Consider the following 144,179-nt stretch of genomic DNA (forward strand, 5'->3'; position numbering starts at 1 on the left):
TAATGGTTGACATTAGAAAGAGTCATGGGGAGTGGGGATCCCTATGGAGACGGGGATGGGGATAGCTTTATCCTCGTTAGTAGGGATGGGGACAGGGAACGTGGATGGGGATTTTCATGGGGACGAGGATGGGGAGAGGCTCATCGTCTCTACCTCGCCCGGTTGCCATTCCGAATGAAACTAATGAACCTAACCAACCCAATTTCTAGTATTTCCAGTTGGCTTTGGTTCCACAATTTCCCAACTCAGGGTTAGATTTGTTTCACTTTGGTCATTTATTAACTGACTAAAATTGAACTAACTAACCATAGCTATATATTAATATTTTTATATTTTAAATCTAATATGTAAAATATTTAATGTTTTTATGTTATTTAAATTTTATTTCTTTAAAGTTATTATGTAATCTTATATATTTTGTTACATAATTATTTAGCTACTTTTAATATTTTTATTTAAATAATTTTTATTTATGTTTTTAACATATTATTTAGTTATTAAATTCATTATATAATCTACATAATTAGAATTTATATTGTCATTACATAATTTCATTATGAATTTTATAAAAATATAAAATTATTAATAAAATGAATATTATTAAACCTAATATAATTTTTTTTGTGTTTTTTATAAATACTTTAAAGTTATTAACATAATTTCATTATAATATTTAAATAATTATTAAATATTTTAATTGAAACTTTCTTTAGATAGATATAGATGAAAAGTGGGGGAGAGGACAAATAGGAATTAGAGATAATTTAGGAGATAAAATAGGAATTAGGGAGAGATAGAGATAATGTAGGAGAAAGTGGGGGATAGTTAGTTTCCTAATAAAAAGGAGATAAGCCATGTTAGGTGGCAACTCTTAGGCTATGTTTGGTTTAAAGGAAAAAGTAGGGAAAAAAAAAAGAAAGAGAGGAAACCTTTACAAATCTTGTGTAGATTTTCCTACCTTTCCTTTCATTTCCCTACCTTTTTCCTTCAAACCAAACATGGCCTTAGTGCTTCTAAAGGGAATCTTGTATCCCCTCTAGAATTGCTCGGTTTGGATAACGGAGAAAAGAGAGGACTGCTAACATAGCAAGCTCTACTTTAGTATGTGTGTGTATATATATATATATATATATATATATATATATATTATATATTATTAAGGATATTTATTAATAATAATTATTAACAAAATCCTCTCTTGACATTTGGTGTAAAATTATTATAATGCCAGTATTAGTTATTAAATCAATTTAATTACCTTATCACCATATTGCCCTTACTAAGGCTTCAATTGGATTAAGAATTGCTCCACCCAGTCTAAATGTCCAATAACTCCTTTTGCTTTAAAATTGTAACAAAAAACCTCTTCAAATTTACATCACAAGGGTCACAGGTTGGGTTCAAGAATCGTATATTTTTAAGCTGGGTCAGATCGAATTCAGGTTGGAGTGTTGGAGGGTCGGGTTAGGGTTGAGGTAAACCTCTACCGAACCCGATCCATTGATATCCCTACCTGAATGGCGAATCAGCCTTATCAAATATATTTTTATGACTAAAATGCTCTTAAACACCCAACTACCTTATCTAATTGTTGATTGTGCTATTTGAAAGTACTCGAAGTAAGCTGCAAAATGGTTTTGGGGTTGAATAATAATAAGGATATTTCTGAAATATTGAAAGATAGATTAAATATATCAAAGGGTAATTGGCAATCTACTAACACTCGTTAGTCGTTTCGTTTAACGTCAAATTATTGGGGTTCGTTGGAAGTTTTGAAAAGTTACGAAAATTTTAAGAGAAATGACTAATTTTAAACAATTTCCCATAAAAAAAGGCTATTTCTAGTTATCTTTGAAAAACATGAAAGATCTTTTGAAAAGATTTGCCAAACAGGCCCTTTAAATTCTATTCAGGCCCATCCCTTGCTATTTTAGCCCTTTAGGGCCAGTTTGGGTTGGGCTTCCGAAACCCAAATGGCTTTTGTAGCAAAGGACAGCTACGGTGGCCCTATTTGAGACAACAGGTGGAAACTTTCTTTCTTCCATCACTCAACCGTACGTTTTCATTATAAAGATTGAATCACTGTCCATACCATCTATAGTTTGGTAGTACGGTAAGCACAAGATAGATTCCCTTAAATTTCAGTATAATTTGGTAATTAAATAATATAATTAATTGAAATATAAAGACAATATCAAAATGGAATATTTAACAAAAATGGCATTTCCGTAAAAACCCCGCAAAGTAACGGCCTTTATGCTGACGTAAGCTTTGATTTCTTCTTCGAGAGTTGCTTGAAATAATAACTGTTCACTCCCGGGTAAAATCTCTCCCTCTCTCCGAAATTACTGGAAAAATGGAAAAGTGGAGACCAGTTTGTAACCTCAGATGCCGTATTTGGATTTAAAGGACAAAAATTTCCTCCTTTAATGTTCAAATTCCCAATCTACCCAGACTCTCCCTGTTGTTGCTGTGGTCATACATGGTGCTATTTTCGTCTTTTCAAAAACTTGCGACTCTAAAATATCCGCTCTCATTTAAAATCTTCCTCTCGAGCGGAAAACCACCGGTCTTGAAGGCATCGACCATCATCATCAGCCCTCGAATTTTCATCCGATGGTCGTGGTAAGTCGGTGTTTGGGTACAAGCGTTTTATTTTTCCTTAAAACCCTAGATAGTTCGTACGTGCAGCCCAGCACAGCAGCCTCTGTGAGTCCTCCTCTGTCTCACTCCCTGCAGCAAGAAATACGTGAATCGTCTTTTAACTGTTCGTTTTCGATAGATTTGTTGAGGAGGAAACCGGAGATTGAAGAGGATGATCGAAATTGATAGGTTTTGATGTTTTGGTCTGCCATGAGAGGGGAAGAAGAGGTCTCAGGGTCAGGGGTGGATGTTTGAGTTTTTTTAGATGCTTTAATGGCGGAAATTTCAGGTAATCTTCTTGGGTATTGTTGATTTTTGGTTCTTTTCTGTTTTGTGTGGTGGGTCTTGGGAGAAGAGTGCCGGAGTGTTGAAAAAGTTGAATCTTGGGTTGATGGTTTGGTGTTGCTGGGATCAGGGGAATCAGGGGAGTATGTTTAGAAGTATCTGAATCTGTGTTCCATAGAGTTGATTTGGGGGTTCGCTTTATCAGGAGCCTTCCGCCCATGCCTTCCGTCGGTATGAGGAGGTCCACCAGGGTTTTTGTGCCGAAATCGATTGTGAAGGATGATGGGGCCAGGGTCCTACGGTCGGGGAAGCGGTTGTGGTCGGAATCCGAGAAGCCGAAGCTGGGCAGGGGCTCGGAAGGGGACGAGTGGTTCCGGCTACTGGATAATTCCGGCGATGCGGACGCCGTTGCATGCTGCAAGGACAATGGCTGGCGCGAGGTTGTTCAAAACAGTGGGGCGACTGCAATGGCTTTGTCCGGCGATATGGGGCCGGTGGAGTCTGTTGGTGCAGTCTCTGCAGTTTCGATTGTTGACAAGAGTGTAGATAGGATGTACGGGGTTGTTTACTATCGAAAGCGCCGGAGATTGGACATGGGCAGAGCAGAGAAGCTCTCCGGCGACCGAATGTACGGGATTTCCTTCGTCCGGAAGCAACGAAGAAAGAGGTCGAAGGTGTCCTTAACTGATTCATCGAGATTATCACATAATTCTACGAAGTACGTTCTGGCGGGAAATCTTGCTCCACATGTACATTCGCGGCAAGTGTCGTCACTAGATGGGTTTCTCCGTCAGGGATTGCTTTTGGTGGTTGTTGATTCCTCTTGCAGCAATTCTCGACAGTTTGCATGTTTTCTTTACTCGCTTCTGAGCTACATGATGCGGGCCAGGCTAGGACTGTCGAGGGTTGCTGCATTTATGTGCTTGAAGCCAATTGCCACAGTATTTTCTCGTCGAGGCATCCATTTCTTGCATGTAAGCAGGCTTCATGGTTGCCGGAATAAATGCATTTCTGCTTTCTGTTTTTGTAATTATTGTTTATGTTTAGATTTCATTCATCTCGTTGTCTCACTGTAGTTTCTATCTTTTTCTGTTTTCAGGCTCTTTATGGCAGAAATGGATGGAATAATGGTCTGTCTTCGTTTGGGTTATGCAAAATTTTTGGGGCTCAACAGTTTATACCTCTGTTCTCTGTTGATTTTTCTGCAATTTCATTCCCCTTTATGTCTTTGCATTCCAAAATGTTTCTTAGATCTGCTTATCTTCCCGATGTTCTTCTTCAATATGTGATGCATTTCTGCACAAACCCACGAAGGTTTATTGAAGAAAAGAAGTCTCATTCGTTCAATCGTGCCGAGATAGATCTTGATACCAGCAAAATTGTGGACCCAAAAAATACTTCTACACAGAGAAGTGAGGTGGATCCCATTGTTAGAGCTCCTGTGTCATCTTGCCGTAGTGTATCGAGTAGATACAGGGTGAGTAATCGTGTCGCTCATAAGAGGAGGAGTAGTCTGAGAGCAAGAGCTAAAAATCCGTCACTGGTGGATCTGCACGATTCTTCTAGTGGCGTAGGTGCAGATTTACTTAGCATCAGAGATGGTTACACTTCGTTGTCTTCTCCCATGTACAGTCGCAAACAGAGGAGGCCTCTAGGAGAAAATATCAAGGAATTGAAATCTACCTTGGAAGAAGTTAGGCAGAACATGGATTCCATTGTTTGTAGTGCCAATGTCTTGGTTATTGAATCAGATAAATGCTATAGGCACGAAGGGGCTAAGGTTACATTAGAGTGCTCAACGCCCAACAAATGGTTATTATTTGTTAAGACACAAGGATCATTGAGATATTTCCACAAAGCACAGAAAGTGATGAGACCCAGCACTTCTAATCGTTTCACCCAGGCCATGATTTGGGCAGGAGAAAATGGCTGGAAACTAGAATTTTCTGATAGAAGAGATTGGTTTATATTCAAAGAACTTTACAAGGAATGCTATGATCGGAATGTCCAGGCTGGTTCTGTTAAGACTATCCCTGTGCCTGGGGTACTTGAAGTTGAAGGGTATGAGGACGACAAGTATGTGCCCTTTGTGCGAGGTGATACTTACATCACAACAGATGATCTTGAAGTAACAAGAGCTTTGACAAAGAAGGTTCCAAATTATGACATTGAGTCTGATGATGAGAAGTGGCTAAATGAACTTAACAGAGATTTTTGTGATGGAGAGGATGGTAGTACTGACTGTATCTCGGTAGAGAATTTTGAGAAAATAGTTGATGCATTTGAAAAGGCTGCGTATTGTAGTCCAGATGATATCTCTGATGAGAACAAAAATGTTGACCTCTGTTCATCTTTGGGGAGGAGGGACATGTTGGCAAGAGTTCATGATTACTGGCTCAAAAAGAGGAAGCAGAGACGTTCAGCCTTGCTTAGGGTTTTCCAGGTATAAGTGCCATACTGTTTAACTTTGGTTGCATATGTACAACTTTTTTCCATCTTGTTTTGGTATGTTCACATGATATGGGGGCTTTTGTCATTAAACTGTGGTCAGCAGCTTTCTTTTCCTTTGGTGGTTGAGGCTGTGGAAATCAAGAATTGATAAAAACCATTGTCTCTGTATATTATACTTGTGAATCATGATTGAACTTATATTACTGGTTATATTCAATGTTTTAAAAGGTGTGGGAGGCTTATGCATAGAGGTGCGCCTCTAGGTGAGGTGCCCGCAAAACGCCATGAGGGTATGCCAGAGGTGCTGACACCTCTGAGGCTTACACATCCTTGTGTTCGGGAGGCTTATGCCTCTTATGTTCTGAACTATGCCTCATGCCTCTAGGTAGTGAATGCCTCACGTTGCCTTCACGTTTTAAAACATTGGTTATATCTTTCAGGAAGCCTATTTTCTTGGAATTTTCTTCATTTGAAGTTTTCCCTTCTCTTGTACCTTGTAACTCATACAGAATGTTCCAAGTTGCTGGTGTTTCTTTGTTTTTCTGATCATTTCTTTGTGGCTTGAATCTTCTTTTGGTGTATTGTACATTGAACATATGGATGCATTTTGTTTTTTCATTCTTTCTGGGCAAATAACAAGTATGAGTTACGCAATGTGAATGGAGCTCATGCTTTACAAGTTTCCATCATATTATCAGTTATAGCATGAAGATTGTGTACTGTGAGAAAACAAAAGAAACTGAATGTTCAATGAGAAAATTTGAATTTCATTGGTAAAAAAATGATGTCATCAAAATATCAGGTTTTTAATGAAGTATCATTAAATGACAGAGTGAGTTTTCAAAAGATGAACTTTGAGCTAAATTTGGCATTTTGCTGGCCGCCCAACCTTTTGCGTTCTTAGATATTGTGAATAAGCACAGAAGTTGTTCCTGTGGTGATTGCTCACCTTTTATTTTAAGGAAATTTATGGTTTACTCCCCCTCACATATTTTTATTGGTTTCCTGATGTATTATTCCCAAACCCCCACCTATGCTACAGTACTCCCTTGAATTGTGATAGATTCCCCCACCTGACAGTGACACTGCACCTAGCTGTACAAACCCATAAAAATTTATGAGGTGGAGGAATTTATAAAAACCCCATTTTAATACTAGCCATTATTAATGTTTCTCTGATTTCAAGTCCGCTGGAAATTTCAATTCCATGTGTCTCAGATTGTGGACTGTACACTCATGTGACCCTGCATATTTTTTTCTCTACCCATGTTTCCTCTGGTAAAACATCATAAATCTCGAATCCAAATTAAGGGTCGACTGCTAGTTTGAACTCATTTGGCAGCATAAATATGATTTGAGTGCCAATGTTTTCACAGGAGTGAATGAGAATAGGCTCATAGGATGTATGGAATGCCCTGTTCAGGTTAGAGAGGAAAATAAAATCAGAGAACAAGATCTGGAAAATATCTGGGTGTGTCGATGGCCAAGTGTTAATTTTTTTTTTCTGATTTTAATAACTTGAAACCATATTTTTGATGTGACAGCCCTGTGGTTCATTATTATTACTGTGGCAAGTTTATGTGCTTTCTGGATATGATGGGTGTTAACTTTGGTGTATCATGAATTTGGATATATGGTTGTTAGGCATCTGATTCTTATGCTGAATTATGATCCTTTCTGATACAGTTTCAATCGCCAAGGAGAGCCCAAGTGGTTCCAAAGCCCCTTATCCGTAAGAAAAGATCATTCAAGCGACAGGCTAGTAAACAATTTGGAAGAGGAAAGCAGCCAAGTTATTTACAAGGTAAATTTCTGATGACCAAATTTGTAATTTATTTGCTACTTGACCACAGAAAAAGGGAAGAAATAAAATCTGGAGCTCCATTTGCATAAGATTTTCTATGCAATGTTTGTAAAATACCCACAGATAGTGCTGCTTGGGTTTGGTAAACAATGAAATAATCAAACATATGCAATTTGCCTGATTTGCATATCCAGTGTTTGTGTTTCTGGTCAATAGGTGGTTGAAGAACATGCATTGATACATATTGGTGAACACAAACGAGCATTTATTTGTGTCTGACTCAACTCAATTTATGTTGATCTACAGCCTTAGCTGCAGAACATGATACCATGGCGGCCATTCGCAGAGTCCACGAAGCAGAAGGCTCTGCAAGAAGATCATTGGAGGTTGCAGTAGCGAAGCGCCAAAAAGCGCAGATGCTCATGGATATTGCTGACTTGGCTGTATACAAAGCAACTGTTGCCCTGAAGATAGCTGATACTGCCCGGCTAGCTGAACCCCAGGATGCTGCAGTGTCGTCTTTCCTTGGTTGATCATGGGAAGCATGTTCCTCAGTAGGGTGAAAGAGTGATATGGTGTATTTGATTCAAAAAGAAATCATGTAATTTTGTACATAGGATCTGTAATATTATCACAACACCAAACCTGTAAAACATGAATTTTGTTGTTTGCCAAGGAAAAGAAGAAATACAGCCAGTTGAAGGCCTCTCTGTATAAACAAAGAGCAAAAGCAATCTGGAAATCCTTGCGCATTGGCGTATGCAGCTCGCAGGAGATGAGCATTCCAAGTTTTAACCAGGCTCCGACATGTCGGTGCAATTCTCAACGTGCTTGTCTTGTCATCGAACGCCACGGAACTTGAAATTTTGATTTGAGCCGAGTCATCGACTTGAATGAACTTATCGTTTGCTCGAGTGTGCGGGGATTGCACAAATTCGGACCTTCTGCAGTTGGTGTGCATGCCTGCATGGATGTCGTCGGTTCTAGACTTGGGGCTGTCAACAGATTCTGGAATTCTAATTGACACATCATCATTATTATTTTGGATTTGGATGTTACAACTTACGACTTGCATCTGATGAATAATTGGATTTAAAATCAAATTAAGGTCTCATTTGTGAGGGTTTTTAATATTGAACATCAGTCCCAATCAGGTAGATACTCATAGTGATCATCAAGCCCTATTAAAATTTTTTGACACCTATTCCTTAAAATACCTCTACCTCTAGCCTTGAAAACAATTTTTACTACAATTGACACAACATTTATTAAGTGTTTGTTGAATATACTTACAATGCTTTTCCTATTAGGCTCCACTTTGTGGGAAGTTACTAATATGCACTTATCCAAGTATTTGTTTTTTTGGAAATATTTATCAGACAAATACATTATTTTGATATTCTTTTATTTTTTAGGTAAATAAGATAGTAATCATTTTTAATCATAAAAAAGCCATTATATAAAAGGGAAATTTTGTCCTATCAAAGTATTGTCAACTTTTTCTCACGTTCAAAAATTAATTACCCATTTGGGAGATAGGTAGGTAAAACAATTTTTTTTTTTTTTTTTTTTTTTTTTTATGACCCACATAAATGTGGAAAAAGAATATGGGTAGCTTGATAAATGAGAATTTTTTCCCTCTCAAAATCCAGAAAATCAAAGGGCCCTTAAATCTAAACTCAAATATCCCTGTTCTGTACTGGCATTCCAAATATTGATGTGGGATTTTTGGATTTTCACGGTGAAGTAGCTCATATTTATTATTCTTGTACCAGATAAACTACTCAGAGTATCTTCATGTTGTAGTTACTCAACTGACACTCGGAATGTTGATGTGGGATTTCTGCATTTTCAACGTGCTACTGTTTCGGATAAGCTACTCAGAGTCGGAGTAGTTTCATGTTTTAGCTTTTAGGTACTCAACTGGCATTCTAAATGTTGATGTGGGTTTTCCGAATTTTCATCTGTTTCCACTCTTAATTCACCGTTAATGTTTACCATTTTATACAGAAAAGAGGTCTAAAAAGGGGTAAGATATAAAAACCTACAAAGGTTTCTGACAATCATAAAAACCTCTCCTATATCTTCACTTCAACAAATACCTCCATTGTAATTTAACAATCATGCAGTTACCTCTCTTCTGATGCAGTGCATTTTTTCTTCGAAATGCTATTTTTACCCCTTTACCTATCTCCATCTCCATTGAGGTATGAATATATCACGAGAATACCTTTAACCTGTATGAATTATCTCGATCAGACTTCTCTCCCAGTTCTGTTTAAACTTTAAACTTCTCCACCCCTGAAACATATGGTTTGTATGATAGATGAAGTTCCCACGAAATCTCCGACGAACTATCTACATTCTCTGAACTTTCTGGTGGGTGAACCTTACCTGCTTTCTCCCGTGGACGAACGTTACCCGCATTTGCATTCTCAACCATGAGAACAACACAAAACCTAAGAAATGAATCAAATGATGTAAACTCCAAGCAAGTAGAGGCTGGGCACCATCTTGTTTCACTACCCATACACTTCCCAACCTCATGGAAATTCAAAACACAAGTTAACTTGATCGATCCTCGAGCATTTTACAAACTACTGTAGAGGTTTGCATCTTACAGTAAGATTAGTTCAATGGTTGATCATTAGTCTCTTAGCTTGGTACCCAACTCTGCTACCATAGTGGGTGCATACCTAGGTGAGAGACTACTAAAGATTAACAGATTGCCAACTTGAAACATAGCATCCAACCCAAAAGACTATTCCTATTAACGGTTAGCTCATCAACAGATCATAGATCCACCTCACATCAATCACATGGCTGATTAAGTTAAACAAGATGGAAAAGTGTAAAATTGGTAACTTGGAAAAACAAATGCGTTATATCAGTGAAGGAGTTGCATGATTTTTCAAAACTACAGGGGAGGTGAGGGTTAGAATAAAAATAAAAATACAGGAGATTTATTTATGATTGTCAGAAATCTAGGGGGGGATTTTTATATATTACCCTATAAAATATAAAATGAAAGCCCCTTAGACACATTACAAATTAACAATTCAATGTTGATGTTATAAGACCAATGTCAGCAAAATGAATTATTTATGAGAAGTACGGAAAGCAAAACTTTTGGAGGTCGTTTTGGTTGTTGGCACCGTATTTGACTAAGTAATGTTCTTCAAACCAACTTCAAGTTTGATTATAGTATAATGATTCCATCTTTATTGTTTGTTTTCGTTTTTCTATGTTGCCTAGGCGTTATTACTTTATTCAAATCTAGAAAGATGGTTTGACCCCCCCACCCATGCTACTCTATTTGAAAAATCAGAAAAAAAAAATGCCCTAGCTTAGTCTTATAAAGGGTCTCTTTTAGGTAGGGACCGTAGGGTTAACTACCTTACACCTTCCCTAGGGTTTACGTCAAATACTAAGACCTTTTTTATATGTATAAACAAACCATATCTTTGTTTTTTTCCTTTTTTTTTTTTCTTTTTTGTGATTTTAAGAAGAAAGTACACGTGAGGTCCACTGACCATACTCTTGTGGTGTCAATTGGAGTGGATTTGGTTTAATCCGGTTCTGTCTAATATCAATCCATTACAAATGGACTTTGATCCAATCCAGTCCAATGAATATTTTGGATCATTTTAGACCGGTCTCCAGAGACTGTCTAGTCTATTCAAATTACCATTAATTTAGATTCGTTTCAACTCAAACCTTAATGGACCAGATATTGGCTCAATCTAATATAAATTTATTATGGACAGACCAGGTCCAATCCAATATGTCATATTGGTCCGTCCAGTCCATCCAAATTCAATATGTCTTATTGGTCCATCCAATCCATCCAAATGGATTTTGATTTGGACGGAGTCCAACCCAAAACTGGTCCATTGACAACCTTGCTCCTGGGAGCCTGCAGCTCTATGGATTTGATCCTACGTCTCCTATTTGGAGGGTTGCCTAATGACCATGTGGACAACTTGATCATAGGTGGACTGTCAAGGAACAAAATATTAGGGTTTTGGTCAAATACTAAGGATCCGTTTGGAGCAGCTTAAGTTACGCAACCTCAATTTAATAACTTATTGCTCTATTTTCAGTGGATAAAATAATTAAATGAAATAAAATATTCAAGAATATATTACTCCACCGGTCCACCTAATTTCTGATTCAGCCATTAAGAAGCCCAGAACCTTCTTAAAAATTTATTTACTAAAATTTAAAGCGACAAGTTTTTCAGTTCACTGCTCATTTTAGCTGTAATCAAATGGCCCTATGTCTAAAATTTTTAACGTGTTGGGCGGACCTAGCCCAAGCCCAAAATTTTACATGGGCTGGGCTTGGATTTTCGGTCTTCTGGTTAGATTCGGGCTCAAGTAGTCTTTTTTTTTTTTTTAATTTTTTGGATCGGGCCCAGGCTTTGCACTTAGAACCTAGCCTGATTATACACATTTACACACACACACATATATATATATATATATATATATATATATATATATACACATATTACACATTTGTATATATATTTACATAAATGTATATATAATTTTAGAGCGAATTTAATGACCAACCTGAGCCCAACCCAAGTGTACCCAAATTATAGTGCAGGTTGGGCTTGGGTTGGGAAGATCAGACTTGACCTTGGGTTTGGTCCGGGCTCAGGCCTTAATCCCAAATTCTAAAGTCAGGCCTGAGTTGACCATAACCCCAACCTAACCCGTCTGACTTGCACCCCTACAATTACCTTAACTATTCACACGAGTAACCTAAAGGAAAAATCTTTTAAACTATTCCTAAGTTTAACAAAACAGACTAAATCTACCCTTACTATTTACAAAATCTCTTAAAATACCCTTAAGTTATTTTGGTTTAAAGGAAAAAGTAGTGAAAGAAGGGGAAAGGTAGAGAAACCTTTTACAAACCTTGTATGGGTTTCTTACCTTTCCTTTCCTTTATCTACTTTTTCCTTCAAACCAAATACAGTTGTAAGTTTTTTTTTTGATAATTGACAGGCCAAATATTGACAAAAATATTAAAATATCTATTTTATCCTTTATTATTCCTCAAATTTACAAATACATACCATGACTTTTCTAACGACTCCCCATCCTCATTCTCTCTCTCCCTTTCTTCCTCGCCCCATCTCTCAGCCACTACAAACGACCAACATATTTATAATATTACTTTTTTTAGTTTTCGTTCTATACAAGGTTCTCTGATATCCAACCATATTTCACATTTCAGATTCAAATAGAAAATTGTGTCATCCATCTATCGAAATTCAAAGGCACCGACGTGCTCCCCAAGTCCAAACATGCATTATTTAATATTGACTACGTTATCGTCTTTGGTTGATCTCCAGGACCTCTCCATTTCTACATACTCTAATTGCTCGAAGAAATCCTTTGGACCTGGTAGAGGATTCAGCTATTGAACTCTTTGTCTGCAAGGAGCAAGGCAATCAAGTTTCGTGCATTGTCATCGTCTCCAACATTGTTTTCAAGAGCAGTGTCCCTAAAATATTACCATCCCTCTCTACTTGTTTATGTTTTTCTGGTTTCATGGTCATCATTCATTTCTGCATCACATGTGGTTCATCATTGTCATAGCCCCTGTTTATGGTATTCCATGCACGTTGAATAATAATCTTTCTTGATTCAGTGGTGCAACTTTGTACCCTGACAACTTTTCATGTCGATTTTGCTATGCAAGGTAAGAGTGTTAATTGGACGGAATTTGGTCCAATCTGATCTGGTCCAACATGAGTCTATTACAAATGGATCAGGTCCAATCCAATTTGATAAATACTTTGAACTATTTTGGACGATTTCAAGTTTCAATCCAAACATGGTCCATTGACATCTGTTTTCTTATATTCTATCAATGGACCATATATTGGCTCAATCCAATCCACCCCAATATAAATCCATTACGGATGAACCAGATCCAGTCCAACCCCATTAACACTTTATACCATTAAGTCTAGACTGATCCAATTCAATATTTGTTGGTCCATCCAATCGATCCAAATTGATGTTAATTTGGACAGATTCCAACCCAAAACCTGTCCATTGACAACCCTGAACAAGATGCATTCTCCAATTAACTAATGGGTTTCATTTCTAGGTGTGACAAACCCTTGATGATACCTATTATTCTTCTCCTACCCGATACCTTCTTGGGGGTTTCTCAATATTAGGTGGAGGAAGGATTGGAATTGTAGAGTCTCAGATAAACTTGTTTTGGAGCTCATCTGATCACTTGAAAATCAGAGATGGAGTGTCGTTGGGGGAAAAATTTCCACTTTTTTATCTTCTTTTTGGATTTGAGGGACTGGGTCTATTACAGGAGGTGGTTTCTTGGTTAGTTTTGATGACCGAACAAAGAAAGAATTGAAGAAGTTAAACACCCCACTGAATTAGTTTTGATGATCATTTCCAATCCAAACCATTAACCCACAAGCGATTCTCACCAACCCAAACCATTGAGAAGGTGGAAGGGTTTTGAAAAGGGTGGAAGCAAAACGTTTTTGGGAAAAGATTGGGTGATAGAAAGTTGTGAACTTCAAGTTATGAGATGATTTTTATTTTCTTATGTTTATAAAATAAAACATATACATAATTGGGGAATTCTCAACCACAAAAGCGCAAATTTGGATTTTAAAAAAGTTATAATTGTCATTGCAATCACATGCGGACGGAATGTGATGGCATCTTAACGGTAGGATAGAGTTGGTCAATTGTCAAAAATACTTGGGTATTTTAAGAGGTTTTGCATAATAATAGGGGTAGCTTTAGTCCATTTTCTAAAACTTAAGAGTAGTTTGAGAGATTTCCCCTAAATAAAATATTATTCAACCTTTATATTATCTAGCTTTAGGTGTTTATTTGAAAGTGTATTCACAAGGCGTAGGGGTGTTCAGATTGACACTACATGTGTCCTATGTAATGAGGAGGAATCTCTTCAGCATCTATTCCTTAGATGCCCAATTACTAATAAACCTGTTCATGGGCCAGGTTTTGAGGTCAGGATTTAGCAGGCCCATTCAAGTTTTGGCAATAACTAAGCTCGTGCTCGGTCCATGAACATGTCTAATCACTAAGCTGATTTGGCATGCACTGCTGGTTGGCACTATATGTTGGGATTGTTACTAGTGACTACAATGAAGCCTTCCTATTTGCACATAGACCTGTTAATGAGCTGGGCCGGGCTGGGCTCGGGCCGGGTTTTCACTCTGTATTAACAAATTTTTTTAAGGCCCGAGCCCGAGCCCGGCCCTCATAAAAAACCCGAAGCCCAAAATTTAGCCCATACTGTTACTAATGCTGAAGCAGCTGAATAGAGAGAGAGAGAGAGAGAGAGAGAGAGAGAGAGAGAGAGAGAGAGAGAGAGAGAGAGAGAGATTATAAAGAAAAGAATAAAAAATGTATATATTAAATTATAAATATATATTTCAATAAATATTATATTATTTATAAATTTTATATAATATATAAAATACATATTATATATTTTATAAAATATATAATGTTGAGTCGGGCCGGGCCGGGCTTTTTTGACAAATCCCAAGCCCGGCCCGAAACACAGTCGAGCTTACTATGTTAGGCCCGAGGTCAGGCCCACGGGCCTAATTACATGACCAAGCCCGACCGGGGTGCGGGCCGGGCCATCGGGCTACCCGGCCCATGAACAGGTCTATTTGCACATGTTATCATCTACATTGGACTTTTTTTAATTGGTTTTTTCCGCCAACTTTTCTTGACTGATGTTGGGATTGTTATTAGTGGCCACAATGGAGCCTTCCTATTTGCACATGCTATCAAAGTCCCAATATGTTTGCAAGTGAAAATTGAAGATTTGGCTCCATTTGGAAGGAGTACAGATACAAATATGTAGAGCACAAAACCTTGTATTTTGTATTAGTTTGTATGTATTTGTATTGTACATATTTGTATTTGTACTCCTTCCAAATTGAACCTTTAGCTCATCTTGAATCTCCTAAGTTTGTGAAGATCGTTAGCTACACAATATTTGCATTGGAGGGGGATGCTCTGGAAATTATTAGATCTCCATTGGAGGACTCTACTCGACCTCTTGGCATATATTCACACTCCCATCATGAATAAGGTAGCACACTTAGGCCATGTTTGGTTTGCTGTTGTGACCCTCATTTTTTCAATTCTTATCCATTTTGGGCAAGAATGAATAACATGAGTGTTAGGTTACAAAATTCTTGTCATAGGATTTATTCTTTTTAGAATGAAAAATTAGACCATGGCACAAAAAATTGTAGTAACCTACAACATAAAAGATAGTTGTGCCCGTTCCAAAAAGTTCTGTAAGGTATTTGTTGCTGCCAAATAAGGAGTGTAGGGCAGTTTGATAACTTTCAAGGTCAAGTCGGTATGCCCAATTTGTAAACAGCCGAAAGACCACACAAAAGGACACACCAAACGAACCCTTAATAAATCTCCTGAATTGATAGACATAAGGGTAAATGGGTATTCTCAAGAACTAATACATTAAGCCAATGTTTTTTTACTGGGATAATGATGGATGGGAGCTAATTGTAGAATTTTTCAAAAGTAAAAGAGAGGTTTTTGTTAAAATGAAACTGCAGATGAGATTTTTATAATTGTCAAAAAGCTCAGGGAAGGTTTTTATATTTTACTCTGTACTCCTGTAGTATTTTAGTACACCAAGAGGGAAGTATAAGTTGTAAGCACATGCACTTGGGTCCCATGAGCATTGCGCCGTAAACACATTCAAGTATCCACAACGCATCGCAGCACAAACCTAGCCCCCTCAATACATGAACCTTTTTCTTCTTTTCCCTATCTTTTCCTACCTTTTTCTTCAAACCAAACATAACATTAAAGATGGCTTTCTATTTAGAAGAAAGTATCCTTTCCACCACATAATTTTCTATTTTGTTAAGACTTAGGAGGTCTTCCTCTATAAATAAGGAAGACCCAATACGCCATCTGGAGAGCTTTCATCATTGCCATGAGCTTTGTCCTACTGTGACCTTAACCCTTTCTCAAACCCTCCATTAAAGCTTCCCAACGCCTCCTTAGTAAGTTACCATTAAGAACTGGTTTATTTCCAGAAGTATGGGAATGCAAATTCTGATTTGTTTTTTTTTTTTTTTTTTCAACCTGTGCTTTATTTTATGTGTTCTCATTGAAGATGAAGTAAAATAAAACGTGAAGCAAAGAAAAGTATAAGATGAAGTAAAAGTGAACCAAAATTTGTATTCTTTTCATTTTTATATTGAAGGCTCAGTTTGGAATGAGTACAAATGCATATGTATTTTTATGATGACAAAATTCTTTGTACTTGGCGTAAAAATAAAAGGATAGATGTCCTCCTACCTGAGGTTTCCCAACTCAAACGAAGTCAGCCCCCATTTAGGAGGAGGCCGGATCTCACAACAAAAAACTGTTCCTACGTGATTTGTGTATTGTGTTTGTGTCCACACATCAGACATGGTGAGTCTAAGTATCACGGTGAGATGTGCAAGCACTGAGCATGTTGGAAGTGTGTTGGGACATTTTTTGTTGTGAGCATATCCCAATTTGTTTGACAGTGCTTATTTTTAAGCACTTGTTATAAGAAAAAAAAAACACTTATTTTAGGCCAGGATCACACACCAATAAGAACTTATATGCATTTGAAAAATAAGCATGAATAAGTGCCTTTTTAGGCCATAAACCCGTTTTGAATGAGATCAAAATTTTGGTTTTTTTCAAGAATTTCAAACCCATCTTGGCCTATCACGTAATTTTTAAAATGCCTATACTACCCCGTTTAAAAAGAAAAAAACGCTATTTCACCAATCACTCATAATTGCTTATATCCAATAGGCATTCCCAAACGACCACTTGACAATCTGGTTCATTGAAGCATGGCTTTTAAAAATGAACCGGTGACTAAACCGGTCAGGGTCCAGTTACTGGTTTGAAAGGTCTGATCGTTCAACCCGAACAATCGGCCCATTCTGATAAAAAATTAAAAAAATTAAAATATTGGAAAACGGTCAAAATCGTTCGAACAATTCGAACAATTAACCGACCAATTCAGTGGTTTGTTGACCAAAATCAACGGTTTTGAGGGAAAAGGCGATTTTAGAGGAAAACGGAACTGGTCAAGTGATCGATTTCCAATTTTTCCGATCTAACCATCCGATCCAGTCCGATTTTGAAAACAGTGCATTGAAGTGATACGCTAGATTCCATGTCCGGTTTAAATTAAACAATCTAGTTGATTTAATGTTAGATTGTTTAAACAACCTTTGTATCCTTACCATAGTTCCTTATCAGGGCTGTCCAACCACAAGGGCATATAATGGGTCAATACCCATACTAGATTTTGTGTGAAGACTCAGGCTCAGTTTTGAAGGAGTATAAATATAAATATGTACAATATAAATACATATAAAATAATATAAAATGTAAGGTTTTCTATTCTATAAATTTGTATTACTAGCCTTAGTGTAGATTCACATAAAATTTATGTCGGATATTTTATTTTATTATTTTATATATAAACAGTTGTATATATTAAAATTTTAATTTCTTGTTTATCTTGTTAATTTATTTTAAAATTTTCATCATATTTTTCATTTTTTTTTAAATATGCCTCTCATAGCCCAGCCCACGACTTGACCTGGCCTGGCCTAGGCCCACCTGGGTTCATGCCTTGGGCCTCATCTTTTAAGTGTTCCGGGCCAGACAGGCACAACCCTCTTGGGCCCGTCTACTGGCATGGCCCGACCCACAAAGTTGTGCCATGTTGGCCTGGCATTGCATACTTTACACCTCTTGGATCTGTTGCATAGACATCATCAAATTGACACGTTGACATCCTCATGTTGGTCCAAAACCATGACATGGTTGTATATGTGATTTGGGTCCAACCTATTTTATGCCACATGTTGCCGGACTAGGTTCCAATCGACCCCCTATCTATATGAATGGAAGTGCAGGAGAACCCAAGGGTGAAATTACCTAGCTTACAACAGATAGGAATGGCAACGGGGCAAGTTTAGGGCGGGGATCATATTTTCTGTTCTTGACCCCAATTTTGAAATAAATCCCCATTCCCAACCTTGATCCCAGTCGGTGATAAAAGTTGTCATCCATCCCTGATCCCCAACAGGGATGGGTTCTTTGTGGGGACTCGAATCCCCGAAATTTTTTAGTTAACTATATCTTTTGAAAAATAAATTTTCTTAAAATAAATAAAAATTTTAATATATAAACAATATTTTAAAAATATTTTAATATATATAATATAAATAATATCTTATATATAATAATATATATTTAATATATTTATGATCGGGGTCGGGTGGGGTGGGGACCTCACTCCCCCTCCCCAACCCCGACCCCGATCAGGGATCCCTATTAATCCCATCTTTGTCCTTGCCCCACCAAACAATCCCCACCAGGTCGGGGAAGTCAGATGTTCGTTGGGGATGGAGAAAATTGTCATTCCTAACAAATTAGTTTTAGTGACATTTTTTTTTTTCTTTTCTATCATCTAAGTACACATCTGCGCAATTCACAACATAATGGTCCATATCGGTCGATACGTATTGTACCTTTAAGGGGTTGGCACGGGAAACGCTAGAAAATCATTTGTATCATTTCTTTTCATCGTGCCATCTACGTATCAGGGTTGATCGTGGATATAGTAAGACTTTTCTGTAGCCAAAAAACAAATTAAAAACTTTTAAGAAAAAAAAGGCTTCTAACTCTCTCTATCTTAAAGCTTTATTTCTCTCCCAAGCTCACCAAATCATCCCTACACATTCTTTGGTTGTAAGATCTTTAAAAAATCCAAAAAGAACACTCGAAACTTATGATTTTTTATTTTTTTTCAACTTTTTTCAACTTATTTGATAATATGTTATTATATTTTGTATTTGTTTTTTGTTTTGATGCTTGAAAATGCTTGTACGAAGATTGATATACTCTCCTTGTGTTGATAATCATATATGTTTTTTGTGCTTTAAATAGATCTATGTAATATTTTAAATAAAATCCAAAAATAAAATAAAATAACAAAAAATATTTTCTATTTTTGGTGTAATCTACCCATAAAGACTAATTGTGTCATAGATCTGTGGGTGATCTACCATCTCCATATATCTATTGAAATTTCTATAAAATATTCATTTTTTGTAATTTTTAGAATAAAAAAACATTTATTTTTTTTTATTTTTTGTAAAAAATATATATATTTTTTAAGATTTTTTGTAATTTTAGAATAAAAATATTTATCTTTTCTATTTTTTTAATTCATAGATGCTATATCTATTGAAATTTCTTGTGAAATATTTATTTTTAATTTTTTTAATTATTAGAATACAAAATACTTATTTTTTTATAGTTTTTGGTGTGATCTAACAATAATATTTACCATGTTAATCTATGGATGATTTATCATATCCATAGAGTTATATTTTGTTACATTTTCTAATTTTTGTTATAATTTTTGGAATAAAAAATAAAGTAATTATTTGAATAAGAAATAAATAATTGCTTAAAAAATTACAGAAAATGTTTTCTTAAATAATTATTAGGCTTATATTTTGTAGTTATAACATTATTAGAGAATACCCTTATGTTCCCGTATGTTGTTTATGATATATTTTTTTTCATAAAAATCACTAAAGGATGTGATTTTCATGTATAAATAGCTCATTTAGGCCTTATATTTAATGCTATCGATGTATCTTTATGATTTATTGGAGTATCTATAGTCTTTCCGTGCATTTCCATGCATATTTTAATTTATTGTTTATAACCATACGTATCTAAGGCATATCACAATACATCTCTTAAATTTGTCTTTCCGATACATTTAACGGTTCCAATACTTTAAACCTTGCATTTGCACCTCATAAGTGCCCCACAACACATCCCAAACATGTATTGGAAACATCTCCCATACTAGCCATTGGGAGAAGCTTCCAATACACAGTTGGGATGTGTTGTGGGGCACTTGTGGGGTGCACATGTGATTCACTATCATCTGTCTATTAATTTGTTTTCCTTCTCTTTAAATTCGAAATTTTTTTGCCTATTTTACTCTCAAACAACATAGCCATATCTGAAACATTTCAGCTTAAAAAAGTCCAAAGTGTTATTTTTTGTTAAAATAATAATTCAAATATTTAATAAATATTATTAACAGAATTATTTAATTATATTCTTATTTAAAACTCAAGGATCAAAATTTCACAACCTATCGATCAATACGAAGTATCGGTAGGTGATTGATACATAAAATATTGGTGTTTTAGGGTTTTGACCCATTTCAGGGGTAGACAGCCCTAAGACTGACCCTCTGACTTATTTTTGAAAAAAAAAAAAAAACTAAAGAAAAAGCATAGAAAGGTTCAAAGTACCGGTACACCCCTTCTAACGTATAACATTTTAACTTTTTTTTTTTGTGTATTTTTAATTTTATTTAGTTTATGTTCTTTACTTCTCTCTTGCTGCAAGGCAAAATTCCATACTTTTTTGTACTTACCATTACGAGGTGAGTGTTCAAAATAATTAACTTGTGTTAATAGACCGTAAAAACCCACATATTAGTGAATTGTGAGAGCGTTTGTCCTTTTTTTTTTTCTTTTTTAGTTTTCTTCTAGGGGTAGAAATAGACAACAGAACTCATCTTTTTTTTTTTTTTCTGTGAAATTGATGAAATTGTGAAGTTTGAATTTTTTTTTTTTTGAAGGTTGAAGTTTGAAAGTTCCTCACTGGTGCAAACAGACTGAAGCATTTTGGAATTGCTGAATCCTAGAGTCTGGCTGCCTGCAACAATTAGTTCATCTCCTCTTTATTTACAAACTGCTACTACCTCTACGTTCTGCTAAAAATATGTTATCCACTACAAGATTGTAATTATTTGATAGTTATCTGATTTGTTTTATTTATTGTTTAAACCAAATATTTTATCTGTGACAGAAAGAAATGGAGCATAACCAATCAAATTCTAGTTCATGATAGGTCATAATGCCAAGTTGCCAACTGGCTACATCCTTCATCCTTAAGGCTTAAGGTGACGCATCATCTAGGTCAAGATTCAAGACATGAGCCATTTGTACAACATGCTGCATTTGGTATTCAAAGGGTATCCAGGCATACCAGCAAGAAGATTGTAACAGTGAACCGTGAAAAGAGAGAAGTTACAAGTCCTGAATGCAATGCAAGTAGATCCAGATAAGAGCTTTCCATTTGATTTCTAGACAGAATTGATGTATAACAAAATTGATTTCCATGCCTTTGATTGGGAATTATTGGCTTCATGCCTGTCTGAATGTTTTGGACATCAGTGAAGAGTAACCAAGGAGTAAAATTTTCCTGCTATAAATATAAGTGAAAATTAACAATACAAAATTGAAAAATCTAAGCCGGTAAATATTCCATGTAAATCGGTCTGGCCACTAGAGTAGGGAACTTCAGCTGCACACTGCTTCCACAGCAAGTTTCTTTGTCAAGCTGGAGCACAGATCTTTATTGAAGTTCTCTTCTGATAATGCTACCTCACAACCATTTTTGTTTAGACAGATCTGCAACAGAAATCAAATAAATTTAGCAATTGTAGAGAGACATGCCAAGTCACCAATACCTAAAATCCTGACAAATATTCCAGTTACAGATATGCACAAGGCAGAGTCAAGCTCACAATTCAATTGGATAGCCTATATGATATTTATGTGCTTGGAGATTTGATCCTAGTTTCAAACAAAGAAAAAAGGAAATAAAATATGACAGATAAGAGTTGAATGCTTAGGATTTTGTTTAACCTAACAGTCCTGGTATGCCATTCTATTGGTATCTTGCATGCTCAAACCCAACTGCCAATATTACAAGTATGGGTTGGCCAATCATAAGCATATACTGTAAGAAATTTACTAGTAGAACCACATTATTTATGAACCAATAGATGTTAACATCATAGATTTCGAATCATTGGATTTAGGTATGAATAGTATGACTGTTTCTGACCAAGACGATGAAATGAAAGATGATCAACTTAATGCAATGGCTGTTCCAGTGTGCTATATTCTTTACCTTTTCTATAACAGAAGTGGAATTAGGATCATGACAGTCCCCCTTGCTGTAGGATCCACATTTTCCACTAGGACTTCCAAAGCTTGCAAACTTTACACTGGAAATGACGGTGTTGGAGGGGCATTTCAGATGGACTGTGGGTTTGCCTTTGCTACCATTGGTGCCCTTATGCCAAGATTCAGGATCAACAGTGGGAAAATCTTCTGAAATGACAGCACAGACACCTGTCACTCGTCGTCTTGAGAATTTAATCTCAGTTGGATTTCCACCTTTCTCCTCAAGGATCACCAGAATATTTCCTGATGGCCGAAACCAAGATCGTGGAACATGGTACCTGTTCCAGACAAAGAAATTCCCAGGAATATTCAGTCATAAACACACAACAAACACTCACCATATACTGAGCTTGAAGTGTAAACTTGAATTCAGCTAATTGGTTTACCATCTTTGAGTTGGTTCTCCACAGCCAGTGTCACATTTGTCTGGAAAAAATTTGCCTCTATAATTGCATTCAGATGGACACTCATCATATACTGAACTTGCCCTAGGCCAGTATCTTCCAATTGGTTCTCCATTCAGCCAAGCTTGGCCTTTCCCCATAGATAACATATCCAGCCCAATAGGATCATCTCCAGGTGGAGTATCAACAATTGCCTGCAAAATTTAAACAAATAGTAGTTTTTCAAGGCAATCTGGTAGGATTTTTTTCCCTTCATCAAGAAAGTATTGACCAATCAAAATGTACACATGCAACAGGCAAGCGATCGCCAAATCATGCAGTGCTATATTTGCTTTTGCTACTTGGCAGTTCAAACACAACATTATGAATTAAAGTGCTACAAGAAACAGCTTGGAATATATCTAGCTTGACAGAATGTCACAGTTCTAAAGGATAAACAACCTGATTTGCCACATTTCATCAGTTCTAGGGCTTTATTGCATATTGGTTGGATATGTAAATTTGGCATCAGAGCCTGCCCCTACATATGGGGTTTGAATAATGGAAAAGGGCTATGTGGAAGCAGTGTTTTAAAAAGTTAACAAGGCTTAGGTCTTGAGGTTCATGCTTGGAAGTATAAGGAACATTCGTCACAACTTAAGATGCCTTATGTGTGTTTTTAATATGTATCTATTTCTGGTTTTTTACTAATAATCTTACGGTTCTTTTTTATATGATAGCTATTCATGTATATGTTCCTCCCATATAAAATATGCTCTTATTGTGCATGTTTTTACACTATCTCTTTTTATTTTGATGTTTTTCTTTTAAAAAATAACTCATTAGGCTTGAGCTTTTGCCTCAAGGTTTATAACTGATTCATCTAAAGGTGTTAGTGCCTTACTTCGAATTTGTGTTTATATTGCCTGGGAGAAGGGCTACTTGGAGTAGAGTGAAAGCTGTCATGATAAGGGCTACCTGCTAGATTGAGAGCTGTCCAGAGAGAGACACCAAGATGTCAACTGTGGAGTAAGTGGTGGTATGTACAGCGCTAAAGGTTAAATGGCCTGATTTTCTGTGTTTCATTGGTCCTAAGGATTTTGGCATATTGGTTGGATACGTGACAAAGAAAACAAGAGAGCTTTTGTACTTAAGTCTAACTTCTTGATGAGCATAAAACTCTGTTTTTTTTCCATTCATTTGCTATTTATCTTGAATTTGATATCTTTTACCTACAAACAAAGACATTGACATAGTCAAACACTGAAAGTGTAACTTGGCAACTTCTGGAAACCCAAAAAACAATACAAAACAGAAAGAAATATGTTCTCATGGTACATTCCGTATATTATCTTTTGCCTACAAACAAGGTTGCTAACATAGTTTAGTTCACCTAAGCATGAAAAATTATATGAATGTTAAGAAAATGTTGAAAACAATAACTTGTGTATGCGATGCAGTGACTAACAAGGGCAGATTTCAGATAATGAAGTTTCAAGTTACATCAACTTTAATCCTCTTTGATGAATTGGCATAATTACTTAAGAAGTGTTATAACATACCTTGTACCATGTTAGAGGCTGATTCTTTGGTGGATCTGAAGTTGAAACCCATTTCACATTATTCAAGCCATTAGGATTGTAAATGTTTAAGTGCTCTCCCTCCAGTCCAATCTGGGTAAAGAAAGTAAAGAAAAAAGAAAGACAAAAAGGAAGATACACTTTCAGATCTTTGCCATGATGCTTCACACTAATGAGGTTTTTACATGCAAGAGAAAAGATGAGGGATTTGACAAACTCTGGCACCATCGAGTTACCTACTATGGGGATAATTAGTAATTCAAAGGGGCTTGGTATGCCAAAGAATAAAATGACAATTCAGCATAAAAGTAGAGGGGAAAATAATTTTATAGCATGCCATAAGCCAGACATATACATTACTGATCTTGAAAATAAACCTCTATAAACATTTAGAGAAAACATTTTTCTAAAAACACTTTGTAAATACCAATATCCTTGTTACTCCACAGTACATACAAAGACTGGAGAAATGACAGAGATAAAACTAGGTTTATGAAAAAAATATCATCTTCTACTTATGTAATAGAAATTCAACCCATTATGCCTATAGATGATTAAAATTTCTAAGTATCAGCCAAAAATTCATGACAAAATAAATTCTGTGGGATTGAGTAATAAAATTACCTTATAGATCCAAGAATTTGAAGACAAGTCAATGGTTCCATTGTTGAACCCCTCTATCATGACATTGGTTAGTCCAGCTCCCACCCATTCATAAAATGGTCCTGCATTCTTAAAGAAACAAGAAAAAGATAGGGAAGGGTCAACAAAAGCAACTAAATAGGTGGAGAAAGTTAGGAACTATTATTTGTTGAGAAGTTCATTTCTATATTGAATTCTGACAGTCAAAACTGATTATTTTCCAAACTAAAACATATTGCTTCAATGGGCAGAACTTCAAGAACACTGCCAATCTTAACCTGTTGAACCTAATTTCAGCTGGTATTTCAGATTTCCTAATTTATGCTGTAAGCGCCCATAATTTACAATAGATATGGCACTGAACAGAATGGAATGGTGAAACAGGATTTTCATGTATCCAACCCCATATAGATAGGACAAGGCTTAGATGATGAAAATGATGATTTCATAATTTTTACTAAGGTACTTACAAATTTGTGAAAATCTTTATATGTGGACCAAAAACCATTAGTTTACAGAAGATGTTGCTCTTTTGCTAATTGTTTGAAAACCTCTGATATTTCTTATGGTGTTTAAAGTGCTTCAAGGAACACCCTCGCATTGAAATTATGTTCTGAACAATCATTGGGAACTAACTAAAGACGACTGTTATTCCCTACACCTAAATCCTCAGGCATATTACCAATATGAACCAAGGGATTCCTACTAGGAGCATGAACTAAATGAAGATACCTAAAACCAGTATGATAAGGCCTATTCTTTAGCAAGGCATTGAGACTTAGAAGTCATGTTTATAAACTTGGAAACTCAAAGTACTAAGTAAGCTGCTGAATTGGGTAGATCAGCAGATTGATGATTAACTTGAAACTTATTAGTTATTACAGAAACAATAAAAAATTAAAAAGATAAAGAGTTAATATAGGAAAATACAAGAAAATTCAGAAAATATGGATACATTATTCAGAAAGAAATTATTAAAATATCTGTTATTCTTTTGTAACAAGCAACTAAGTGGAAAAATAAATATCTTGCTCATTAATTATTATGTTTCCTATAAATGTGTCCCCAGACCCCTTTAGGGGAGTTATGAAGCTTGATTTTGATGGATGCTCCTTGAGGAATCAGGCACCTTTGGGAAACAGACCTTTTAGGAATGTGGTTGGTGAGATTCTTTGGGTTTATTCAGGTCCCATTGATCTAAGGATTTGGTCCATGTAGGGCCTTATATTGATGGACTCTATTAATTCAGAACATGTTGAGGTAGAAGGTGACTCTAAGGTGGTCATTTTCTAGTTTATAACAGCAGTTAGGAGAGAGATATGTCTTTAAAGGTAAATATCTTATTCAGATGGATCCAGAAGTTCTTTGCAGCCAACTGTTTGGCTGATAGCTTGGCTAGAGCCTAGAGGTGGTCTGGACCAATCTGAATTCTATTTAGGAGATTCTTTATTAGTCAGATTCCAGTTTGCAAGAATCTACTGCTTAGTGCAAGGGTAAAGTCTCAGGATGACAAGTGTAACAGCTTGGATTCAAGTCTTAGAGCACTCACTTTGTGCAAAAATGCCAAAGGTTAGGTCTGTATCCAGTTCAAGTATTAGAGCAGCCACTTTGGGTAATGGCCCTTTAGTTCTTTTTGGTTTACCTCCTCTTGCATGGGGTTCCTTGGTCTTGGATTGCCTCTATGGTGGGCTAGGAATTGTATTCTACTTCGTATGGTTAATGAAGTTTGCTTATATTCCTAACAAGGTAAATTAACTTTATACTAGGTATGACAATCAGAAAACTACTTGCAGGTATAGTCCATGTGCAGTGAGAAGATACGCAGAAGGACTCTCAGATAAAGATCTCCAAAAGCAAATAAAATAATTATCTTCTCTCACAAAGTGAAAATCAAAATTAGAATAGGAGTGATGCACCTTTGATTGAAAAGGAAACATTAAAAGATAAATAAATAGTTAAATGGATTAATGGAAACATTAAATGGTTCTAGTAACTCTAATTTGATTTTCTCAGCCAATTTTGTACAATCTTATGGATCTAAGATTAATAGTTAATAGAAACAATCTGAAGCACTATTAATTTTCTTTTGAAAAATAAATAAATGGATGGAATTTGATCAATGGGAGTTAAAAGATTTGGATGGCCAAAAAGCATAAAATTTTTCTGTAACAGCATTGCTTTGACAAGCTCCTTGAATTAGAAGTGACAGATCCAAGTTTATATATGTGATATGCCTAAATCCTCTTATTAGTAATGAGAGAATAAAATGAAATACCACCTGAAGGTTACTTGTGGTTGAAAAGTAATTATACATGTTCAGTGTTAGTCTTTTGCATTAACATGAAGTAATGGTTGCAAAATTGCAAGAGACATTTATAAAACATAAAACGACTCTTAAATAGAAAAAAAGTGCAATGGCTTACTTGCAACCCAACAGTCATGCTTAGAAGAGCAATTTCATTATTCCCTGCCTTGAGGGAAACTGGGCTTTCTAATTTGAAAGTTGAATTAGCACCATTTCCAGATGCACTAGCTGTATATATGGATAGACATAAACTTGTAAATTCAACTATAGGAGCTCATTCATACAAATTACATATTTGACAAAAATAACTTATATTTAATGCGTTCACATTTACAAGCAAACATAAACTTTACAAAATATGAACACAAAAGATAAATTGAACAATAATAAAAACATATTCTTTTAGCAAACAAAGCACTAGGTATAAAATAAATGACAAACAAGCAAAACTGCTGATGCTAATATGAAGAACTAGATGACGAAAGTACATGGTTTATTTGTAGTTTATGTATTTGATGTACCATATTACTGTGGACCTGTATCTTTGAGTTGTTTGTATTTCTGCCCAAACATTATGTAATTTTGCATACATTTGATGTTAATACAAAATTGATCCTTGGAGCAGGGATCAATACCTTTGACTGGCTGCTACTTATAACTTTATATGTCAAATATTCAGATATTTGATGTACTCTATCACAAGAGGACAGTAAGCATTAGCATACTTCCATTTAACATATCAGAACAGGATCACATTTAATGCATGATAAATGGAACTGAATTTTACATTTGATGTAATGTTGCTCTAATATTCAGATACTTCAGAGTAATTGTACAAGTACATTAAGTGATCCCATGTTTGACAGCAGGGTAATGGGTTCATTTCATTGAATCAATGTTTGGTTGGTTCTTAGGTTATAGTCCTTTTAGATGTATGTTTATTTCTTTCAGTTTACCTTATACAGTTGTCAGATGTAGTACATTTATATAGCTAGAAGCACTTTTAGGGCTGTCCTTGGACTGCGAGGGTCCAAGACCTGATTTGACTCTGAATCCAATTATCCTGGATTTGGATGTTAGAACTTTCATCCAATTAGTAATTGGATCAGATACGGATTTAATCCCATCTGATCTGATTAAAATTCAAGTCCAATATAAAGTCATTACTTTATGTACATAGTAGAGGTGTAAATCGGGTCGGGCTGGTCTACGGGCTGGGTTGTGGCACGACACAATTATAGGGTTGTGCCGGGCTTCGGGTTTCAGGTTGGCGGGCTGGCACGGCCTGCACTGTCGTGCCGTGCTGCCCGTGGCCCACAGGCCTGCCCGAAAAACTAGCTGTTGGAGACCCCCCAATGGCTAGTTTCAACTTTTTTGGGTTTTTTATAGAAATACCCCCCAACAGCTATAAACACCTATATAGGTGGTATTTATGTATTTTGTCTTTGGGAGGGAGATAAAATGACAATAATGACCCCCAACAACTATATTAACAACTAGTTTAGGAGGGTATTTAGGTAAAGTGATAAATGACTTTATAATAACCAAAATACCCCTCCCAACAACTAAAAAATAGCTAGTTTTTAGGGTATTTTGGAGAATTAATTTATTTTTAATTCCTATAAATAGCCTTATCCTCCACTGTCCTCATCACAGAAATTCTCATACTCTCTTATACTCTCTCAAATCTTAATCTCTTCTCATACATCATACTCTCTCTACTCTTCAATTCTCAACTTGATTCAAGTTTCAACAACAAGGCTTGGTCGGGTATCTCAAGTTAGCAATTTGGGAGACTTAGAGGCTTCAGCCGTTGAAATCAAGTTGAAATTCTGAATCGGCAATTTGGGCAAGTGCAATTAAATTAATTTTTATTTTTTTATAACTAAAAAAAATGGACATCTCCTCCTCACGCTCTCGACACCAATTCCCCAACATGGTCAATGTTGACGATGTCAATATTGAGTTGCAATATGATAGTGTTAGCGTCGATATGGATGCTGCTGATATTGCTAACATTCCCACTCCTAGTACTGCTACTAGAGGTAGGGGAAAGTAAAAGGAGAACACTAGGTTGATCCCGGTTTGGACATTATTTAAAATAGAGGGGGTTGAGGGGAAGGAAAACTGGGAAAGAGAGTCGTTTGTCAAAAATGTAAGAGCGACTTTAGCTACTATAGTAGTGATGGTACTAGCCACTTGGGCAGACACTTGAGATGCCATATGATGAAAGAAAAAGAAGGGAAAGAAAAATCACAAGCACAAATAGGAAGTGAGATTTTTGGTACTTTTAAATATTACCAAGAAAAAATGAGGCAAGAATTAGCAAAATATATTGTGCATGCTGAACATCCATTTTTATTAGCTGAAGATACTAAACTTGAAAATTTTTTACGTAGATCTGTAAATCCACAATTTAAATAAGTTTCTAGAAATACTATTAGAATAAATGCTTTAAAATTTTTTTTATTCATATAAACAAAATTTAATTTCTATGTTATCAAATCTTAATTCTAAAATTGCAATTACCTTTGATATTTGGAAATCTAGATTTAACATAAGTAATATTTGTGTTACCAGTCATTTTATTGATGAAAAATGGCTTTTACATAAAAGAATTTTAAGTTTTACTAGGCTTGAAATACTGGCCCAATTATTGCTACAAGTATTTTAAATACTTTACATATTTATAATTCTAGTAATAATGATTTGGCAATAAATGTTTTAAATCTCAATTAAAACCATGTTTAAATGGTAAGTTATTGCATATTAGATGTGCATGTCACATCCTAAATTTATGTATTCAAGATGCTTTAAATATTACTTTTCATCATATTTCTAAAGTTAGAAATTGTATAATATATATTAAAAGTTCTGGAGCAAGAAAACAAGAATTGAAATATTTATGTCAAATTTGTGGTTTAAAATATGAACATTTTGTATTAGATGTTCAACATAGATGGAATTCTACATATTCTATGTTAGAAATTTGTATTGGTTACAAACAAATTCTTAGTGATTTTTATAATGCAAAAATGCCACATGATCCTATACTTGAGGAAGATTGGGAAATGACAATTTGTATAAAAGATTTTTTACAATTTTTTTATGATGCAACTAATGAATTTTTTGGTGTTTATTATTCAACTAGTTGTCATTTAGTTAATCAATTATTTATAATTAGTGAATGTTTTGCAAAATATAGGAAAAATCAACAATTTAGAAGTATTATTGAAATAATGGAAAATAAATTTAAAAAATATTGGGAGAAAATTTCTCCACTTTATTGCTTAGCTGTAATATTAGACCCTAGGATTAGGAAAGATGGTTTAGAAATTTTACTTGAATCATATTGTGAAAATATGCATATTGAAATTGGAAATAAAATAGAAGAAGTTAATAGTTTATTATTTGAAATGTATAGTTTATATGAATCTCAAGTGGTAGGGCATAGGAAATCTTGTATAGGTGTAAGTTCCACTTCTAGCTAGTTCCAGTAGTGGAATAGACAAAATTCAATCTCTATTACATAAGAGGCAGAAATCTAATACTAGTTCATCAGCAAGTTCATTTACTGAACTTAATTTTTATTTACAAGCAAGTATTTCTACTTTAACTGATTTCCAGAACAAGGGATGGGATAATTTTGATATTTTAGCCTAGTGGAGAGGATATGAAAAAAACTATCCAGTCCTGGCCACCATGGCACATGATCTACTAATCCCTTCGGTGTCTACAGTTCCATCGGAGTCTTGTTTTAGTGCAGGTACTAGTGTGTTGGACAAAAAGAGAAGCTGTATGAATGATGAAAGTTTAGAGATGTGCATCTGCCTTAAAGATTGGTTGGATGTTGAGGATAGATCACAAGACAAAGGAGGGCATGACATTACACCTAATGTTTCACCTGAAGCAAATGATGAAGATGCAGGTGGAGGTGGAACTTGAAGAAAAATAATGAATTCAATATTTTTTTTTTGTATACTCAATATTTCACTATTTCAATTATTGCATTTTTTTTTCAATTTTATTTAAATTAGTTGTTATTTTTCAACAATGTAATTTTTTTCTTTTCAATTTATAATTGTATTATTTTTTATATTCTATTCCATTTTCTATATTTCATTCTTCCATTATCCATTGATTATTGTATTGTTCAAATTCAAGAAATAAAATTCCTATTTTTTCCAATTTGTTGTCCATTTTGTATTTTGTTAAGTATTTAAGTATTTTTTAATTTCTTTGCTAGATTTTTTATTTTTCCAATTTGTTCCCAAAGCTCAAAGGAATTATTGAATTAAGGAAAGTAAAGTATTTTAGAAAAAACAATAAAAAATGTTAAAAAAAAACAGTTTGGCTCGGTTCGGGTCAAGTTTCATAGGCTAGGCCCAAGACACAGCCCGGCATGGGCCCACACAGGCTTGGGCCGACTCCCTGAAGTATCCTAGGGGAGGGAAGCAAGGTCCAGTGCGGCCCACGGGTAGGCACAACCTAGCCCGCACTTTGCACGGGCCGCACGCGAGCCATGCCGTGCCGGCCCAGCATGACCCGTTTGACACCTCTATACATATGGAGTATTTATATATATTTAAGTATTTATATACATTTATTATACATACATAAGTAAAAAATAATTAGTTTTTTTTTTTTAACTTTTTAAACCTTTTGGCCATTTTAAACACAATAAAATGGTTGTAGATTAAATCCGAATCCGATCCAAAATCCGACATGATAATCAGATGCATATGCAGATCTGGAGGTTTCTTAATTGGATGTGGATGTGGATGCAACTGGATCTGACCCGTTTACAGCCCTAAGCACTATTAGCGAAGGAGGTCATTTCTTTAGGGCTGCTTGCCTGAGGTAAGTAGAAATAACTATCTTCTTTGTATGAAATGATACGAGTAAGTTGTATTTGCACTACCAATAAAAAAGTAATTATATTACACTCTAGGTTATTCTAGAATGGAGGCTAGGAAGGAACTCTTAAGTGCTGGTAGGAAGGATGAGAGAGGACTATGTCCTTTGTCTAGAGTCATTGTATTAGAGAGGATGGATCATTGATGGGTGTGGGGGGAACTGGGGAGATTGGACACCACTTCTAGCCAAAAAGCTAAAGCTATTAGCAAGGTTCAAAATTTTGATATAGTGTTGGGCTTATTGTATCGTATTGGGAGCTCTCTCATACCCCAAATAAGGGGTGTTTCAGACTTTAACCACTTTCAGGGGGTAGGCCTGCCTAAAGCCAACCCCCTGAAGCAATTTTGAAAAAAAACTAAGAAATAGTTAAGTATCGAAACACCTAATAATCCTGTTGGTGCGTATCAAGTGTATCAATACTTAAAACCATAGTTATTAGGTTGTAGGCCATCTTGAATATAAGTCCCTTGCCTCTCTTATCCCTTTCAAATGTGGGAGACCATCTGCTCACACGTGAATCCCAACATCTCCCCCAACGTGTGAGGCCCTTGTCGTCCACATCAACCCCACCCCCCACCCCCCAAATGGAAAATGTTAACACAACAAGACAAGAGTGGGGTGTCTCAGGGATCAGACCTCCTAGATTAGAGGTTTTATTTTCTACTAATCCCTCTTCTTTTTCTTTCCTTTTCTTTTTTTTTTTCCTTTAAGTAATGAAACCTATTATCAAGAAAAAAAATTGATGCATGTCTACCATATGCTCTTGTAACAATAACTAGAGAACAAATAGGAGAAGCTTTTGTTATAAAAAATTCTGGTACTCTTCTTCCCTCGTATCACCTACCATGGCTAGAAGAATGATACTCCAAAGAGTACTGAATTTTTTTTAATCTTCTTAAGTTTGATTTTCCGAGAGTTCCATTTCAAGCCTTGGAAAAAATTAGAAATGAACCCCAAATATCTTCAAGAAAGAGCCCATAACTCCATATTGAATTTGCAATGCATGCAAAAACGGCTAGTGTTTTGGGAAGTTCTTTGACATAGGGTGCAATTAAAGTTTTAGTATTGGAGAAAAATAATGGCTAAAAGAGAAAAGGAAACCACAGCTCAGCTAAGGCTTGTTGCTTAATATATTGTCTTTTGCAGGAAATGTTGTCCTGAGGATACAATCTCTTCGCACTGTGTATTGACCAAGGCTACACTGCTTGGGTTTTCATTTGAACAGTGCCAGAGTGCCCACATAGACTGACAGAGTACTTAAATTAATAGAAAACAGATCATAAGGTTTCCAATGCAAAAGACAAAAATAATTCATGGATATGTTGAGATTGAAGGAGGTATGACACTTAAAAGACCACTGAGGAGACCTGCAATTTCCAAGTTTCTTCTTCTGTACGAAGGTGAAGGGAGAGGATAGAAATTAACAGATTATGAACAAACATCATTATATGGTATAAGATAATGTTTATGATGTTTTAACTTGTCAATTGCAAAGCTTAAGGAAAAAAAACAAAAAAAAAAAGACACCTCTTCTTGACTTTGTTTTCATTTTCTACTTGAATTTGAAACTGATAAAGATATCCTTAGATGAATGGTTGGAATTCAACACCACCATCTTCTAGATTCATAGCTGAAACTATAATTACTCTGATACTTATGGCATTCCTAAAACTAGAAGAACCTGATATTGTTGACTTTGTTCTTCTTTGGTACTAATATCATCTGTGTTTCCATTTAAACCATAACAAGAAAGTAGGTCTAGACTGATAAAAAATAAAATATAACAAATAAAAGTAGGTCCAGAGCTAGGAGACGAAATAGATAAGGATTTTAATAATATAAATAAATAAGTGTGTTATACAAGTATGCATTTTATTAAATGAACCAGGAAACAGTCTGAAACCATGTTTTATCATCAAGAATTTGGTTGTTCAACCACATGCCCAAATCAAATAATCAGATTATATACTCATCAACAGAAATTTCATAATGTTTTTGAGTTCTGATTTCACAAATAAACAATAAATTTATCGCATTAGGATAAAGAAACACATTTTCTTGATAATATGGCCTATGTACTTAGTGCAGCTACTGGGAAGATGCCAAAGGTACAAAAGACGTATGCCGTTTACTATGACTGTACACTTCTCAGCAATAACAAGTAACAACTACCAAGTGCAGGAATTTAAATAGGAAAATAATGCACAGAATGAACAAAGAACAAAGTATGCTATAGTTTGGAGAAAGATGATTGAGCAAAACATTTGAATAATCGCACAAGGAGAGGTACAGAAGAAAAAGTACTGGCAAGGAGATTAGAAGAAAAGAGTACAGCATAAATACAAAATTAGAAGTCAAGAATTTGGTTGTTCAACCACATGCCCAAATCAAATAATCAGATTATATACTCATCAACAGAAATTTCATAATGTTTTTGAGTTCTGATTTCACAAATAAACAATAAATTTATCGCATTAGGATAAAGAAACACATTTTCTTGATAATATGGCCTATGTACTTAGTGCAGCTACTGGGAAGATGCCAAAGGTACAAAAGACGTATGCCGTTTACTATGACTGTACACTTCTCAGCAATAACAAGTAACAACTACCAAGTGCAGGAATTTAAATAGGAAAATAATGCACAGAATGAACAAAGAACAAAGTATGCTATAGTTTGGAGAAAGATGATTGAGCAAAACATTTGAATAATCGCACAAGGAGAGATACAGAAGAAAAAGTACTGGCAAGGAGATTAGAAGAAAAGAGTACTGCATAAATACAAAATTAGAAGAAACAGATGATAACCTTGAAGTTCCTGATTCACAAAAGCAAGGAGAGCATGGCCCTTTGATGCAACTAAAAGAATAGGCTGTTTTCCATTTCTCAAGAACTCCTCATTTTCATCAACATGCAAACTGCCATGGCAAATACATATTTTAGAAAGAAACTGCAGCTTTACTTCTATTTAAAACTCATTAGATGTTCATCCAGAAGATGGAATCTAAAAGGGCCATTACACATGCAGATGGAACCTCTGGTTAGATAATTTCCAAATTATAATACCTAAGGTGACAATGAGTAGTTTGAGTTGGTAAATGTGCAACTTGAACTGGCACAAATTAAAAAACAAGTAGATTTAAGCTTCCATGAACCTAAAAGAGAAAAAAGGGTGGGTCTGGAAAGTTGTCAAGGTGAAAACATTTAAGTAATTCACATATGAATCAGAATTAGAAACATTAAAATCGTATGAAATCTAAATACATTCAGGAAAAGCCAACATGATAACTGGAGAAATTACGCAGGTTGGGTTCAAGGTTGGTTTCCATATATTATATTTTATTGTTACATCAGCTTCAACTTCCAGGTTGATTTTGATAACTATTTTACAAAATAATGGAGCAGAGCCTCTGATGTATGCTCTATGTTGGTTCTCAAGAAAATGTTTAGGCAGGTAAAATCCTAGTTTATGATATTAAACAGGTTACTAGCAGTCGAAGAACAAATGGTAGAAATTAATTCTAGGTACAGATGGTGGGCAGTCATACAATTTGTAAAACATCCTAACAATATGATGCACTTTATTTTTCCCTATTAGAGTCATGGTCCTAATTAGTATTACATTCTGTATCATAAAATTCGTGCACACTCCAATTCCAGCATTAATTCAGTGTCTTTTACAGATGAAACATGCTTTAACCAATTTTCCACCGTGACACTAACCTTGTTGTATACCAGAGGTAGTCAGTAGTATCTTTTGTGGTATTTATGTGATCTACAAAGCCATTTTTAACAAAGTCAGCTGCTCCCCATATCCCTGTCTTCTCTACAAATATGTCCCAATGCAAATTGTTTGAGCCTTTATCTGCTGATGTCACCATTGGCTGAAGATCCTCTGGTATCATTTCAACAACAGAAGTTTGGGAACCAACCTGTTGAAACATTTAATTTTAATTTAAAGCAAGATAATATATGTTTTCAGAAATTAAAAGACATGCAGAAAATGTGCATAACACTCTTATTACCACTGCTTCGTGATATATTTTTTCATGATGTAAACAAAAGCACATCATAATCTGTTACTTGATGGAAATTACAAAATACAGAGAATCAAGAAAATAGTTGACTGTCCTGGATGCTTATGATCTATTCAGAAAATGATGTGTAAGAATGAAGGTTAATTTCCAAAGGCTTCTTTTTCTATGAAGTCCTTTGGTTTGTTAGGCCATTTTACTGAACATTCTGCAAATTGATGTTATAGGGAATACAAGATTAGCACATCAAATAGTGTAACCTTCTTTAATAATGTAATGATTATAGCATAATGAAAACCATTTTCAGGAATAACTTATGGAGGCACATCAAGAAATGGAAGCTGAAAAGATACCTTTGCAGTGTTGAACACCTCATTCTTGCAATCTGGCAAGATGCTAACAGACCAAGCAGGCAGGTAATATGATGCATTTCGGAAAACTACTATTTTGTCATGTTCTTCATCCATGTTAGCAAGGAAAGCAGCACATTCTCCTGAAGGGTCAGCATAAACATCGGCCTTCAAAAAATGAAAATTTGGTTAAAATTTTCATTTATAAAGTAGCAAAAATTTAAGGAACAGTTGCACAGATGAAAATATTAAGGCACCTTTAATGCTGGTAAATTTTGAAATTACTACAGAAACCATACTAATACAGCAACCAACAATGCAGAATGAAACCAGTAGGAGATACATGAAACTGAAGATCCAATATATACCTAACATGGAGATATGATGAAGCAAGAATGCAAGACAATAAAGTGATACATGTTCATAATTGATGCAGGGGGATCTCCTACCAAACTCAAGGTCCCATAAGCATCAAGATAAAGATATGAACATACCCTGAGAAGCACAAAGATTGTTTTCACTGTTGTGTTTTGTTTATGTAATTGATTTATTGATATTTTAATAGCCTTCTATGAGATGGCCAGATGGTGGTTATAGAACTCATATAGATTTTTTATTTTTTTTTGATAAATTAGAGCTCATATAGATTTCATATGTTCCTTTTATGGCCAGAAATATTTGTCATTTAGAACTGTTGAATGTTATTTCGTTTAAAAGTCTAGAGTTATTAAATTTAGAAAAGTAACCTAAGGTCACATATATCCAATGCTTGGGAGAGTTAATGAGCAAATTGCTTCAAGAGTATCCAGAAAATTGTAGTACTATATAAAAACTGTACAAGACTAGTAATCTAGGGCCTCTCTTTACAAGAAGCAAAATAAAATAAAGTATACAATCATTAACAGTAATGCTTCCCTCCAAGTGGTTTATAAATAAGCATTCTCAACCAAAATCAGATTCAGTGAAATGAGAAAATATTTTCTTGATAAGATATCAGACCAATGAAAAGACTTCATATCTTATGGGATTGCGTTCTAAACCTTCAAATCTAGATCAAATTTACATAATTTCTTGGATAATTTTATTCAGAAGTGTTGGTTTTCTTTCCTTTCCTTTTTTCCTCTTTTTTGTGTTTTGTTTGGGTGAGAGTTCTCCAAGTGAGCATTCGGATTCTGTTTTCTTTAATATTGTTGCTTTTCATTCTGCATAAAGTCATGGTACCAGATGTATCAAGTTTGACATACATCCTCCTACTTAACATTAATAACATCTTTATTACTTACTTTCTTTGAGAAGAAATTACTTATGCACATACTTCAAATATGTGGAATTCCTAGATTATTCTCTCCTGAGTGTTGAAACAAAAAATTACTAGTCAACTCTCATTTTGTTGAAGCAAAAAAATTATTGCAGTCTCAAACTTCAGGCATTAGAAATTTAGAATATAGAGAAAAGTATCATCTAATGATTCAATAAAAAAAGAAAATATGTTATAACAAGTTAACAACTAAAGACAACAAATGATATTAAAACAATATATACTAATAAAAATTTAAGAAAAATAGATAATGAAATGAAATCATGGGTAACATCCACCCATTGTATAATATTTAGGTTTCAATATGCCAATGCTTGATTGGACATATTGTTTGATATCCTAGCACATACCAAGGTCACGAGTTTGAAAGGAAGGACAGATACCTCTTGTAATGGACCTAGAGGCAAAAGGGTTGGTTCATTATGGAGTAGTGCATGCTCACACAACTTAATCGCTTTATGGAGTTCCTTCAAGTGTCCCCATTTTGGAAGTCTTGCTAAACCTGAAACTCATTCAATATTGCACCTATTAAGATTACACATCATATTACAGATTAAGAACTTAACAACTTATTTGTAGAATGAGAAATGCAGATAACTTACCATATTCATCAATTGGTGCATCATAATCATAGCTTGTGGTAATGAATGGTCCACCTGACGTCCGACCAAAATTTGTTCCACCATGATACTGAGCCACAGGAAGGAGAGATAGGGAAGTTCTTTAATATGTCAGTAACAATGAAACCATTGAATGCAAATAACAAAACTGGTGGTAGAGTTAAAGAATATAAAATTGAATAAAAGGAAACAACACAAAAAAATACCTCCTTTTAGGAATAAATATATGAAAATATAGAGTGATACAAAATATGAAAATATATAAAATACCATGTAATAATTTTGTACACTACCGCCTTTCTGGAAAAAACGAGCAACAGCATAAGCAACATCTTCAGGTGGCCTGTGAGGACTTCTTGCCCCAAATGTTTTAAACCTGAAATACCAAACAATATGATCACTTCATGAGATTCAAGAAACTTCATTGAATGCATTGAAAAGGCCAGTCTTTAATTCTATGGTGTCAAACTACTTTGAGTTTTAAATTGAACTCATTCACCTGGATACTGTCTGAGGAATTCAACAGTTACCCATTCTCCCAATGGCATGTCTATGGATATCTTTTTCTGATAAATAACTTAAATTTTATTAACAAACTTAATGTAACATCTATACAAGCATCCCTTAGAGAGGCACAAGATGCTACCTCTCAAACAATAAGACAAATTACAATTGTGCCCGGAATAAAAAACGATCTATTCACCCCTTGCTTATCCAAAGCATCCGCCATCCCATTTGCTAATCTCCTCACCCATTGTATCCTCAAATGCATATTCCTGGTAAGCCATTTAAATCTTTTCATTTCACTCTTGTAGCACCAAACTATGGATTATGGATTCTTTAACCACTCCACCACCACTTTTGAATCCCCTTCAATCACCACATTTGACAAGTTTATCTCACTATCGATCTGCACCCCTTGTATTGCAGCAAGCAGTTCTGCTTTGAGGGAGTCACCCATACTCGCAGGGACAGAAAAGAGAGCTATAAATTCACCTTCTCCATCTCTCAAGACCCCTTCTATTCCAGAAGGGCCTGGATTACCCTAGTTACACCCACCGCAGTTCAGTTTAATAAAACCTTCAAGTGGTGGTGCCCAAATAACCTCCATTCTGCCTTTCTATTAGAACCTTCAGCAACTACTTTCCAATTCCTCCAAATATCATCAAAAGAAAACTGGGAGAACAACTCCAAGGTCTTGATCCAATAGATCACCCTAAGGATCACACAGTTCCTCATTTCTTCCTTCTCTCCTTCTTTGAGAAAATTCTTGCATTCCTCACTTGACACATCTCCACATTTATATCTTTTCATCACTTTACATTGAAATGTTACAGAAGGAAATCAATAAAAATCAACTTGGTAAAGGGTTTGTCTTATAGACCATAGGTGGAATTAGAATCAGTACAAGGAACAAGAATCTTAGAAAAGTATTGGTTCAAAGTCATTTGGAACATCATAATGAAATAAACTATACCTTTTTACATTAGAAACTAATGTATATGTCCTCACTTTAGAAGAGAAATATAGTCAATGCTTGTACTTATGCTAGCCCACTTGATCCACCTATCATATGTGTGGGAATAGTATGCACTCCCTGTTATATCCACCAGCTTATATCTTGCCAAGAAATTAATCACTTTTCACTGTGACATCTGTTTATTCTAATCCATATTTTCCCCTTTCCTAATTAATTTGAATGTCTACCTACTGTTTTTGTATATTAAAGTCTTCTTGAGGACGTAAAACACCCAAAGCAGAAAAAAAAAATCTGGTCAAAGAAATCTAGGCATTGGAGAAGATAGCATATGATAACTAGTTAATTCAAGATAAAATAAATGGATGGTGGGGTTAGTATATACTATATAGTTATGTATCACATGCAAAACTTACATATGATGGGGTTAGTGTATACTATATAGTTATGTACATTCACATGCAAAACTTACATAAAGAAGTACAAGGCCAGGTTTATTCCAGGGAGTTAACTAAGAAATAATTCTACAAATTGAAAATGAAACATCAACCATCATCCAAGCCTTGTCCGAACTATATGAGGTTGGCAACATGAATCCTGTTTTGCCATTCCAGTCTGTTTGAAGCCATATCCATTGTTAAACTATGAGCACTTAAAACATTTCTTACTAATTCAATCCATGTCCTTGTTGGTCTACCACTAGCCCTTCTATGCATGTGACCAAACCATCGTACTCTACTTTTTCTCATTTTATCACCTATTGGAACTACTCCTAGTCCTAGATTCCTTCAGATGACTTCATTTCTGACTCTGTAACCCTTTGGAAATGAAACCTTTATGACATAAAATGAGGCCAAATACAGAGCAAACATAAGTGACTGCCAATGAGATTGCTTTACAACCTCTACATGTAGCTGTCAACAATACCTGACATTATTAGATTTGGCCTTGAATTTCTGATAGAAGCACAGAAGATGATAGAAGCCATGACTGAGTGTTCAAGAAAGGCTTGAATAGATAAACAGGGACGGTAGATATTAAAAAGACTATCGAAGAATGTATTACTCCTTATAAGGCTTTTCTAGGAAAATCCTGTCAGTGGCAATGGGGAAAAGTAGGATCTAGGATATTAATCTACAGGGATATTATGGTGAAAGAATGGAAATTGCCAGTAGAGGCTTCCTAGAGTTCAACTTTTTATCTTGATCAGGAATTCAGGATAGTTGAGATGACACCAACTGCCAGGGCTATCAAGTGCCAGCTAACATTTCAGTCTTAAACAAGGATGACATCTACATATTTCCAAAACCAGAAAAGGCACAAACCCCACTGAACTCATGTGCATAAATCATTTCTTTGCAATTGTATGAAAATATTATTGACCACAACAAAGAAAGAAATTATAATAAATATTTCTCAAGAAAAATATTTTCATCAATTTCTTCCTATTTTATATGGTGTTTCTTTAACATTTTGACTATTCATCAAGGTGAATAGTATATATAAGCATTTAGTTGGGAAGGAAGAAAACACAAAACTGGAATATTTTAAATAGTATAACAATGAAAAAGGAGAAACTAAAGTCACTTATTTCTTGCCATCCTTTTCCACCCTCATTAATTTATGACTTTGGTTTCCTTTACCCTTATTCACTTTTCTCTTTGAGTTCTTTTGTGCTCAACTTGTCAGGAGTTGAAAACATTTCAAGATCTATTCTTTCCTAATCAAAAGAAATAAAGTGCAATATATCATATACTTCATGTTGAGATAATCACATGAAATTATAAACAAAAGAAGTTTCAATTAAAAACGTGAAAGATAAAATGAACGCTAATATCAAAAAAAAAAAAAGATAAAGCATTACCATCCAGGCCAATTCTCAGTCCACATTTTTGGTTTGTTGACAGAATTAGGTTTAAACTGGTCGCAGTAAAATGAATTACAGGTATTGATCTGCAAAAGTGAAAAAGCAAGAAAGCAAAATTATGCTCCAAGTTGAATGCTGAGTACTTACCCATAAAAGAACTTGATTTAATTTTACAAGGTGAATTTTATCCATTCGTAAACATGACGAAAATCATGCAGCAGAAGCATATAGGGTCCTACACATCAAATGCAGTTGGGAACTCCTTTTACAGTGTAAGAATAATAAAATACTAAAAAATCTTCAACTGCAAAAATGAAGAGGAATTAATATCAGAAACAATGATGCAATGGTAGATATACACCATTGTATCCATAAAATACCTACTGTTATTTATCTTTGAATCAATGATCTTTCCTATTTTTGTATTTAGAAAACTGGTAGTGACATGATTGTATTGTAAAATTCGGTTGATTCGATCATGTCCAGTGAAAGCCATATCGCTGTGTTCATGTTGCTACACTTTTTCCACCTTTCAAAGCATTGAAGTTCATTATTAGTTTCCCATATTAGGCAATCCAAACTCATTTCAGTGCACACTTTCTACATTGACTATTTACTATAGGGAATAAAATAAAAACTAGTAAAATTACCCTTGTAGGCTGTAAGTTGTATTCTCTTTCAATAAAGCTACTTCAAGTCCAGCAGACCCTATTCCCTACCAGGATATTCTCAAAAAGAACATATAAAGGAAAGGCATAATACAGTTTTTAAATGGTTTCTCTAATGTATTCACACCACGTAAGATAAATACTAACAAATGGCTTTTACCGAGAGAGAGAGAGAGAGAGAGAGAGAGAGAGAGATTCTTGAGCATAAAAAACATAAAATAAAAAAGGTGAAAGTGAAAAACCACTCACCACAGGATCAGGAGCATCATATTGTTGGCACATTATCCAAGGTACACCTATATCTTGAGAAAGAGCCATTCTTGCAGCCCACATAGCATATGGCTTTCCCCCATCTCCATATACCCTTTCAATGTCTCCATATTCATTTTCTACCTACAAAAATTAAAAGTATGGCAAATGTAAGTTCAATTCCTCCACAACATAGAAGTATTAATTCTGACATTTAAATTATGGCCATTTTAAAGCTAAAGTATGGTATTAAAATAAAAAATAGTAAATGTGAAAATAAAATCCCAACACAGATATGTAGCACAGAATAGATTTTAGTTTTTGCTTCTATAAATTTTCCGCATTAAAATTATAAGATTGTTAGACCTAGTAAACAATGATAGTTCTCAATGAACTCAATTAAATAAAATGCATCAAGTACCAACAACCAAGCCAGAAGATAATATTTAACAGAAATTAATTGTTAAATTCAAACACTAAATAAGGTTTCAAACACCACAGAAATGGAATTGAGGAACCAGTCATATAAGTTTCAGAGTTCTCTTGTTTGGGATCAGTTCTCTAGTCAAATGGACTTTAAGCCTTCATTGTTTCAACTTTTTGAACTAAGCCCCCTCCTCCCTTTCCGCAGCAAAAAGAAAGGAGCTCCAGTATGGTTCTGATGGAGTTGATATTAGTCCAGATGAGAGAACTGAACTCTTGATGTGTGAGCATGAATTTAAAAAATAAATAAATAAATAAACTAGTTTACTAGTCTTCATATATAAGCTGCCCCTTGCCTTATTGGCTATGGATTGGAACCAATAGTTAAAAGGAACAAATTCCATTACTGAATCCCTTGATGTACAGAACGGTAAAATTGGATCCCCAAAATGAGACAGGAAAAGAACGACACATACAACAAAATTATTTTCCATGAATCAGCCCTAATTTCCTTTGATGATGATGTAGGACAAGAGGTATCTTTAAAATATTGCACTTCAACTAAATAATGTGAATAATAGACAAGAAAACAACCAAAAGGTTAAGGAATTCAATTGGTTAGAGACCAATTAAACAGCCAGAAGAAATGGGTGTAGAGTCACTGAGAAAGAGACAAGTCATAAAGAATAAATTGTGGAAATGCAGCCCAATATGTAGAAATCATTAATCAACCATCCCCTATGAAGTCCAAAAGGTTTTGTTTGACCAACACAGCAGAGCCCAGCACATTTAGAAGAATAACAGAAACCAAGTTCTGCATAGTGTCAGAAATATGCACACCAACTGACGAAAGCAGTCGCACTCAGAATACACAGGACTTTTTGATGTTAGAGAAGGATGTAAAATTGACTAGATTGCAACATTTTTGTCTTTAAGATTCCAAGTATCCATATATAGAATGAAAAATGAAATTGTTAGCTTTTTTTTCTTTTTTTGCTTCCTTGGGGATAAAGATCAATGCACAAATGACAAAATATTCTAACTTAATTCTATGTAGATAAAGAGTTACACTTGCCTGAGCCAAGATGATAGGACCTCCCTGTGATGCGAAAAGCTTCTCCCTCTTCATCATGTTCACTATAAATGTTGTGAAGTTCTGCATGTGATTCTGAACGACAGATGACTCAATTAATAAAAACGATCAAAACCAACATTTATTATAGGAAAAAACACAGATGTTTATACAGCTTCAAAAGTTAAACACAGATGAACCCTTTAGAGTATTATAAAAGCAGACCAATTTCAATACCTTGAAGGGCTCGCTATCAGTTCGGAAGACTGTGCCAGGCACATAATGCAGCCAAACAGGTACACCACTGAAATGCTCCATTAACTCATCGTCAGGATTATGAACTTCTAAACCACAAATAAATTTTAGTTGCTTCCAAAAATGTATAAAATCAATAACACAAATATGTACACAGGACCAGTTATTAATACAATCATACTTTACCTTCTTTCAAAAAAAAAAAAAAAAACACAAGTATAAATTGATAATGCAAAACATCAAATTTGCAGTCTAAATTCTAAAACAGCTGCTGGCATACCCAAAGTTCCACTCTGCTGCAACAAATGGTCCAATCCTCAATATCAAATACATCCCAGCTCGCTGAACAATCTTCACAAACTTGACCAGATTGTAGCGCTTATCAAAATAATACTACAAGGTTCAGAGTAAAGAAATCTAAGTTCCTCTTGAGCAAAACACAACAAAACAACAAAGAATCAGAGCTGATTCCGAAGTTAGTTGCATCCAATAAAACATCCTCTGATTAACTCACATTGCCAGGAGAAAGCTCATGTCCATTCCAGAACACATAAGTCTCTATTGCATCAGCCCCTCCTTCTTTAGCAGTTTTAACGAGCTCAGGCCACATCTACTTCAACCCACATTTACCATTATCAAGATTATGAATAATATCCAGAAAACTAAAGGAAAATAAGCAAAAACCAAACAAGTAAACAAAATTTCTTCAATTCAGGGCCGAAACGGAGCAAGAAAGAACGAAACTCACTCCAGGAACACTGCGAGGGTAATGAATGGAAGAAGAAATGATGAGCTTTCTCTGGCCATCGAAGATAAGAGAACGACTGTCATACGTAATATTAACGGCCAAAGACAATGCAGAGAAGTAAAAGAAGAGCAAGAACAGAGGAGCCATGGAAATGGAGGTAGAAATGTTCTTTTCCGCCATTGTTGAGCTCAGCTAGAAGCTCATCTGAGCTCAACTACCCTTTAGTCCAAAAGGGTCTAAGAAGCAAAGCAGAAATAGTCTGCATTTAATCCAACAAGATCAAATAAACTGGCTTTATAGCAAAAAACAGAGCGCGTTGATGTCAGCAAGACGGCAATGGTCATTACTCTTCAACCAGATTCCTGCTAGAGAGAGAGAGATAGTTTAGCAAAAGAAAACAGCTTTCCAGATTAACAGCTTTCGAGATTCAGAGTCAGAGAAGATTTACTTTTGGCTTAAACGAGTTTATGTGATTTGCGAATAGAAAACGACTAATATTTGATGGCGGTTCTACGAGGAAACATGCGTTTCCCCCCGACATATCCACCGCGCAACCGATGTGATATCTTGTTTGGGTCCCACATTTCATCAAAAGATTGATATCTTTTTCGCGTTGCCACATGATCTGTATTTGTGGTTTGGGTCCCACCTTAAATGGCCTACGTGATGGATGGCAAGAAGATCAGGGCCCACCACTAACTGTATAAAAAAGGACGTTTGCCAAACAAACTCTGCGTGTTAATACTTTGGTTTATTAGTTATTTTGTATATCTTCGAAGTATCGGTACAAAAACACATGCGTTTTATTAGTTTTTTTTTTTGGAAAGTTGGTTTTTAAATAATTTTTTATATACTTTTTTATTAAAATAGCTGTTTATAAATGTTTCGGGATTCAAAAGATACGACACTATATACTGAAACGAACTCTAAATTAAGGCCCGTATGGGAGAGCTGAGATGTTGATTCAACTTAGTAGTTCAGCACTTCAGCTGTTTTCAACTATTTAAATTTTAAAGAGGCTGAACCAGATAGCCTTTCAGAAGACTGATATAGTCTTGAGATTTTTCACCAAACAAATCTTATAGACCATTCATGGGGTCCACATTTGGAAAGCCAGAAACCACTACCTGGAAGCCCTTCCTAAGGCTCCATTTGGAAGGAATACAAATGTAAAATACAAAATCTTATGTTTTGTATTATTTTATATGTATTTATATTTGTATTTGTATTCTTTCTAAACTAAGCCTAATGGACACTTAAAAGTTATACTGATATACTTTCTTTCGGTCATGAAGCAACCTTCGATGGTACTAGTTTTAGTAGTTTCTTCAAAGCAGTTAAGTCAATACAGCTCAGTTAAAACTGAACATTTCCGAACAAGCTCTTACCTCCCCGGTTAAACTCATTAAAAAATTATTGATCATCCCATGTGTGGCACATTAAGCTTGCTAATGTTGCATTTGGCATTTCTTATTTTAAGGATTTATCTCTTTTTTTTTTATAGTTAAATGCATGAATGTTTAACTACAAAAGGAGATAAATCTTTAAAATAAAGAGTACCAAATGCAACATAAACCCATTAAAAATCAAAATGAATTTGTACTCCAACTCAGCTTTTAGGTGTTTAGTGTGAACACCATAAAATTCTCAATGCAAAACTAAACTAGGACAAATTTGTATTCACTTTTTGCACTCTTAAGGGTGTATTTGGTTGTAGTGCAAATTTATTTGCACTAGTATAAATGCATGAGAGTGCAAATGTAAAAAATGCAAATTCTTGTTTAATTTTGTTTTGGATTTCACTTTATTCTGTTTCACATCTTAATTTACTTCATTTGTACTGCAATTAAACAAAATAAGCTGAAATCTGAAACAAAAATAGGTTAAAATATACACTCAAATCATTTGCATTACCATGATTTTGCATCAGTGTAAATTTATTTACATTGCAATCAAACACATCCTAAGGAACTTACATGTCAACTTTAATAAAAATAAACGCAAATTGCAAAAAATTAACAAAAAACTTCAAGAAAATCCAAGCCGACTTAACATTTAGAAAGTTGATCTATAAAACCATCCCTTGTATTCTTTTGTTGGGCGTAGAAATTGATCCATTATAGGTGAGTAAATATGAAGAAATCATTTTATGAATTTGACTTTTGCCCATAGTAATCCATTTATTTTGTTGGAAACTTTTTTGCTTTGGAAATGTTTACTGTTTTTAATTGTTTTTAATTGTTTAGGAAGTGGAAGAACCTTGCAGAAAAATAAAGATTTCATCAATGTAAAACTTTTAAGTGCACCAACAAAGCAAAGGGCCACCCTAACTAAATGGGACCCGTCAAACTAGCTCATTGACATAATGGACAACTTTATACCAGTGTTCAAACAATATGGGACCCTCAATCACCCCCACTTCCATACTTCTTTCTGATGTATATACTCACTTTCATGCAGGATTTTTCTTTAATTATAACTAACAGAAAAATTAAAAATATTTAATATAAAAAGTCCAAAATTTTAGAAAGTATTTTTCTTTCTAATGTTTTCTGTAAAGCATACTCTCAGTTCTGACACAATAATAATAATTTAAAAATTAGGAAAATATACTAGATCTATTTAGAAAAAGGTCGAAACAAGCCATTTGGTATGTCCATAGTTGAACATATCACATGTGTTCTTATCCTCAATTCAGGCCCAGTCTCAACCTGAGAGAAGGTTCCTGGTGATGGTGTTCATTAATGGGCTAATTTGTCTTATTTTCCCACAGGTAACGTGGCACAATTCCTCCCTGTACAAACACTTCTGTGATGGGAAAAAGCTTCTAATACTCTTCAGAGAAGTTAACAATTTTGGCTAGAAAAGCTAAATGCAGAAAATTAGAGAGAAAGGAAAAGTTTGGTTGCATTTGATTCCTTGAATTAGTGAGAAAGGAAAAACTGGGAAAATGGGAAAAAAAATCTGGTTTGACAGAAGTAAGACAAAAACAGAGAAAGTTGAGGACTTGAGGGAAAACTCTTTAAACTTTTAAAGACCCCTTTACATAGTCATTCCACGTAGCAACTTTTAAAGACCCCCTTACGTGAGAAGAAATCCTCTCTTTTTAGAGATCTTCCTTTTTAAAAATGTTGATGGTTAATTAGATCTAGTAGAAAATGGTCCCACTTCCAATTGCGTGGGACCTACCGTTCCATTTGATAGATGTCATGAGTGCCACCGGAACAGCATGCACGACGAGTTCATGCAAATAGATATGGATAAAGGGAGGTATAACATTTTTGCTTTGCCACTTGATACAAGTGCTTTTTTACGTTGCTCCCTCCCTCTTGCAAATTAGGGCAGTCAATGGGTCGGGGCAAACCGGATAAACCCAAATCGAACCAACCCATTTATATTGGGTTTGGGTCCGATCAGTTTTACTTGTTCTGAACTAAAAAGTCTATGACTAAACTGAGATGAATTTGATACATTGCAAAGAAGGGATTTTACTTGGCCAGATGATTATAAATTTTAAACCCTAAACCCTTAACCCCTAACTCTAAATCTTAAATTAATCAATGCTAAAAATACACACAATCAGGTCCATATCCTTGGAAAGTTATTTATTGCAAGTTGAAGGGCATAAAAAAAATTAAAGGATAACATAAAAGAAATTAGATGGAATAGAAAAAATAAGAAATGATTTAAGTATACATATAATGAATATGGCACTAAATAGAAAGAAATGCCAAAATAAAATTAATGTAGCTGATCCCATAAGGCTTAGAGGATGATAATAAATTTTAGTTGCTCTGAGTTGATAAATACCTAAAATGACTATATGATGAATTTAATTATATATAATTAGGTAATTGTATATTAAATATTAATAGCTATTATTATTTTTTTTATAAAAATATAACTACTCATGATTGTGCCTAAATAAGTCAAATTTAAGAAATAAGAAGATTCATTATCAAATTACATGCTAAAAGTGCAACCATGGATTATATAAATATAATCGGTTTTTAACGGATCACGTCCGAATGCAAACCCGGTCCGAAATTGGATCCGGTTTTTAATGGATCATGCTAAAAGTGCAACTATGGATTATATCGTACGTAGACTTGTTTATGGGCCGGCCCGGCCCCTGAATGGGCTTGAACATGTTTATAGGATTACGGGTTTAAACTCGAGTCAAAAAGCCCAGCCCGCAATAAATTCAAATCGGGCTTGGGTTTTGTCAAAATAGCTCAACCCGACCTAAAATTAGACTTAAAATGGGTTATGTGATTAATGTCCATTTGAATAAATTTTTTGATTTAAGAATGTAAAACAGTATTTTAAAACGTAAAAGAAAAGGAAAAAAAACCATCTTATAGGCCTATTGTTCATTTAAATAAGAAAAAAAAAAACATCTGAATTTTTAATTCTAATTTGAATAGGAAAAATCGTAATTTTCTTTATTAGGTCAGGCTTCGAACTGGGGCTTTGGGCTTTTTATCAAGGCCGGGCTCAGGCCTAAGTTATAGGTTAGTTGGTTGGACCGAGCTTGAGCTAGGGTCTAACGTATTTCCATTAGTGATGAATAAAAGCCCGGCCCGGTCTATGAAGAGGTATTATCGTACGGTAATTCGGTATTGCTCATGTCCGTCCAACAGAGCAATGGATCAGGAAAAAGAAATATCTGGTGTAGGGTGGAGGCCCATTATGTTATGAGTGGGACCCGCCCTTGAGTTCCAAGGCAACAGGCGCACATGGGTAGCCGCGTGAACTTCCTTGAAAACAGTTGTCCCCCGGTTGGACGTTGGAGAAAATGTGTCTCCACTCGCCGCTCGTGATCCGAATATATCCCCCCAGTTCTCTGTTGAACCCACCAAATCTCGATCCGATTGGCGTCGTGATGGACAGTCTGAGGCTGTCAGCGTTTGTGTCGGTAGAGAGTACCTTTCGGTCCCGGAGGCTTTAAAACGGATTGGCATCTGCTATTCACACGACGCTCCTCACACTAATCTAACCGTAAACTGAAAAAATCTTTCGTATTTGTATTTATCATTTATTGGGAGATATTCTGAATGTACAGTCACGACATGCTATGCTATGAGGTTGGTGTGACCCTCGAAGTGTTGAAAGGGAGGGACTATCCTCTTTGGTTCACTTGGTTTGGACTTCGGACCAGCCTTCGGAACCACTGTCCATCCAAAGAAGTCCTCAAAGTAGAGCTGTCAATGGGTAAAGTGTATTCTATAGAACTGAATTGACCGATTGAATTAAAATTGGTTTTTAGGGATGTAGATGAATTAGATTGGATTAGAATTAAGATATATCTGAATTCGATATGATAATATAAATTTCTTATTCAATTTGATCGAAAGATTTGATTTCGAATTCAAATATGTTATGTCAAATATCCAAATTTGATCCAATCTGATTTAATTTCTCTAAAATTTAACAAATTTTTAAATAAAAAAAACATATAAAGAAAAACAAAAAATATATAAACATTTTCAACTATTTTTTCATATATATATATATATGTCTTTTTCTAAAAAATAAATAATATAAAAAATTACAAAAAAGCAATATAAACATATTTTTTAATAAATAAATAACTTTTATGTATATGAGGATCAGATCGAATAGAGGTGACCCAAAAGTGATTCGATTTTTAATCAAATCCTATTAATCGATCTGATAAGGGAGATACCAAATTCCAACAAAATAGAACCAATTCGGATAAGATCATGACCCGGTCCATTTTACAATCCTATTGGTTCTTGTTGCTCTTAATTGATTATTATATAGTTAATAAAATATAAAAAGCCTCCTGATTATTTTTTATTACATTTTATGTCCGAAAAGATAAATTTCACAAATAGCATATAAGATAATTTTAGTTAGAAACCACTTGTTTTATCAACATATAACCAATTTACTATTTTATTATAAGGTTATATTATAAAAAATGAAGTTTTAAGTTATCAGGTCTAATCGAGTTAGACCATATTGCCCCGATTAGAAATCGATGGCATGATTTAGGTCTATCATATGGAATCGATTAATTAACAATAACCCAACTCATTGACAGGCCGACAGCTCCAACTTAAAGCCATTTCCTTGGGCTTTTAACTCATGTTACTCAACGCCATGGTTTGAGCTTTGAGAGTTAAGGGGTTTAATTTCCTTCAATTCCTGAGGTTGGCCCTTTGGTTTATATTGATATTTGGAAAACCAGGCCAGAGTAATCAGTTCATCTGGATCAAAACAGAACCAGACCACAACCCAGTTTAATAAACACTAAACACTCCATAACTTGCACAATGAGATTGATAAAACAAGCCAATTGTGGCAATGTAAATGCACACTGGAATAGGCTTTGCTAAGGCTGATGCTTCCTTTCTGCTTTTGCAGAAAGTTAGATGGAAAGGAGGAACTTTTGTAAACCTTTAACCCCACTTTAAGGAAGGCTTCCCAAATTAAGCCCATCAAATGGATCATAGTCTGAGATTCCATAGCCGAGCTTTGATGGAAAGCAGTTCTTTAATTCACAAAAGGAAATAAAAGATTTACAATTTTACATCTTAGCATATCTACAATGAGATCTGCATCTTCCCTTATAATAAAGGAGAGGATCACTAGGGGAATCCAAGGAGGGCAATAACCTCTAATTTACAAAAACAAAACTAATCGAGTCAAAAGGGGTTTGAGGCTCCTGCAAATATAACTTTCAATTTATTTTAATGGCAAATATTTCAATCTTCAATATTTTTGCATTGCCCACAACAGATTATGAATTGCTTCTAAAATTCTTTTAAGCTATGTTTGACTTGAGGGGAAAAATAGGGAAAGGTAAGAAAACCTATTGTAAAGGTTTCCTTACCTTTTTCTTCCTTTCCTTACTTTTTCCTTCAAACCAAACACAGCCTTAGGTGATAGAATAGACATCTAAAATTCGTGGTGCTGTATGCTTAACTTGGGGCAAAACTGAATTGCTCAACCAGACACAACCCTTAGTTGTTTGTTAAGGGGGAACTTTGTACTGAAGGCTTCACTGAAATGAGATAAAACTTTAGCTGGAAGTAATACAACCCAATGTAGTCGTGCTTCATTGTCATGCTTCTTGTCCTTGGTATGCCCAACAGAGGTTTTAGTATGCGCGTGAAATAATGTTCACATGTAGTGTTCTCTCTTGTCATATTGATAATTTTTTTTCAGTCAGCCCATGAATGATGGTTGGGCTTTGGGTCCTCTGGAATGTGGACCTAATGGCCCACCAAGGGCTGTCAATGGACTGGATTTGGATTGGGTCTAATTCATCCATAGGAATATTTGGTACAGTGTGCGTTGCCAACTTGCTGTTGCTTTTGGTTAACCTGTGAAAAATATATATTGTCACATCATACACGTATGCCATTTTAACTAGAAAAATTGTAATATATGAAGGCAAGTACTAGGGGTGTCAATTGGACTGGGTTTGGTCCAATCCGCTCCAGTCCAATGTGAATCCATTATAAATGGATCAGGTCTAATTCAATGAATATTTTGGACTATTTTAGATTAATCCAATTGAATGTTTGGATGTACAATCTGTTCAAATTTGTTTTAATTTAGATTGTTCCAACCTAAATCTAGTCCATTGGCAGTTTGGCACCTATATTCTTATCTTCTATAAATGGACCAGATATTGGTTCAATCCAACCTAATCCAATATAAATTCATTATGAATGAACTAGGTCCAATCCAATCCAATAAATACTTTAGACCATTATGTCTGAACTGGTCCAATTCAATATGCCTTGTTGGTCCATCCAATCCGTCCAAATTAATTTTGGTTTGGACAGGATCCAACCCAAAACTGGTCCATTGACACCCCTAATGGCAACTCAACACTACTGTACCAAACACCCCCCTGCATTTGATGCCCATTAAAAATCCAATCCAGTTGTAACCCAAAATGTTAACTCACATTCTCAATTTCTCACTTAAAACAGATTGTAGATGAGGTTTTGAGTCCAGCTATAGCAATTGGAGCTCTTCAATCCATGCAGGTCCTGATCATTGGATTCCTCCACCATTTCATACTTTTAATATGAACATGGGTGCAGCCACTTTTTCTTCTCATTATGGTACTGGATTGATCTGCTGAGACTCATTTGAGGTAGTTATGTCTCGAGCAAAGCTATCAGAATTACTAGTTGCAAATTTGCAATGCATCCATTACTGATTGGCCTTTGGTTAAGGCTTAAAACTTGCAAGCTCTCTTCATCTTCCAAGTTAGATTCTGAGGGAGATGCACAGGACATAGTCCACCTCCTGTTGGAGTTTTTTATTATTCCTCTGCGCACATGCATCTGTATGTGACAACCAGATAGCTCATCACCTGGCCAAGTTGGTCCTTAGATCCTTTGGGAATTGGCATAGATTTTCACATAAAAGAGTTACCACTTTTAATCTTGTTTGGAAATAAAAAGTGCTATTCCTATAAATACTTCTCAAAACTTTATATTAGTGTTGATTCAAATGGGAAAAACTTCAAACCAACTTGATCAATAACTCTGATCGTTTTCCCAACATTTTTAAAACAAGTCCACAAACCTTTCTTGGAGAACAAAGAACCCCCTAAAAAATCCATTTAAATCCACTCTTAGAAGTATCCTGCCTCCATCAAGATCTTTCCTGCTTATCAATTTCAAACAGAACTTTAGTTAATAATCTAATTACAAACGTACAATGAAATATGAACAAAACACAGTACATATTTAATAAGGACATCCTACCATTGGTCTGAGGCATAAGCCCTCGTCAGAAAGAGGCATAAGCCTCAACCTTCAAGGTGTGAGAAGTAGAAATAAACCTCAAAAACCTATGACAATTGAGTTCTTTAATACCAAAAAAAGGTTTTCTTAGTATTTTCTAATTTTAAATATATGGAAAGGGCCCTTTGGTAACTTCTATATTACAAAAAAAAAAAGATTAAAATGAAAAGTTAATAGAATAAATAGAGTTCCTAGTTTCTTGGGGTTTTAGAGGAGTTCAATGCAACAAGGACCAAAAATAAAACTTTCATCATTCTCTCTTCATTGTTTTGCCAAATCAAGTGGGATTTTTTTCTTATTATTCTACACTTTTGGGTGATTAGAAATCTAGAATCCTACTTCTTAAATTTGTCAGTTTTTCTATTCTCTCCACAAGAAAATATTATTTGCTCATTTTTTGCCTCTCATTTATATTCCTAATAGATTTCTTTTATTTTTATTATTCATTTATTCTTTGCACATATTAAACCAACTAAGTTATTTCCTTTCTTCTAAAATGTTGGGTAACAAAATATGGATGATTTATTAGAAGATCTCAAGGAAAAAAGTGATGATAGAGAATTTTGATAATTTAATACATATGATTGGCTATTTGAACAATTTGAGAAATTTGGATACTCAAATTTGAAATATAAAAAGTTTATGGTCATTAGTTGATTATTTATTATTTTATTGAATGCAAAAAACCTAAACTTTGTCACTTTTAGACTTCTACTAATAAGAGGGTACATGTGTTGCACGGGGGAGGTTGTCATGATAATGATTAAAGTATGAAAAATTAAAAAGAATTTGTAGAAAAAAATTCAATACACATGTAGAAAAAACAATTTTCTATTAATTAGAGTGTTGAGTCCTTTAAGGATGAACTAGTGCATTTTTGGACTGTTACAGAGACGTTGAGATTGGAATAATCAAAGGAAGGGGAAGAAGCCGGCACACTTTCGGACCGATGGGCCCTTGTCAAAGCCCTATACCAGAGCTGGTTCAGAGAAAAAAAGGCAGAAAAAAATCCATGCCAAATTGACCAGTAACTCTGTTCATTTCCCTAAATTTCCTAAACCAAGTCCACAAACATCTTTTAGAGAACAAATTAAAGAAACCCCCAATAAATTCATTTGAATCCACCCTTAGAGATATCATGCTTTCACCAAGATCTCCTCTCATGCTTATCAATTTCAAACAAAGTTTTTTAGACTTTAATAAAACCCAACACATATTTAACAAGAACCATCCTACAAGCCTTAGATAAATGACAAATAAACCTTATTTATTTATTTATTTATCTTGAAAAAAAAAAAGAAAAGCATTCTTCTTTCACTAAAAAGGAGAAATGCCCAAATGTAATCCATTCATTTTCGTTTTCACTTGTTTTAGCAGCATTTTAACTCGTTTTGTAATAAACCCTAAATTCTTTTATAAAACAAAAAAAATCCATTTATGCAAATGCTTCAGCAAAAATCAAAACATCATCAACAAATAATGAAAAGTGAAAACTGGAAAATACTAGGAACCATGGTCCATGAATAAGTACAGGGTGTATCAATCCCAAACAGATTATTAATCGGAACAAAATCATAAACCCAAAATCGTCGTGATTAATAATTGAGTCGGACCTTATAGACCCGATTGTACTGACAGCTACAATTATTTGGATAAATAAAAACTTAAAACTTGATCTTTTAACAGTAAATATTAAATTATTTATATGTTAATAAATCAAGTATTTTTAATCAAAACTATTTTATACATTATTTATTGTCATTTGTAGACAAAATATAAAAAATAAATAAAAAAACTAGGAAACCTTTATATAAACGGTTTGAAACAAACAAGAATCAGAAATTCGAATCGATCCAATTATTAAGCAGGACAAAATCACATACTGATATAATCGGTTTGGTTCGGCCAGTTGGGTTGAATGACAGCCCTGGAGTGTTAGTAAAAAAAAAAAAAAAAAAAAAAAACTTAGGCAGCGGTGAAGCAAGCCATATGCGTACTTTAGCAAATGTGACTTAATGTGGAAGCGGGGAACCGGAACTCGGAAGTTTATCCACTCGAAATTGTTCGTTGGAAATTGGAAGCTTTGCAACAATGGCGCTCAAACACCTCTGCTTGAGTTGCTCTTTCCCTTCCATTTCCTTTGCTTCCACAAGCCCTAACCCTAATTCCAGTGCTGCTGCACCATTTTACTACTGGACACCTCACTTATTTCGCTACTCCAGAACCCTAAGAGTTCACTCTTCCTTTGCAACTCCACAATCCGTTTCTCAATCTCCAGATCCTATTTTTCTCCCTTTTCTCATCGAAGAGGAGGAAAAAGAAGAAACGGCAGAAGAAAAAGAAGAGCAGAAACCAGAACAAGCCCCTGAAGACGCAATTGTCCAATTCTTCAAGTCTCGCTCTGCGACTCAAGACCCCGGAAAGGAAGGCAGAGTCCACCTTCAAAAGAACCGCCGGACTTCGTGGCATCTAGCAGAACTTGATTGCTTAGAAGCCGAATCTGACAAAGAAGGTGAAGAGGAAGAAGGAAATGAAGGGTTTGGTTCTGAGGTTTCGGATTCATGTCCGGCAGAGGGCATTTTAGCAGAAATTTTGCAAATCGCTAGGAATCCTCCGGAAAATTTGACATTAGGTGAGCTTCTGGGTTCCTATGCAGGGAAGATTGGGGAGCGAGATTGCGTGGAGCTGCTGCAATTGATGGGACAAGAGGGTCTTGTTATGGGTTGTCTGTACTTTTTCGAGTGGATGGGTTCGCAGGAGCCATCACTTGTTACACCAAGGGCTTGTTCAGTTCTGTTTCCGATCCTGGGTAGGGCAGGCATGGTGGAGAAGTTGATGATTTTGTTTAGAAATTTACCATCCGGGAAGCAATTCAGAGACGTGCGTGTCTACAATGCTGCAATCTCAGGCTTGTCGGTCTGTGGCAGGTAAGGGATTAGGATTCTTAATATCTTCTCCTGAGCTTACGGTCTTTCCCTTTTAGATTTGTTGAATGATTTATAGACCCAAAAAAATTATTACCTGAAGATGGGATCATAGGATGTCTATTTGCATTCATTATCCATTATGGCACTACCTAGGCTGAAGAATTTGTTTTACCTTTGTGATGTATAGAACCACTGGCTATACTTCCTATCTCAAATACTAAGTGCGTGTCAAGTTCAACTCAACATTCCAGCGTGTCAAGTTCAACTCAACATTCCAGATTATGGATATAATATAAGATTATGTTGAACCTCTATTTTCAGCTTCCCAAATAGTGTGCAATGTTAGACTACATGAAATTAACTAGAGTCTTATTCTTATTGGGTGCTTTCCTTTCAGGTATGATGATGCTTGGCAGTTGTACGAGGTGATGGAAACAAATAATATTCAGCCAGATCATGTAACATGTTCTGTTCTTATTACAGTCATGAGAAAACGGGGTCAGAATGCCAAAGAGGCATGGGAGTTCTTTGAGAAAATGAACAGGAAAGGAGTAAAATGGAATTTGGAAGTTTTGGGTGCTCTTATAAAATCCTTCTGCGATGAGGGGTTGAAAGATGAAGCTCTAATCATCCAAACAGAAATGGAGAAGAAGGGTGTCTCTTCAAATGCCATTATATATAACACCTTGATTGATGCTTACAGTAAAGCCAACAAGGTTGAAGAAGTTGAAGGTCTTTTCGTTGAGATGAAGGAGAAGGGGATTAAGCCAACCTCTGCTACATACAACATTTTAATGGACGCATACAGTAGAAGAATGCAGCCTGAGATTGTTGAAGATCTGCTCCTGGAGATGCAAGATATGGGCTTGGAACCAAATGTGAAATCATATACTTGCCTGATTAGTGCATATGGAAGGCAGAGGAAAATGAGTGACAAGGCTGCAGATGCATTTTTAAGGATGAGGAAGGTTGGTATAAAACCGACTTCACATTCATATACTGCACTTATCCATGCCTATTCAGTGGATAGGTGGCATGAGAAGGCTTATATGGCATTTGAAAACATGAAACAGGAAGGAATTGAACCCTCCATAGAAAATTATACTGCCCTTCTTGATGCATTTAGACGGGCTGGTGACACCCAAAAACTAATGGAAATTTGGAAATCAATGATAAGTAATAAAATTGAAGGGACAAGAGTGACATTTAACATTCTCCTTGATGGGTTTGCTAAACAAGGTCAATACATTGAAGCAAGAGATGTGGTCTCTGAGTTTGTGAGGATTGGCCTGCAGCCAACAGTGATGACATATAATATGCTGATGAATGCATATGCACGAGGAGGGCAACACTCTAAACTGCCACAGCTATTGAAAGAAATGGCTGTTCTCAATCTAAAGCCAGATTCTATTACTTACTCTACCATGATCTATGCCTATGTCCGTGTTCGTGATTTCAGGAGAGCATTTTATTATCACAAGCAGATGGTGAAAAACAAGCAAGTGCCAGATGCAAAATCATATCAGAAGTTAAGGGCAATTTTAGATGTGAAAGCTGCAATAAAGAACAGGAAGGATAAGAGTGCACTATTAGGTATAATTAATAGCAACTTAGGATTATTGAAATCCAAGAGGAAGGGGAAGAAAGATGAGTTGTGGAAGAACAAGAAAAAGCGATCTAGTGCAGTGCGATGATTCCGTTACTCTTTCCAGCAGTTGCGGTTGCAATTTGCAGTGGGGATGTATGATAAATAACAAGGACTTGCCTGCAACAGTTGTGTTGTTTATTGGTTTATTCCTGCTGCAGATAGTCCTTCCTTCTTGTATCTTTGGTGAGGATCAATCTTTTGATTTCAAGAGAACAATCAAAGTTGCTGGAGGAGAAAGGAGAAGCTCTCCTCATGTGCTGTGGGTACAAGTTCTTCCCCAAAGCCTGTACGCTTGCAGAAGGGTGTGCCAAGCTAAGCTACAGCCCGATCTCTTGCTCTACTTGATTATTGATTAAGGGCATGATTTATGTACTTACTGTGCAGTGTTTGATATTGTACTCGAAAATAATCACGAAGATCCATGTCATGTCTGGTCGTTAATTATTCAGGGGACTGATTTGCACACATCCCATTTTTTATTAAAGGCGTGATTTATGTACTTACTGTGCAATGTTTGATATTGTACTCGAAAGTAATCACGAAGATCCATGTCATGTCTGATCGTTAATTATTCAGGGGACTGATTTGCACACATCCCATTTTTGATAAACCAGTCATGTTCCCAGTGAAAAGACAAACAAAATACTTTTCATGATGATAAATTTCAACACATGGGAGTGCTTTATAATTAAATATGTTCAATGCAAATGAAATTTCATTTGTTAGATTCATGAAAATGCAAACATGGTTTGGTTTCGTATTGATAAATTTTGTATTCTTACTAAGCATAATCGATTGTGATGGGTACAAACAGGAATTTCAAGACGGCAGTTTACCTTTTTTTACATTGACCAAATAGAAGCAAAATTTGCTCCCATTTCGAATGCAAAAAAATGTGAGAAAAAACAAATTTCCTTCGATTTTTAGTTTAAATGTATTCTTACCAAACACTCGCAAATCTGAACTGGAGTGCAAATTGCTTTGGTTCAGCATTTACTCTCTTACCAAAAACAACCTTAGATTCAGCAGGTTCAGCAGGGAGTGTTTCATCTATTGTTCCAAATGGTGAAACAGCCCCAACACAGTTAAACATAATAATTGCCTAAGATCTTTGAGAAACTATGCAGCCAACTTTACGTAAGAACTCTGTCAATTTTTTATTTCTCTTATTTTCTACCAAACCAAAGAGTTTACTGATCAACCACGGTCCTATTTGGATGAAAAGTCAGTTTCTTAATTGACACTGGCGTGGGGAAGAGGGAGAGGGGGGGCTACGAGCCCTCTCCCGTTGCTGTTCCCGGACCACCCACCCCTTCCTTCCCCTTCGCCCGGCCCGGTGAGGTCCGAAGAGATCTGAAATCTTTTATACAGTCTTTTAAATGGCAGAGAGAGTTGGTTCATTTCTTGAAAACTCTTAAGCATGCTTACTCTAACTAATTTAAGATTTCCACACTAGAAAGCTATGAGTATCTCTTTATCTTGGTACTGGCATTGCATGCACTTGTTGATGCAGCTCATATGTTCAAAAATGTTTCAGCTAAAATGGAAGATATTTAGCTCTACTTCTGAAAATGGATTTACAGACCCGCAATTTACAGTCTGCAATTTACTTTTACTGTGTGTAATAAATCATGGGCAATTTGGTGGTCAACAACAAACGTACGATACATCTGATACGGGGATGATACTAGATACGCAACGACTGGCATTTGTCGTGCCAGTCATGCGTAATCGACTCTAGGGGTGAACAAAGAAGCTCAAAAAACCGAACCAGAAATCTGGTTAAACAAACTGACTGGTTCTGGTTTGCTATTCTTAAAAAACCATAAGTTTTAGTTCGGTTTCAATTAACCTTTTAAAAAATCTACACCTAACCAAACCAATCGGTATATATATATATATATATATATATATATACATTTTAATATTTTTAATCAAAATAAACCCATCACCATTTGACTTTTTGAGTTTTCCCCCATTCCCCTTCTTCGATACCTAAAGGCTAATACTAAAATTGAAAACCCTTGCTTTCCTCTTGTTCGTCTTCCTCCCCAGTTCTCCTTGCTTTCCTCCGGCATTGGTCATCATCTTCCATCATTTGACAGTCATCCTCCGATGGCCTCCCCCCCTCCCTTCTCTATTCCAGCCATGCTAGAAAGCCCGGAACTAAGATCTCTCTCTCTCTCTCTTGCCAGTCATCTCCCCCACTGCTTTACGCCAACCGCCAAGCGGCAACACCGATCGTCAGCAAGCACCAAGCTATCAAAGCCAAGCACCAGCTACTCCCTCTCTGGCAACACCTATCATCATTGCCACCTCTCACTTCAGGTTCAGGCAATAACAACCAGTTCAGCACCGACAAATCGGCCACCACTTCGGTGTCCATTGTCTGAGTTCAACTTCAGGCCTTTAGCTTGTTTATGTCCATTGTCTAAGTTCAACTTCAGGCCTTTAGTTTGTTTAAGTTTTTATTTATTTATTTTTGCATAAATATTATTTATAGTTTTATTTTTTTTTGCATAAATATACAGGGCTTCATGCTTCAGCTTATATTTTCATTTCATCTTGTTCATTTATAGTTCTTTTCTTCTTCATTTTTTTGGATTGTCACTGAATGAGTGAATGAATGTTGATTAATAGTTAGTTTGTTTTACTGAATGCCTGTGCCTATAGTTGCATTTGAATTGGCTTTTAGCACTGGAGCTCTTGTGGTTGATTCATTTTGCAGTTTTCTAACTCTGAATGGTAGAAGCTATCATTCATGGACAAGATTGGTTGCCAATGTCGCATGGTTATCTTTATATAGAAGAGAGATTAGATGAGCTTGAAATTATGGAATCAGGCATGGTTTTTGAATTACTGTTGAAGCAATCCATTCCATTTTACTCCAAACCAATTCCCTAGCCAAAAATCATTGAATCGGTCAACAACTCATTGAATTGGCTTTTAGCACCGGAGCTCGTGTGATTGACTCATTTCGCAGTTCTCTAACTCTGAATGGTAGAAGCTATCATCAGTGGACAAGATTGGTTGCAAATGTCACATGGTTATCTTTATATAGAAGAGAGATTAGATGAGTTTGAAATTATGGAATCAGGCATGGTTTTCGAATTACTGTTGAGACAATCCATTCCATTTTACTCCAAACCAAGTCCTTGGCCAAAAATCATTGAATCGGTCAACAACTCATTGACTTGGGTAGTCAAACCATCCACCCGTCAACCTGTTCAATGGTTTTTGACTGTTTTTTTATTTTTTAATTTTTGTTATTAGAACGGACTGGGCTGTCCATTCGAATTGGACGATCGAACCATCCGTTCCATGTATCTTCATACCTTTCACTCATATCCATGTGTTTCCAAAACATATCCGTATTCATATTAGTATCCAAATTGTCTTATACAAATCATACAATACCTGTTACGAATACATTAATCTTTGGTCAACAAATCATACAAATCAATAAGGGCCAACAATCCCTTATTGGTTCCTTTTGAATGATGAAAATTCCTTAAATTTCCTCGAACTTTTAATTGCAGAAACCATTTTCCGCCCAAAACAACCATTATGTCTCATTAAAATTTCTTTGGTACTGATGGAACCGGGCGAAAGGACAGAGCACTTCCAATTAAGGTTGCATTAAAATAAGCTTTGAGAACAGAGAAGTGCAATGGTACATGTTTAGTATCTACATATTTTCACCATTATCTAGTATTCATCCTTGTGTTTCTAATCGGGATGGACTGATTGGGTAGCCAAACAAGAGGGGGCATGAAGAAAGTTCCTGTGAAGAGTTCCAAGTGACTCAAGAATTCTGTGCCTCAAATATTCGAGGAAATTGCAGGTGGCACAGATTGGTGAAATCTACATCAAGCATAATACTTACTATGTTGGTTGGTCAAGTGTTTTATATCACTCTATTATGACATGGGAGGTGAAGTTTGACAGTTTGACTAATAGTGCTATCTATTAATAGATTACAGTTTGCAATGGATCGACTGAAATTCTGAATTAAAAAAAAAAAGAAAGCAAAACAAAACAGACTAGAGATAATTTTGTAATTGAGTTAATTACAAAAGAGCAATGCCAGGAGGCTCGACCCTTGAAATCACTTGGGCTGCGTTTCTTTCTCCTTAGAATGAACTTAATCTTTTTTTTTTTTTACTGAAATAGTACATCTCTTTATGCCTCCTGTAGTCCTGTGGGTGTGATCAGTGTTCAATATCAACAAGTTGACTCGTTTTCTAAATAGAAGTTCTAAGCTGATTCAATGTGATTGGAGTGCTCTTAATGGCAATACGGGTTTCTTTGGCTTTTGCATTCTGTCTAATGACAAATACTTCAAGAGGGAGCTCGATAGTATTATTGTGATCCTTTGGAAGTGGAGCCTGTAGGGGTGTCAATTGGACTGGACCAATGTGAGTCCATTATAAATGGACCAGGTCCAATTCAACCTAATGAATGTTTTGGACTAATTTGAACCAATCCAATTTAATGTCTGGACCATTTAATCTGTTTAAATTTATTTTGATTTAAATTGGTTTCAATTCAAACCCAGTCCATTGACACATATTATTATCTTATATCAATGGACCAGATATTGGGTTAATCCAATCAATCTAATATAAATTTGTTACGGATGGATCAGGTCCAATCCAATCTAATAAATATTTTAGATCGAATTTATCCAATCCAATATCTTTTTGATCCATCCAATCTGTCCAAATTGATTTTGGACTGGATGGGTCCAAAACAAAACCAGTCCATTGACAGCCTTAGAGCTGGGGACAATTTAAAATCCTTGCTTTTTGCTGCAGAACAGGGTTGAGAAGATATAATTGTAGTTTTTTATTCAAAAATTGCTATAGATGCCTGCTATGGGATTGATCAATAATATTTTTGGGTTTTTTTAAGGAAAGAGTGGATATTATTTCGAACTTATTATTTGGTTTGTTTATAAAAGCAGAATGGCCACACTCATGGTTTTCAAACTGTTGACCCAGATGGCTGGACCATTTAGCTTAGAAACCATACAGGCAAGTGGCAACTGGTTCCATTTCACCCTTGAACCAAAATTTTGCCAAACATCAGGCTTGGTCAGTGACCCACTGACCTGGGCAGTCAACCCATCAGCCCATGCAACCTGGTAGGGGTGGCAATTTTTCACCCAACCTGCTGAACCCACCCACTATCTAACCCACTCAAACCGCCCATTTACTTGACAGGTTGTGTGATCAACCCGTCACCCAACCCGCTCATTTAAATGGGTTGGGTTGGGTTGGGTTGTGGATAACCATGGGTTAACCATTACAGATATAAGTATTATTTCCTTAGCCTTTTTTTTATTTTCTTTATTTGAATTAAATAATTTATAATTAATGCATTAATTTTCTATTAATTATTTGATTAAATTTAGTTTTGTCTTGAATCAACACACTTCACGAAACATAAATCCAAATCAATTTGACCCGAGTCCGAACCAACTCAATGTGACCTGACTGATCCAACATATATTGATCCGGGTCAACCCAGATTCAAAATAGACCCCGGGTGGGATGATTCGGTACCACTTGCTTTGCCCGGTTCAGGTTGTTTGGTCCAACTAGTTTCCACGCATACTGATCCAACCTGGCTCAAACCGATTCGAGCCGACCCAAATCTGAAATGGTTCCGAGCGGGATGGCTCGGTGTCCGTGTGCTTTACCCGGTTTGGACCGCCTGCTCCTACCAATATCTGCACAACCCGACCCGAATGACTAGCATGGACCCGCTTCGGGTCAATCAGTTTGGTCCCAACCCAGGCACAAAACTAATATGGGCCGGTCCAAGTCAATCCACCATTGACCGGACCGATCCGGTCCAACCAGACTGCTCCAAATTTAAACAATCCAACCGGTTTGAACCTAAGTGATTCGGTCAAACCCAAAATCCGTACATAATCAAATGGCTTCGCTGCTTGTGTAAAAATAACATGCATATAAGGTGATTTGAACCTTCACTTGTATAAATAGCAACTACTATTACCACCAGGCTATAACCAACTTAATTGCTATAAGAGAGTTAGTTTACTTTTTAAGTCCATAATAAATAGATTTGGGTTGAACCGAACCCATTTAATTTTATATAACTGGGTCACTAATGGATTGACGGATTAGATGAATTGGCTTGATGCTCAACCCAAACCAAACCCAATCCAACCCAACCCACCCAATTGTCGCCACTACAACCTGGACAACAGTTTTTGGGCTGTTTTTTTATTTTAATTAACCTTTTTATTTTTATTTGTTTAATTGCAATAGGCGATGCGTTTGGATAGAATGATTGAACCGCTGACCCAGAAACCGGTGATCAAAGCAGTTGCAGTTTGGATTGGTTTTTAAAACATTGGCCACACTTACAGCTCATACAGTTCAGAAGGCAAAAAGCTTTGTTGATGATTAATAATGGTGGTATCACCCACCGGTCTGGATTGAACATTTGTTCTGTACGTTTTTTAATTTTTACTTGTGTTATTTTTACTTTTCAAAAATAACAAAAAGGCAATTTTCAAGTTCTACATTGCTACTTTCCAGCTTTCCTTGGTATAAAAGAAAAAACTATTATCTACCACACAGGAGTAACCGAAATTCTGAAATTGCTAGAACTAAATGTACTTGTGTACATGTTCTAACTTGTCTCCCGTTACAAAAACAAGAAATGAAGGGAGATTGTATTTCCTTTTCTACCCTGCTCCTACAAGGAAACCACTGCAAATTCCATTCTAACCATATACACAAAAGCGTAGGCCCTCCTCCGATAGCTCCTTCAATAAATGTCACAAGATGTGACATTTATGGCTTCCATGCCATATTATTCTCCTCTGGAGAATGGTAAGGCTATACTCTCTATCACAGGAACCATCTCCACAAGCATCTCCATGGGCCATTATCCAGAACCTCTAATGGCTCTTAATTTCCTTGCAGTTGGTGCATACCAATTACAAAAGATTTAATTACATCAACTGGCTTACTGGAGTGACATTGCATATCAAATTATCAATCAATATGTGTTCAGAAACTGCATTTGCAATTAAACTGTAAATCACAAGTCCTTTTGAGTCTTTGCCCATTTATTTGAGGTGTGAAGTCATAAGATGGTAAATAAACTGGTGTAGAAAATTGAAAAATATGTTCCAGTGAAGCTAACTCAAAACACCTGATGCTGCAGAAATACATAATTTAGGAAAATAGAAAGGAATAGTATTACCAGGGTGGAACATGGATACCAAGTGTCCAAATGCATCAAGTCAAAAGATGGTTGTCAAATAAGTCAGGTTCCTGGTACCTGGGTACCAAGATAAAATCACTATTTAACAAACAAAGCGGAGATCACAAGGTCCGGCGTTTAAAATACAGTAGATTAGTCATGACCTCCCCGTTAACAACCAATATCGTCAATACTAGCCTGAGACAAAACCACCCCTCTTTCTCTAGATTAATTAACAATCTCGGATCTTCCCTGCATCAAACTGCAACTTCGTCATTCCAATAATACAACGACTATCAACCTTCAAATTTACAACCATTCAGGTTGTCAAAGCTCCCAGAAATCTTGATCACACCAACAAAGCTCGCTGACAAACATTACATCGTTTCATCAAGATAAGAAACACACCAAACCCTGATCTCATATTAGATCAGCCACATTCATTGGCATCTCATCAATCTGTGTACTGTAATACTGCTCTATGTCTCTTAGAATCCTAATGTCATCATTGCGTACAAAGTTGATTGCAACTCCCTGCAAACCATCAAAGGTACAAGATACTTAAAAAACAATTCAGCTATGAGTGGAGTTCAACACCATAATGGCAGAAAATTAAATATGAATTAGAGACAGAAAAGGCATAGTCAATTTACAGACGGGAAAAATAATATAAATAGACAGGTTGAGGAAGCAGGTGATTTTTTTTTTATAACACACTGAATTTTATTAATTAAAAATAAAATTTAAGTACGTCAGCAGGTGAGAAAATTAAAAGTCAATTAAAAATAGAAAGGGCATGTAAATAGAAAGAAGGGGACGAGTCTGCAGGGACAGGTTCAGGTTCCCACATGAAGTACCTTGATTGTATTATCACAAGCATTCAATTTACAGTGTGACAAACAATATCACAGGGGCTCTTCCAAATAGACGAAGTGTCAGTGTTGGACATGCATCAGATTCTTAAACTCCATAGTGAGTACACCTTACATACATAACACACTTCATATCTTCATATAAAATGCTTTTAGGTAACAAAGATGAACTGTATATGTGCTGATAAAAAAAAAGAACTGTATATGTTAGGATTCACTAAGTACATAAAATCTTCTAAGGTAAACGCCAAAATTTATAGGCATTGCCAAGTCATGCATTTGATTCTGAATCTGATGTTTGTCTGTCCATCCGACACTAATGTTTATGTTTGGCTCCGTTTATGTTTATTGATTTGTACTTTATTTGCTGGTAAAACTGAGATATGCAATAAAAGCAACCGTTTATGACAACTAGGTGCCACTTCAGCGTAACAGTGAATAAATGCCTGGCCGTTTGTGGAAGCTTCAAAAAATAACTTCTACAAATGGCTGGAATGCACATAAACCAAAGTTCACTTTACATTTTCGATGTATGCAGAAGAGCGAGAGAGAAAGTGCTGATATGGCACCTATGTGGCACCATCAATAAATGTTTAAATGTTTATTGAATAAATGTAAATGGAACCAAACACCCTCCTATTAAGCCAGCCACCATGGGTAATGCCAAGGAAAGCGAGTATATGACATTAGATATGCATAAAGCATTATACTTACAGTCCAATTAAATCACATGTGCTTGATCTCAAGGGTCAATTTTTTCGTAGTCATGATCTCAAGGGTCTTTTCCACAAGTAAATCCTCAATTATTGGGTCATCATCCATACAAAAATTACTAATACACATGCCTATTAAAAATATACTTCATTACATATTTTATGAAAAAAACTCAGTTAACAATTTGACCAATTGGGTCACTTTTTCCCATGACTGCTTGCTAGAAAATGTTTATTGGATAAGGGCATCCATCTAGGACTCCTTTATTTATTACCTAATTTTACCTTTTTTATGTTGCATTTTAACATTCTAAAGATGAACTACTCAACTACATGAGCAAAAAGTGAGCTACTGTTAATGAAGCAAACCATACAACTATAATTTGGACATCCACATACAATTCACAGAATGTCATCATCAAACCGACTGTAAGCAAAGTACACAGTGAACAATCAGAAACTGCAAATTTTTGCATAGAATAGAATAACATTAACAATTCCAAAAATTGCTCTTACATTCTGGGGATAAACTAAGAAGTGACCTACACTCATAATTCAACAACGAATGTGGCATTAAACAGAAAGAAATGGTGAAACAGGATTCATGTAGCCACACAGAGTCGGGATGATGACGACATTCCAGGACCAGGAATAAACTAGAGAACGTTCATCATTTAGATTGGTTAGAAGTTTCCTATAAACAAACGAACTGGCTATGGCCCACTTAGTACCAATCAATTACCTCAATACACCAACAGGCAAATGGCAAGTAAACCTTTAGTTTCATGTTTAATTTTAGGAGGTGAAGGGCAAACGGCTTGAGCATAAATGCATAATAATAAGGAATAAATGCTTATCATCAGAAAAGTAAAAGGAAATATATATATTCATAATTTCCTTTGGACAGGTATATAAGTACTAATGCATATAATTTTTCATGCAAGGGAACAGAATCAATCACCTTACGGCCAAAACGACCAGAGCGTCCTATACGATGAATGTAAAGCTCACGGTTATTTGGTAGGTCATAATTGATAACCAGAGACACCTGATGTGGAAAAGGCAAAGATTAATAAGAAAACTCAGATCAATGCATGGCAAAACCATTAATTCTAAAAACATGTCTTGTGTAAAATAAGTGCAGTGGATATTTACTTTATATTGCTCTAGTACTGTAAAAGCATAAAATGCCATGAACCAATGTGGTAATTACGTTAGGAGTAATAACCATTTACAATGTTAATATAAGTTTGTAACTAATGGCAACTTCACGATTACAACATAGCATCTTTAACATAGGAAAGTTTCATGAATAGAATATGCATATCTGCATCTGAAAATAAACAGAGCAGACGTAGAACCAGAGTGATCAGCAAAGAGACAAAAGATTATAAACTATAAAAGTATATGACTTGCCTGTTGAACATCAAGCCCCCGAGCCCATACATCTGTTGTGATGAGAACACGGGTCGTTCCTGACCTGAACTCTGACATTATAGCATCACGTTCCTTCTGGGGCATGTCACCATGCATTGAGGAGACTGTGAAGTTATTGCTCCGCATCTTCTCAGTTAGCCAATCAACCTGCCACCTCATATTATATGTGGGATTAACAGCCATAAAACAAGCCAAGCCACAGGAACATTGTAGTTGTACAAAAGCAAGTTAGAACAGATGACCTTTAACCATTATGTCTAGGGCAAAAAATAGCAGAGTAACTCAACGTGGTCCATCACAAATGACCTTTAACCATTATGTTACCTTTCGCTTGGTGTTGCAAAAAATAACAGCTTGAGTGATTGTAAGTGTATCATAGAGATCACACAAAGTATCAAATTTCCACTCCTCTCTTTCAACAGCAACAAAGAACTGTTTGATACCCTGTCATTAGATACAAGGAACAACAATAAGAAAGATGAACAAAAATAAAAAAATAATAAACAAATAAAAATTGATATCACATTCCCAACTAAATTTGGCATAAAACTGAATCGAACATGAGAATTACTTACCTCCAGAGTCAATTCATCACGCTTCACAAGGATCCTAACAGGATCAGTCATGAACTTGTTTGTCATTTCCAATATCTCATGAGGAAGGGTTGCAGAAATCAACACAACCTGCACAAAAGTCCACTATCTCACTATCTATTAAGAAATCAATTCAAAAAAATGTTTATTACCAATTGATTAGAACATGCATGTTATAATGGAAACAAAAACCTTCATCTGTAGAAGTGAACTTATCACCTAAAGTTTCAACATTGGTTCTATTGTCATAAGTGATCACTTTACTCGGTTATCAACTAAGCCATGTTCTATCATCTATAACAGTAAGACCTACTCACACTGGCTTGATAGTACCAGCTAATCAGCAGTTAGAACTTAGCATTGAAACATCACCTGAAGCTCTGGCGGAAGATATCTGTACACATCATAAATTTGATCCTTAAACCCTCTACTCAACATTTCATCAGATTCATCCTGTCAAGGTGGCAGGGATAAAGAAAATCAATCATTCTCCAACAAAAACAAAACAAGTATTCAAATAACAGAAGAAAGGTTGTAAACTCACAAGGACTAATAGCTTGATAGCTCTTGTGCGTAATGTTCTTCTCTTTATCATGTCACAAACCCTGCCAGGTGTTCCAGACACTACATGGACTCCATACTCCAGTTTCCTTATGTCCTCACCCACGCTTTTGCCTCCAATGCATGCATGAGCCTGTATATTTATGTAATCACCAATTGCCAAAATTACTTTCTCAGTCTGTGCAGCAAGTTCCCTGGTAGGTGACAGGATCAATGCTTGGACCCTGAAAACAGATAAAACCCCCATGTCATAATGAGCAAGCTATAAAATTGAAAAAGCAACCCAATAACCCTTGGTCTTCTTTTTTTATTTGGCACAACGTGGCCACTCTCAGACTTGAGCCTGCATTCTCATGCTTGTCAGACTTTGAGAATCTTCAGTCCGTTCCCTACGGGTGACATTGCTAGGGAATGGCACTTTTTTATTGTTTCCCTTTTAGTTTTGTGTTTCTTTAAGATTGTTTGCTAGGGGATGGTAATTGGTAGCAACATTATCGTCTACAAGAAGAAATCTGGTCGCTCGATGGAGGACCCCCCCCAGGTTATGGATACTATAAATCTGAACTTTGATGGATGCAGTAGAGGTAACCAGGAGAATCAGGAATGCATGGTGTGTTCAGGGATCATCACCTAAGGAAAATGATGACAATCTACTCAGGACCTATTTGGCAAGGAAATTCAATCAGACCAGAATTGTTGGCAGTTCTTCAAGGCTTGGAGTTAGGAAAGATATCAAACTACAAGGAGGATATGGTGGAAGAAAGACATTCAATAACTATAATAGACTGAATCAAATACAGCAGGCTAGGCATGTGGTAGTCTTGACACATGGAGAGAGGTAAGAAACCTGTTGAGGGGGCTGAGAGCATCAGTCAAGTGGATAGGCAGATAGCCAAACTGTGTGGTGGATGAAATGGCCAGGCAAACCATGGGTACTTAGTAGAACTTAGTTGTATTATAAGGTTACAAACCAAGAGGCTGGAATATTAGAAATGTAAACATTAAAATCTTGGGAGCAACAAAAAGGAAAAGATAGCTCTAAACTCTCTGTTCCACTACTGCACCTGCCTATAAATGAGAAGCACTGGACTCTAAGGAGGATGCTAACCCTCTAGCATCAGCACAAAACCTCATTGGTTTACCTAATCACATGACCACCCATCAGAAAATAACTTTCGGGCTAAGCACAAAACAAAACTTTCATTCATAAGGCACGCCCAAAAGCACTAGTTTTAATCTGCTGTAACTATGGTAATAGCCAGTGAGTCCCTCATTTGTCTCTTTTCAATGAAATCTTCAAATGAAACTTAATTTGTTATATAAAAGTTAAGGTTTTATTAATGAATTCCCCCGTCTTTTTAAACTAATCCAGTGTAAGGAAATACAACCCATTGCCCTTTTACGCATAAATTTTGTGCTTCATAATGACAATGTATAAATAAACGATCCACTGATTCTGCTTCTTCTCCACACATTATGCACACACCGTCGTCCACCATCATGCCTCTCATATTTAAATTGTCCACTGTTAAACATCTCCCAATGTGGCTGTCCAAATGAAGAAGGCCACTTTTTTTTGGGTAGGAGAGTGAGGGGAGGTCTAACAAACTCTAGTAACAATTAGCTTGTTATAAAACAATGTAACTGTAAAACTTCTGGATCTCTCCCATGACTAGATTCTTCTATCTCTTCTAGAACACATCTGCAATCATGCATTTTTTTTTTGTAATGAGCAATCTTGAACAGTGTTGGGTGCATCTTTTTTAGGGGCTGATCTTGGCATCATGTGTCCTGCAAAAATCTTATCCTAGCTCCATCTCCCACCTCATATTTAATCCCCTTCTTAAAATCATCATATGATTTCTGTATGCCTCTCCAAACTGCAAATGCATAAGCTGCATTGTTTCACCTAGGTCCCAATTTATATTGCTCAGTGCATACTTTGTGTGAATTGCCCTTCTCCATAGGCTCTTCACTTTTGGACTGCTCATACCATCTCAAAAACTACTTGCCCAACAAACCTACATTGAATTCTCTTTGTTTCCTCACGCATTGGTTTCACCAGGCCCCAATTCATATTGCTGAAGCCATATTGGGCCTATAAATATGCCATGTCTATGAATAAACAAAAAGACATTATTTGTTTCTTTTTACTTTTGTAAATGCCTTAAGGCCCTTAACCATCATTGTAATTCTTTTAAGATTAAAATATATGGAAAACCACCATTTATAAACCTTGACATTATACTATTAAAATGTGTGTATGTATATAACCTATGAATGTATTATGGGTCGGTCCTAAGGCATTGGGCCCAGGCCCCCAACTTGTAAATTTCTGGGTCTGGGCCCAAGCCCAGCCTGCAAATAAAATCTAGGCTCAAAACCAGAAATTTCAAGGACAGGGTAGAAATGATCACCCTACTTCACACCATGTTAGGATAACGCAAAGTTTTACCATATGTTCTTGGGATGCCTTTGCAAAGATTAACGTATCATTTGCAAATTAAAGCAGTGTTACCCTTCTCGTCCCCCAACCTGAAGCCTTCTAGAAAATCTCCCTCAACAATCTTGTTCACCATTCTAGTCTGTGCCTCAACATATAAATAAAAATGGGGACAAAGGGCTCCCCTGCCTAATGCCCCTTATCTTATAGATTCTTCCATGTGTGGATCCTTAAATTATAACCAAGAAACTAACCATAGTTATACAAACCTTTCCCATGTTCCTCCATTTTGTCAGAAGTTGAACTGCTTCAGCATGTGGACTAGAAATCTCCAACTTAAATTATTGTAAACTTCTACATGTCCACCTTCAACAATATCCCTACTTCCCCACTTCTATCATTCTAAGTCTTGAGTTAATTAACTATATGGCCACCCAATACCCCCATCAAAAATTTGCCTTCTATCTACAAAAACATGATATGACTCAAAAGTTATCAATTGCATTACCCTCCTCATTCTTCTCACCAACACCTTTGCTATCATTTTGTAGACACTGCCAGACAAAATAATAAATCTAAAATTTTTAACTCCTTCGTACCCTTTTTTTCTTGGATATTAGAGTTATAAAAGTGGAGTTGAGACTCCTTTCTAATGCCCTGTTGTTGTGAAACTCCTCGAACACTTTTAGCAAATCATCTTTGATAAGTTCCAGGCTTTTAGCACCATCTATAAAATTCCATAGGAAATTCTTCCAGCTCCACTGCTTTTGGCACCTTCCATTTCACCAATAGCTTCTAGGATTTCTTATGAGAAAGTCTTCTCCAGCTACCTAGCGTCTTCTTCTGTCAAGCTCTCAAAGCTTGAGGGATCCCTCCAATTTGGGCCTGAAGCGTCAATTCTCCTTCTATAAGGCATCACAATAACTGATGGTGGTGTCCTGGATTCTCCCCTCTCCCAGCATTAACTCCCCTCCCACCTTCAGCTATTCAAATTTCATGTAATTCTGTCTTCTTCTCCCACTTGCCGTCTTGTGAAAAAAAGAGGTATTCTTATTTCCTTATTTTAGACATAGACATATAGACCTCTACCTCCACTTAATTTCTTCTTGGTGAGCTAGATAATCATACTCTAATTTAGCCTTTGTTCTCTTTTTTCTTCTCCCCATTGGATATTTAGTCTTGATCCTCAGCTCTGTCCACCTTCAATATTGCTTCTAAATATTCATTCTTCCTCTGTTCCACTTCCCTAAAGGCCTTCCTTCTCCACTTCTTCAGCTTTGTTGTCTTTTAGATGCAATGACTTGCAATGTCTTGAGCGGAAGATAAATTCTATCAGCAAGGAACATTACCATTCTTTCAAATTATATGCTTGCTAATCGGTATGTAAAATTAGGGAACTACCCGAGATTTTAGTTTCTTCCTTTGTAAAGTTTTGTGTCAACTAGGTTTTCCACTGTGACCTCGAAATGCCTAGGCACCTTGACAACTATGGATTTCAATCTTACATACAAAAGCCCAATTTCACACCTCTACAAAGTAAAATAAAACTGAAAATAAAACTAAAGGAAAGAGAGCAAAAAGAAACATGAAAGGGAGGAGGAGCTTGAGAACGCACTCTCGGCTGGAGGTATCGACCATTTGGCAGACAGTGAGGGCAATCATGGAAGTCTTCCCCGTACCAGACTGTGCCTGAGCGATGACATCACGACCCTTGATGATGGGCAGCACTGCTCTCTGCTGTATAGCCGATGGTTTCTCAAACCCGTAAGCATATATTCCTCTCAAAAGATCGTCTCTGATGCCCATCTGATCGAACGACGTGATTGCTTCCACGCCTGCACTCGTTTCAAATTCTAAGTTATCGTCGCTGGGTCCTGGCCCACTTCTCCGGCCCGCCCTGTTCGCAGGCACCACTGTGGCAGCAGCCATGGCTACGCTGAAAAGCCCTACCTGTAGAGAGAGAGAGTGAGAGAAAGAGAGAGAAATTGATACCAGTCGAGTTAGCAATTGCAGAGTACGAAAATGAAACAAAGCCCCAACCATTTATAACTTATAAGTCACAAAACCACTTAACAAGAGTCAAACATCAAATTTAACTAACAGGATGCAAATAATCCTCTTTTATTAATTAAAGGATGAAGTATGAATAGCAACATAAAATAAGGCATGCCAAAATTAGCAAATCGTAGAAAAATCAAAACGCAGTTGCAGAAACAAGGGGAAAAAGAAAAATAACTCTAGGGTGATCATAAAAAAAGAAGAAGATAGGCGAAGGTTACTTATTGCAGACAAAGAAGAAGGGGCAGATCCCGTTTGCCGACCGAGAGAAGTAGAACAAGAAAACAAATAGGAGAAACGAGTGCGCGCAGAAGTATGACAACGAAACCACAGCAGAAAACGAAGTAGGAGCTAGGGTTTCAGACTTACAGAAATGGCTAAAGACGCGCTCTTTTATTTCCGTTCGGTAATTCTTCCTTGTGGCGGTAGGCCACTTCTCCGTTAATCAGCTCGTCTTCGTGACTTCACCGGGTTGCGATTTAAGAATGCGAATTCCTTTTCAAATAATCCTATTGCAAGTAGGGTTGTAAAAGAGTCGTATTCGGATCGGATCTATCCACATATTATCCAGTTATTGAAAGGATATTTTACAGACAGCGGCCCACTACTTAGAGAGTAGTAACACTTAGCCTCCCTCCCTGAATTTTGTTGCGACATAGACCCCCTGAACCCTTTTGTATCCCAAGACCTTGCCCCTGCTATAAACGATACTAGCTGGTGGGCCCCTGCGTTCCAGGAGCTGGTTTGGGTCGGTTTATTGAGGTTTTTCCAATCGATCCGACCTGGTCGGGTTATCTGAGATGGAAACTGAAACTGACCCAGTGTTAAGCAAAATCGACCTGGTCAGTTTAAGTCGGTTTGGGTCGGTTTCGGCTCTAAGTTCATCCATGCCCCCCATGGCCACCTAGTTTTCTGGAAATATATTTAAAACTAAAATATGTATTTTAGAAATATATATATAAACAAAAGTATAAATACAAATATATTGAAATATATATTTTCTTAAAATATATATCTGACATGTTTCATAATATATATTTTTTAGATATAGATATTGGAATATATATTTTCAGATATTTCAGTTTTTAGTTAAGTAGGAACTAAGTCGGTTCGGTTTGGGTCGGTTTCAGTTTTCACACAAGAAAACCGAAACTGACCCAAACCATCAGTTTATGAATTTGTACAACCCAAAACCAACCGGTGTTGATGAAAACTTGGCCGACTCGGGTTGGGTTGGTTCGGGTTGGGCCTTCTTATGAATAGCCCTAGTTTGGGGGAAACCACATCTGCTCTTCACATAGGACGCCTCACACGCACATCCTACCATGCATTGGGAACATCTCCCGTAGTTATAAGTTAATATTCATGGATAATGTTTTCAATGCACGGTGGATGTGCATGTGAGGCACCCAAGTGTGAGGAGCAGATCTTGTTTCAATTTAGGGCAGACCGGATCTACTCCTCATGCAGGGCGCATCACAATGACCTCACATGCACATCCTACCATTCATTAGGAACATCTCCCATATTAATAAGTTATTATTCACGGGAGATATTCCCAATGTACGATGGATATGCCTGTGAAACGCCCATGTGTGAGGAGTAGATCCCATTCCAGTTTGGGAAGTTATGGAAAAAAGGACTGAGAAAAAGATGCTAGGGTTTAGGGGGGGGAGAAGGGGAGTCTTTAGATGTTGTTGGGAAGAAGAGAGAGAGGGAGAGAGAGATGCACAAGGGAAGGGAGAGATAAAAGGATGCTGGTGGGGTGTGTGGGGGGGGAGGTGAAAAGAAGAAAATACCGTTCACAGATGTGCAAAGGGTGTCATCGTGCTAATTAGTTCACTCTGGCATAAACCCGGATTCAATTCCCGCAACCACCGAATTTGGGGATGAGTTATTAGTGATGTATATCGCTAAATACCCAAAAAAAGGTGTCATAATCGCTTGAGAAGGATTTGTGCTTTAGAAACAAATTATTTTCATCATTTATCTATTAGTCAATTTTGAATTAACAATTTAGTAATTTTAACTTTACTATCAACCTCGGTCGGGGGCAAAGTGTTGAAATTTAAAAGTTGGAGGTCTTTGTTACAAAAACAAAGTTTAGAGTACTAAGTGTTACAAAAGAAGTGATTGATCTTTTTTTCTTTGTTTTCTTTTTAATGGAGTAAATTATATATGGCCACCGAGTACTTACGGTGGCCAATTTGACAATTTATTACATGATATCTTCATTTATCCCCAACTGACAAACTTTTACTTCATCATTTAGTTGGGAACAATGATAGTAGGGGAATTGATGTCAATATAACAGAAGGGGTTGTGAGCTAGGGGTGATCATTTCACTCCGGCCAGGCCTAGTTCGGAAAGTATGGGCTTGGGCCTGGGTTTTCGGGCCTGGGCCCATGTCAAGCTCACAAATTTTAGGGTTGGGCTTGGACTTAATACTTCAAGTTCAACCCGGCTCACATATATTTAAACTTACATATTTTGTGTATAATATATACATATGTATATATGTTATTTTACATTATATTATATATTTTTTTATATAAATATTATAACATGACATGTATAATTTATATTATATGTAATATTTTATATTATATAGTATATAAGATAAAAGTTTATATGCATGTAATGTCATTTAATATAAAATATTATAGATATATAATGTTTTATATATGAAAGACATTAGTCCATAATCAGGCCCGGCCTGGCCTGGGCCCATGTAGACTTGGGCTAGGGCTTATGTTACAGACCCGAAACCCTAGGACAGGCCGAGCCCGGGCCTAAGCTTTAGCCCTTATCACAAGTGCAAAGCCTGGCCTAGCCCATGATCACCCCTAGTGTGAGCCTGTGGTGAGTAAAAATTTGTGGAGTGGCATCACATCTATCAGTCTTGCACCAATTACACTTGAATATGATGAAAGCCTTGGCCTTTTAAAATTATTAATCCTCCACATTTCCCCTACATTCATCCTATTTATTTATGTTGATGCTTTGCAACATCCAACTACCCTTTTCTACCAACAAAAACATTCCATTCAAAAGCTGACTCTGATTTTCTTACCACCTTATTCGTAAGGATGTCTCTCTCCAAATGTTTCCTTTCCTCTCTAGAGTTCTGCTCTTGTAGAGGCTTCCCTACGTCCAAGAGTTTTGCTTTAATGATGTTATTTCAAATGAGTTGTCCCTTCACCATTTACTATTTCTTCTTAATCTTGCCAACCAATATCCATGGAAGGAAAGAGCTCAATGTATGCCCAAGCTATCAGGTTGGCAAAGGGAGAAAAAATCATTGAGGAATATTATCATGAACTACGCTCACTGCTCAGGCAAGGGATAACGGAGTTTGTAGAATGGGAACGAATAGTCGTTTTGTAAAGTTGTCACAACAAAGATTGTCAATCATTAAGAGTATCATTTACCTCCTGTAAGGTGGGACTGGTGAGTAAGCAACTTACACACACACACCGATAATGTTCTCTCCCTCCCACCTCTCTCTTTACTCCGCTAACTTATATCACATAGGAACATTGGAACCTTAGGGCAAGTTTTACCTGAGAAACATTTGTCTGTATAAACATACTTTATCCAGGTAAATAAAAACGAATTGGGCCTTTAAGCTACATTTGGAAATGATGCAAATGGAGTGTAAATCCTGGTTCAGGGTAAATTTTCACTCTGATTCACTTTTACCTGTGTTTGGCAACATTACATTTTTGCATTGACAAATGAAAGACCAATGCATATTTACATTGATAATAAGATGCAAAATTGCATCAATAAAAAAGAAGTAAATTTGCATTTAAGTGGGCTTTTGATAAAAAAACATATGCTTTATTGGAATTCATGTTTGCATCCATTATAGCTAATTAAAAGTTTGTTTGGTAAGAAGTTAAATTTGTCAATGCAAAACTAACCCAACTTTAAAATTTATATGAACTGTTTTACACTATACATATTTGCATTGTTTATAAGCGCAACCTTAGGTGTATTTAGCTGGGGTCAACCTATTTTTTGCTGGGCACCAGACCATGGACTTGGGCAATCTTTTTTTATCAAGAAAAGAACTTGAGCCTAGTGAGCTACAATTGACTAAACCAAGTCTGACCTGAGACAAAACACAACTTAAGTTACTCAAGGTTAGCTATCCTTGGATTGGTTAGGCTGTATTTGACATGAGTCCAGATCGCCTGCCAACAAAACACGTTCCAACCCTCTACCAACATGATCTCACACCTCACATCTCATACATAGTGGGTCCCAGTCTCATGGTGAGATGTGTAGTGTTAGATCAAGTTGGTAGAGGGTTGAAAAGGGTTTGTTGGATAAAGATCTCAACTCCTTTGACACCAAGCTAGGGCTAATCCTAAGATGACCTACACATCAAGTCTCAAAGCCTGAGATAAATCCAAAACAACCAAGTGCTTGGGATTGACATGGGATGGCAACGGGTAAGGTACATGTGAAAAATTGCTCTTCCATCCTGATGATGCACAATCCGGTCGGTCTTAGCTGCCGGTTCCCTCGCCTCTGATGGAGTTGGAGGTGACTAAAACAAGGAAGAACTTGGAGGATTCCGGGGAGGAACCCGGTTGGAATACTCCGAAGCTCAAGTTAGTGCTCTTGAGAAGGCAAGGGAAATGAAGAATTTTAAGACTAGAAAGCGCAAGAATCACATACCCTCTTCTTTGTGAGATGGGGGCCTTTTATAATCACCCTGTACACTTACTTCCAAACCTCTACCAGTTCGGGTATCATTACCTCTACCAGATTGGGTGTCATTTCCTCTGCCGGATCGGGTGTCATTTCTTCTGTCAATTACCAGTTCGAGTGTCATAACCTCCACTGCCAGCTGCCAGGGCCACCTCTGTCTGTTTGAGATGGCGATGGCAAGTGGCCGTTGGATGGCAGTTGTCATGTGTCAGACTCCTAATCAGTCAGGTGCACCGCCTCCGTGTACGGGTCTCCTGGGCGTCAGGTACGGTTGTTCATTCAGGACACTTGGAGCCGAAGTGGCGTGTGAAGTGAAGTCTTGAGCTCGGATAGAAGTGTGGCCCGAACTGCCTCTGGGTGTGCAGTTCAGGTCTTTGCCTTTTGTGCTTTTTGTAAGGCTCAGGACCTCGAAGGGGGAGCTCGGGTTCCTCCTTGGGGAGCTTAGGAATCTTCACCTTGGAGCTCGGGTTGTAAGTTCCCCCTTTGGGGGAGTTCAGGACTTCTCTTCTCGGAGCTTGGGTTGTGGGCCCATTGTCGTGTCGAGCTGGGGCTTCTGCCAAGTCACTCTTGGTTGCTTCCATGTGTCGTATGGCCAAGGAGTCGGGTCAAATCTTCCTCCATCACATTCCATTCCCAAACCTGTCCAAGTCCAAGACCTAATCAAGTGCCCTTCATCGCAAATTCATCTCAAACTTGTTTAATTTTTGCTTTCAATTTTGCAAACTTGTCAAACCTATCATGACCCATCTCACTTGATTATTATTTAATTAAGTGGGTTTAGAAGGGTTAGGTCGGATAATATTAAAAAAATCATTAAAAATAGGGTAAAATATAAAAACCTCCCCTGACTTTTTCCATAATAATATAAACCTCCCCTATATCTTAATAACAATAAAAACCTCCTTTCTAGTTTCAAAAAAAGTGTACAATCACCTCCCTTCCATTAACTTTTTAATGGGAAAAAATGCTGATGCAAAGCATTTATTTATTTCTCTTAAAAACTAGTTTTTCCCTTTAAATTATCCGAGCTGGTATTAAGTCAATTTTGGAGATTCAGTGCACAAAGCTTGGAATTTATACATGGGCAAAGAAAACGATTCAGCTGAGTCATAGAAGATCTATTTGCGAACGGCTCAACGATTTCGCTTTGGTCACTGGGGCGTTGTCTAGATATTGATGAGAGATAGACATGCAAATGGAAGTAGGAAAAAAGTAAGAGGGAATTGCAAAGATACTAGTGATAAATTGACGAAATTGGTGTTGCTGAAAAAATCAATTTGAATCACATTAAAAGCGAATCAATTCATGGAGATAAGATCTAGAGGTGATCCAATCTATCAACTTATCCATATTGCTTGCAAAAAACATGTCGTTGAATCTTCTGTTAACAATATGGATCGTTTTGGTTGGCTCTGGTAGTCGTTTAATTGAGGGTGGAGAAGTCAAGAGGACTTCGAATAAGAAACCAGGTAGGTGAAGGAAAGAACCAGGTAAAATCAGGTTTGATTTCAACAGTTCTTGGGAGATTATTTTAGAAAAACAGAGTCATCTTTGAAGAATGATGAAGTGAAAAATGTTGTGCTTTTTATTTTTCGGTAAAGAAGTGAAAGGTATTGTTAAGGATATATATGGAACTGCTAATTTTGAAATATGTCAATGGTCAAATTCAAGCATGGACCAAAATTTCCTCATGTATTGGCCGGTATCGGCCTATACGTATTGTATCGGGTCAGGCTATGGTTTAGAGGGTAGGCAGGACTTAAATCGACCCCTCCAAACCGGTTTTGAATGAAAATAAATAAAACACAAAAAGAAAAACACTGATACAGGTCGATATACTCAGCGTATCGACCAATATCCATATTTAGAACCTTTAACTCAAATAAACATTTTAATGCATGGAGTTCAAGAAGAAGTGTTAAATCCAATTTCCACTTAGGAAATAAAAACAGAGAATCATCTTATCCATGATCGAACTTTGATAACCAAAATTTATATCGAGATGGACCTAACAAATTAGATAACATAGCCAAATAATGAAAGTGAAACTAGAGATTTCAAAACTAGGTTTTTCTAAAATGTCAACAGAGTGCTTAAGAAGATTGAAAAATTCATTTATCAGAAAATAATTTAAGGTTCATGAACAATCATTAAATCTTCCTAAAGATGGTGCATCAAAGTGCAAATAAAATTGGTTAACTTATTGACAATAAGCATGGTTTAGAAAACTTTAATTTAAGTAGATGGAGATTTGAGTTGAATGGAAATCAAGAGTGATTCATATAGCATGGAAACCATGACTGGTAATAGTTTCATCGTGCTAGGTGCAGATGTTGAACCAATATTACCATTGTTATTGTGGTACACAACAGTGATTTGGATTTTGCCATCTAGTCTCAGCTAGGGGAGTCTTATATGATTGTTAGGAAATTGAGGAGAGGTTTTAATATTTTATGCTTAAAAATAAAAGGATAAATTAGATGGGCTCCCCCTGTACTATGGGGTTAGTGATAAAGACTCCCTTATACTTTAATTTGCAACAAAGACCCCCTGAGCTTCAACCATTAGATAGCGTTCCATCAGTTATCTTTGAAAAATATTTTATTCAGCTATTTTATTTTTTAAATCCCCAAATTACCCTTTTCTTATTTATTTGAACGCTAAGAAAAACATCTCCCACTAAATCACCATGAATATTGGTGACCGTTTCACAAACCTAACAAGAATATGGAGAGAGGACAAGACATTGGATCCAAGAAGTGACTCTGCATTGATGTCCTTGACAACATCAGAAATAATCATGCACTCTTTCTTCAAATTTTGCAACAAAAAATTTAGAAGTCTGTATTTCTTGCTATTGATATTGAACTTTTGGGCTTAAATTTATCATGTATATACCTCTAGTGTCATGCTCATGCATCAACCTTCTTCAATGATGGAAGGTCCCGCTGTTGGTCGAATAAGATTTTTTGACTTTTAGTTATGGTTTTGCCACCTGATGATGCGTGATTTGACAATTCCCTGCTGGTAGACACCTCGGAGGTCAGGCTGATGAGGTCACCTGGTTGAGCTACAAAAGAATTATATCACTATCCGAGTTGCTTTACTCAAGGTGAGCACTCCGATGCTTAAGTCAACGAACTGGAGATTTTTGAGAGAGCTAAATGTGAAAGAGCTAGAGAGTTGTGAGAGCTAAATTGCACATACCATCTAAGGTTGGAGGTGAGGCCCTTATATAGACGGGAATCTGGGACCGTTGGCCCATATGGCTTGAAGGTGGTTTCACACTTGGAGATGGAATCCGTGTAAGCGGATAATGCTTGTCTAATCACACCAAAGCGAGCGGGGTGATATTCGGCTCTTCTGACGTAGCGTTGTGATCCTGGGGAAGTCAAAGACAACAACTTGCTTAAGGAGGAGGTCACTCGACAGGTCTCTAGCTGAACTCAGGTCAGGTCGAAGAAAGCAAGTCGCCTCTTATCCTGACTTGATGTCTTGCTAGTAGGGGTGGATTCGAGTCGAATAGTACCAGGCTCGAGCTAGGCTCAAGACTATTCTACAAGGCTTGAGCTTGGTTCGAATCAAAAGTTCATGAGCTCGAGCTCGGCTCGTTTTATATTTTATAAAAATATTTAGAAAAAATATTTTATAAAAATAAAAATGATATATAATTTTTTTTTATTTTATATTTAGAAAATTAAGAATTATAATATTTTTATTATATATATTATTTTTATAATTTCATTATATATATATCAAATATTCGAGTCGGCTCGCAAGCCTCACCAGCTGACCACTGGTAGGATCAAGTTCGACTCATTTTATAATCGAGCCACTGAAATGGGCTCGAGCTCGAGCTCGACTAAAATTGAGTTGAGCCGAGCTTTTCACGAGCCAAGCTCAAGCAGCTCATGAAAAGCTCGGCTCGTTGCCACCCCTACTTACAGGGGCTAGGGAGGTTCAGTGGAAGCAGGTTGCCTCTTACATCGACCCGATGTCCCGATTAGTTGTTCGTAGTTTGGCCTACTGAGGTGGTGCCAAGGTTGCTAATACAATTGCGAGGTGTCTGAAGCAGTCTGTTTGCGTGGTGCCTAGATGTCACCTAACTATCCTGAGATGCCATGTATCATGATGTCTGAAGCAGTCTGTGCCCTAGGTCAATAACTAGTTAACATCGTTTGAGTTGAAAGTGCAAGATCGGTTGCATGCCCAATTTTAAGTGATGTGGATCCTAAGTCCACCTACAAACTTACTTTTACTTTGTAGATAACAATTAATGGTTGAAAAGGTTTTAATTTTGAGGCTTACTTTTAGTAATGAAAAATGCTAATAGGTAATGACTTTCCAACTCTCCCCAAGCATCTAGTAGCTTAATGTGCGCGAATATCATCACATTTCAAAACATCTAAATTGTATTTTACTTGTTAAAAATTATAGCATAAAAGGTATTGGTAAATTGATATTAAGTTTACTTAATTTGAGAACCGAGTATTTCTCTTTTTGGAGTTTAATACTCTTTTGAGCCACTGAAAATTGCAACTTGGACAGATTACTGCATACATTTGATGAATTTCTCTGCAATATTATCTGGTACATGATTAGTTGATGCTGATTACTTTGAGGAAATGCAACAATAATACCCAAAAGACTGACCGCAATTCATCTAACTTACAATTTTGTTTACCTTTGCTTGACGAGTCCTGTTTTGATTCATAGCATCATTCTTGGCATTCATGTACCTCCACTGAATCAACCTATTGTGCAGGAGATGAAGCTGATGAGCAATTCCGGTGATGGAGTAGATCTTTTGCTCTTGAACAAATTGAAGAAACTATTATCTCAGTTTGTTCTGAAAGAGTTATCCAAAGGCTTTATGCTTGAAAATGACAATACCTTCCCTTTGATTTCCATGGTACGTTTGGTTGCTAAGAAAGGATGAAAGAGAGTGGAATGGGAAGAGAAAATATTTTGTTCTTATGTTTGTTTCCTGAGTTTGTTTATCGAGAAAATCAGTCAGTTTTATAATGTAATGTTTTCAATTGCTTGAAATTATTCACACCAACACATGCAATAACAAAGTATATTTGTTGACATGGATGCGTGTTTTTCCACGTGGCATATTTCATCTATTGCCACGTGGCAATCAAAATTGACAAAATGATAGTTTTATGGCAAAAGGGTGAAACAATCTTTCGTTAATTTCATACAATATAATATAATCATGGCTAGTAGGCTAACCACGAGGCAACTAATAATCAACCTTTCCTGCCGAATTTGTTCTCTCAAAGATTCCTTGTTCGCATCATTTTTTCTTTTTTTGTATGAAAGAACATTCCTCTTCGAGTTTAGGCTGATGTATACGGTGTGGAATTCCTACTATAGTACATGCGAAATCCATGTACGACTTCTTCTCGTACATGTTGTATGAGCAATAAATTGCCCCACTAAATCGATGCACTTGGGCAGTTGGGCGCTACATTCTGCCCATGTCAAGTACCCCAGGGCAACGGCCTTTGAACACAACGTAGTACTTGGACATTAAAACCTGTGGTTAAGATAACAATGTGCATTAAAACATGATTAACAACCTACATTCAAAAGGTTTAGGAAAACCTGTCCAATAATCATCGAGTCATTGATTCATCCATTCATTAATGCATGGGAATCAAATGAAACACATATAATGGGGTGAAAACCTATTAATCAATGGGATTAATATATCTACATACATGTATCGAGGGAAATAGGGAATGATGGATGGATGAAGAGAGAGAGAGAGAGAGTGATATACGTATCTACATACATGTATAAATAGATAGGTAGACATAGTATGTATTTACAAAGAGAAGACAAAATGAAACATGGTATAAGTTGTAGAAATGGTAGGTAGATATGTATAGTTTGTATACATAGTATGTGTTTACAAAGAGAAGACAAAATGGAACATGGCATTTATACATTGCCCACATTACTCATCAACAACATTCATTTTCTATCACCAAAAAAAAAAAAAATTACCCATATAATGTATCGTTTGTATTCATTCCCAAAATTGGTTTGTACCCATCCCATAAATCAACAAAACATTGGTTTGTATTCATCCCACAAATCAACAAAACATTGGTTTGTATTTATACCACAAATCAGCAAAAAAATAAAAACCAAGGGGGTTGTATTCATCCCAAATACCAGCACAAAAATTGGTTTATATACATCACAAAACTCAAAAAAAGAATCGGTTTGTATCCATCCCAATATTGGTTTGTATTCGTCACAAAAAATCAACACAAAAAATTGGTTTGTATTCATTCCCAAAATTGGCATAAGAAATCGGTTTGTATTCATGCCAAAATCAACAAAACAAAAGTTTTGTATTCATCCAAAAATTCAGAGCAAAGCATCAATCCATCACACGACGGTATTCATCCCAATAATGTGTCGAATACACCCTGCCATTCAAAAAAAAAAGGGAAAAAAAATGAACACAAATCAGCGGCCGTATGAACACTATTACCTTTGTGCGAGTGAGCAAAAATGATACAAACCTTAAACCCAAAAATCACAAAAATGATACACATCTCAACCCAAAACATACCATATTGAAAAAAAATTGACCACAAAACCAAAATATATATATATATATAGAGCTTACGCTAGATCTATAACAGTCGTTCATCATTTTGGATCTGAAAATAGTTAGGATATCTTACCTTTGCGCGAGTGAGCAAGGAGATTTGGACCCTACAAGTTAAAAAAGAATGAATTCTGGCCGGAGAGCAGCAATCTCTTCCCGCCGACAAGAAGAGCTCGACGGCTACAAAGATAGTACAGAAAATATTTGCCAATCGTTGGCGGTCATGTTCATGGTTGTACCTTGTTCAGAAATCAACGATAATAGCATCGGTGAGAAGACCGTTGTAGACACAGGTTCTTGGTGAGGGTTGTCTAGAAAGAGAGTAGGAGGAAGAGCCCAATCTTTTTTCTCAAAAGTTTCCTTTCACACCAGGGTTGCACCAAATCAACGCAACCTCATTTCGTCCATTTTGGGAACCCGCATCCCACGTGTTTCCCTTCCCATCCCTTTGAACAAACATTAAAAAACCAGAACCTTATGAGAATATTCTCATTTTCTTTTTCCCATCGTAGCAACCAAACATACCATAAGTGATCCACTTGGTGAGATATCGAGAATTGTTATTTGAAGAAGTCCATCATGCCTTTGATTTGCTGTCATGGCCTCATCTTGAATTTCATTAAATGACTTTGTGATGAGATCACTGCGCAGGAATTAATATCTGCCTCCCACATAATGTGCCCCAAAAATGCCCCATTCAGAATATCTCACGCACTTGTCATTGGAAGATATTTCCTATACACGATTGGGATTTGATGTGGGAGGTTTTTGAAGCACGTTCAGTGGGGATAGATTTGAACCACTGCACTAGATTAAAAAAAAAACCATGTTTTCTTTATTAGGCCTGTCGTAGCAAAAGTGACTTATTATTTCAAATTTTCATTTGGGTTGGCATACAACGGAGATGGGATCAGTTCCTCACAAATGGGCGCCTCACATGCACATCCACCGTGCATTGGGAGCATCTCGCGTGAATAATAATAATTGATGGTAGAATGTCCGGTCTCCATGCAACCACGGTCACAAGACAAGACTTTTAGTTGAGTTGGCGTGTAGACGTGTGGTCCACCGCCCATCACTTTCCTGAATTGAATATATGAATTCTTGACATAAGATGCCATATCTATGGTGGGGATCCGTACAAATTGTCTGCCCATTATCACCCTTTCGATGAATGGCTCAAACAATCTCGCCCCTCTTCTCACTGCTCGATTTCCATGTTCCTCACTCTCAAGTCTCAAGCCTCAAGGAAGCGATCAAACACTTTTTCAACGAAGCTCTCCAATCTCAGACACGTAGCATGAACAACAAAAGCTCTCCGCTTCATCGTGAAAAGCTTCCCTTCAGCTCTTCCATGATTTCAGGCAGGTACGGGCTCCTCCTCCTCCTCTGCTTCTTCTGCAACGCTTTTACCGGTCAGAGCACTAAATCTCTGTTTAATCATGCTTGAAATCTCTCTTCCTGGATTATCTTCGATTGAAGTTTCCGTTTAATTTCATCAGTCAAAACACTAAATTTTAGAATTAGAACAGGCTTGGCCTGTATTGATTAGTACCCGGAGAAGATTGAAGAGTCACCATCCTTAAAAACTGAGTCTGTTTTCTGAACCGACGACGGATCTACAGAAGTAGGGGAGCCATGGTGCTATCAACAGTTCGGCAAGGAATCACTTAAAATCAAGTGATTCCATTGTGGTTGTTGAAATGCACATGAGAATACAAAGTTATATTTCAGCTTGCACTGGATTCTTCCCTATCTTAACCACAATTCCCCTGGAGATAGTCCCTTAACCGAACCAGTCATGGTGGTCTGGTAGCTCAGTTCTGGCAACAGAGTTCGAGGATTTTGTTTTCACTCATCAAATTAAGGACTCGAGCGTTCTTCAAAGCACTCAATTGACATCTAAGCAGACTGACTGTGAGCTTGGGATAAAAGAAAAGGGAAAGAAAATTCCTGATTAGTATTCTCTACTTGGACTAGTGCCACTTTGCTCCTCAAACTTTAAAAATAAGATAATTTAGGATCTGAACTTTTAAAATATGAGAATTCAGAATCTGTTGTGAATTAGCTGTTAACCAAATAATAAGTGGCATTTGAAAAAGATACAAATACCTATCGAGTGTTATTTAATTTTCTTCATCAATCATCTAAGCATTGACAAAAAAAACTAACAGTCTCCGATCTTTGCCTCCTCTATTCAAGAAAATTGAGATCACCAGAATATCTACTCAAACATAATTCCAAATTTCTTGAATGGAAAAGGCAATGATTTGGGACAGTAATTTTTTTGCCAATGTTTAGATGGTTGATAAAGAAAATTAAATAACACTTGAAAGGCATTTGTGTCTTTTTCAAATGCCACTTAACGGCTGATTAACAGCTGAACACCACCTTAATGGGCCCATGGAAACTATGGGGCAATTACATCTATGCATCATTTTGCCTTTTATTAATAATATCATATTATTTGAGATTCACTAGTTATTTGGTGATTGTATTTAATTTGATTTTTTAATTTAAATAATTAATTCAGATTTAATTTATATTTAAAAAAATTTTGTGGTGATTCTTTTATTTGAATTACAAAGATTAATATGGAATTTATGATATTTTTCAAAGATATGGTGTGTCTCAAGTTCGCACTTTTTTTTTATATATAATGGAGTTACTTAAGTTTAGGGCTATTCATAAGAAGGTCCAACCCGACCAAACCGACCAACCCGGTCCGACCCAACCCGAATCGGTCGGGTTTTCATTAGCACCGGTCGGTTTTGGGTTGTATAAATTCACAAACCGATGGTTCGGGTCGATTTCAGTATTCTCACTAAAATATCTGAAAATATATATTCCAATATCTATATCTATAAAATATATATTATGAAATATGTCAGATGTATATTTCCAGAAAATATATATTTTAATATATTTGTATGTATATTTTTGTTTATATATATATATATATATATATATATATATATATATATATATATATATTTCTAAAATACATATTTCAGTTTTAAATATATTTCCAGAAAACTAGGTGGCCATGGGGGGCATGGATGAACTTAGAGCCGAAACCGACTAGACCGACCCAACCCGACTCAAATCGATTAGGTTGGTTTTGCTTAACACTGGGTTAGTTTCGATTTCCACCTCAGGTAACCCGACCGGGTCAGATCGGTTGAAAAAACTTCAATAAACCGACCCAACCCAACCCGTGAACAGCCCTACTTAAGTTTTTCGAAAAGTGGATAGACACGTCTTAGGAAAAAGCTCTATTTGTGATCGGAAAGTAATCACTTCTTGGATATTGTTTTTGAAAGTGTTGTGAAAGGAATAGATGTACAAGAAAAACTTGAAAAAGACATAAATTCCATTTTTTTCTCATAATATAATATATTATATTATATTTTATAAAAGAGATGTTTATAATATAATATAATATAATCTCTTTTTTTCATCCGGTTAAAAAAATGATATTTCCAAATCACCACATTTAAGGAATGTTCCTACAACATGAATAATTTTGTTTTCATTTATTTTTGGAATTGCCACATCAGTGTAAAACAACAAAAACACGTTCAAATGTTTTTGGAACCATCAAAATAATGCTTTTTAGAACAAAAACAAAATTTCTAATATAGAAATTATAGGATTTATGGAATATAATATTAAATAATTAGATGAAAACATGTTTTTGAGTCAAAAAATTTAAGAACATGTTTTGGTTTCAGTTTTGTAAATAAAAAGGCATGCACAACCAAATAAACGTTTTTTGTGCTTTTGTTCTAAGAAATAATCTGCTTTCAAACCATATTGTTTTGATTTGTTTTTAGAACCGGCAACAAGAAAGCAATTCACATTGTAGAACACCTGGTTTTGTTAAAATAAAAAAAACTGCCACACCAGCACATTATATTATTTTTGCTGATGTGGCAGTTATTTTTCTCGTCCAGCACCCCATCATTTCCCATGGTTCCTCCTGATTTGGTAAGTGGGAAAGCTTTGGATGTTAGGGGCCAATAGCCTATACTACTAAGAGCGCTTTTGGAAATGCCACCTTACCATAAAGTGGGGTAAAATAGTAATTGATCCCTATTTATTTTTAACCATAATCAGGATGGGCATGAATTGGTGAATATATAACTAGTGGTGGCAATGTTGACCCCAACCCTTTGACCCACCCAACCCACCCTTTTAAAAATTCACCTATACCCACCTATTAGGATAAGGGTCATTATGGGTCGAATCACCCATTTGGATTAAGGGAAGAGGGTCAGAGTGGGGTTGGGTCAAGGTTACCCATTGGGTTGTAAAGAGTTAAGGTCAGTTGGGTTGAGGGAAGGGGTCGAAAGGATTAGGACTTAGAGTGGAGTATTCTGCGAATAACCAAGTTGAGGGGAGAAAGTTCTGGTCACTATTCTCAATGCTGGCGACTAGTGATTTTCTCTTCTCTCTCTCTTCTCCCTTCTCAGTGCCGGCCTCTATTTCTCGTTCGTTCTTTCTTTTTTATTTTTCTTCTTCTTCTTCTCCTTCTCCTCGTATGTCTACTCTTTTCGCCATGGCAGAGCAAGTGACATATATTCATTAGATCTGGTTCAAACCCTGATCTGTGTTCACTGTTTGAATAGATCGCACTAGATCTGAGTTCCTAAATGCAGATCTATTGAAGAGATCACACTAGATCTAGTTTAAACCTTGTGAAGACAAATGTGAGTTCGCATAGATCTAGGGCAATGGTCGCACAAGGTCTGATTCAAATCTTTATCGTCTTCCTCTATGAAGATAGATCTGGGTTCACAAAATAGATCCATGGCAGAGGTTGCGCTAGATCTGGTTCAAGCTTCATTGTCTTCTTCTGTGAAGACAGATCTGAGTTCACCAAACAGATCCACAGTAGAGATTGCAGTAGATCTAGTTAAACACAGATTTGTTTTGATCATCTTCCCCTTTGAAGATAGATCTCGTTTCGTCGCCCATAAATAAGATGGAATCAGCCGCCTGTAAAGAAAATGATTGAAATTACAATTTTTTGAATTTTTTTATTAATTTAAGAAAATGATGGAAACTTTTATAAAAAAATTACTAACATTTTTACATTTAATTTTCTTGTATTAAAAAATGCAAATTTACTATCAATTTGTAATTTTCCAATATTTTTTATGTTTGGTTTTCTTGTACTTTTGTTATTTATTTGCATTTTATTGATTCACTATAATTTTTGTTGTTTTTCTGTAATTTTTATATTTTTCCATTTTGAGTGCTTTTTGTAATTTTTATATTTTTCTTTGCATTTTATCATTATTCTAAATGTTTCATAATTTATGTTTTTTTTGCACTTTATACATTTTTTCTGTATTATTTTGTTATTTATTTGCAATTTTTGTGTTTTTTCTAAAATGTTTTATAATTTCTTTAGTTTTTTTGCAACTTCTATTTTTCTTATTTTATATTTTTTTCTAAATTTCTGCATTTTTGTATTTTTTTGCATTTTTCTATGTTTTTTACAATTTTCCATGTTTATGTGAAATGATACTTTCATTTATTTTTTTTCTATAATTTTGATGTTTTATATGAAATATATTTAACATTTTCATTGTTTTTGTGCAATTTTGTTTTTATTTGAAAATTATTTTTGAACTTTTTATGATTTTTATGTTTTTTTAGTTGATATTTCTACATTTTAATGCATTTGAAATAATGGAAAGCTAGTGAATGATCCCATAGTAAGTACGGGGAATCAATAATGTTAAATTTAACTAAGGAATCAATACTATTAAATTTATATTTATTAATATTTCTATGTTTTAAAAAATAAAATTTCAATAATTATTAGAATATTGATAGTTTTCTTTTGTTATGATAGTTAATGATTAACTGAGATTGATAGAATATAGTTATAAGTGGTTGTGGATAGTCACTTTTGCATTTTCTACATTTTTTTTAGGAATGGATTGAAAATGGTGGTAGTGGGTTGTAGGCTTTAACATCAAATTCTCAGAAATTTGCCACGTGTCTAGCTTTCCAAAAAAATGAGAAGGCCATGTGTAGGTTTTAGTTTAGTCTTGAATCAACACACTTCACCCAACATAAATCCAAATCAATTTGACCCAAGTTCGGACCAGTTCAACGCAGTCTGACCCAATCCAACATATACCGTTTCAGGTTGACCTAAATCCGAAGTAGACCTTCAACGGGATGGCTTGGTGCCACTTGCTTTGCCTGGTTTGGGTCATCCGGTCCAACCATTATTCACACAGCCTGACTTGACCCGTGACAACTTGATGCGGGTCGACCCGAATTCGAAACAGTCCAGACTGGGTGGGGTCCGAACCCTAAACCACCCACTTGCTTTTCCCAGTTTGGATCGTCCAACTTGGTTCATATCCGTACAACCTAACCCGAATCCAGCCCGATCCGATTTACTTCTTTTGACCCGCTCTAGGCCAATCGGTTTGGCCCCAAGCCCGTGCGCAAACCTAATGTGAACCGATCCAAGTCAATCCATTGACTGAACCAATCCAATCTGGTCCGATTGGATTGAACCGGCCCGATCGGAGTCTGGCCCGACCAGACTGAACCGAATCGGGCAAGGTCTAGTCTGACCGGACTGATCTGGATCGAAATGTTTCAACCACTCTTGAACTTGATGTGATTACCTCGAAGATAATTCAATTAGATAGTTGGTCTGACCAGTTTGAACGTATGTGGTTCGTCAAATCCGAAACCTGAACATAGTTAAATGGCTTTGCTGCTTGTATAAAAATAACATGCATGTAATGTGATTTGAACCTTCACCACTTGTATAAATAATAACTACTATTACCACTAAGCTATGACTAACTTATTTATTAAAAAAGAGTTAGTTTTTTGTTTTAAGTACATATATATAAGATTAATGGGTTTGGGCTGGTTGAACTGGGTTAAAGCGGGTTTGAGTTGAACTCAATCCATTTAATTTTATATAACTGGGTCATTAACGGGTTGGCGGGTTAAATGGGACCCAACCCGCCCAATTGCCACCACTACCTCCAACCTAAAAACGCTCTCAACAGCATAAACACTCTCAACATGTCCCAACAGCCAAAAACAACTTTTAGTAGGTAAGTGCCATTACATTTATCTATATAAATATATTAAGCTGAAATGTGTATGGAAAAAAGGCTTAAGGATGAGGGAAATGGAATCTAACCGTATTTTTTGCTTTTTTTTTTCATAGGGGACCTGCAACCAAATGTAGTTGAGTTTGAGCCGAACCGAGCTTGAACTTCTGAGCTCAAGCTCAAGTCTCTAATTCGAATCGAGCTCGAGTTAGACAACACCTTGACCATTGAGAGAGACATCGGCTCGGCACCTTGGTCACTCAGGGAGATCTCAACTCAGCACCTTGACAATTGAGGGAAACCTCAGCTCGACACCTTGTCAACTAAGGGAGACCTTAGTTCGACACCTTGCCTTCTAGGGAAACCTCACCTCAACACTTTAGTAGTTGAGGGAGACCTCGATTTGGCACCTCAGCAATTGAGAGAGACCTCGGCTTGATACCTCGACTGCTTGAGAGGCTTGCAATCAAAGGTAATCGACCTCGAACTTTCGAGCCTTTAACTTGAGCCAAGATTGAGCTTGATCTCAAGTCTCTAATTTGAATCGAACTCGAACTTAATAGTTTATAAACCTCTACAACATAGGACCCCTCTACTAGTATTACATTTATTGAGTGTTTATTCAAGTATGCTATTTCAATTGGGTGGATGCGGGTTGACCTACAATTCACCTACTTATTTTCTTGATAGATCGGAAGAAACACCCATGTGGAACTTTAAATGGATGTGACCCACTCTCACCTACTCTAATAAAGTCTGATCGACATTCACCCATTTATCCATAGGCTCTCAAGCAGGAAGGATTCCAAACACGAATTCACATCTGCACTCCAAGGTGCCAACTTGGTAAGGTCTCCCACTGGCCGTAGTAGAGATTTAGGTTCAAATCCAGCTTAACTTGAATGGGAGATAGGTTATCCCTGTTGAGTAATCACCCGCACCCCACACAGTGTACCTTATATACACATTTGAGCGTGCATTAAGAACATCTTCCGTATTTGTCGTTTGGAAGTGTTATGAGGCGCCTGTGGGGCATACTTTGACTCAAACATGGGGAGACCAACTCAGGCTTAATCTGATTTGATTAAATGGAAGATGCGATCGAATTCCATCAAATATATACTAGAATACCCTTATTTTTAAATTTGATTCCTCTCTGACCGTAAAACCACAATATTAACAATTTGAAAAAGATTTACTCAATTAATCATAAAGTAAAAAACATGTTTTAGCAAAAATCAAGAAATCGGACGAACCCAAAATCATTGGATTAGGGATTCGATAACTCCAGTGGGGTTAGGTTGACCTTAATCTGATGTTACCCGCTAACCCAGCCAGGCTAGCATCCCTAACTTTTACATTTAAAAAACCACTAAAACGTTAAAAAAAAAAACAGTAAAAATCAACTGTATTTTCCGAGCCAAGTTTAATAAATCATTATATTCTAATTTTGTTTAATTTTCTATCCTATTTTCATTCCATACAAGTGGATAAAAAGCCTGGAGGTTGAGTAGGACAAGGCCTGGAACTCATTATAGTTGAATGCTTTATTTTGATATACCTAAGGTGATGTATGGCTAGCATTACACTAACGGTCTAACCATTTTTTTTTCTTTTCAGCTTTCACGGGACTCTAGAGTCCTGCTATTTGGCAAATGATCAAAACTTTTGAGGTAATTACCAAATAATAAGTTTCAAATGTATTCTCAGAAAACCTAAAATTAAGGAAAAAGCTAAAAGTAGTTATGTTCCATTTGGTTCATCTAATTGTAATGGTCCAATCATTTGATTGGCCAGGACTGATTTCTATTCTTGGTAAAATGGCATTCCCCCATTTGAGGGAATGGTCATTCCCTTTCTCTCCCTTGAGAATGAAAATCCATTTCAGTAGATTTTAATTTTCATTGAACTAAAACAGACGGAGGAATAGATCATTCCAAATTTGATTCCGACAAATTTCAACTATGATTCTGTTTCCAACTACAAACCAAACAAACCCTTAGAGGCCCTACTAGCAACATAATGTTTATGATACATTACTCTTGTTAAAGATGTTGGCTGACAAAATCATCTTGATTAGTTTTTGTTATTTTGTACTTTTAAAGTTTAATGCCCTAACAAGTAAAAAGACGTTAAGTTGTTATGATTACATTATAACTAGTTAATGACTTTTCCCTCAGGTTTACTTATTAACTTGGTCATACCTTGTAGTTTATGTTAGTTAGATTATTTATCATCCCACATCTCTACAACTCTACCAACCTTCAATGAAGTCACCAGTTCCTCACAGAGCATTTGAAAATTTTGAGAAGGCCATTTTACCCTTTTCCTTTCCCTACTTTTTTCTTTAAACTAAACACAGCCTTATTATTAAGCAAACTTTGCTACATTACCTACTCTATCTTAAATTTGTCTCTTCCATTAACAAAACTCCTGTAGTTTCATGTCCATGGGGGATGCAAGTTATTAGATAAACCCAAGGGGTAGTATAAGCGTTTGACTGAAACCCTAGAGGAGGTTCAAGTTACCCCTTTTTGAATAAAAAGCAAATGTCTACATTCTTTGCAGGTGGCAGTTTTAGATGTTGTTAATAATGATGATAGTAATAATGTGTCTAAGTTTTTCACTTTTTTTTTTCTGTGTATAAAGACAATTCTTATTAGTCAGTTTTATATTTTTCTAACATGATGAATATATAATATTAAAGATGTAACCAAATGTTTTTCACATATTTTTTTGTATTTTTATTTTATCTTTTTAAAATTTTTATATTTAATTATGACATCACTGATTGATACATTTGGCCCTAAAGGATTAATTGTTGACCCACCACCTAATAGAAAAGCAATTTCATTTTCAGGTTTGTTTTCATTTTTGTATTTCATTTCCATCATCAATAAAAATAATTTTTGTCTATCACACTTTTTTCTTTAATATAATTAATATAAAATATAAAAAATATCCTCAAATATTTTCTATAAAATTTAGGTATTTTTTATAATTTGTTTGTGTTTTTATCATTTTTAGTTTTTATTATTTATATAGCATCAATGGTTAATTCATTTGACTTGAAAGGTTGAATCTTGACCTGACACTAAATAGGAAAAGAATTTCCTTTTTGAGTTGTTTTTAAATTTTGCATTGCATTTCTATTATTAGTAAACACAATTATTTCTTGTAACACTTATTTTTTTTAATATGATCAACAGAAAGTATTAGAGATCTGTCCAAAATTTCTACAACTTTTAATTTTTGTATTGTTTGAATTTATTTCTATTTAAAAAACTTGTTATTTAACTATATGACATATCATGGGTTGGCCCATTTGCTTCAGATGATTGGATTTCTTACCCACCAGTTAGATGGAAGAATAGTTTTGTTCTTGGGTTATTTTTAAAAAGGATTAATTATTTATATACCCTATATATTTAGGAAACTACTTAAATGTTCCATAAACTTTCAAAATCTATTTGTAGATACATTTTCTTTCTTTATTTTTTTTCTTCTTTCCACACCAAATCCCTGAACCCACACAACTAGAGCTCCTTGCGCATATGAATAGACTTGTAGATCCAATTGATCCTAGGGTCATTGCGGATGATATTATGGGCAGCATCAACCAAGATGATGTCATTGTATCTGTATGTTGAATCCTACAAGGAGAAATGAGAAGGACATTACAAGCCAGGGAAAAAGTATAAAACCAAAGCACGTCACACAATTCACTGGTCCGTACCTCATTGATAGTAGGAATTAAGAACCTTCAGGCTACCCAATTTATGCTCATTGTGTGACAATCTTGACCTCAACCCATTTGACCTACCCAAACCACCAACCTTGCAACCCATCCATACCCATCCATTCTATTGGCGGGTCAATATGGGTCAAGTGATTCATTAAGGCCAAGGTGGGTTGAGTCAAGGGTACTCATTAAGGTCAGGGTGGGTTGGGTCGAAGGTACCCATTAGGGTCAAGATGGGTTGGGGTCAGTTGGGTAAAGGGTTAGGAGTCTCGATTGAATCTGTTCTGCCAACCTCTTGGTCGAGGGGAGGTCTTTCGTTCATTGGCCCATCACACTCTAAAGTTTTGTTTTCACCCCTGACCATTTCTTCATCTTCTTCTTCTTCTTCTTCTTCTTCTTCTAGAGGTTGTGTTTGCGTAGATCTCTCTCTGTTCTTTCTACCATGACAGAAAGGTGGAAAGTTTTCCACTATCGGAGTGAGGAATGGTAGATTCAAGATTAGATTCACAGTAGATCTAGTTCAAAACCATATCCGTGTTCATTGTCTTCCTCTATTGAAGATAGAGCAATAACATGTATGGGTTCAAAACTTGATCTGTGTTCATTGTCTTCCTCTATTGAAGATAGGGCAATGACAGATCTGGGTTCAAAACTAGATCTGTGTTCATCATCTTCCTCTATTGAAGATAGGGCAATAATAGATTTGGGTTCAAAACCAGATTTGTGTTCATTGATTTCCTCATTAGTCGAAAAGGAAGAAAGGGTGGAGTTTGTAGGATTTCAAGATTAACTTTGTTCGATTTCTTTCTAATACTCAAGAACTCAAGGATTAGAAATGTTTTCTCTAAATTTCTTACATTTTCCTACATTTTTTAATTTATATCTATTTAAAAAATGACAAAAATTTCTATCAAAAAAGAAATTCCTTACATTTCTATCTTTTGTTTTCTTATATTAAAAAAAAAAAATCTTTCAATTTCTGTAATTTCCCTACATTTTTTTACATTTGGTTTTCTTGTACTTTTGTTATTTATTTGCAATTTTTTTGATTGACTATAATTTTGTTGTTTTTCTTGCAATTTTTTTTATTTTTTTCCATTTTTTGTATTTTCTTTGCATTTTAGTGTTTTCTATAATTTGCAATGCAACGTTTCATAATTTCTGTTGCCTTTTTTTGCAATTTATACATTTCTTGTATTTTTGTTATTTACTTGTAATATTTTGTGTTTTTTTTTTTGTAATTTTATATTTTTATGCAATTTCTATTTTTCTATGTCCATATTTTTCTAGATTTCTGCATTTTTTTTACATTTCTCTGCAATTTTGTATTTTTTACAATTTTCTGTTTTATGTGATTTTTTTTTACATTTTTGCTGAATTTTTGTGTTATGTGGGGCCAATCAACAAGGCATGTATAAAGTAGGTTTCGAAAGTTTAAGGTACATTTAAATAGTTTCTGTACAGGGTATATATATATATATATATATATATATATATATATATATATATGTAATTAATCCTTTTAAAAAATATGGGTTTTATATTTGTTAAAAGAATTGAATTTAGATCTAATTGGATGAACTTATTGGTGTGAGGGAAAATGGATTTAATGAAATAGAATCAGAATTAATATCTTAAACATGAAACTTAATGGGAGGGAATTGAATAGGATAAAAAGTAGTAGTTCAAATGCCCTCCAAATTAGAGAAGAACCTAGTTCAAAGATAGGGATATTTTAGTGCAGAAGAAAATGTTTACATCGTTTGTATTTTTAATAATAATAATATAGATATAAATAGAGTATTAGCAATGACTAGAGGTGATCATTTATAGCATGGTTTGGCCCAGCCTGAAAATTTCTTGGCATGGGCCTAGGTTTTGTGTCCAGGCATTGCCAATTCCATGCCCACAATGGGCCTAAAAATTTCTAGGCCGGGCCGAGGCCCAAAACTTTGGCCTAACTTGATCCACACACACAAACAACACGTAGAGTACACAATATATAATATTTTATATTATAAAATGTATAACATAAATTTTATAGATATGTTATATGAAATATTATATAGTCGGGCCTAGGCTTATTTTTCAGGTCCAGGGGCCAGGCCGGGTTAACCATGTGTTTTATTTTCATTCCTATCAAATTACCAACTAAACTTGTATATGATCCAATCGTTTTGGTCTATGTTGTTGTTGTCATGGAGAGGGTAGTTGAATTTCTAGCTCTTGCAATGATACACTGACATTACCACATAAAGTAGACCCGTCTCCTCTCGAGTTCAGCTTTGGCAAGAGTGTTGAGTTGTTTTATTCAAGATTTTGTTTTTGTTTTCATTGATAGACTAGCGGGGAACCCTGCTTTGCAGGGGCAAAATTTAAAAATACCATTTGAAGATACAATTTTTTTTACACCTATTTGGATATATAATAATAAATTAGGTTATATTTTTTAAAATAAAATAACTATAATCATATTATTATGAATAATAAACAATCATGTAGAAATAATTTTGAACTGGGACAAGTAAAAATGGGAATCAATCCAATAATTAATCAAGACAAAATCATGGGACCAAAACCGTTATAAATATGTTCAATCAATTTAGCTCCATTAGGATAGACCTAACCATTGGTTTAGCCCTAGTTTTTCTTAAATAAAATAAATAAATAAATAAATAAATGTTTATTGGGATGGGACTGGTATAAGCGAGATCACATCTCCGCCCCACAAACGCCCCACAGCACATCCCGCCGTGTATTGTGCGGCTCCTTGTGGGGCGGAGATGTGAACTTGGTATAGGCTATCTTGAACCAGACCTGAGCTGTTGACAACACTAAATATTGGGCTCAAGGGGAGAGAATAATTTGTTAGTAAATTATTTTTAAATAAATATATAATTTAGTAAAATAAATAAATAAATGTTTATTGAAATCTATCTCTTAATGTCACATCTCTTTTATTCTATCGATTTATTATATTAAAATAAATAATTTATTTAATTGTATTAAATAAATAAATGTTTAGATAATAATAACTAAATAAATGAATGAATTAATAAAGTTGAGATAGTGAATAGGAGAGAGAGGGAGAGAGAGAGAGAGAGAGAGAGAGAGAGAGAGAGAGTTGAGAAAGAAGATGAATGGCATTTTATTTAGGGATAAGTGGACTACAATCCACCTCAAAAATCTGAATTGCAACCCCCTCTCCTATAAACCACATCTTGCTCGTGAATTTGACATCAATCCATGGGCAAGATTTAGTCTATCCCTAGGAATTCTAGCTCCACCCTAAGGGTGGACTGAACTATAAAAACCCCTTTTATTTATAAGATGTCATAAACTTAAATAATTGTATGTGGCACTACTGTAACTTTCGAATGCCATTGAATCAATTATATAAGGAGATTTATCTTATATGTGGCATTGCTATAATTTTTGAATATTACAAACAATTACATAGGGAGATTTGCCTTATATGTAGCATTCTTGTAATTTTCCAGACAAAGAGATGTGGGAAAAAAGAGAGAATAAAGAAGAGAAGGTAGAGAGAGACACGTATCAATAATTTAGAGAACAAAAAACATACAAGTGTCAACCTCCCAATGCTTTAAGTACATATATAAATGGACTGTACTGGATTTAATATAGTAATTTCTCTAGTTATTTTCTTTAAAAAATAAAAGATAAAATTTGAATGATTTCTTTTACTATTTTTGTTTTTCAATTCTTTTTATTCTTCCTGCCTTGGGGCTCTAAAAAAAATATCTTTTTATTCTTCAATACATGTGTTTCTGATTGAAGAGAGAAATTGAATAGGAACGAAACAATTAAAAAGGCAGACAAAGATTGATGGTTTATAAGAGGATGCCCATTTTTTCCAACTATCATTTTTTCTATTTTTTTTTTTAATCCAAAGATGGTCATTTTAAACATGACATCCATGTTATATGATTGCAGGATTTTGTGGCACGTTGAGTGCTAGTCTAATCAGACTATCCATCTGATAGACGACATTTTGGCTTTTGGCTTGGTCAGATGGATATTTCTTTAATACACATCAACATCATGCCTTATCATGTATTGTACTTCTTTTACATTTACATTAAAGCTTTCTTTAACTTAAAATTGTCAAATACATCTGCCACATGACAGAAGTCCCTAGGGTTGAGAATTAGTGGCCAAAAAGAAGGTGAGGTGGTTAAGCAACACCTTCAAAGTCCACATATGTAGATACAGTTTGCTAGAAAAGTCATAGACGGAAGAGACCTAAATGAACCAAGAATCTAAGCATGTGGCATGGGACCAAAATGGTTCGATTAATGCTACTTTTGAGCTATAATAAATGATGGGGCATATGAGCAATCTTTTAGGGGTGTGAATGGTCAATCCAGGACTAAGATGGTCATGGTCATGTAGAGGAGCCAAGGGCCATTATTTGGTGCCGATTTGGAGAAGCTTGTGGCATTGTAAGGTGGGCCTTATATAAAAGCCTAGAAGTTATATTTGGTGAAAACTTGAAAAGTCAAAATATATAAAGATATGATATCTGAAAAACTTCTGACCAGTTAACTAAAATCATAAATGTGTTTGTCAAACAGGTGTTATATATCAAAATTCATGGGTGGATTTTGATTGGTCAAAACTCTTCCCCATATATGTGGGTAGAGTTTGAGAGCAGATACAAAAAGCCATAGGTTAGGATTAAATTAGGATTAGCTGAACGTGATGGCGATGTGGAACCAATGATAATGTTTAATTCTGGTAACAATGTGGGGCCATGCATTTTATTACTGACATGAAACATTATCATTGGTTCTACAGGCCGCTAAACAGCCAACATGTTCAGTTAATCCTTTCTGACCACAATTAGATGATATAGCCAATCCATCTCTTCCATCAGATGGGGGGCCTCTGGATTGGTTGGTCTGTCTGGCCATGTATTCACTCAAAAAATCTTTTGAGTAGCATTCATTCCCTCACACCATGGGTGGTTCTTAAAACAATGTTACTTTTATTTTTTCTTTGTGCCAATTAATTGACAAGTCTTGAAAAGTTAATGAACTTAACAATGAATGTATAGGCTTCTTCTCGCCCTATGGTCAAGTTGGTTAACAATGGGAAAGTGTGCGCTCCCAGGTCAGTATCCTAACTATGTTTGAGATCTAAATAGCTGTTTCGAATCCTTGAATTATGCAGAGTTTTATGTTTATGAGAAACTGCTCCACAAGTTTGGCCAGGGCTGTCAATATACTCCAAAAGTTCCATGCACCCACGATTAAACATCTGATCCGATTATTTTATATTTAAATGTTAGAATTTGCATCCGATTAATGGTTTTATGTGGATTTATCTCCATTTAAATCCTATTAAAATTATATATATATAATTTATAATTAATAAATTTAATATTTTAATTTATATATATTTATTATACATGTATAAGTTAAAAATAGTTTTTGTTTTTGTTTTTTGTTTTTATTTTTTGCCATTTTAAGCATAATAAGATTGATGTAAATTAAAGCGGAATCCGATCCAAATCCAACATGTCAGGTTTTGGATTGGATTTAGGACCAAAGATGTCATGATCAGATCATCAGATCAGATGGGGTGCAGAGGTGCGTTTCTTTGGCTGCATTGGAGTATTAGGGGTGCAATTTGGATGGGCTCGGGTTGGCCTTATATCAAATTTTGAATGGCCCAGCCCAAAAAACCAATATTCAAGCAATGTAAAATGTTAACTCGGACCAACAGAGGGTAGCCCATTTCCAATACCAATAAAGGCAATAACCTCCCCAACCTGGGCTGGGTCGGGCCGGTCTGCAAATAATCACCCCTATAGTTTCTAACTTTTTTTCTCTGATAATAAGCAGCTGCTCTCAAAGGCACTCTGTGCATATGACACTTTATTTCGGTTAAGTTCTTCGGTTCAAAGGTCCTAAATGGATTAGGGTCCCCATCATTTGTCACCTGACCCAAGCTTTCAGATAGAACTTAGAAAACATCATGTCTAAACGATTATATCCGTCTGTTTTGCTTTGATTTAAAGGAATAAAAATATAGCTCAAATACTTTTTCTTCTCATTTCACATTGAAACAAATTGAGCATTAGGCTTTGTCAGTTTCTTTGTAAAATGGATGTAATTGTTTTTCTCAGAATGATATTTCAACGAAAGCATTGTTTTCCACCATTTCTATTTATTTTGACGGAAATGGTAATGAAAATCATAGTAAAAGGGGAAGTCCAAACATTACAGCCTGAAAAAAAATTCCCTATTCATTTTACATTGATAGAACCTTAGGCTCCATTTGTAAAACTGTATATAGTTTAACCTCAAAATTTCCCTCCATTTCATGTTGAAACAAATGGAGCCCTAAGCCAAAAAGCAGCTATATAGATAATATCTAATCCAAATGGTTAAAATTCATTTTGTTTTGCTGATCGTAAGCATAATTGATGTTTTAGTTAGGATACATTTAATGATGGATTTCAATTCTTGAAACATGAACGGGATAGATGGCAACTAAAGTTCAAAGTATCTATATGATACGATACGTCCGATATAGTCTGATATATATATCTTTTGCGGATAAGGAGCATATATACCAACTAATAGATATGGATCAATATACTATTATGTATCTAAATACAAGTATATATTAAACTTGTGTATTTTTTAATTTAACTAAAATACTTATATTTTTATGTAATAAATAAAGATTCTGTATACTAAATCGACTTGATTTGTGGATTTCTAGTTCCCCATTATAAATTATTAATTTATAAATATATTTATAATTGTTTTTTCTATTAAAATACATAATACAATATTTAATTTTGGATGTATTAATATAATATTCCCATTCCTCCCCCTCCCTTGGAAGTTGGGAATGAAAATCCCATTCTAGCTGGTTTAGATTCTGGTTCTGATTTCCATCTGAACCAAAGTAGTGGAGGAATAGACTATTAATCTGATTTCAACTATGAACCAAATGGGCCCTTATTACAGTAGGTTTATATACAAGTATCTTATATAAACTGCATTATGTATTGATTAACTTAGGGGTGGCTTAGTTGGTATGTAAGTATTTTATATCAAAGTTATCCTGCATCCTTGATCCTGGAGGGAGACGAGTTTCCTGTGGGGACTTGAATCATTGAAAATTTTTAATTCAACATTTTTTGAAAAAATAAATTTACCTATATAGTTAATTCCCATAAGCAGCTTTCTACAATAAAAACTGATAAGCTCCTGAAGCATGTGCTTTTTTTTTTGTATAGTTGATTAACTGTAGAGTTTGTGTTATATCCGGATTCATAAGATTCAGTTCGAAAAAAAAAATACAAATACAAATATACACAATGTAAATACGAACAAAAAAAATACAAAATACAAAGTTTTACACCCTATATATTGATACTGCTTCCAAAATGAGTCTAATACTCAGTTTGAAAGAATGTAAATGCATACAAAATATAAAGTTTTACATCCTATATACTGCTTCCAAAATGAGCCTAATACTCAGTTTGAAGAAAATACAAATATAAATATATACAGTATAAATACATACAAAATAATACAAAATATAGAACTTCATTTATATTCCTTTCAAAGTGAGCCTAAGATCTTTTGATAGATTCCCCTATCATCGTCCAAACCTTATGGGATCAGATACATTAATTCTATTTTCTCCATTATTAATATAAGTACTGGGGGTCTCTTTCTCATATCCAATTTCTTCGAAGTCCCAAATTAGGTACATATATCTTCTTCCAAAGCTGGGTTTGCCCAACTCAGTTCATGATACCGCTGGAGTGGATTCAACCCACTAAACAAAATATATTGAATTGAGCTGTTTGACTCGATGGGACCCATTCACCTACTGATAATTTTCATATCAAGTCCCATTAAAAACATCTAGAAATGATCCAAAAAAAAAAAAAAAAGTTGGTCCCAACCCTCATACCTTCAAAAGACAAGTTTATCCATTGGATGACATCTCTTTTAGCCATCCACTTGGGTAGAGAAAGCAGTTGGCCGGCTGCCTAATGGAGAGTTGTTATTCCTTCATTTTCCTACCAAAAAACAGTACTTCTATTATATTCATTGTATTTTTATAGCTTTCCCTTGCGTGAAAGCCTTCCCTATCTATTGCATCATATGGGTCGAACAGTCCAGAATGGGTAGGTCAAAGGGTTTGACAAAATGATACTTGATAAACCATTCAACTCCACATGGGCTCCCAAAAAATGCGTAGAAAATAAGGATAAAATTTTAGCAATATATTCACCTGTATCGGTATACTAGTAAATGTGTATATGTATTTTTACGTGATAAGACAAATTTACAATTTATAGATAGTTTTTGAACAGTTATAAGTGGATAGTTTTTGGAGTGAGAATAAATAATATATATATATATATATATATATATATATATATATATATATATTATGCCTATTATATATTACTTAGATAAGGGATAAAAATATTTAGTGAAAAGCTTAGGAAATGGAATTATTCATTCTTTTATTAATAATATAGATATTGATACAGATAAATCGATGGGTCATTGATACTCAAAATCTTTTTACTGTTGAGGGTTTTATAGTTTAATCCACCCTTATAAGATTTCTAGATTGAATGCTGTCCGATGTCAAATTCACTGACAGGATGAATTGGTTGGTCTTGATTTCTATGATTTGGAGTGATGCCCCTCAGCTCTTGGAGAAGCCGTGTTTTCTTAGAGAAAGGGTCTGTTAATTATCATTTCTATCAAATACATTTTTTTGTGCGACTTTTTTGAAGTCTTCTCGTGGTATTGACAGACAAAAGACGCAATTGTATGTATTTTTATGCATCTTTTCTAGTCTTTTCGCGTGAATAAAACGTGAAAGATGCAAGAAGCTTCAATTGAAACTTTCTGAAATCAATTTCAGTTCAAAATGGATTTTTGGTATTTTTCATGCCTTAAACAGAAATAGACCGAAAAAATGATCTTATCAACTTAATTTAAATGGCCGCATGGAAAAACACACAAAATGTAGCCTTATTTTGAGAACCGATTGACCCTCTCATCTCCTTGTCCATTAATTATTGAGAACAATTTTGATCTATCCCTCCAACCAAAACATCACCTAGGGAGATAGGACTTTAAGGGGGAAGAATGACCAGACAATTCAGGGGCTGGACAACCAATCCTGGTAATTTGGAATGAGCTATTTGGTTGTGAATATTGGAATAGATTTATTTTTGGCATGATTTTCAAAATCGGACTGGATGGTCAGAATTGAAAAATCGGTAACTAATCAAGTGGCTGATTCCATTTTACCAAAGCCGTTCACCAAAAACCATTGATTTGGTTTAGCAAATTACTGACCTGAGCGGTAGTTTGGCCCCATGTTTCTTAGCTTTTGGCCCATAATACCTCTGCAAATTTTATAATATACCTATTATACCCTTCAATTTCATGATTCAATGATCAATCAATTTCAATCTTTTCCGACCCGACCCGAATTTGGACCTGGATATCTGGACGTTCGCTCGCCATTCACTATCACACGAGGAATGCTAATATACAGCGCGCTTATACGACCATTTGTTTGATCGTTTCCTTCTCCCCAGTCTCCACAGAGAAGGTGGGGTCCAGAAATGAAACTTTTTACATTATCTTGTTTAGTGGGTCCCATCATCGTCATCATGGAATCTTCATATCTGTAAGGCTAAGAAGCGTGGAAGTTTCGCGAACACGTAATCTGTTAGCATTCTCGTTATTATGTTATCATTTCTCTCCTCCTTTGAAGTTCGATTTTCTTTTCTCAAAATTTTAGAAGAAACAAACTTGAAACTCCTACTGACTCTAGTTTCAGAATCAGAAACCTTCTCGGCGACCGTGAGGCGAGCATCACTCCAAAACAAACGCACCCCACTTCGCTCCGCTTTTCGTGGGGCATCTCTTCCTCCTTTTCGTAAACACTCTCTCTCTCTCTCTCTCTCTCTCTCTCTCTCTATCTGTCTATCTCTATAAGACTAACAGGACTCTCTCTCTCTCTCTCTCTCTGATAGTAGTAGTGCAACTGAATCTCGGCCGATCATGGAGGATGAGATGAAGAAGATGGAGAGGTTCGATAGTGACAGTGCTGCATCGCTCCTGAAGGAGCTCAGAGGGACCTTCGCTTCTGGCAAGACCAAGAGCTATGAGTGGAGAGTCCAGCAGCTCAAGAATATGATCAAGATGATCGACGACAATGAGAGGGCAATCATGGAAGCTCTCCAGCAGGACCTCGCGAAGCCCAGATTCGAATCTTTTGTCTCGGAGGTTCGTTTTTCTTCTTCTCTTAATTAATCATCAACGCAGGGATTGTCTATTTTCTGTTGTTTCCTTATCCATTCTAATCCGAATTCTTCTTCTTCTTCTTCTTCTTTACAATAAAAAAGAAGTAGAAAGAGTACGAGCTGATCTTTTTGGATTAGAAAGCAGTAAACCAATCCAATAGAGAGTGGTAGATATTTAGTAAAGGTGAATTCGATTCTTATCTTTTATGGCCGTTGATGGATATATTCAAAAAGCATTATTCGGAAAAGTCAAACCAAGTATATGGCCATTCTGCCGAAGGGACAGAAACTCAGCACCGGCGAAATGTTGCTATTAGTTTTGCTTGATTTATTTGTTTTGATTTGTTGATCATGGGATTGATTGTTGATGAAGATTTATTGCATAAAGCATATGTAGTGAGGTTTTGTTTGTTCTTTGGCTTGCCGACTGTTCTTTGATGAGCAACTCGAAAATTAAAAAAACCTATTTGTATAGAGTAGATGGCAGTTCTTCAGAGTTTGTTTGTGACAAAATTAATGCTATCCTGAACTTGATTGTCCATTTCCACTAATTTAATTTGATCAAAACATGGAAATGTCAGTGCTATCTGTGCAAAGTTTGGATGCTTTCCATTAAGAATAAAAGGCATCAATACCGTTCAAATTTAAATTTTTTACAGATGTTTTCCCTTTATAATTTTTGATGACAATATTATAGTTAGTTAGTCGATAGGAGAAAGGTGACTTCTTGTCAGGTTTATTGACTTCTGCTAGTTTTTCTCTTAACCTAAATCTCTGGCTCCTGAACCCCTATCTGTTGCAAATGACCTCAAGTTGAGTTGGTCGCTTGGCATCCTTCTCTTTCAGGAGATTCAGGTTTCAGACCCGGGGAATGCCAGTGGTCCTTCATGCACCCTGCTAAACTAATTCCATAACCCTCTCTAGCGTATATCACATTGGCGGTTGGGTGGGTATAACTTCCTTCAGTTCCAGAGCTTTTGTTGATTTCAGAATTTTGTGGTTCTAGATCATCTTCACATGCCTATTCATAATGCCAAGTGAAAGGCAGATCTATTGCCTTTTTTACTTGAAAACATGTTGGGACTTCTGAGAGGTAGAGCTAATGAATTAATTTACTTTTATCTCTATTTTAAGAAATAATACAATAGTCATATGGTGTTTATGTACCTGCCTGACGTTTTGCTGTATATGTTCCATGCTGTCATTAAGTATATGTTTCAGTGCTCCTCGCAACCTGTGGTACCCAGTTGTACCTGGGTTCAGCTGTAAATGATGTAAAATAGTTCTTTCTCAGGTAACTTGGTAATTGTTCTTTGCAATGCGGGTGAAACCAAGATAGCCAGAACTGTTTCCTTATGTTGCCTTTATTAATTGTTCCTATCAATTGGATGTGAAAATAACAGATCATTGGAACAGGCCTTTCTGACAAACCACCTACCTAGTTCCATCTATAGCTTGAGGTAAGGTCATAGACTGTAGTTCAGGATCTTTGGGTTTAGTGTCATGGTCACAAGGTCGTTTCAATCTATTTTGAAAAGATGTGCAAGTTTCAATGGGCAGGTATGCTCATTAGAAGTATTTGTCAACTTAGTTATTTTTTTGTGCCCATTATGCACATCTGTTTCAAGTTTCAACAAGTAGATACTTACTGTGGTTCAAATATTATGCCACTTTGCAGTTGTCTTAATCGTCTTTACCTTTCAGACAATGGTCTTTTATAAAAACAAAGAAATTATATTTTCATATTTCCTAGACCAAGGATTAAGAATCACATAATCTTTGTTACTGAAGAGATTATGGATTGCAAGCAGGTATGCGGTTACTCTAGTTTGCTCTATAATTTTGTCTCAATTACGCAAACTAGTACTAGGTGTTATTATGAGAATGCCCTAATTGTCCAACCTGCTTTGAGGATCTTCATAAACATTTAAGATATGTTGTAAACCTGTAATATCTATCACTATGTGCTTGACAACTTTTTTATTGTATTTTGATTGGTTTGATAACTTTTTTATTATAAAAAATGTTCTTCATACATTTATGTGGTTCTTTGTAGTTTGTTTACTCACCATAATTAAACAATATCTGGTTTGAATGCTTCAGTACTGCCAATAAGATACCATAAATGTCAAGTACCTGAGACTAAGATTGTTTTGGGGATGGGAATGGCTGAAAGTTGCAGTTGTCGTTCACCTTTTAGGAGTGCTTTTTGTGTTTCTTTTTTCTTCTTGGTTTGGGTGGTCTTTTTTTGGTTTGTGGGCTGGTGTTGTATTGGGGATTAGGTTTGAAGTTTATGGTTCTCATTATTGTTTCCTTTTCTAGTTTTGGGGGAGGTTGGTGGTTTGTGTTTTTGACGGAAGGGTTTGTTCTTTTAGAAGGCCTTGTTATGATCTTCTCTTGGGTGACTACTTGTTACCTTTCTTGTATTTTATTTTTTCCTTAATACATTTAATTTTTATCTTCAAAAAAACAGTTGCAAAATTCTTTAGCAACTTAACAACTTTTCTGTTTCTCTCTTATTTTCTTTCAAACCAAACATAGTCATAATTAAGCAATATCTGGTTTGAATGCTTCAATATTATGAATAAGATACCTTAAAGGAGTTGTGTCTCTGTGGTTACCATGTTATCAAGTGAAAACAATTTAGAGTGATATGATACAAAAAGCAATCAGAATTATTGTGTTATAAAGTGGTTATTAATGGGGTCCCATTAATTCAATAGGAGCAACACTGTGTCTCTGGAAGAGGCCTTTTTGACGCACCACCTACCCACTTCTATATAAATCTGGAGGAATCTCCTAGGGTGTGGTTCAGAATATTCAAGTATAGTGCCTAGGTCGATGTGATTGCAGGATTTCCAAACAGATGCTTTTTCAGTAGATATTTTTTCCAGTTCAATCTCTTTTCATCCAGTATTTATTTGTTTCTTTAAAATATTTACCGTATTGTAATTCCTAGACTAAAATTCAGGCTTAAGAATCTTCACGACTGAAGGTGTTATCAATTGTAAGCAGATGGGTAGCTGCTAGAATTATCATTGTAATTTTCCATTGTGGTTACACAAAGTTCCTGCTTTGACACTCTTCATGGACAACCAACACTTACTGTAACGTTTACTTAATGATGATGAAATGTATAATCTGGAGGTTTGGACCATAAGCTGTTCAGGTTTTCTGAGATTTTATTTAGCAATAATGATGAATATCTGTATAATCATGTTTATTGACTATAAGTTCTGTTTACTGAAAATTTGTGCACTAAGAGACTCAGTCACATTGACAATCTGTGGCTTTTTAGGCTTGCACAGTTACACCCAGCTTGTGATGTTAAAATTCTTGTTATACAAAAGTAGAGATGTCAATTTAATCCTTTATGAAGTGTGCATTAATTCCACTGGAAGATCCTTGAATATGACTGGTTTTATATCTTTATGTATCTGTGTTTTTTTTCTGTATTTCCATCCTTTTTTTTTCTGTTTCTCTGATATTGATTTTAATGCAGATATCTTTGACCAAAGCTGCATGCAATCATGCGCTTAAGGAATTAAAACATTGGATGAAGCCAGAGAAGGTAACTCTTGTCAAAACCACTCTTCCAGTTGGGATAATTACAGGCCATAAGTAGTAACTGAAGCAAAACTGAATCTTTTGCAGGCAAAAACTGCAATAACAACTTTTCCATCATCTGCAGAAATAGTATCGGAACCATTTGGCATTGTGTTGATAATTTCAGCATGGAACTATCCTTTCTGTATGTTGCAAATCCATTTCCTCATTTAGTGACTTGCCTGTATTTTGAAACTGTTTTCAAATGACTCTTGTTCTAAGTTCAACAGAATGAACTCTTACATCCGATTTCCCCTTGCTATAAGTTCCACCATTTTATCTTTCCTTCACTGCATATCACTCTCGTGAAAGAACCAGTGGTTATTCTTATCCAGTCCTACTGTTTCATCATTTCAGATTGTGCTTATATCTTTTAATATTTGTACAGTATTCATAAAATATGGCCTTCTTTGTGTGCTTTTAATTCATCAAATAGTGATGAACTTAGTTCAGTATTGTTTTAAACTTCCCCTTTGTATCTTTTGTTTGGGTAGATTGTGTTGCTACTCTGCTGCTTGAAGGTGAGAAAAACATCTGCAATCAGTGGCCTCTTTTCCTTTCAGCTTCCTGTCACATCACGAGAAAAAGCAAGGAAAAGGAAGACAAAGGAGGGAGAAAAGTAGAGAAAGGTCTTGTACAGAAGAAAGCAAAAGAGAGAGAAAAGGGGTCTTGAGGAATAAGATATGATCCGGCTTCTTCTCCCCCATCGACCTGACTATTCACTGTTTTCGAAATTGTAAAGTTACAAAATGCCCCTGTTAAGTGATTCTTAATAGGGAAAATACAAGGTTATATCAAAAGACAAGAATACCTCTCATGGGAATACATTTCAATACTCCCCCTCAAGCTGGAGCATATATATTATAAATCTCTAGCTTGTTAGAAATATAATCCATTCTAGTATGACACAAGCTCTTGCTAAACAAATTTGCTAGTTGATCTTCCAACTTGATATAAGGAGTAGCAATCTCTCACCATTTGTCACCTTTTCTCTTACAAAGTGGCACTCTACTTTTATATGCTTGGTCCTCTCATGAAAGACTAGATTGGAAGCCATAATATGAATGGTAGCTTGATTTTCACAAAACAACTTGACAAGCTCCCCTATAGGAATGCCTATCTCTTGGAGTAGATGTTTCAGCCACATCAACTCACAAGTGGTATGTGCCATTGCTCTATACTCAGCCTCAACATTACACTTGGCAACAACACTTTGCTTTTTTACTTTTCCAAGTAATGAGATTATGACACAAAAAGGTATAGTACCCTGTTCTAGACCTCCTATCCATTGTGCAACCTGCCCAGTCTGCATCAGAATATCCTTCTAAGGTTAGCTCTCTCCCTTTCTTGTATAGTAGTCCTTGGCCTGGTACACCTTTCAGATATCTCAACATTCTTACAACACCTTACCAATGGGTGATTGTGTGATTTTGCATGAACTGACTCAAAACTCCAACATTGAAGGAAATATTAGGACGGGTGGTTGTATAAGATAGACTAGTTTTCCAACTAATCTTCTGTACCTTCCAGGATTGTTGAATGTTTCCCCTTGACTATCAGTTATTTTCACATTAGGATCCATAGGGGTCTCAACTGGTTTGGTCCCTAGTAGATCCGTCTCATCCAACAAATCCAAGACATATTTGTTTTGTGACAAAGAGATTCCCTACTTTGAGCAGGTTAGTTCAATACCGAAGAAATACTTCAAGGATCCTAAATCCTTGGTTTGGAAGTGTTGTTGCAAAAACTGTTTTAAGTAATTAATCCCACCAACATCGCTATCGGTAATGACTATATCATCAACATACAAAGCCAACATAATCTTCCTAGATGTAGTATCCCTACTACAAACATAATGATCAACTCCACACTGCTTGAGACCAAACTCCTGCACCATGCTACTAAATCCACCAAACCATGCTCGTGTTCGTGGTGACTGCTTTAGTCCAAAAATGGCCTTGTGTACCTTTCCAGCCTCCCTCTGAGCAACATACCCTAAAGGTTGCTCCATGTACACCTCCTCTTGAAGGTCAATGATGTGGGTTAGCTTGGCCCAGCCCACTGATGCCTAACATCATCAGCCACAGTAGGAGGGAGCCCTGCTGCCTCTGTACAGAGCCAACCACATGACCGTTAGACGTACCCGCCAGGTCTTGCAGCCTGACCTCGTACGGCTCTCATTGGGGGCGTTCATCTTCACCTACCTCCAGCACGCTCAAGTATAAATAAGAGGTAACTGCCCTTTAAAGGGGACCCGGAGCAGAAAAACTCCAACACCACTCACTCATTTACTCCCTGCACCTACCTTGTCTTCTTAACATTAATTCGGGGAGATCTGGTGCACCCGAGGACTATCTCCAAGGCCTCTCCTACACCTCTCCTACTTTACACCTCGTACTAACTTGAGCGTCGGAGCCTTTGCCTCGGGTATTTGCTCGAGGCTTCTGACATTCCTTGTCTTGCAGTATCTCTAGTCACCAGGGACTTCGCCTCGACTTGCAGTCCTCGGCTACCATAGTCCTCGATCGTTTGGACTGCCTCACCCAATGAATGGAAGAAGTTTGCCCCCAAGTAGGAGGTCCCTCTCAAGGCGATCGCTCCGCTGGGGTGTTAGAGGATCAGGGCTGACATGAGAATATCGAGCCACTGATCCTCGGCTACGGTAATCTGCTGGTCAAACCGTCAGGATCGGAAACAACCGCCTCCCGAATTCACCACGAAGGAACATTTGTCCTCTTAGCCGAAGGGAGAGCGTGCTCGCTCAATCTGAAGATAGTCATCAATCTTTGGAGCAACATCACCGCTGCCATCTCAGATCTCAGGGATGTTCTGAATGATTGTCGCGCCAACAGAGGAGCACGCGATCCTGTCTTAGAGTATTTGGGAGTCCGAGCCGACATCCACCGGGTCCATGAAGATAGAAGCGGAGCCCATGCCCGTGTTGACCCAGGGCATGCCGAGTTGCGAGTCGAGATTGGGGCCGTCGAGGATGAGCTTTGCCAGGTTAAGGAGAGTTGAGCAGATGCCTCAACCAGTCACGACAACTCCACTGGCCGCATGGACGCATTCACCCCGGAAATCATCTCGGAGCCTCTTCCCCCACACTTCAAGGCTCCCACACTGGAAACGTACAACGGGAAAACTAACCTCGATGACCACCTGGAGGGTTTCAGGGCGCTCATAATACTATATGGCTATTCCGACGCCTTGACGTGCCGGACCTTCCAGGCCACCTTCAGGGGGGGCCGCTCGCCGCTGGTTCTCCAACCTTCCTCCTCGATCAATCAGCTTGTGGGAGCAATTTACAACCTTGTTCCTCGCCTGCTTCATCAGCAGTAGACGATGCCAGAAGAGCGTAGTCTCTCTAATGTCGCTCAAACAGGAGTCGGGTGAAAGCTTGCGGTCTTATGTTGACTGCTTTAAGAGAGAAGAGCTCGAAGTTTGAGACTTCGGCCCTATGGTCTCCATGCACAGAGCCATCAACGGACTTTGCCTTGGCTTGGCCCTCAAGTGCTCGGTCGCTAACACCCCGCTGAAGACTAAACTCGAATTCCTCAAGAAGGCCCAACAATACATCACGGCGGAAGAGGCTTCGGCCGAGGACAACCAAGAAAGGTTAACCGAGCGCCACGACAGGCCCCTGGAGAAAAAGAGGAAAGGCGGGGACCAACGCCACCCCAGCAACCATGGCGGCAAAGACAACAAGAAGCCATCGGCTCCGACCTTGGCTTACAAGGACTACACGCCACTCAACTCCACCCGCACCTAGATACTGATGTAGATCGGGGAAGAGAAGTTTGTGAAGTGGCCAATGAAGCTGAAGTGGAACCCCAAGAGGGGGAACCCTACGAAGTACTGCAAGTACCACTGCGGCACCGGGCATGACACCGAGGATTGCTACGATCTAAAGAATGAAATAGACTCCCTTATCCGCCACGAGCACCTCAAGCAGTTCGTCGGAGGAGAGGTTGGCGCCTTGTCCTCCCATCAGCAGCAGCAACAACATCGACAACTGGCAGGCGTCATCAATGTCATCGCCGGGGGCATGGCCTCGGGTGGAGTCTCAGCCTCAGCTCGAAAAGCCTACGCCAGGCAGTTTAACATCCAGGAGCCTGCCCCGAAGAAGCAGAAGTACCTGGATGCTCCGCAGAGGCCGAGCTGTCCACATGCACCCCTACTTTTAGGTCCTTTTAGCTCTTTGTCTTGAAGTGAGAGAGTTATCAACTTCTAGGGTGCAAAAAGGAAGCTGTGAACTGTGACAGTTGAGTTCACAGCTCTGACACCATGTCACAACAGGAGAAAAAGCAAGAAAAAAGGAAGAGAAAGGAGGGAGAAAAGTAGAGAGAGAGGTCTTGTACAGAAAAAAGCAAAAGGAGAGAGAGAAATGGGGTCTTGAGGAAGAAGATACAAACCAACTTCTTCTCCCCCATTGACCTGAACTGACACTCACTGTTTTAGAAATTGTAAAGTTACAAAAATGCCATACAAGGTTATATAGAAAGACAAAAATATTCCTCACGGGAATACATTTCAACACTTCCAAACCATGCCCTTTTTCTTTAACTCTTTTACATGTTTCTTAGTTTTTTTCTTATATGTAATATTCTAGAGTGCAAAACAAGGGATATGCTAAAGGTGATAGTTACTACCCTGAAAAAATTCATACCATCTATAAAAGGAGCTATTATGGTCAGACTGTTGATCTCCTTGAGTATGAACAGTCAATCAAATAATGACAAGTTGATTAATTATAAAAAATTCTATTATTTCATATTTTCCTCCAATGATGACACGAGCCCCTTCTTTCCATATGCACCAGCAGTAACACACTATAAAAGGTTTCATCATCCCAAAGGTGATGATGAAACCTTTTATATGTAATATTCTAGAATGAAAAACAAGGGATGCACCAAAGGTGATCTGTGTCATTACCCTGAAAAAATGCATATCATCTATAAAAGAAACTATTATGCTCAGACCCTTGATCTCCTTGTGTATGAACAATCAATCAAATAATGACAAGTTGACTATTTTCTGTTGTTTCAAATTTTCCTCCTTCAATGATGACATGACTCCCTTCCATATACACCAACACACTATGAAAGGTTTCATCTTTTCAAGAATCTAATGCTTATAAACTGGAAGATCCAATGGACTAATCTTGGATATGCATCAAAAGATTTATGCACATCATCAAATCCACACTATTGAAATGACAAAATCAATAAATTTTTCCATGAGTTTCTCCTAAAGAAAAAAATAGAATAGTGTGCCATCTGTTTTGGAGAGGATATGGACTTTAGGTGTTCCCACCAACTCCGTATTAGAAATTCTTTTTTTCTTTTCAACACTTTCATCATCCTCTTCTTTTGTCTATACCAACGAAGTTGATTCACTTTGACTCTACTTGATATGGAAGTTTACAATTACTAGTTTAGTATTTTACCTACCTGAGAGCTTTGCAAATAATTCAACTTGAGTTGAACTTTGGTAAAATATTTGATGGTTACTCTCACTTCATATATAACTTGATCTAAAATATACTGCATTATAATTTAGGTGACCAAGCCATTTTATTGATATAATTTTTACCATTCCAAGAACTCTTAACATCCCATCTTTCACAGGCCTACAACTATTATTCTTTCTTTTATCTTTCTCTTTTTTATGTTTTTCTTGAATATATAAAATTCTTGATACCCCCAAGAGTGTATAATGAAACCACAGTCCGAGGATGAAATGAAGTTAAATCCTAAACTATAGCTATAGCAATTCTGATAACTGAAGTATCTTTGAAAATTACCAGCATTTTAGAAACTAAAATTCTAATCCTTTTTGGCATGTAAAACATTGGTATCTGGATAAAAGCTCTCTGATTTGTCTATAGATTTTGAAAAGTGCTTTCTTCTTGGTTGGATGTATAAGTGGAAATCTTTGTTTTTTGGATCTGATTGTTTATCCATTATCACCTTGAGCCAAGGGATTTCAAATATGGAAGATATTTTAAAAAATTAAGATCCCGAAGGGAAGGTCCAAATTCTTGTTCGAAGAGTGCTCATGCTCATCCTTCACTCAAATGTCTGCTAACTAAACCTATTCACCAAAATGCCACTTTTTAAGAAATTGATTCCGAGACTTAATTCCAGCTTAAAACAGAGGAGGCATCTGGGCAATTAAGAAGTTCATTACTGGCTTATAAGTTGACATATCCTCATGCCCTCACCACCCACAAAGAAACCTTTGACTACCTTCTCTTATGCTGTGGTTCTAATAAGACCACTAATAACCTCACTACATGATAAATAAGAATGGAAATAATTGGATACCTTGATGAGTGTGCTTCTAGGTTCTGAAAAGGGCAGCTGAATTCCATCTAAGAAAGGCCATTACCAAATGTTGGTCTCAGTCATCTGGTGTCCTGGGAGGGATGTTCTGACTAAAGACCTAACCTTTGGCATTTTTTTTTTTGGAACTACAGTGTCCGTGTTTTTAGCAAACCATATTCCATCTCCATTTAATTCCAAAACCTATCCTATACCAAGTATTCTTCAAATTCCAACTTCCATTTAATGCTGTTGTTTTCTTTCTTCATAATGATCTTGGATAACAAACTAGGAGCTTTAGATTAAATGGGAAATTCTATGAAACAGTTGTAATTTATAAGGCCAGCGATGTTGTATGGAGCCAAGTGTTGGGCATTCAAGAAACAACATGTCTAGAAAATGAATATGATAGGCAAAAATAGAGGGACGCATATGGACTTTTATGTGATGGGCGAATACCACTTAGATTAAAAAGGAAAATTCTATAAAATTGTTGTAAAGGCCAGCTATGCTGTATGGAGCAGAGCATTGGGAAGTTAAGAATTGTGTCCAGAAAATGAATGTGGTAGAAATGTGAATGCTAAGATGAATGAACGGAAAAACTAGAAAGGATAGGATTAGGTATGAAGTTATCCGTAGGAATCTAGGAGTAGCTCCAATAGGTGATAAAATGAGAGAGAGTAGACTAAGTTTGGGCACGTGCATAGAAGACCACCAACTGCACCAGTTAGATGAAGTGTTTTGTACATATTGAAGGGACTAGAAGAGCTTGGGGTAGACAAAAAAGGACATGGGTAGAAGTAGTAATAAATGATTTAAGCACTAATAATTTAACAATGGATATGGTTTTAAATAGAATGGATTGGTGAAGCAGGATTCATGTAGCCGATGTATATAGTTGGGATAAGGCATGGATGATGATGATGATGATAACACACTAACGACTTGGTTTCTAATTTTAAAAATTCAAGCATCCACTAGCTACTAAAGGTCCATGAAGGATGTGGAAGTGAGAAGTTAAAACTATGGAAATGCAATAATGAAAGAACGAAATTCAAATGGATGACAGCAAACATGGAAGTGAGACTCCAATGGGTCAAAAGAAGCGTCAATTCCTTAGCTGCTGATGCATTAGCTAAACAAGTGGGAGGAAGAGATTGGCTATTTTGGGCACAATTATAAAAATAAGAAAGTCTTTTTTGGGAGAGAGAGAGGATGGTTTATCTCTCCTTGTTTGTATGTTTTGTTGTATTTCACTATTTACTATTCTCTATTAATGGAATTTCACAGTTACTGCCTTACTGGTAAAAAAAATCCACCAAGGATGTGGGGTTCTGTTTTGGATCTTTGGAGTTATCTATAATGTATTCAATGAATTCTTGATCAGATATTTGAACTACTTTGTATCCTGGAAATTTAACTCTCTTATCTCTACAAGATTTTGAAGTCTATTCAACATCTTTTTCGTGCATCCTAACTGTAATATTAATCTTGTATTGTCGTTTACTTGAAAAGATTATCTACAATGCTGCAGTATGTGAAAATTGATGTTAGTCATTATGAAAAGTCTAGGTCATTGGTCTCCTTACAAATTTTAAGACCATTTTTTTCTAATGAGCCAACCATATGATTTTGTGAAACTGTTCTCTTTTTTCCTACCCTTTAATTTCAGCTGTCTCATATTGTTTGGTTTGTTGTTTAATGATATACTTGCTGTCATCCATCATGTCATTGTTATCCAACACATCATCCTTCTATATATGTTGTTTTTAATGCTAATAGAGTGTTTGTTTCAAATAAAAACATCTGTAATGCTTATTTACCATGATTTTTCCCTTTCCAGTGTTATCTCTTGATCCAGTTGTTGGAGCTATTGCTGCTGGTAATTCTGTGGTCTTGAAGCCATCAGAAATTTCTCCTGCCACATCTTCATTGCTTGCAAAGTTATTAGAGGACTATCTTGACTCCTCTGCTGTAAGAGTTGTGGAGGGAGCTGTTGCTGAAACAACTGCACTGTTGGAGCAAAAATGGGATAAAATACTGTATACAGGTTTTTATCTGTATATTATTTATTTCCTTTTTGGAAAAAAAAATTTATAGAGCTACGCAAACAGAGATAATACTTACAGTTGGATGATGTAGTGTCCTTGCTTGAATTGATTTCTGGGAATTATTTTAATCTAACAAGCCTAATCTTAAAAAGTGCAGGTAATGGAAAAGTGGGACGCATTGTGATGGCTGCTGCTGCAAAGCACCTCACACCCGTAATCTTGGAACTTGGAGGAAAATCTCCAGTTGTTGTTGATTCAAATGTCAATTTAAAAGTATAAAATATTATATTCCTTGAGAGCTCATGTTATGGTGCCATTTTATTTTTTATTTTAATCTTTTTCCTGCTAAGAATGGTGCATTATTTATTACACTTGTTATGCTGATAAAAATTGTCTTTCTGATTCCAAGGTTTCAGCAAGGAGGATAGCTGCAGGCAAGTGGGGTTGCAATAATGGACAGGCCTGCATTGCTCCTGATTACATTATAACCACAAAAGCTTATGCTCCAATATTGGTATGCATGCCTGTTTTCGAGTGAATGCTTTCTCACGATGCATTTCTCTAAGTTATTTTCCCACTGATGCTACATTTTGTCCAGATTGATGGTTTGAAAAATATACTAGAGGAATTCTTTGGGAAGGATCCATTGGAATCAAAGGACTTGTCCCGCATTGTTAATTCAAATCACTTTTCACGCTTGGCAAAGTTATTGGATGAGGATAAAGTTTCTGGAAAAATTGTCCATGGAGGCCAACGAGATGAGACCAGACTGTGAGTTCTATTATACCAATTACATGTTATTTTGACAGTTAATAAGCTACAGTATATGGGGCAAAGCATTATGGCTGTTATCACTTTGTTCAATCCATTTCAGAATGATTGCTCCCACCATTTTGTTGGATGTTCCAGAAGACTCTCTGATCATGAATGAGGAGATATTTGGACCTCTACTTCCCATTATAACGGTGAGAACCAAGTCCTATAACAGAAATTCTTTCTCCTGGTAACATGCGCTCCATTAGTTTGGTAAAGTTGTCTCTATAATCTTTTGGGCTTTGAGGCCTATAATTTTATGCAAAACTTAAAAGGTTGAAATTGATTTTAGTATTCTTCTGGCTTGGAAAAGGTTGACAAGGTGGAAGACAGCTTTGATATCATAAAATCAAGGTCAAAGCCTCTTGCTGCATATCTCTTCACCAGTAGCAAGAAGCTTGAGAAGGAATTTGTGGAAAACATTTCTGCAGGAGGGATGCTCATCAACGACACTGTTGTGCATGTGATTATCCTACCTAATTTTTATAAAATTGCATTTTTACATGCATATCCATACAACAAACATGTAGATGAATATGCATGACATGCATACATACATACTTGGGTGGTGTTTTATCTAATTAGAAGATGGCTATTATCATAATTGCCTACACATACACCCAACATCATGGCCACATTGCTATGTAATTTGGTTATCACCACGTAACAATTTCTCCAATACATGGCCGCACCATTACACAATATTGGATCCGATGACAAGGAACCCTTCTGTACCCTTCTCCAATACATGGCCACACTATAATTTTGTGAAGATTTCAAGGATGTTTGTTTTTCATCCATGCATTCTTACATGTTTTGACAGCCATGCATATATTTATGTATAAAACTGAGAAATATGCCTTCAACTTGATTCTGCAGCTCACAAATCCATCTTTACCATTTGGAGGAGTTGGAGAGAGTGGAATCGGTTCATACCATGGCAAGTTCTCATTTGATGCTTTTAGCCACAAAAAGGCAGTTTTATACAGAAGTCTTTATGGGGATGCACCTGTAAGGTACCCACCATATACACCTGGGAAATTTAGGATATTGAGGGCCATTTTGGATGGCAGTATAATTGGCGCAATTCTTGCTTTGATTGGATTTGGAAAAAAGAAGCTTGAATGATCCAGCTCAAATGGAGTGTTTAAAGTTTGCTTCATATACATATTTGTATCGGGAAAGCACCTTTACTTCAATTGGATGTAAATGTATTCATATTTACCTTATTACAAATACAAATCAATTGATTTGCATGATATTCTTTGCAGCAATTCTCTCTTTTATGCCTATGAACCAACTGTTGATTGTCATTTTAAAAGTCTCCCTACCCTAGAAGCCATTCAACAATCAGTATTTTCTTTGAGAGTTGGGATGCCATTGTAAAATCAGAAAATCCCATGACCCCTCAAGCTGTTCTATTGCAGTGATTTCTTGACAAACTCTGGCTTAGTTTTTTTATGCAATTCTTCAATCATTTCACTTACAGTCTGGACTTCTGTTGCAATGGTGAATTAGCTATAGGGAGTTTTCTAAATGCAATGAATTCTACATAAAGAACATGCAAAGAGAACTTTAACAATTTTTTTTTTTGGTTGGCAGGAGATTTATTTTATTACAATTAATTAAAGCAGTAGTTAATACAATTTGATGTGCCATCCCCCAAAACTTTCAAGTCACGGTTACACAGTCCAAAAAAAGCTAACAAGTTGCCAATAGCTGAAAGTACATTAGGTTACAAATTTGTCCAAAACAGACTAGGTCCGTTAACTCCTTGTTTTGCCTGAACATCTACCAAGCCATTTGCAGGCCTTATCCATCCAAAAATAGAATTGAATTTCTTTTCTTGGGTATAATTTCCTTGAAAGCGTATTTGTATTTTTAAGGAATTGAGTTGAAAGTCCTAGGCCAAGAGATGACCAACTATGGATCTCTTTTAGTTTCCAACTCTCTTACTCCGAGTTGTAATGCGCAGGGATTAAAGTATCGGTATCAAATATCATATCAGACAATTTGGATATGGATATGAATAAGGATTTGCTTTGGAAACGTATAGATACAGACAAAAAATATGAAAAATGCTTGGATACACTAGGGAAAAACATACAAATTTTATAAATATATTAAATTAATGGTCAAATAGCTATAAATAATGTATAAACATATAAGAAATATATATTCAATGGTGTACATAAAAGTATATTTTAATTAATATATCAGAATGCATAGATATTATACAATTCCTTAAGAGTCCAAGACGAACCTATTATATTTATCCTAATTATTATATCAATTATTTTTTATTTTATTATTTTTACTTTTTAACATTAACAAAAAAAGTTAACTAAATGTTAAATTCTTAAATGAAAATTAAATTATAATTTAATAATTTATAAAAATATATAATTTTAAATTAAAATATATCAAATCTATTAAAATTTCTAATATATATATATATATATATATATATATATATATATATATCATATGCAAATTCATAATTTTTAATTATTAAAATAATTATTTCATTATTAAAATTTTTATTTGTATAAAATTTTTGAAATTAAAAATCATTTATTCATATAAATGTAAATTAGTGGGTTTGATAGATTATATTTAATATTATATTCTTGAATATTTTATAATTTTTTTTTATTTTTTTGTAAATAATAAATATATTATCATCTAATCTAAATTAATAATTATAAAATATATAAAATTTGAAAGATATATATCATGCACAAATTTATAAATTTTAAGGAATAAGGTAACTATTCTATTATTAAAATACTAATTTTAATATTATTTCATTTAATTTTTAGTTGAAGTTGTTAAACATAAGTATTGATTATTTGTTTGGATATACAAGTTAATAAGAATTATATAAAAAGCTTATTTCGCTAAATATCACAAGGCATGAGATGGCTTAATGCTTTGAAGGTATGCTAATAGTTTCAATGCTATGCATGAGATGGTCTAGGTTCAAATCATGCTATTAGCATTATTTACATTTTTAATAGAAGACACTATGTATTGGTCGCCTGGTCGGTATGGTAATATCCCCTACAAGCCTCAATCCATGTAAGAGAGCCATAACTTCAACCTATATTGAATCTCCAAAATCGATTGGCCCTAAAATTTAGGTCAATGCCACTCTATAGTGGTTTCTAAAAGCACATTCCTTTCCTACTCTTCTTGTATTACCCAATGGACTACCATTAAAGTTCAACTTTAGCTTGTTAAAAGATGGAGGTTTCCAAACCATTCTTAGACTTTTTGCATGTCTAACTATTTGTGCTACTTCAATTCAAGGGCTAATTATGTTATTTGTTGAGAATTCTTGTAAAATGTCCAACGTTTTTATTTAATGTGTTGTTTTTACTATTATGGCTTCAATCAATTCCTCCTTTGATTTGCTCTTCTCGTCAAAGATTCTTTAAATTCTTTCTTTTCATACAGTCCAAATAAACACTTCTCTTGTCCTCTACAATACTCTTCCTCTCTTCTTATGTTGCCTAAGAAACTAGAGTTGAATAAGCCTACCACACCTTGTGGGAGTTCTCATTTGCAACCAAAGAGAGACCAAATGTATTTTCAAATACAAGACACAAAGGGGTAGACAAAAAGTAAATGAGGAAGGGTCTCACCACTTTCTTTGTAAAGGATACACACATGAGGAGAGAGGGATTTGTTTGGCCTTCTTTTTTATAGCAAGTCATATGTGTGAATCTTTCCAATGAGAACTTCCCAATACAAAGCTTGTACTTTACGAGGAATAGGTCTGCACCATATTTCTTTTACTGGGAAAATTTTCCCCAAGGCTATGTTTGGTTGCAATGCAAATAAATTTGCATTGATACAAAACTATGGTAGTTCAAATTATTTGAGTGTAAATTCTGATATATTTTTGTTCCAAATTTTAGCTTATTTTGTTTGATTGCAGTACAAATGAATTAAATTAAAGTAAAATCCAAAATAAAATTAAATGACAATTTACATTTTTTCATTTGCACTTCTATGCATTTGTACTAGTGCAAATAAAATTGCATTGGAACCAAACATAGCCCAAGGTTTTTGATAAGACAAGGTTAAAAAAAGAAGCATAAGAGAAAAGGCCATCAAGAAAGAGGAACCAAATTCTCATTTGGAGAGTTTGGGTCCAAAAAGACATTTTCTAGATTTGATAAAAAGAAAACAAGGGAGTCACATTCATTATCTCCCAGACCCCTTCTAAAACCAAAATCCCAATTTAAATCAAGTTTCATGGGTAAACCAAATTTTGAGATAGGTTTGGCCTCGTAATTGGATAAAGAGAAGAATAAGGGAAATTACAGTTTAAGTGGTAAATCCTCGGTCTAAAGATTCTCCCAGAATAAAACCATCTCCCCATTGTTCACATTAGAATGAGTGAAGTTTAAAAAATGGTAACACCTCTATTACTACTTTCCAAGGGAACTTGAAGAAGCATGAGATGCCAAATTTGCATTACAACCATTTTTTATTGTACCATGATTGCTTTCAATGACTTTGTGCCATAATTTATCTCTTTTTAGAGGAAATCTCCAAAACCATTTTCCTACCAGAGTTGTATTCCTTTATTAGATTCCCAATACCAATTCCTCCTAGTATTTTAGATTTGCATACTTGTTCCCATTTGATATGAAGCCCTCCTATTACTTTAAAAATGATTTCTTAGATGATTTGTAGAGATTACTACTAAAATTGGGGAAGAATCTAATGGCAAATTAGAGTTAATTATTTCAAGTTACGCAAGGGAGAATAATTCATGGTGAAGGAAAAACTAGAATTTTATCAAAAATGATAGGATTTTGAATTGGAGCTATTGCCTTACTCTAGCTATTGAAAAAAACAAGTAAATGTTTTTGAAGGATCTTTTCATATCCAACAAACCTTAGAATGGTTGGACAAGGACAAGTTGGGTGCAACTCATTAACTTATAGTCTTACTTTCATTATGCATGTTAAGTTAAAAGTTGCTTCTAGATTAATGGTTAGGAGAAAGAGTGGAGTTTGTATAACAAACAACTTGGAGAAGATTTTTGAAAGTTGGAGCAAAATTCCTACTACTTAAAAGGATTAAAGTGAAAGGAAAACCTACTCTAAAAGTTAGAGAGATGTGGAAGGTCACGATACTACTAGTTGGGTGTGAGGTGATTGAATGGTTCAAACTCTTTGTAGAGGGTGTACTTTAAAGCAATAGAGAGGCAGATTGGAAAAGCTGAAGTAACAAAGAGAATGCATTTTCTAGAGAGAAGAAGGAACAACAAGGGTAATTTCTTAGATATGCATGAGTTTTTTGGAGAAAGGAAGAAACAATTGATGTGTTTGTCTATCCTTTTTAACTCTTTTCCTCCATTTGTCTTCAAACAAATATTGTAGGAGTTTTTGAAGACAAATGGAGGAAAAGAGTTAAAAAGGATAAACAAGAGGAGGAGGAATCAACTTAGGAGAAGTATTTGGGGGCAAATCTTTTAGTGAATGGTTTGGATGTTGGTAAAATCTACTACAAAAGTGAGAAGGTGGATTGAGGAAATAAACTAGTGGCAATAGTAAAGAAGAAATCAAAGGACTGACAAGAGATATCAATAACTTTAATTAAAAATTTGAAATTGAAGAGCCTAGTTTTAATCATGCTATTTGAAGATTGCAAAACTATTATTGACTGGTTGGAAGTTAATGCACTGAACTTTCAGGTAGAAATGAAGTTACAGTTATGAAATGGCCTCTTGTTTCAAATTGGAAGGATTCCAAAGTGCTAGGTGGAGCTATGGTTAGAATTGTTGGGTTGCCATTCCACTTGTGAAAGAGATAGGTCTTCAAGTCTATTGATTCTATTTGCAATGCTCAATTTATTGATGTCTTCCTTTTAGACCTCCGGTTAGTGTCCATAAGCCTAAATGGAGTCAAACTTAAAAAATACCAAGGTTGAAATCTATATTCATAGCTATTTTTATATATCTTGGCTCTTGATCTCCAATGAAGATACCTTATGAAGGGGTTCTAGGAGATTAGAGGAAGAGAATACTGAGAAAACAAACTAAGTAGAAACCAAGGATTAGTTGAGATTTGCATGAAAATGGAAGATATAGGAAAGAAGAATGAAAAAGAGATTTATAGGGAAAACGGTTGGGCATGCAAGAAAAGACAAAGAAGTAGGGTGGTACAGAACCTACGACCAATCTTTAGTAGGTGGAATTGGTACAAGGCCAAATGTTCAATAACCTTGTGATGGGCTGAAGAATTTACACAATCTTGGGCTTAATTCTAAGCCAAATGGGCCAGAACTTGTTATACTAGATGAATATATGAAAAAAGAGTAGTTAGTCTTAAAAGGCATGCTCGAATGGGCCCGCCATCGGGCCTAAACCTTTAGGGAAAGTAAGTTGGTTTTAAAGGAATGTTTGAGTGGGTCTGCCATTAGGTTCAAATCCTAGTAAAAAGGCTAGACACAATTTAAAATAGGGTAGGCCGATTGAATTAGAGAGAAGAGGTAGGGCGAGAGATGGTAGACCATTTCTTAGGTTTATCATCTTCCTAAATGAAATTGGTTTCGAAATTGGCCTGCTTAGGGGAAATCATGATGGAGAAACTCACCTAGAGGTTGAGGTTACTTATTCCATAACTCTAGAGTGTAAAAATCCTAATTACGACCGAAGAAAAACAGAAGAAGAGCATTATGACTCAAATTGGGTAAATTGCAAAAAAGGAAAAGAGGAAGAGGAATGCTATTATGTGGAATCTAGTATCAATAATGTAGAGAGCAGTTCGAAGAAGAGCTTCTTGGCCACATGGAACTTAGAGCACATTTGTTGTTTGGAGATGAATTACCAAGCCAAACTGGGAAATTTTTGGAACCTTCTAAAATCTTAGGTTTGGAAGGTGATCCCTAGGGTGAGGTGAATGCATCGGCTAAAGGCAAAAGAGAATTGGTACTGGTTTTAGAACAAAGTCAAGGTATATGTACTATGAGTAAACTTCTTGGATAGCAATGTTATAGCTACCCCCACCCCACTAAATAGTACGACACAAGTTGATTTGGAGGAGAATATTCCTAGTTTAAGCTTTCTCCTTCACAACCTACGAGTTTCTTAAGATCAATCAGGTCCTGTTGTTTTTGGTTTGATATGTCAAGTCCCTCTTCCTTCTAATTTTGTTTGCACTAAAAATTCCCTTTCCCCAATTGTTGTATTTACCTGTGGGTGTTAATATCTCTTATCTTGAAGTTTTCATTCCCATCGAATTGTAGAAGTAACGTAAGTTTTGAGAGATGTAAAGGTCTTGGAAGGATTTAAAGAGGAAGGGGAGAGGATTTAGTGTTTAATAATGCAGACCTTTAGATTTCTAGTAGAGGTGAAATTATGCACTAACCTAAATAAGGATGAGGAAGTGGAAGGAGAATTTGCATATCCTAAAAAATAAACAAGGAAGAAGAGAAAAAAAAAAGATAGCTTTGGAACAATAAGGAAATAAGAAAAAAAATTGAATCTAAAACACCTAAGAGGAAGAAGAAATTAAGATTGGTGGAGAGACTGAGGTGTGAAGTGGATTATGATAAATGGTGCACTGAGAGGAAGGAAAGAAAAATGGGTTAGTAAGGGGTATTATTGTTATGGGTTGTTTCTTATATTGGTGTCTATGAAGATAATTGGTTGGAATCTAAGGGGTTTTGGAGTTCAAGAAAAAGATTGGTTATTAGGGAATTCCTTAGAAAGAGAAGCTAGATATAGTGTTAATACAAGAATCAAAATTATACAAAGTGGATAGAAGATGGGTGAGGAGTATATTGTTAGCTAGAGATTTAAGTTGGGCTTTTGCACAATCTTTGGGGGGGGGGGCACTTAGGGGGAATCATCACAATTTGGAAAAAATAAAGAGTTGGAGTGCATATAAGAATTAATTGATAACTTTGTAGTTATAATTAAGCTAAGACGAAGAGAGGATGGACTAAATTGGGCCTTCACCAATTCCCTAATTTCCTTGAATCAAGGGGTTTTTGTCTTTGGAAGACAAATCATTAATCAAATTCTAATTGTCAATAAGTATTTGGATTATAGAAAAAGAAAAGGAAATAAGGGTTTGGTCTGTAAATTTGACTTAAAAAATGAGTATGATTTGGTGCATCGGGGTTTCTTTCTAGAAATGTTGAAAAATAGAGGCTTTAGAGAGAGATGGTATAGATAGATTAATGGGTGTGTCACTCCTTCTTACTATTCCATCATGGTAAATGGTATAGCTAGAGATTTCTTCCATGATAAAATGACCTTCAACAAGGAGATCCTCTTTATCCTTTCCTCTTCACCTTGATAGTGGATGTATTGAGTGTCTTGATTTTTAGGGCTGAATTAAGGAACTTATTGAGAGGCTAGAGGGTTGGGAGGTAAGAGGTGATTGTAATTCGCTTGCAATTTGTAAATGACATCATTTTGTTTTGAGAGGAAGATTCAGAGGAGATGGATAATCTGAGTTTGTTGGTGATACATTTAGAAAGGGTGTTTAATGTGAAAATAAATTAGAGTAAGAGTTGTATAGCATGAGTAAATTGATAGGACGAACATGTGTTATTTTTAGCTAGAACCTTAGGCTGTGAGGTCTATACTTGGTTGTTGACTTATTTATGTTTAACTTTGGGGGAAAATCCTAAGTCAAAAAGCTTTTGGTGCCCAATTTTAGAAAAATTCATGACGAGACTATTAAAATGGAAGATGAATTACATTTCACTAGGGGAAGAATGACCTTAAATAAGTCTATATTGACCAACTTACTGGTTTATTTCTTATTCACCTTTAAATTACTTATCAAGGTCGAAAACTAGATTGAAAAGATTATGAGGGATTTTTTTTTTGGAAGCCATGAGATTCAAGAAAGAACCATCTAGTGAAGTAGGAAGTTGTGTCTAGGAGAAGAGAACAAGGGGGCTTAGGCATTGGTAATATTAAGCTAAGGAACTAGTAGGACAAATTTTGGCACAAGGTGATAGTGTGCATTCATGGAATGACAACTAATGGATGGGATGTTGGTCTGGACCATAGGGCTTCTCTTTTCTTTCCCTCAAAAGCCATTATTGGTGTCCTCATGCCTTTTGGCCTTTTCTTAGATATGATGCTTGTTTTGGTAATAAAGTTCTTTTCTAGGACACTTGGATTGGGGATACTCCTATTAAGGATATATTTCCAAGTATGTATTCCCTCTCTTCAAATGAATCCTAGGTCATTTCTTCCCTTTGTATGTTGAAGGTCTCTTTGGATTTGGGCTTAAGGGATATAGAGGTAGGTTTTGCAAATGATCTTTATCACTTGTGAACATAGTGTGTTTTAAGATCAATCTTTTTTAGATAGCAGAATTTGGTTAGAGTCCTTAGGTTTCTTTTCTTGTTTTTTTTCTTAGTCTGCTAACATGCTTGTTTCTTTCCTTTTAAATAAGTGTTGTGTTTTTATAGCATGAAAGGTTAGTTTCTTCTATTAGGAAATTGTTCTTAAGAATGATAGCGGGATAGGATCAACTCCTCATTCTTGACCCCGAGTTTAAGTTAATCCTTGTCCTCAACCTCGACCCCTATTAGGGAAAAAAATAGTCTTTGTCCTAGTCCCCGATAGAGATGAGTTCCCCATTGGAGGCTTGAATCCCTAAATTTTTTTAATAAAAAGTTTATTTTGGAAAAATATTTATTTAAAATATAGGAAAAATTAAAATGCAAATAATAGTAAATAATGTTATAAATAACATAAATAATATTATATATTTAATATAATATATCACATATGTTTATATATATAATTAGGGGGTCCAATTAAGCCGAGCCAAGCCGAACTTTGGCATGTCTTGACTCAACTCGACTAAAATACTAATAGTTTCAAGTTCGAGCTCGAGTTCGACTTGAATTAAATATTCAGTGAGCTCAAGCTCAACTCGAAACCTAAAAAATAAATATATTTGTATGTTTTATATATGCTGTTTTTATAATATATAGTATACTCTTATATTATATAGAATATAAAAAAATATTTTTATATATAGAATATAAAATATAATTTATAATATTCTTTATAATATAATATATATGATATTTTTTTATAATAGTATATAATATTCTTTATATTTCTTTTTATTGGTTGAGCTTGAACTTGAATAACTAATCAAGCTTACCCCAAGGTTTGAACTCAACTTGTGCTTAATTAGAATCGAACTTGAGTTAAACTTAATTGAATTCAAGCTCGAATTATTCAATTAATGCTTGATTTGATTGCAACCCTATATATAATAAAGGTCAGGGTGGAGTGGGGACTTTACTCCCCATTGCCATCCTGGTCCTCATCAATTGGGTATTCCTACTAATTCCCATCCCCGCCCCTGTCCCTACTAAGGTACTCTTCCTCCTTGTCTTTGCCTTGTCAAGGAGGTCGGGTACCTGGTAGGAATGGAGAAAATTGCCATTCCTAATGGTTCTTCAAAAGATTAATACTATGGACATGCTTCAAAGAAAAAAAGGCCTTTTTGGTGCCTCTCCCACATATATGTAGCATTTGTTTGAGGAGTGGTGAGATAATGACATATATTAATCTCTTATCCTTTTGTTTCTTGTATTTGGGGATGATTCTTTTCTTTTTTTGGTTGTAGGTGGAATCCTCTCTCGAGTGTGGTGAACCTTTTTGACTCTAGTTTCTTCTAACAACTAAAGAAAACGGATAGGGTGATGTGAAGAACAATTAGAGAAATTATATTGTGGTCGATTTGGGAAGAAAAATATAATAGGATCTTCTAAGGGCAAGAAAGAACCAAAGAGCTTACTGAAGGCATAGCCATCAAGATAATACATTGGTTGAAAACTTTGGATATTTTCAAGGACTTTTCTTTAGGTTACTTGTTTAGTTGTTGTACTATAGAAGCATCATCTTCCTCTTCTCCCATTGTTCAAGAAAGCTGGTTCCCACCTTTATCTTGTATGGTGAAATTGAATTTTGATGGAATTTCTAGGGGTAATCTAAACCCTTTTGGAATTAATTGGGAAGTGTGTTTAGGAATGAAGAAGGAAAAGTGATAGGCCGATACTCTAGCCTAATTGGGGTAGGAGATTCTTTAAGGATGAAGTTTTGGCTCTACTCAAGGTCTTAGATTGGCTAAATAATGAGGATTGAAATAGCTAGGGGTGAAGGAGATTTCAAGTTGGTAATAGGTTGGTTGCAAACAGGAAGTTTGGGTACTTGACAATTTAGACAACATATAAGAGAGGGATGTATGGCAAGGGAGTTTGGGTAGGGATGCAAATGGATCGTATTGGATTCGAATTAGGGTATGTATATCGAAATCCGATATGGCACTGTTCAGGGTGGATCTGATCCAATCCGAAGATCTGAGCAGATCTGATAGGCTTCGATTTGAATTCGAATCATATCGGTAAGTCGAATCTTTGGATCTGATCCGATATGACTTGTTTTCTTTAAAAATTAATAAATTATTAAAAGAAAAATAAAATATACAAATTTAAATAAATAAAAACAAAATATACAAGTATTTTTTAATTATTTTTATCATATATATACATGTTTTTATAAAAAAATAAATAATATAACAGATTTATAAAAATACAATATAAATAATATTTATAAATGTATATGTATTATATATATTTATATAAATAAATATATAACATATATCGGATCGGATGGAGTGATCCGAACCGATCCAATTTCTAATTGAATCCTATTATTCGATTCCATCTAATCCAAAGATTCGAACAAGGGTGATCCAAATTTGAGCAAGATAAAATCGGATCCGATTCATTTGAACCCCAAGCTTAATTGCAAGTTAGATGGACAAGAGCATATATCAGCAAATGGAATGGGTGGCACGTTAGCAAAAAAGGAGTCAATAGGGAGGCATTGTTTTGGCTTATCTGTAACTCTGTTTCTTTTAAAGGTTCACCATGTTTTGTGTGGTGATAGTTGTATTCTTAAATTAATCAATGAAGTTATCATGCCCTATGAAAAATGACAGGTTGGGTCTAGGAAGTAGCATGGGACATCTGCGGAGAACTGTTGTGGCCAAGGGTGCATGCAGCATGTTCAAGCCATTATATATATATATATTGTATATAGTTCAGTGCAAGTTTTGAAAATTTAAAAAACAATAAGGGCAATTTTGTCTATTAAAATCCTAACAGTTAAATGCTTTAATAAGGTATACTTAAACAATTAACCTTCCTTTTAGATACTTCAGATCATTAAGTGAAGATAGAAATAAATTCTGTTCTGGACCCAATACCATGGAATTTGACTGATTCCACCTCCCAGGCGCATCCATCCACTGATCCACACACATCAAAATAGGAATTTTTATATTCTTAAAAAAAAAAGTAACAAAAACAAAAAACAAAGAAGGCTTACGATCTTGTAGGAGTTGTGCATTGTAGGATTAGACCTACCTAATTAGCCTAATCTCGAAAATTGTAAAAGCCCCTCCAATACCTTCTGTCCCAACTGAGTTTGGATTAAGTCCCAACAGCCTTTGTGGTCATGCATCAGGAACATTGCACTTTAGGCTGTAAAAGTGGCACCCCCATGCCCCAGGCCACTGTACTTTTTGATCGTAAAACATACACTTGGTGCAACCTTTATAGCTAGAGCTTCTGATGGTACCAGTATCATCTACTGAGTACAACATATGGCTGGCCATGTTTCCCCAGTCGCACATATGAAACATCGGTTGTATTGTGGTCATTGATATTTTCAATGTGCGGTTGAATGAGAATGGCAAGCAATGTGTTGTGGTCAACAGATCCAAACTTGTATCACAAAACATCTTTCAGTAGGGTAAAATTTTCAAAAAAAAGAAGAAGAAAGGAAAAAAAGTTTCTATTTTAGATGGTTTCAAATACAATTTTGATGTCTTGAATTCTATACGAATGGTTGGAGTAGGACAATAGGGCTGTGTTTGGTTTGAATGAAAAGGTTGGGAAGCATATACAAACACAACCTTTCAAGCCCATAAAACAAAAGCAAAAAATATACAAATGAAGCCTCTACAAGCCTCTACCGCCATGCTCCAAGACAAGGCAGGCCTTGGGAGACCTCTTCAAGCCTCAACAAAGGCTAGAACCAAAAATCCACCCAAAGAGAAAAGCAACCAAAATCTAGACTGAGAATAAGGCTGGAAACCGTGCTTCCCCAGCAGATATAAGAAAAGGATGCAAATCTTCCTCTGCCTCGTCTACCTATTCCTCTTACACTTCTCACACTCCTATTACCTTTCAAGCCACTAGACGGATTTGTAACCTTTACATCATAGAACAAATCCAAGTATTTTGACTTTCTGCCACCTGGGAGGTAATCCAAACTACCGGATGACCAATCCGAGCTATAGCTCAAGGATTCAGTGTCATCTTCTGCAACAGGGCTGTCTACTGTGATTGGTTGAATCGGTTCGGCCACGTTGAAACCTTTTGACTTGAACCACTCACAAACCTGGACGTCCTGCAATTCATCTAATGACACCCCAAGCAATTTCCCGAGGCTCATAAACTTCTCCACCTGATTAATGCCTCTCTCCGATTCTAGGGATCCACCCACCAAATCCGAAGAAAGAGTAGGGTTTTCCTCTGAAGGATTCAAATGTGATTGACACTCAGGGGCTTCCATTTGAGATAATGGAAGATCAGGCGAAAGCCTCTCACTCTTTGTGGGCTTGAGTCTTCTCCACACAGTGCATAGTGGAACCAACCTCCTTGCATGCATCACTAACACATGGGCTTAGGCCTGATGACGAGTGCAAGCCAATAAGCCTCGTAGGCTCGTATGGACCACATTTGAATAACCTGAAGTAAGAGGCCCTTTAAAAGATAGAACTCTGTCTAGGTTTGGGCTTAAGCTGATGGGCCCACTTGATCTCTCAATGCGTGCTTGCTCATCAGGACGAAGCGACGATTCAAAATTTGAATTGCTCGCCTTCACCCGTGACTTACGCGGGAAGACGACAAATAGAGGAACGATTGGGAGGGTTAATGGTGATGGGCTATCCAGGAGACTACCAGCGGTCGAGGATACCATCCCTTCCCTATCCACCGATTGGAATACTAGTGGATCCTCTTCCTTACACCTTTTGCGACGCCTTCTACGACGTCGTTTAGGACCTCCGTTTTCCTTCGAAATAGGTGGTCTTTGGGCACCTCTAATTACCGCCGATGTTGGTTGATCTGAGCGACGATCCCCAACGCCTGAGAATCGAAAAAGCCTCTCTGACGTGTCGCAGTTTGCACCTTCTCTTAACCACTCTCCATTTAAAGGATCTGAAGCAGAGTTCCGCTTCCCCCGTTTTACTATCACCATCTTCGACTTCAAGGCGAAGAACATAACTTGTGCCCAGAATTTCTAAACCAACAAATTTTGCAACGTCATAGACTGACCTGCTCCAAATTAGTAACCGAAGTGAGTCTAGCTTGCTCCAGGACAAGTTACTCGGATCCGCTTCGGTGAAACCTCCCGCTGCATCACCTATTTCCTTGAAAACGGCAGGACACCACGCATGGAGAGGTACTCCAAATACTCTAACCCACCAGTGTCCATAACCGATTGCTTGCCTACCGCTGCAACCTAAAGATCTCCACCTGGAAAGGGTAATACGAGAGCCCATGAACCAATGCCTCAGTCGCTTCCGTTTCTGAAGAGAAAATTAGGAGAACTTTGTTTCCTTCCAACTGCCTCGCTTGTGGCTTAACCTGTGTTTTCCACATCAAGGAAGCCCAACTCTCCACTTCTTGAATAGGAGGGCTTAAACCTGGAAAACCAACAACTAGGCATTGGCGTAGAAAGATTTCACGCTCCCTCACTCCCTCCTCCGAAACTGCCATTTTGATTGAGGCCCCATATGTTGGATTTTAATCTCATCCAATGGGTTTGATTGATAAATTAAATGAGAAATTGCACTTGCACATTTGGTTGAAAAATCAGTTTTTCTTTTACAAAAAAAAAAAAACCCAGTTTTGAATTTATCACACATTGGATAATTATAAGATTTGTTTTCAATATTTCAATAGGAGTTGATTTACACTCCTTCGAATTAGTAAATGAGAGTATAAAGATTCGATACCGCACAACACGCACACACGTGTGTGTGTGTGGTGCAATGAGATGCTTTAGAGGTGCATTTTGCTCGCGATGGGCGGCTTTGGTTTTGGTGCATTGATGACCGTTGATCACCATTGATGAAATCAACGGTTACGATTCGATCGGGTGTGATCAAGAGGCACAATTCAAAGTTAACAGTCACCAACTGTTAACAACTTTTTAAACAGTCACAATGTTTGAAATTGTGACGGTTCAAGGTGCATTCTCTAAACCAACACCTACCTTTTCCTCATACTTTTTCACAAATTATTTAAGGAGCATGAATTAGACTCCAAAACACACAATTTCGAAATTCACTCTCTCTCTCTCTCTCTGTCCGGTCTGCTACGGTCTCATAAAAGGTTTCTTTGGAGACTCTTCAACTTTGTTGGTTGCAGATTCTCGCTCAAGGTTCTGTTGTATCATGGGAACGAATTTGCCTATAACCCAACAGCAAACTCAGTAAAACTGAGTAGGGGCAAATAACGTTCTAAAGACAGTATCTTCAGACGCGCCTTAGAACTTCTCCCAAATTTACAGTGACCCCATTATTCCCCAACACCTGACTCTCACACGGGCTCTTCCTTGCTCTGAGATACCTAAGACTATTTCTATAATAGCTCAGCTTCAACAATCCCCTATCCGATGGTTATGCAAATGCACCCCAGTTTCTATAATATCATTAGTTGTGAAGTCTGAATAGATTCAATGTCTCAACTCAATGTATTGCATTTCTTTTATTCCAAATTGTCCATATCAATGCGGCTTTGTTCATCTCCTCGTTATCTTTTATCTTCTCTTTGGCCAACTAATAGGAGAAGTTCATTTGCACAGCTGCACTCAAAAACAATAAGAAACTAGTCCTAAATACAACAATACAACAAAAAAATTAACGAAAGATTAATAGATGATAAGTAGTCTTATCATTCAATCTATGCATGATACACCAATATGGAACGCCCAAGGGATCAGACAGGGAATGGTTTTGGGGACCGTTCTTGGGTCAAACGGTTTGACCATCCAGTCTGAACAATAATCCATTTTAACAAAAAATAAAAAATAAAAAAATGGGCAAAAACCGTTGTTCAAATCGAAAGTTTGACTGCCTGGGTTAACAATTCGCTGACCAAATCACTAGTTTTTGGCCAAAAAATGATTTTAAAATGAAACAGAACCGTCAGATTGCCAATTCCTGATTTTTCCTGTCCGGTTTTGAAAGCCATGAAGACTTTCCAGTGAGACACACCAACTTTAGGAGGAATGAGAACACTCCACACTTCCTTCATATAAGGGGAGTTTCATATAATAGCCCTTTAATTTAGTTTCAACCTTGATAGTTGGTCTTAATGAAATGAATTAAATCGATATAAAATCTAATAGCAATATAATGCCATAAAATTTAATATGTAGTTATAGTCAAAATTTATTAATAAAATAAATTAATAGATGTATCCTTGTAAATAAGAATTATTACTTAGCAATAATAGTAGCATTAGCAAATAGTTTACTATATTGGCAGGCTTAAAATGTTATAAATGATCATGGAGATGCTGTGTGTTTTTTTTTTTTCTTTTTGGTTCTCCTGGTTATCGAATTAGAAGCACAGCTTTCGAATCTTTTTCTCTTCTTATCGAAAAACTGGAAACGTTTTCAATCCAACCTAATGGATATAAATCCAATAAAGAAATTAAATGACAAATAAATCAATTGGCCTGTACTCTAACTCACAATAAGTTCAAGATAGAAATTACTAAATCTACTAAATCCCTAGCTTGTAAGCCATTTTGTTAGTGATGTTCTTGGGGATGCAAAGCTACAAAATAGTATATATCAAGGTTTAAAATTTCGATATGGGTAGGTTTTTTCTTTCTAAACATTAAAAAAAACAGAGACGGACAAAGTTCAAAGTGTCGATTTATATATATACCAGAACCCTTTCTGGCGTATCGGGATGTATCAATACTTTGAACCTTGTTCTATATCAACATTTTCCAAAACCCAGCCGCATATTTATATTGATGATATGCATATGGTACAGTTACAGCACAAGAATTGTGTATTGGCATAAACATAAGAGAAAACGGAATCGATGATGATCATGAATCTCCAAGAAGATCTCGAATCTCTGAGCGTTGTTGATTGCTTAATTGTGTAGGGAAATTGATATGGAACTTGACTCGCAGGTCTCCTCTCCTTCCTTGGTCTCTGGGATCAGGCATGCCTTGGCCTGGGATGATTTTCTCATAACCAGGATATATGATGTCCTTGAGTTGTAGACTCATCTTTGCACCACCCAAGAGAGGGATCGAGAGGGTGCAGCCTGTGAGAGCACTCAATAAGGGGATCTCTATTGTCAACAGCAAATCATCCTCTACTCTCTTAAACAAGGGGTGGTGTTTCTCTGCAATTAAGAACACTATGTCTGCTGGGAGAGACCCTGGTTTCTCATCACCCATTCCTTCAAATGTCACCTTTGTTCCTCTCTTCCATCCTGGCTTCACTTTTATTTTAAGCGTCTCCTCTTCTTGAACAATTAACCTGTGAAACAGAAAAGATAATAAATATCATCATGCATATTGATGTGAAAGAACATCAGAGAAGAGCTTTATTTACAGCAATAAGACCTGTGGCAACAGAGCTATCGGTCTGACCCAATAAGACCTGATTATAATTGACAATCTAATGGACAGTAAACATATTAATTGTTATATTGACACAAATATTAAATATATCCATTTGTATAAGCTATTAGACTGGGGGTATCTCGGTTTGGGTTTAATACTTGGGAACAACCAAGTACCATAAAATTGATTCAATTGGGTCTGTCTGAGCCATTGACAGCCCTAATAAACAACAATTAATTTACAAGTACCATACAATTAGTACTATGCAGTTTAATTATATGTTTATTTGTTCAATCCAAGCTAACAAGCTGACCCATTGACAGCCCTATCCCAAATGCATCATCCATCCACCCATCAATTAATTCATCCTATTCCTATCTACCCCTTCAACAGATAACCAGATTAAAGAAAGAATCTGGCCCAAAGGAACATACCCAATATCTGAAACCACGTCTCTGGTGATCTTGATCTTCTTGACACACCCATGGCACAACTCCTCCAGAGTGCACTCGAGCTGCTTCTCAATGGGCGCAGGTTTTCTCCGAGCCCTGGAGAAGGAATACATGATGGGCGTGGTGCTCCTTTGGCTCATGCTTTTGGTGAGAGAGGAAGAGGTGCGGCTAGGCGTGGGCGTGTGGCTTCTCCGGCTTGAACTCTTGGAGAGAAGCGAACGGGTGGTGAACTGATCATCCACGCTTGGATACTTGGAGGCGCGCATGGGAGTTTCAGAGCTTCGGCCTCTTGATGATCCTCCTTTTCTACTTTCTCTGGAGTAATAATGAGAAGAACCACCACTGGAGTGATGGGAAGAACCACCGGAGCTCCCATCTTCTTGTTTCTTGCCGTTAATGGTCTGCCGGAAGTGAACGACAGAGGAGAAGATAAATCGTTAGATTTCAAACCAATACGTACTCGTGCATGGATTTGGATTCTTACATGCAAGGACTTACGTACCTCATCCGACCCATCGCTAATGGCTTTGTTCTGGGAAGAGTTCTTATCAGGATACCATCGCATGACCAGAGACTTATAGGCCTTGCAGACATCTCGAATGGTGCTACCTTTAGCCACGTTGAGAATGTTGTAGAAGTCTGCCGACGACGACGAGCGTGCTTGATGATCTGCCATGGTCCAGAAGAAGAAGATGAAGAAGAAGGGATGAGAGGACAGAGGAAGAAGAAATGGAGGAGATTGAGGTGGTGGAGGGCATCCACAATTGAAGCCAGAGAATGTTGAGGTAATTAAGCCTAAAATGAAGCGTGTTGTTAGGCCTTTTATTAGGTACAATCCGTTTAGAGGAGATGGACAACAGGCGGGTTTGTTTTCAATTATAGCTGGATTAGATGGATATATCCCTTTATTAGCTAAGAATATCTCTGTTTAATTATCCTCATAGGTAACTTGAGAGATCTCAAATCAGACATTCATTGCAAGGGATTATTTATCAAAATATTGATTTTTTAGCTAGCCTCAGATAATAATAAAAAAAAATGTTATGGATGATTGAGGGATCTGATCCATCAAGTCAATAGGGTATGAGTTTAGGGTTTATGGGGGCTTTTAATTAAACCATGGAAATTAAATCCTATACCGAAAAAGTTATAAATTAATGAGAGGGTTAAATTTACTATGAAAGATTACTCATAGTTAATATCTTCATTTTATTTTGTAAAATTATCCTGCAAAGATACCAAATAAAATCAAAAGAATTTGATTACATAAACTTGTCCAAACAAGGGGGATAGTTAGGACTACTTTAGGTTATTGTTACTTTATTAAGGGAAAAAGGTTATAATGTTAAATGAATCATATTTAGTTCAATTTAATAAAAGTAATTTTTGTATATGAGAATTGATCTTTGAATAAAGCAATATTAATTTCTTGGTTTATAATCTCTACTAAAATTTATGAAAAGAATATGGATGGCCAGTGCCATTTAACCATCATTCCGTGCTTCAAGTTAACGTGAGAATTAGAAAACAGAAAATTGGAAAGTATTTGATGAATTGGGGCATTTAGGGTTTGTCCAAATTCCAAACAGACCTTACATTAATATAAACAGAACTTGCAACTATTAGTTAATATTAAGAAAAATTAGAACTATTTAATTAAAACAGTTTTAAATAAATATGAACTCAAAAATGAAGGCAAAGATTGAACACCTGAGTATTACAATGGAACATTATCAAAAGAATTTATCTAAAACAAACCAGATATGATCTGTTGTACTGCACCGCACGGATTCTAATCTGTAATAGCAGTGCAAGTCTGGCGGGCTGGGGCGCTGGGCTGGGTTTTAGTGCAACCCAACCCCAACCCCAACCCTAGGAATTGAACCTAAAGCCCAGGCCTGAGGTTAAGTCCAAACTATCAATCCGAGCCCAGCCTGCACTACAATTTGATACATTCGAGTTGGGCTCGGGCCTAGGCCAGGTTTGGATTGGTCAATCTGTTTATGCTAAAAATTGATAATATATATGTATATGTATGCATGTATGCATATTTTGGGCCCAGACCTATTTCAATGGCTGAAAATTCAAGCTCAGCCCATGTAAAATTGTGGCCTGGGTCAGTCCGGGCTCCAGTTGGGTTCATCCAAGTTGCACCCCTAATCTGTAATACTTGTCTTTGGTAGTCGTTTTTTTCTGGATATTCATGTTTGATAAGGAAAGATTTTTCTTTTCTTTTTTTTTTTTATTTTTTTATTTGAAGCTTAAGAAGGCCAAATCGATTAGATGCTCAGTAATATATCATTCTGGATACAAACAGTGAGAAATTCTGGCAGACTAGACCAAGTATGGCAATGAGAAATAGATAAAGCAGTACGTGTGCTAGGCGATGGGCCGCTTCGTTAGCTGATCTAGGAGCTTAAGCCACTGAGCATTGAGGGAATTGAGATAGTATAGCCCTGCAGTCATCTATAATCCGGCGATAATGAGTGTGAGAATGGTGGTGCCATCAAAGTTAATTTTGAGTTTGGAGAATGGTGGCCGAATCCTTCTTGTATTAAGAGATGACAAGAATAATCTGGAGAGTATATCCAATCCCAGAATAAAGAGGTAAGGTGATAATGGGCATCCTTGTCTTACACCCTGATGGGGAGACAAATTGGAGGAACTACTACCATTCAGCATAAGGGTTTCTTGTTCTCTTGCATTGTGCCATTGTTGGTTCATAAAGATGGCTAGAGGAACAGTGCTTTGGTTGCCGGGTTATCTCTGGCTCCAGTCAGATTAACCTTAACCTGGTAGTAATTTATTGCATTTTCCTTTTGATATTTCTAAAGAAAGTTGTGGTGCTAGAAAACCGGGCTAGTCCCTGAAGCGCAGTGGCCAACATCCATTGCTCACTTAGAATTGAATTAGTATGGAGTTGAGCTCAATGGGAGATCGACTAGACCCAGTTTTGGACTGGATTTAATACCAGATTACCTGTTAGGGTTAATGATCAACAGCCAAGATGAACTCAAATGCAGATGGCTTCTTGGACTGGAATCAGTTAATATTAAAGTTGCATTTAACAAAATATCTTTTCACTTGTCATTTTGCTAAAAAAACGGACAGGCCCAATGCAGATTTCTGATTTCCACTGAGCTATAAACATTCAAAATGTCAAGAATTCACACTCTATGAATCAATGTCAGTCCATGAATTGACATCAATTCGGAGCTGACACCTACCCCAACAGTACTTTGGGCCTACAAATTCTGACCCTGGACTGAACTGTCATTCTCCCTAAAAAAACCCAAGCAAATAAATTATTTATAGATTTTTTTGAAAACTGTAAAGTAAAGTATTTCATTAATAATCTTTAAAATCATACAACTATCCAAACCCTTGTACAAAGATAATCTGTACAAGAGGAAAAAAAAGAATACCGGTCTACCCAACAATCAGTCCCACCCAAAATTTATGAGCTCCTAACAAAAAAGGAAATCTTGCTAAAAAACGAACATGATTGTCTATTTTTGAAAAATGAGTGGTTTTCCAGCCATGAACGTATCATTCCTAAAGTCCTTTTAAAGACCTCTTCTTTTGAACTTTATCTATCTTCAAACATTCTATTGTTTCTTTCATTACCACACTGCCCAAAATACTGCTGAAGGGAGTATGTTCCAAGCTAGTTTTCCAGCCCTGCTTAAACCAGTTAAATACCAAGCTCCCATGAATCCCTTCACATCAGCGGGGAAGAATGTATGAATCCCAAACAAGCTCATCAACCTTGTCCAAATCCAATGACTAAATTTACAGTGAATTATCATATGTCTAGAAGTTTCTTTCATACCCATTGCAGAGAGTGCATGCCATACTTGTCACCTCCATTCCTCTCCTAACTAAATTGTCCTTAGTCAGGATCTTGTGTCCAACATCGTAGACCAAATAAAGAAATCCAATTTGGAAGGATGAAGATTCCTTTTGCTTTGAAAGGATGAAGATTCCTCCCCTAACAAGCTGTTGTAAAAAGATTTAATAGAGAAAGATCCTGATTTTTCAAATACCTATTTTCTTTTGTCTTCCCCTACTCCAGTTGTACCTGAATCATATAGAACCTGGGGCAAACTGACCAAGGAATTCACCTCCCAATCATTTAAGTTTTGCCTGAACTAGGGGTTCCAAATACAAAACCCATTTTGCCTCTCCAGATAATCTACCACTGAAGCATCCATGTTAGTAGCAATCTGAAAGAGGTCTGGGAATAGAAACATTAATGGCCCACTCCCACACCAGTAATCCTTCTAGAAACACACATTCTCTCCCCATTACCAATTTCATATTTTATTCCCTTCATGAACTAAGAATAAAGTTTCTGTATTGCCTTCCATATTGAACACCTAAGGGCCAATCTTACTTCATTTGTATTCCATTCCCTGTTATTGGAACCACACTTGGCTATGGTAATTTCCTCCATTGACTGTCCGATTGTTCATTGAATCTCCACAACCACTTCCCTAACAAAACATTGTTGACTTGCTTTATTGATCTAATCCCCAGACCCCCATTAGCTCTAGAACAACAAACTTTTTTCCAATTTACCAGATGGCATTTTGACTCCTTCCACCCCCTCCACAGAAAGACTCTCATCCTTTTTTCTAACACAGCAACCCTATTTGTCAAGATTAGGAATAGAGAAAGATAATAAATTAACTAGAAGGGAGGATAATACGCTTCTAATTAAAGTAAATTTACCCCCTTTTGATAAGTATTTGGTCTTTCAAGAGGCCAACTATTTACTTTAGCATTCCAAATTTGCTCCTAGGAAGTGTCATAGAAAAAAAGAGTGTCCTCTGAAAATTGGAGCAAAGAAATCTCCACTTCCCCATTCTCTACTTTGAATCCTTCCATTAGCCCTCCTTGCCTGGCCCTCTCTATAGGTTTGTCAAGTGTTTTTTTGTCACACACATAAAGAAGAGTGGGGAGAGGGGGTCCCCTTGTCTTAGACCCCTAGAACTCCAAAACTCCCCAAAAGAATTCTCACTCACCAATACTAAAAACGATGATGAAAAGAGGCACACTTTTATCCAATTTCTCCATTTCTCACCAAAGTTTATCCTCTTCAACATGTAATCCAAGAATTTTCAATTCACATGGTCATAGGCTTTCTCCATATCCACTTTGCACAACAGCCTCGCCATCCACTTTTCCTCCTTGAGTCTATTATTTCATTTGTTATGAGCACTTCATCTACGATCAATCTACCTCCAATGAATGCCTTTAGGATTTAGCAATCAAATTGGATACCACCATTGCCATTCTGTTTGCCAAAAGTTTTTCTAATATCTTGTAAAAGCTACTCACTAGACTGATGGGTCTAAAATCACTCAACTTCACTACCCCACTTTTTAGGAATTAAGATGATAAAAGTGTGGTTTAAGCTTCTTTAAAGATCACCATTTTCATGAAACTCTCTTAATGCATTCATTACTTCTTGTTTCAGTACTCCCCAACATTTCTTATAAAATAGCATTGTAAACACATCAAGCCCTAGGCCTTATCCCCCTCTAAAACTGTTATCACTTCCCACACTTCCTCCTTAGAAAAAGGCTTCTCTAATTCTTCAGCTTGTTCAACTGACAAAGATTTGAATTGTAAATGTCAGCATCCAATCTTTGCTCGGTCTTCTCTGTAACCCACTTTTCACACTCCAAATGGCCAATTAAACTTTATCAGCATCTTTAGAATATGCCAAAATCATAGGAAACTAAATTTCAACTCAAATAGCTTTAAGTCCACCGTCGAATCTACAAGATTCCCTTTCGATAGTCCCAATTGTGCCACATCACCACACCCATTACCCGATCAAACTCCGTCACATGAAACGAAGCCATTTATCATCCAATCACACTAAATTTCAGCCCTAAATTCCTTCATTTCACCATTCATCCAATAGAAATTTCAATTCAAAACATCTAATAATACAACACTTCTCAAACCAAAAACCTATGATCTACTCATCGCCGACATGATCAAAACCTCACAACATCCTCGTAATTCAAATCCAAGCCAGTTAGTTGTAAAATCCGTCGAATATATTGTTATAGACCGCCACGTGAGCTTTAACTGCCAGGTCAAACCATTTT

The 144,179-nt window shown here is 36.1% G+C and overlaps 6 protein-coding genes and 1 long non-coding RNA gene across 39 annotated transcripts; 3 read left to right on the plus strand and 4 right to left on the minus strand.

The window, feature by feature from the left end:
* Nucleotides 1-2,572: 2,572 nt before the first annotated feature.
* LOC148851927 (uncharacterized) lies at nucleotides 2,573-7,905 on the plus strand. The gene is made up of 4 exons (XM_088942690.1): nucleotides 2,573-3,902; nucleotides 4,028-5,371; nucleotides 7,066-7,183; nucleotides 7,490-7,905. The coding sequence occupies exons 1-4, from the start codon at nucleotides 3,147-3,149 to the stop codon at nucleotides 7,714-7,716; spliced, it is 2,445 nt and encodes an 814-aa protein (XP_088798816.1). The 5' UTR covers nucleotides 2,573-3,146; the 3' UTR covers nucleotides 7,717-7,905.
* Nucleotides 7,906-21,414: 13,509 nt separating this feature from the next.
* BGAL10 (beta-galactosidase 10) lies at nucleotides 21,415-45,775 on the minus strand. 3 transcript variants are annotated; one of them, XM_088944597.1, is made up of 20 exons: nucleotides 45,690-45,775; nucleotides 45,242-45,603; nucleotides 45,008-45,103; nucleotides 44,774-44,886; nucleotides 44,476-44,542; nucleotides 44,242-44,334; nucleotides 42,744-42,887; nucleotides 41,824-41,912; nucleotides 38,753-38,858; nucleotides 38,465-38,552; nucleotides 38,246-38,364; nucleotides 36,548-36,712; nucleotides 35,884-36,092; nucleotides 34,969-35,078; nucleotides 27,363-27,472; nucleotides 24,922-25,029; nucleotides 24,280-24,390; nucleotides 22,721-22,932; nucleotides 22,279-22,612; nucleotides 21,415-21,773 (listed from the first exon to the last, which is right to left on the minus strand). In XM_088944597.1, the coding sequence occupies exons 2-20, from the start codon at nucleotides 45,419-45,421 to the stop codon at nucleotides 21,663-21,665; spliced, it is 2,565 nt and encodes an 854-aa protein (XP_088800723.1). In that variant the 5' UTR covers nucleotides 45,422-45,603; nucleotides 45,690-45,775; the 3' UTR covers nucleotides 21,415-21,662. The 3 variants fall into 3 exon arrangements, with proteins under 3 accessions (XP_088800723.1, XP_088800722.1, XP_088800724.1); XM_088944596.1 differs by having other exon boundaries at nucleotides 45,242-45,712; XM_088944598.1 differs by lacking the exon at nucleotides 45,690-45,775 and having other exon boundaries at nucleotides 45,008-45,106; nucleotides 45,242-45,594.
* A 10,286-nt stretch (nucleotides 45,776-56,061) lies between these two features.
* Nucleotides 56,062-59,113, plus strand: EMB1006 (Pentatricopeptide repeat (PPR) superfamily protein). Its single transcript, XM_088947405.1, has 2 exons — nucleotides 56,062-56,966; nucleotides 57,364-59,113. The coding sequence occupies exons 1-2, from the start codon at nucleotides 56,131-56,133 to the stop codon at nucleotides 58,658-58,660; spliced, it is 2,133 nt and encodes a 710-aa protein (XP_088803531.1). The 5' UTR covers nucleotides 56,062-56,130; the 3' UTR covers nucleotides 58,661-59,113.
* A 6,717-nt stretch (nucleotides 59,114-65,830) lies between these two features.
* EIF4A-III (eukaryotic initiation factor 4A-III) lies at nucleotides 65,831-75,176 on the minus strand. Of its 2 annotated transcripts, none has more exons than XM_088943450.1 (9): nucleotides 74,906-75,176; nucleotides 74,094-74,428; nucleotides 70,019-70,259; nucleotides 69,847-69,927; nucleotides 69,457-69,564; nucleotides 69,206-69,325; nucleotides 68,861-69,028; nucleotides 68,406-68,492; nucleotides 65,831-66,393 (listed from the first exon to the last, which is right to left on the minus strand). In XM_088943450.1, the coding sequence occupies exons 2-9, from the start codon at nucleotides 74,405-74,407 to the stop codon at nucleotides 66,280-66,282; spliced, it is 1,233 nt and encodes a 410-aa protein (XP_088799576.1). In that variant the 5' UTR covers nucleotides 74,408-74,428; nucleotides 74,906-75,176; the 3' UTR covers nucleotides 65,831-66,279. The 2 variants fall into 2 exon arrangements, with proteins under 2 accessions (XP_088799576.1, XP_088799577.1); XM_088943451.1 differs by having other exon boundaries at nucleotides 74,758-75,005.
* A 9,099-nt stretch (nucleotides 75,177-84,275) lies between these two features.
* LOC148851931 (uncharacterized) lies at nucleotides 84,276-86,512 on the minus strand. The gene is made up of 2 exons (XR_016098906.1): nucleotides 85,969-86,512; nucleotides 84,276-84,803 (listed from the first exon to the last, which is right to left on the minus strand). It is a non-coding gene; the product is annotated as an uncharacterized LOC148851931 (long non-coding RNA).
* Nucleotides 86,513-87,030: 518 nt separating this feature from the next.
* On the plus strand, nucleotides 87,031-121,122 carry LOC148851932 (aldehyde dehydrogenase family 3 member H1-like). 30 transcript variants are annotated; one of them, XM_088944453.1, is made up of 16 exons: nucleotides 87,078-87,256; nucleotides 93,112-93,467; nucleotides 94,616-94,668; nucleotides 100,695-100,814; nucleotides 101,818-101,873; nucleotides 106,599-106,703; nucleotides 106,801-107,053; nucleotides 110,573-110,641; nucleotides 110,725-110,821; nucleotides 118,843-119,049; nucleotides 119,208-119,323; nucleotides 119,460-119,564; nucleotides 119,649-119,821; nucleotides 119,925-120,015; nucleotides 120,177-120,326; nucleotides 120,743-121,122. In XM_088944453.1, the coding sequence occupies exons 4-16, from the start codon at nucleotides 100,773-100,775 to the stop codon at nucleotides 120,989-120,991; spliced, it is 1,713 nt and encodes a 570-aa protein (XP_088800579.1). In that variant the 5' UTR covers nucleotides 87,078-87,256; nucleotides 93,112-93,467; nucleotides 94,616-94,668; nucleotides 100,695-100,772; the 3' UTR covers nucleotides 120,992-121,122. The 30 variants fall into 30 exon arrangements, with proteins under 30 accessions (XP_088800584.1, XP_088800598.1, XP_088800599.1 ...); XM_088944467.1 differs by having other exon boundaries at nucleotides 87,133-87,256; nucleotides 106,605-106,703; nucleotides 106,804-107,053; XM_088944454.1 differs by lacking the exon at nucleotides 93,112-93,467 and having other exon boundaries at nucleotides 87,062-87,256.
* A 15,843-nt stretch (nucleotides 121,123-136,965) lies between these two features.
* LOC148851933 (uncharacterized) lies at nucleotides 136,966-138,845 on the minus strand. Its single transcript, XM_088947675.1, has 3 exons — nucleotides 138,557-138,845; nucleotides 138,037-138,455; nucleotides 136,966-137,516 (listed from the first exon to the last, which is right to left on the minus strand). Exons 1-3 carry the CDS (start codon nucleotides 138,728-138,730, stop codon nucleotides 137,075-137,077), a joined length of 1,035 nt encoding a protein of 344 aa, XP_088803801.1. The 5' UTR covers nucleotides 138,731-138,845; the 3' UTR covers nucleotides 136,966-137,074.
* Nucleotides 138,846-144,179: the final 5,334 nt, after the last annotated feature.

The sequence above is a fragment of the Nelumbo lutea genome, chromosome 5 (assembly GCF_056320005.1).
Source record: "Nelumbo lutea isolate HS-2025 chromosome 5, American lotus-T2T, whole genome shotgun sequence".
In the NCBI taxonomy this organism is placed as follows: Eukaryota; Viridiplantae; Streptophyta; class Magnoliopsida; order Proteales; family Nelumbonaceae; genus Nelumbo; species Nelumbo lutea.

Bases quoted from the DNA above. Each gene is read 5' to 3' on its own strand.
- LOC148851927 (XM_088942690.1), top strand. From the start codon at position 3,147: ATGCCTTCCGTCGGTATGAGGAGGTCCACCAGGGTTTTTGTGCCGAAA. The intron at 3,903-4,027 runs GTAAGCAGGCTT...TTCTGTTTTCAG, and splicing joins GAGGCATCCATTTCTTGCAT to GCTCTTTATGGCAGAAATGG. The intron at 5,372-7,065 runs GTATAAGTGCCA...TTTCTGATACAG, and splicing joins CCTTGCTTAGGGTTTTCCAG to TTTCAATCGCCAAGGAGAGC.
- BGAL10 (XM_088944597.1), bottom strand. From the start codon at position 45,421: ATGGCGGAAAAGAACATTTCTACCTCCATTTCCATGGCTCCTCTGTTC. The intron at 35,079-35,883 runs GTTAGTGTCACG...TTGCCATGGCAG, and splicing joins TACCTCTGGTATACAACAAG to TTTGCATGTTGATGAAAATG. The intron at 27,473-34,968 runs GTTATCATCTGT...CCATATATACAG, and splicing joins TGTGAATCAGGAACTTCAAG to CTAGTGCATCTGGAAATGGT.
- EMB1006 (XM_088947405.1), top strand. From the start codon at position 56,131: ATGGCGCTCAAACACCTCTGCTTGAGTTGCTCTTTCCCTTCCATTTCC. The intron at 56,967-57,363 runs GTAAGGGATTAG...CTTTCCTTTCAG, and splicing joins GGCTTGTCGGTCTGTGGCAG to GTATGATGATGCTTGGCAGT.
- EIF4A-III (XM_088943450.1), bottom strand. From the start codon at position 74,407: ATGGCTGCTGCCACAGTGGTGCCTGCGAACAGGGCGGGCCGGAGAAGT. The intron at 69,326-69,456 runs GTAAGTAATTCT...ATCTAATGACAG, and splicing joins GTGATGAATTGACTCTGGAG to GGTATCAAACAGTTCTTTGT. The intron at 69,029-69,205 runs GTAACATAATGG...ATGAGGTGGCAG, and splicing joins TTTGCAACACCAAGCGAAAG to GTTGATTGGCTAACTGAGAA.
- LOC148851932 (XM_088944454.1), top strand. From the start codon at position 100,773: ATGGATATTTCTTTAATACACATCAACATCATGCCTTATCAT. The intron at 119,050-119,207 runs GTTTTTATCTGT...TAAAAAGTGCAG, and splicing joins GGATAAAATACTGTATACAG to GTAATGGAAAAGTGGGACGC. The intron at 119,822-119,924 runs GTGAGTTCTATT...AATCCATTTCAG, and splicing joins CAACGAGATGAGACCAGACT to AATGATTGCTCCCACCATTT.
- LOC148851933 (XM_088947675.1), bottom strand. From the start codon at position 138,730: ATGGCAGATCATCAAGCACGCTCGTCGTCGTCGGCAGACTTCTACAAC. The intron at 138,456-138,556 runs GTACGTAAGTCC...CACTTCCGGCAG, and splicing joins TTAGCGATGGGTCGGATGAG to ACCATTAACGGCAAGAAACA. The intron at 137,517-138,036 runs GTATGTTCCTTT...TCTGTTTCACAG, and splicing joins GACGTGGTTTCAGATATTGG to GTTAATTGTTCAAGAAGAGG.